The sequence below is a fragment of the Peromyscus leucopus genome, unplaced genomic scaffold, assembly GCF_004664715.2.
Source record: "Peromyscus leucopus breed LL Stock unplaced genomic scaffold, UCI_PerLeu_2.1 scaffold_1107, whole genome shotgun sequence".
Taxonomy (NCBI): domain Eukaryota; kingdom Metazoa; phylum Chordata; class Mammalia; order Rodentia; family Cricetidae; genus Peromyscus; species Peromyscus leucopus.
In genome coordinates, this window is record NW_023504234.1 from 1 (window position 1) to 137,691 (window position 137,691).

At 50.3% G+C, this 137,691-nt stretch overlaps 5 pseudogenes; 2 read left to right on the top strand and 3 right to left on the bottom strand.

The window, feature by feature from the left end:
* The first annotated feature begins 2,427 nt into the window (after nucleotides 1-2,427).
* On the top strand, nucleotides 2,428-66,218 carry LOC114685720 (annotated as a pseudogene).
* Nucleotides 66,219-67,533: 1,315 nt separating this feature from the next.
* Nucleotides 67,534-71,844, bottom strand: LOC114685726 (annotated as a pseudogene).
* Nucleotides 71,845-76,490: 4,646 nt separating this feature from the next.
* On the bottom strand, nucleotides 76,491-98,995 carry LOC114685718 (annotated as a pseudogene).
* Nucleotides 98,996-120,314: 21,319 nt separating this feature from the next.
* LOC114685719 lies at nucleotides 120,315-123,815 on the top strand (annotated as a pseudogene).
* Nucleotides 123,816-125,878: 2,063 nt separating this feature from the next.
* On the bottom strand, nucleotides 125,879-134,427 carry LOC114685730 (annotated as a pseudogene).
* Between the last annotated feature and the right edge of the window lie 3,264 nt (nucleotides 134,428-137,691).

Genomic DNA, 137,691 nt, shown 5'->3' on the forward strand with positions numbered 1-137,691 from the left:
AAGTGGGGACAGCAACAGCCAGCCCTGGTGGGTCATCTGCTAACCCAAGTGAGCGTCGAGGTGGCCCACTCCTGCTTGTTCCTGGAGCCTTGCCTCCATTTGGTCCCCTTCAGTGGGTGTAGCCTCCTCGTGCCTCTGCCTGATGGTCTGGTCCCTGACTCTGCTTCTGTATCTGTATTTGATAACAACTTCCCTCCTCAACCCTGGCTTTCCTGAGGCCTCAACAGCAGCTACTTCGACAGTAGTTTTTCGACGGTGGTTTGGTTCTGTTATCTGATCAATAGACGGACTCTCTTGCATTTCTATAGCCTGTGTCTGAAACGTCCTGAACTATGTTGTTGCTGAATTTGTGTTCATTCTGTAACCACATACATATGTTTATATATTTTATTGGTACTGTGTGATGTTAATTTTGGCAATTAATATTGGAATTAAAGAACCTGCATTTGCCTTGGCCAGATTACCAAGGTGGGCAGGATTATCGGCAAATTGATGCCGTTGAAACCACTGTATCTTGTGAACTTAACTCTTTTTTGTTTTATTGGCAATTTAGGATGTGAAGTATTTTGATTTTAGCCTTCTAACACAAGATAGCCTAGTTTAGATGAGTTCCCAAGCTGAATGCGTTTTCATGGAGCTCAGTTTCTGGCCGACAAGCAGTCCCTAACACCTTGGTGGGCGCCTATGTTCTGATCTGCAAGTGGTGATCTGAGCAGTCTCTTTTCTCCATGGTGGTCAGGGCTTAAGAAACATTAGGCATTGTTCCAGTTTTATACAGCCAGTGCCAATCTGAATGTCTCCTGGGAGGTGAACACTATGCACAAGGAAGTGGTCTTCACCCTTTTCACTCTCATACACCTTGGAGATAGGCTCACACATGCTCACCATGGGAGATAGGCTCACACATGCTCACCATGGAGATAGGCTCACACATGCTCACCATGCTGTGCCAGTTCACCACAAGGAAGAAGGCTTAATTATTGTTGAGCTGTAACTGCCTTCTATTATCTTGATGAACTTAGTCATGTTGATGTGGTCGGGCACGAGGAACGTGTTTTGTCCAAGACCAGCAGCTCCCTCTTGCCCTTTCGTGGCGTACCCTTGAGATCTTGGTGGGGCGCAGCACATTTTCCACTCTCTGACACTGCAGCACTGCGGGCATGGTGTGGGTGTCACGGGTCAGCGGGCTCCGGCTCCGGCCACTTCCCTTGTCTTGCTCTTTATTTTTATTTTTTTTGAGATAGGTTCCCTCTACGTAGCCTAGCCTGGTTTGGAACTCTGGTGTGATATGAGAGTTAAGATTCGTCATTAAGATTTGGATAAAGAACCTGCATTAGCCTTGTCCAGGCTGACCTTGAACTTACCTGTTGCCTGCTTTTGCCTCCCAAAGGCTGGGATTAAAATCATGTATCACCATGCTTGGCAGTTTTGAATTTTCTTTTTTAGGTTCATTACACTTAGTTTTTAACCCACGTGTATTTAAGACTTTTCCAAAGACAAAAACAAAACAAACAAACAAACAAAAACCAACTTCCCTTTCCCAAATGTTTTCTTCTGTAATAATAAACAAATGGATGCTTTTTTGAAACAAGGTCTCTCTACATAGGCCCTGACTGCCCTAGAACTCACCATGTAAAGCAGGCTGCCTTGAACTCAACAGAGATCTGCCTGCCTCTATCTCCAGTGTGCTGGACAAAGAAAATTCTTAAATGATGACCTTCATATAGTTTGGGAAAACAGAGACTTACAAAATTGGCTAATTACCTTATAATCGTTACTCTAAACTTAAATCGTGTAAACATTGAAAGGTGAACTCAAGACACACAAGCACGTCAACACTTAACCACTTAACAGGTCAAAATACTAAAAATGCCTTGTATTAAGAGATGAACCACTAAGAAGTAAGGAATATGAACTACAGAGAAAGCATGAACAGAAATTGGCTTTTGCTTCTCTCTCTCTCTTTTTGAGACAGGGTTTTTCTGTGTAGTTTCGGTGCCTGTCCTGGATCTCACGCTGTAGACCAGGCTGGCCTCGAACTCACAGAGATCCGCCTGCCTCTGCCTCCCGAGTGCTGGATTAAAGGCGTGCGCTACCACCACCGCCCGGCTTAACTTCTCTTGAATATTGAACTTAATGATTCAATGAGCAGAGATCTTAAATCTAACATTGCTTTTTAGTGTCAATACTAGTTTTATCTTGATAACTATAAAATGTACATATATGTTAAATTAGATATTAAAATTCCAATATTATAACATTATTTAGAAAAAGGTGTACTATCCATTAGCAATTATTCCAACAGCAAAATTAGCCAACTTCAACACTGACAACAAAATATAAGTAGATCTCATATAGCGCGCGCATACATATAAGACGCGAGACTCCATTTCCCATAACCTCCTGGTACTTCCGGCGTGGCCCGGCAGCGGGATCGCTCGGCTTCCGCGTTCGGGCCTGCGCTGTGTTAGAGGCGGCGGCGGCGGCGGCGAGGGACGCGGGCTACGGGCATGGACGTTTCGGGGCAGGAGACCGACTGGCGTAGTGCCGCCTTTCGGCAGAAGCTGGTCAGCCAAATGTGAGTGTGGCCGGGGGCGAGGACCGGGTGGTCGGCCCTTCCCCGCCGGCCGGGTGAGGCAGGGCTGGACCCGCCGCCGACCCTGGCTGGCGGGAGCCTGCGGGGTCCGCTGGGCGCCGGGGGCGGACGGGGGTCCTTCTGCAGTCTCCCTGGCCTGTCTGGGCGGACAGGGACTGCTGGCTAGTTTTCCTGGGGCCGAACTCTGCAAACCCAGCAGCCCTGGCTAGTGAGTCATCGTCCTGAGCCGCCTCGTCATTTGTGTGCTTGAGTGCAAATTTTCCTCTGCTTAGATTGACACTGAATACAGAAAGAGAAAGAGGCAGCCAAAGAGTTACCAGGGGCACCGCGCGGCTTATTACAAAAAACAAAACAACAAAACAAAATAAAACAAAAAACAGAAACCACCTCAGTGAGTTGGAGGAGGGTGGATGGAAGATAAAATTGGAAGATCATTGGAAGATTAGTAGGTGTTGGGGCTGTGGGCAGAGGGGGCAGGGAATAGTGTTCCCTTCTCTTCCACAAGGTGTGTGAACTTGGCCGAACGGTGGCAGGAAGCAGCTGTGGAGGGTTAGGGAGTGAAGGGCTGGGTGCCCCTGCTCACCGAGCACTGCTGAGTGCTTCTTTTCACTCTGCCGTCTTACTGAGCTTCCAGAAGCGCTTAGAAGATGGCTTGTGGCACAGCCTTTTCCCTGAGGGTGGGTACTGTCGGTAAAGGAACAGATAGTACAGTTGTGTCAATGCTCGGTCGTGTTAGGTGAGTAGGACTGGAGTCGCCTGGTAGAGTTGGCGACAGATTGAGCGCTAGAAAGAAAAGTAGGAGGGCGAGAGGCCACCATTCCCAGCAGATGCCTGGGAAGTCATCATGAAGGACTCTTGTAGGTGGAGGGAGGGTCAAGGAGATAGGCAGGAGTGTGAGCAGGTGGTTAGTGATACGGATGTTGGGCAAACAACTTGTACCTGTGTTTTACATGTGATCTGCCTTGAAGTGGTCCAGCATTCATGTTGGGAAGGTCCCTGAGTCCCTGGAGATGAATTAAGGAACCAAGAGGCGGTTTGGGGAGTTTTTTGCTCTGGAAGGGGTTGGTAGGGGTTCTGTTTTTTCACTCACATTCCCGGTGCTCGATCACTGTCCATCTTAAGGTTTCATGAACGGTTGTAGAAGGCACAGTGCAGAGATTCCGAAGGCCCACGTTAGGTGAGGGGAATTGAAAGAGGAAGACAGATTCCAGAGAGAGGGGAATGTGTGGACACATCGGTGACTTACAGGATGGAGGGGTGGGGTGAAGCAGTGTGGAAGGAAGGCATCGGGACAGAGGAAGGAGTGGGTACTGGATCAGTGGCTTGGTACCACCACAGAATAACCTCGGACCGCTTTGCAGACAGTTCAGCAAACAAGTGTTTTGTTTTTGTTTTATATGTATGAGTGTTTGGCTTTCCTGTCTGTAAGTGTGCCATGTATGCCTCGTGCCCTCTAAGGTCAGCAGAGGCTGTGGGACTGGAGTTATGAGCTGCTTTGTGAGTGCTGGGAATTGAACCTGGATTTTCTGCAAGAGCAGCACTGAGTGGGCTTAACCTCCCAGCCAAGTCTGCAGCCCACAAGTGCTTTATTGATGCACTTGAGATATATCCAAGTGAAGTCTTAAGTGTGATCTGAGCCCCAGGGCAAGGTTCTCTGGGAAAGCCCAGTAGATTTGGAGTAGTCAGTTGTTGGCACAGACAGTAGGGGAGGGCTGTGGAAGTGTCTGAGGTCTGGGGGAAGATTGAAGTGTACTGGATACGTCATAATGCAGCTTCCCTGTGGGAACTGAGGTGCCCTCTACCTCTGTAAGATATTGCTGCTTGTGTATTATTTTATTTTCTGTAGTAACAAATTATATCTGGTCATTTCTTTATGTCAGAGGCTCAGGTAAGATTTGGTGAGTGTTAGTTACAGGGCTGAAATTAAGATATTGGCAATATACACTTTTTTTGGTTTTTTGAGACAGGGTTTCTCTGTAGAACCCTGGCTGTCCTGAACTCCTCTCTAGACCAGGTTTGGCCTCGAACTCACAGAGATCTGTCTCCTCTGCCTCCAAAGTGCCGGGATTAAAGGCCTGTGCCACCACCACCCAGCTGATATACACTTCTTGATGGAACCTTTAGGGGCAGAACCTTCCAATCCCATTCAAGGTGCTGGCCAATTCTCCTGCTTACACATGTAAGACGGAGGTATCTGCTTTCCTCCCTGGCCACTCGCCAGGGGTCAGTATGTGTTCCTGGAGGTTGTACCTTGTGCTTTCTTTGTGGCCTATTCTAACATTGGCTGGTTTTTCTGACACTCTCCAAATCCAGCTTGGAGAACATTCTCTGCATTTCACAGGTCAGTTTAGAATAATGCAACATTATGTGTCCTTAATCACATCTGTAAAGTCCCTTTTGAGCTATGGTGAAGGACAGTCACAGGTTCTAGGGAACAGGGCCTATGTATCTTTGTGGAGGGGGCAACATTTGCTTACACATTGGGGTGAGCATATCAAAGGTTGCTTTTTAAGGGCAACACCGTGACAAAAAGCATTTTGGGGAGGAAAGGGTTTATTTCATGTTACACTTTATCCTTACCATCAAGGAAAGCCGGATAGGAACTCAGCCAGGGCAGGAGGTGCTAGAGAGATGACTCCCCGTCAGTGATGAAGACCACTTGTAACTCTTGCAAAGGCCAGGGTTTGATTTAGGCCCCTACTTGGTGGCTCACAGCCATCCATAACTCCAGTTCAAGGGAATCCAAAGCCCTCTTCTGACTTGAGCAGGCACCAGGCATAAACTGGTGCATTTCTATACATGCAGGCAACATCTTCAGAAACATAAAAAGCAAATAAAAATTGGAGAGCTGTAGTGGTGCATAGCTTTAATTTCAGCACTTGGGAGGCAGAGCCAGGCAGATCTCTGTGAGTTTGAGGCCAGCCTGGTCTACAGAGTTCTTGGACAGTCAGGACTATATAGAGAGACCCTGTGTCAAAAACAAACAAAACAAATGTGTATGCAGAGCAGGAGTCTGGCGGCAGAAACTACAGCAGAGACTGGAGGAGTGCTGCTTACTGGCTCCTTCATGGTGTGCTCAGCCTGCTTTTCTTTACAGCCCAGGAGCACCAGCCCAGAGGTGGCACTGGCCACAGTGGACTGGGCCCTCCTTATCAATCGTTGATCAAAATTCCCCACAGGCTTGCAGGCCAATTGGATGGGGGCATTTTTTAGTTAAGGTTCCACTCTTCCAAGATGACCCTAGCCTGTGTCAAGTTTACAAAAAAACTAAGCGAGCTCATTGGGTGTTCTCACTTCTTCAGTTTGCTTGTTTTCTCTCCAGGGTTTGCTTTGCTGGTGACTTGATTTCTTGTGTTCATAGAGTTTAGGAGGATTTATATGGACTAATCTACACATCTTTTGTTCCGACTTCTTCCACTGTTTATGCTGTTGTTTAAATTTGGCCATTTTGGGAAATGCTTCAAGCTCTAGTGATTTATAATAGATGAGGAATAATGAAAGCCAGGGCCTGTGTATCTTTGTGGAGGGGGCAACATTTGCCTACACATTTGGGTGAGCACATCAAGGTTGTAGGGAGTAGCTCAACAGGAGATCATTCATGTAGTCCCCAGGACGCCCTGGGTTCAGTCTTCAGTTGCTGGGGAATGTGGAGCTACGAACCACTGGGAGGTTCTGGGAGCTTTCGAGAAGATGAAACATCTCTCACTGAGGAGAAAGCAAGTTTGACAGCTGTGACTGGGAGTTGAGTCTTCTTAGCTTCCACTGTGTCTACCTCCCAGCCCTTCTAGGTCACACAAGTGAGGACAACCTGTAGCCCATGTCATCATCAGGCCGTCCACTGTCCTGTAACCTTGATTATTTTTTTGTAGCTCCCCTGTGATCCGGCTTCTCTGGTCTTTTCACTTTAACATTCAAAGTTCTTCCTTTGAATGTTGATTTATTTCTTTGGTTTTACTTGCTGGAGATTGAGCTCAGGTCTTGGTGTGCCCAGCATATCTCCGCTACTGATCTGTATACCTCTAGCCACTGTCTCTCTAAAACAGTGGTTACCAAGTGTTTAGGGTATTCAGAAGATTGTGACTAAAGTGTGAGCCGCTTTCTTCCTTTCCACGTCTGCTGTGGTGTCAGTAGTTAGGACCCGTCCTGTCCCTCATCTAAAGTGGGTCACCTTCTGGGGAACTCCAGTCCTCTGTGGTGTGCAGAGTACAGGAGGCAGTGTTTTCCTGGGGCCCACCTGGCCAGCCTCCCTTTACAGTGACCGTGGATTATGTGTTGTGAAACTGGAATACTTCCCTCCTCTGCACATTGCTTTGTGACCTTGGCACTGCTTGCCCTTTCTGATCAGGCCCTCATCTGTGAAATGATACTAGTTGTCTCACAAGGATACTGGGAGGGACACTGAAGAGACTTCTGTGCAGGCTTTGTAGGGTCTGGGCCCACAGTGACAGGAGGTGCTATGGCTGGGGTTGATGAAGCCGGGTGGTTTGATGCAGTGACATCTAAGAAACCCAAAGGAGGAGGGTAGGTAGGAGGTGATTGATTGGTTCATATTGACTCTTAAGGAGGTATCCATACTTCCTGCACAGCCACAGGAGAGAAACTGTTCTTAGATCCTCCTAAGCAGGGTTCTGTGGGGCTTCCTTGTGGGACTTTTTGGTTCATGTTTGCGTGTCCCTGGTCTTCAGGCTCTTGGAAAACAAGTGCATCTGTCCTGACTTGTCCATGCTGACACCAGGTTCACAGCAAATACATAAGCAGTGAGTGAATGCACATCATCAGTTACTTCTCGGTCTTTCTGTCTATGTGTGATACTGTTCTCAGTTTCTCTACCGTATTTTTTGAGACAAGATCTCACTGAATCTAGAGCTCACTGATTTATCTAGACAGGTTGGCAGCAAGTCCCAAGGATCCTCCTCTTCCTACCACCCCCCACCCCCCACTTCCCCCACCCTCTCCGGTCTGGAATTACATAGTTGTGTGTCCAGCTTTGTAGGTAGGTGGTAGATCTCAGACTCGGGGCCTCACTGCTTCCAGCAAGCCCGTTACCTGCTGGGCCCTCTCCCTAGCCTGCTCCCTGATCTTAATTTCCTGCTGTGCCGTTCTCCCCCCTCCCAGGTAAGAACTGAGCACTGTTTTTGAGAACATAAAAACTGATAGGATACATTCAAGATGATCATAAACTTTATGTCAAGAGGAAATGTCCCCTGTCGACCGAAGTCTGGGTCTGTCATCTTCTCTTGAGGCTTTTGTCTCTGGCACTCTTCAGTGTAGCGTGCTTCTGAGCAGATGCAGGAAGGGGTAGCCGCAGCCAGGGAAAGGCAGGGCTGTGTTAGTGTCCTGGTAAAATGTCAGAAGGCCAAGGAGTGCACACTGTGAGGCCAGGGCAGACAGGCAGTTGCCAGTGATTTTTGGTGTTTGTTTCTCTCTCTACCAAAGTCTCACTCTTCATGGTGACACACGTCTTTAATCCCAGCATTACCAGCCCTAGGGAGGCAGAGTAGGCCAATCTCTGTGAGTTCGAGGCCAGCCTGGTGTACAGAGCGAGTTCGAGAACAGCCAGGGCTACACAGAGAAACCTGTCTCGGAAAACTAATCAAAAAGACAAGAGTCTCATGCAGCCCAGGCTAGTGTTGAACTCATTATGTATCAGAGGTTGGCCTTGAACCGATTACACCATACCCAGCTGTGTTGAGTTGCACATGTTGTCTTCATGCACCTTTTCTTTTCCTTTTTTAAATTTTGGTTTTGAGCTAGGATATCAGTAGGTAGACTGGGTAATTTGAACTGGTCTGGAGATGCTAATATTGTAGGCATGGCCCGCCACCATGCTCAGAGCCATGATGGACCTGTTCTAATTGTAAGGTGGGAGGCAGGCCTAGAGAAGACTCACTGCTCTTACTCTTTCATATTACAGATGGATGCTGGCTGGACCATACCGTGATGTTAAAGGCAAACTACCTTTTAAGATCTGGAGAGTTAAGGTTTGTGTCCATTTCATGGAATTGGGTAAGCAGATGCCTCAAATTTAATCCCAGCCAAGTGCAGTGGAAGCTTTTAGACAGGAGCCTGCACTACCTTACTGAGTTCCAAATTTATAATGTCAGGATTCTCCATAGACCTTAGGAGACTGAGAGGGTGAACCCCAAATGCCTTTTTTTTGGGTGAGGCGGGTTGAGAGTCTCAATAACCACGGCTCATACCCAGGCTGGCCTTGAATTCCAGTCCCTCCCTTCTCTACCTTGTTAGTGTTGGGATTACCATCACCACACCTAAGTTCCTGATGATCTTTGACTCCTTGTGAACCTACTAGAAGCTGACATACTTACATTAATTTTCTGTCACGAGGATCTTTCAGCTGTTACCTGATGGTGACTAAGGCTGTGTCTCATTGAAGATGATGCTGGCCATTCTGAGGTGGGGACTGTGGGCACGTTATTTTCTGCCTGCTGCAGTCACTGGCTGGGTGAAGCCATCACCTTAAAGCATTCCTTAGGCTAATAGTTTCAATTAGATACACAAGGGAATTTTTTTTAAGTATTCTTGTGAACTTTCAAACTAAAAGTGGCAGCTAAGATCACAAAACCAAGCAGGACAGTCAAAGACCCCCATGACCCCCATGTCCATTTTTTTGTACTCTATGTTCCCTTTAGCTGTTCTGATATCCAGGGTGTGTTTAGTGGTCTGCCCACTGCTGCAGACTCCACTCTGATGCGTGTTCATTTCTTCCTGCAGGCTGCAACCTGCCTGCCCTACCTCATTCCACATTACATCCAGCCAGGCTGCCCGAAGGATCCTCAGAGGAACCAACCCTTTCATCCGACTGCTCGTTGCTTGCTTGTTCTGCCCGAAAGACCCATCCTCCTGTGGCTGAGCTGGGCAGCCTCTTCTCCAGGACACTGGGCCTCCTGTCCTGTCCCTTGCCCCTGAAAGTCAGTGAAGACAAGGCCAGTTTGTACAGACTGAAGGCTTGTTTCCTGCCTGCCTTAGCTCTGCAGGTAGGAACAGTTATGAAGCTTTCTGGAATTTAGGCCTTCTTCCATGTCTTGCGCGTGAATGTTAGAGTGCACACGTTCTTGAGCCTGTCGGGCACAGGTCACATGAGCACTGTTGTGGGCCTGTCGGGAATGTGTGCTGGGCTCACGTTGGAGTGCTTAGCTTGAGTAAAGACAGAAAGTAACACATGCGATGTTGATCAGCCACCTAAATCAGCTTGGGATACATAAGTGGATGAAACCAATTCTAGCAAATACACTATTGTAGTACTCTTAAATTTTTCCTTAGCCATTTCTTCCAAGATATAATCCAAGGTGTTCATATCCTGGTGGAATGAGGACATGCTCGCTACTACATCGTGGAATGGAGCTTTTTTATTTTTAAGATTATATCTGTTTTTAAGTGTGTGTGTAAGCGTGGATTATGCACGGAATACAGGTGCCCTTGAAGGCTAGAATCCCCTGGAGCTGGAGTTACAGGTGTTGTGAGCTGCGGGATGTGGGTGCTGGGAATCAAATTTGGAGCCTTGCATAGAGTGATGAGCTCTCTTCACCTCTGAGCCATCTCGCCAGTTTCTAAAGCGGACCTTTTGTTTTTCTTCAAGACAGAGTTTCTCTGTGTAGCCATGGCTGTCCTGGAACTTGCTCTGTAGACCAGATTGCCTTGAATTCAGGATCCACCTGCCTCTGCCACCTGAGTGCTGGATTAAAGTCGTGTGCCACCACTGCCTGGCTACATGTGATTTTTATCAGTTGTGCTCCTGATGCCTAGTGAGAGACCAGTAGAAGGAGTCAAATCCCCTGGAACTGAGCCACATGTGACCATTGGGAATCTCCCAGGTCCTTTGGAAGAGCAGACAACATGCTCACACACTGCTGAGTCATCTCTCCAGTCCTCCTTTTTCCCATTAAAACACATTGACGATGAAAAAAAAAAAAAAGATTTCTTTCTTTCTGTGTATGAGTGTTTGCTTTCATGTAAGTGCATTGAGTATAACACTGGTGCACTCAAGCCAGAGAGAGAGGGTGTCAGACCCTGGAACTGGAATTACAGATAATTGTAAGCACTGTGTGGGTGTTAGAACCAGAACCTCGGTCTTCTGTAAGCAGGAGGTGCTCATAAACACTGGGCCATTTCTCCAGCCCTTGGTCTTTCGTTTGCTTTGTATCGTTTTTCGAGACAGGGTTTCTCCTTGCTAGCCGGGCTGTCCTTGACTCAGAGATCATCCGCCTGTTACTACCTGTCTGCCTCAGCAATGGTATTAGAGCCGTGTGCCTGCCACCACCACCGTCTGGCTCTGTTAAGTAGTCCAGCCTTAAATTAAGATCTTCCCATCGTTGAGTGTGCGAGAAAATAATGAGTCGGTTATTCCAGTTGCTTGTTGGCAATTCCAGGGCCTCCAGGCTAGCCTGGGCGACACACTAGGTCTTACCTTTAAAAAAAGATCGGTAACTAAGGGGAGTAACTCTTTTATTAGTTTAGTTCGTGTAGATAAACATAGACACCTGATTCTAGAGAGACAAAAGATATTGAATTTACTGTTCCCAAGTGAGAGCTCACTTTACTATCACTAGTTTCTCTTTTTCCCTTTAATTATTTCACTTTTGAGGATATCTCTATAAGTGAATATGTCTCTCTTTAAAAATTATATTATTTTGTTATTCTTTTTTCAAAACACCCACTTGGGCAGGATGACTCAGAAATTGTAACCTACCACCTCCACCTCCTGAGTGGTAGGATTGACAGGCTGGGAAACTGAGGTGTTGGCAAGCATGCTCCCACCAGGTCTGCATCCCCAGATCTCTTTTTTTCTTTCTTTTTGAGACAGGTCATTACTGTAAGCCAGTCTATTGAGTGCCTGGCTTATGTGTTGAGTGTGGCCTGTAATGTGTATATGATGCACCATGTGCATTCAGTGCCTATGGAAGCCCGAAAGAGGAGTTAATGGTGTTCCCAGAACTTGGGTTCCTGTGTTTGTAAGCTGCTAATGTGGGTATTGGGAACCTAATCAAGGTGGGCGTGGATGTCGGAATGGAGTCAGGCTGTGTTGGGACGTGGCCTTTAGCACATTGTCCTGAACAGCCTTCTTAAGTGGTCCCAGTTTATATGTACAGCAGTGTCAGGGAATACTCCTTGCTTGATGCTTGGACCTGGTGTTTTCATAGCATCTGCCTTTATAGCAAGCAAGCAGTCTTTTTGAATTTGAATACACAGCCAAGTTTGAGACCCTCTCAGGTACAGTGGCAGTCAGACTAGACAGGATGTTTTTAGAGAAAGCCTATGAAGGAAAGAGGGTTGGATTTGGAGAGAGAGTGTGTGTGTGTGTTCTTGTCATATATTGTGAGTGTGTCGCTATACATGCACTTTCAGAGGAAAGAAGGGAGGAGGCACATGTTAGGTACCCACCCTGCAGAGAAAGCCTGGATTGCTTGTGGATTCTGAGAGATGGTGCAAGTGATTTGGTTGTGGCGTCGAGTAACCAGTGCTTCCAAAGGAGAAATGTTCCAAGCACACAGCAGTGGTGTGGAAGCGGTGGCCTGGACGCAGTCTTCTGAAAGGGGCGTAGGATGAGCCTGCGCTACAAACTAGCCCTATCACCTGCCTTAGTGAGTCTCCTCTGCTTCTTTTCCCAGGGAGGGCTATGGAGTGAGGGGTACAGACTGCAGCTTGGCTCTCGGAAGTGCTCGATTGTGCAGCAAGCCTCAGCCCGCCTCTCTCTCCTCGGCCCCGCCTCTCCTCGGCCCGCCTCTCTCGCCCCGCTCTCCTCGCCCCGCCTCTCCTCGGCCCCGCCTCTCCTCCGCCCCGCCTCTCTCTCTCAGGCCACGCCTCTCCTCAGCCACGCCTCTCTCCTATTTTGTCAGTATAGCCAGAATTTTGGTGTAGCATTTCACTCCCTGCCAGATAACATTATAGGGATTGAAAAACAGGAAAGTGTTCTGTAATCTCTCTGCCCAGTTGCATTATTAACATAGATACATTTCCCATAGATCTGTGTGCTTCTAATATGACTGAATGACTCATGTTGGTAGCACACACACACATGACTGAATGTCTTATTGTAGGCACACACACACACACTGAATGTCTTATGTTGGCAGGCACACACACACATGATCTGAATGTCTTATGTTGCACGCACAACACACACATGACTGTCGTATGTTGGCACGCACACACCACACTACATGACTGAATGTCTTATGTTGGCACGCACACACACACATGACTGAATGTCTTATGTTGGCAGGCACACACACACACAGACTGAATGTCTTAGTGATAGCACACACACACACGACTGAATGTCTTATGTTGCACGCACACACACACATGACTGAATGTCTTATGTTGCCAGGCACACACACACACACATGACTGAATGTCTTATGTTGGTAGGCACACACACACATGACTGAATGTCTTATGTTGGTAGGCACACACACACACACATGATGATGTCTTATGTGGCAGCACACACACACATGACTGAATGTCTTATGTTGTAGGCACACACACACACACACATGACTGAATGTCTATGTTGGTAGCACACACACACACAATGACTGAATGTATTGTTGGTAGCACACACAACACATGACTGAATGTCTTATTTGTAGCACACACACACACATGACTGAATGTCTTATGTTGGCACGCACAACACACACATGACTGAATGTCTTATGACTGAAGTAATGTCCTTATAGCATGCAGGCACACACACACACACATGACTGAATGTCTTATTTGTAGGCACACACACACACATGACTGAATGTCTTATGTTGTAGGCACACACACACACATGACTGAATGTCTTATGTTGGCACGCACACACACATGACTGAATGTCTATAGTGCAGGCACACACACACACATGACTGAATGTCTTATGTGGCAGGCACACACACACATGACTGAATGTCTTATGTTGGCAGGCACACACACACATGACTGAATGTCTTATGTTGGTAGCACACACACACACATGACTGAATGTCTTATGTTGGCAACGCACACACGACACACATGACTGAATGTCTTATGTTGGTAGGCACATCACACACATGACTGAATGTCTTATGTTGGCACGCACACACAACATGACTGAATGTCTATTGTTAGTAGGCACACACACACACATGAATGAATGTTCTATGTTGTAGGCACACACACACACACACACACATGACTGAATGTCATTATGTTGGCACGCACACACACACACATGACTGAATGTCTTATGTTGGCACACACACACACATGACTGAATGTCTATGTGGTAGGCACACACAAGACTTTTCTGAGTCCAGTTCTGAGTTGTAGTTTTTTTCCTGCCTGAGGCTATTCTCCTCTGCCTGGCTGGTTCTGGCTGCCCCTGTCGTGTCCACAGCTTCTATATCACAAGAGGCATAGACTGTATGCATAGCCCTCCACCTGCCTAAATAGTAACATAGGATTTCAATACTCTTTTGGGGAAAGTTCTTCCATGACTTCTTGAACGTTTCCAGAAGTAGAGATAATCGGAAAACATTTCCAGTCCTCTGAGAGGTAACAACATGTGACCTTACTCTTCACTTCCACTCTCTACTCCCTCTGGCTGTTTTAACTCACACCCAGGATGCCATGTGATTGTGTAGCTGAGTGCTAATCTCTGGAGTAGGCTCTTGTCTAGAACCACAAAACCACTTGACCAGGTTGTGTAGTTCTTGGTGTGTTGAGGCGCTCTGGACCCCAGGCTGACATCAGAGCAGAGTCAAAGGTCTCCAGCTCATGGTTCTTGTTTGGTTCTTTTGAGTTGGGGTCTCCCTATGTAGTTGGTTGCCCTGAGTTCACTGTGCAGGCCATGAACTCACAGGTCGTCTGCCTCCTGAGTGCTGGACTGAGGCCACCACTCCCTCGGCTAGTTCTTTGGAGATTAAACCAACAGGTTGGAAATACCAGAAGCTCATGTCATTTGAGCCAGCTCAGAGTTTAAAGGTGGCAGCTGGCTGTTCTTCAGGCTAGCCCTCGCGTTGATCTCACCCGCTGGCCTTCCTGGGAGGAGCAGGAGAGGAGAGTGTAGCTGAGCAGTGAGAGAAGTGTGAAGAGAAAATGTGCAAGGCTCCGCTCTCTTCAAGTCCAAAATACCCATTCCTATATGTAGGCAAAGAGTTCAATTCTGAAATAGGCTATTTTTGTCTTGTGAACCTGCGGCTGGAGAGATGCTTCAGTGGTTGGCGTGCTTCCTGTTCAATTATGAGAACGGAAGTTTTGATCCCAGCACCCATTCAGCAAACTGAGCATTTCACAAGCACACCTGTAACTCCAGCTCTGAAGAATTCACACTCTTCCTAGCCTCTGTGTGCACAGATGTGTACCCCCCACCCCATGAATGAATCTAAAGTCAGGAACTGCAAATGTTTGTGACTGCTTGTTTGCTAATAAAAGGAAGACCTTGTACTATAGTTTGACAGATGTGCCTCAGCTACCTGTGCGTTTAAGAGCCCAGGTGTTCCTTTGGTGTCCAAACAATTGATGTCTCACCATTTCCTCCCTGGAAGGTGAGACCACCTGGCTCTTGCGGGCAGGAATTGCTGCTGTACTTAGAAGGGAGCAGTGCATTGCTGCTGGCACTCTGAAGACCCCGAGAAGCAGGAGACTAGATGAGAACCAGGCTTGTGTGGGGAGACAGAGGCCTTTCCTCTGGTGTAGGGAAGCACTGGGGCTGAGCCAGAAGGTCCCTTTCAAAGAGTGTGACATGTAGCCTTTCCTCCCCCAAGTCCCCACCAACTTCTGTTCTGTGACTGACTTGGTTCTAGAGAGAAGCTTAGTCTTTTAGCTGACACAGGAAGGCTTAGAAATGTGAATAAGCTGAGAAGGAGCCAAGAGGAGAGCACTTGCCCAGCATGTACAACCTGACTCCATCCTGAGTCACCACAGAAAGAAAAAATGAATCAGATTTCCTCAACGGTGCTGATGTTCATTGTGGAGTTCTCTGTGCATATACTTTTCCTCTTAAGAACAGAAAGCACTTTTAATTTATACTCTGAGCAAGCACATTTCTAAGTTTTTGAAATAGCTTTAAACCTTAAGAAGTTTTTTCTTTAGATTTATTTAAATTATGTTTCAGGAGGTTGTGCATGCAGGTGCCTGAGGAGGCCAGAGGAAGGTGTCAGATCTCCCAGAGCTGGAGTTGCAGGTGTTGCTGAGCCACCCAACATGGTGCTGGAATTCAACTCTGGTCTTCGGAAGAGCAGTACAAAATGTTAACTTCTGAGCCATCTCTCCAGCCCCAGGAGTTTTCTGTGTCTGTGATACATCATGAGCATTTAAAATCACTGTGTCTGTGTATGTGAGTGTTGGCCTGTGTGTATGTCTGCGCACCACATGCACTTAGGTGCTCATCAGAAGAGGTCTCAGCCCCCGGACGGGAGGACTGTGTTGTGAACCACTGCTGGGGTGCTGGAATGAACACGGGTCCTCTCTAGGAGCAGAAAGTGCTCCTCAACAGCAGAGCCGTCTCTCTAGTCCTTTTCTACCCACCTCCTTCTGAGACAGTCTCACTATGGCAGCCCTGGCATTCCTGGAACTCTGAGGTCTGTCCGCTTCTGCATCCTGAACGCTGTCTTTAGAGGAGTGACCACCACTCCGCCTTTTGAGACAAGGTCTCATTCGTACCCCAGGCTGGTTTCAACTTGCTTTAAAATTCCTGCCTTAGCTGCCCAAATGTCCTATATTACAGTGTGAGCTGTCCTAACTCAATAATTCACCGGTTATTGGTTAGTGACATATCTCAGTTTCTAGTCCAGAGAACCTGGAGCAGACTGCTGGCCTCAGTCACTGGTCGGTAGCTGAGATGAGAAGGTGAGTCGCCACAGTCAGCTTTCATGATTTGATTTTTCCCCACAAATAACTTTGTATTTGTCTTTTTAAAGACAGGGTCTCTCTGCGTAGCCTGCTGGCCTGGATCTCACTCTGTAGACCAGGCTAGCCTCGAACTCAGAGATCCACCTGCCTCTGTCAACCGTGCTGGATTGAAGGCGTGGCGCCACCACCGCCCTGGCTATAGGGGCCATTCTTATTCAGACCACCACAGTAGACAATTTAATATTTAATGACTAAAATTTTTTTGTGGTGGTGTACATCTTTAGTCCCAGTATTCAGGAGACAGAAGCAGGCAGATCTCTATGAGTTTAAGGCCAGTCTGGTCTACATAGTGAGTTGCAGCATCAGCCAAGGCTACATGGTGAGTCTGTCTGTCTGTCTGTCTGTCTCTCTCTCTCTCTCCCAAAAACTAAATAAATGAATAAATAAATGTATTAGGCTAGTCCATGTGGCACACACCTTTAATCCCAGTGCTTGGAGGCAGGGCAGGAAGATGGATCTCTAGAGGAGTTTGAGCCCAGCCTGGTCAACATAGTAGCTATAGTTCCAGACTAGCCAAGGCTACATAGTGAGACACTGTCTCCCTTATTCTTGTGTGGTGGGGTGGGGGGGTGTAAGGCTGCAGGTAAACATTGGGTTCTTCCATCAGAGCTCTCTGCCTTATTTTCCTGAGACAGGTCTCTGACTGATTAGAGGCCAGCAGGGCTCCAGGATCTGCCACTCGAACTCTCCGCACTGTGGTTCCTGATGAGTGCTGCTGACCTGGCGTTCTGTGTGGTGCTGGGTCCGCGCAGACCCTCACTGCGCAGATCCTCAATGTTGTGCAGCAAGCGCTTTACCCATGGAGACGCCTCCCAGCCCCCTAAAATGTGAACTGCATATGAACTGCAAAACGTCATTGGCCTTCTGCTCTTCTTGCCACCTTTGACCTTTGTCCTCTGCATGTGTCTGTGTTCACACTAACTCGCACATGCTGCTTCCTTATGTTACCTGAATGTCTGCAGACTTGCTTTGTAGCCCTGCACTCTATATCTCTGCTTCTGTTCCCAGTGTTTGGGCTGAGTGAATCAGTAATGTTCACATTTTATGCCTACACAATCAATACGCCATGCACAGAGGCATACTGCTGTTGATAGTTGGTTTTGCCTTCAGGCAGGTGGGTGTTGCTTTTCTATCTTGTTGATAATTTACCCATGTCTTTTTACTTGTGTCTCCGCACAGTTAACCTTGGGCTTCTTGCTACTGGGTTCCCCGTCCGTTGTAGTTTTTTCCTGGGACCTGCTTTCCATAATCTTCTAGGTGGTGGCATTAGGGCTTTTCCAAAGAGTAGGTCCTAGTGGTGTCCCGTTGTGAAGAGGGGGAGGTAGGAATGCATGGAACAAAAGGGACGCCTTTCCTTTGCTCCTTGACAGATGGTGGTGAAAAGGTGGCAGACATCTTTAATACCCGTCTCTGGTGACAGGCCTGCCAGAAGCTCTGCTGTCCTGATGCTGTGTGCGCCTTCCTCGTTGTCTTCTAGTACTTGGTTACTCAGTGGTTTAAGGTCTAAACACTGGGGAGGGAGCTGCCATGCAGTCATGTGCTTCTGTTCCGGGTGGGTGAACAGACTGTATACACAGGTAGTAATTGGCCAGGAGTCCGCCTGGATAAAGATGGTGTGGGCAGAAATTCCTAGCACTTGGCAAGGGAGACAGGAGGACCAGAACTTCAAGGTCATCTTCAGTGACATAGTGAGTTCAAAGCCAACCTGGACTACATGAACCCTATCTCAAAAAACAAAACAACAGCAACAAAAACAAAAACAAAAAGCAAGGACTGGAGAGAGATGGCTTAGAGGTTAAGAGCAGTGGCTACTCTTCCAGAGTTCTGAGTTCAATTCCCAGCAACCACATGGTGGCTCACAGCCATCTGTAAGGAGATCTGTGCCCTCTTTTGGTGTGCAGGCATATGATCAGGCAGAACACTGTATGCATAATAAATAAATAAATACATCTTTAAAACAAACAACAAAAGCCAAGGCCAGGTAACCTCAGCACTAAGATGAGAGAAGGAGGATCCTGAATTTGAGGCCAGCATGGTCCACATAGTGAGCTCAATGATAGAACTACATAGAGAGACCCTATTTCAAAAAAGCACCACTAACAAAAAATAAACTTAAAAAAGGTGAGGGGGCGGGCTGCTGTCTTTTGAGCTCAGGATGGTGAATCTGACACGCCAAAGGGGAAAGGAATCTTTCAGGAGACCAGAGGAGTTGATACCCCTTTCCCCTCGGTGTGAAAGAAGGCCAGCCAAGGAAGGAGCGGGCATTGCCTGGGTAGAGGGCAGTGATGAAGAGAGTGAGGTCAAAGAGTCCTAACAGAGCTGAGCGGTCCCAAGGCATGGGAAAGGGTCGGCAGGGGTCAGGGAAGAAGAGTGGACAGACTGCTCTGTGCTTGTTAGCACAGCCATGGAGGAGGGCCTTTGTGCTGGAGTGCTAGAGTGGTCCACTGTTGAGGATGCCAAGATGAGGCAGTCACATGTGGGGACAGCTTGGTCTGAAGGAGCTGCAGGGACTCACTGGTACCTGTCATCTGGGAAGACAAATAATATTACTGTGCACTGGACTTTATTAGAGGATGCCATATCACTGTACAATTAGGATCTCTGACTACTTCTCCTCCTCCTCCTCCTCCTTCTCCTCCTCCTCCTTCTTCTTCTCTCTCTTTTTTTTTTTTTTGGACAGGATCTCACTGTGTGTAGCTCTGACTGTCGTGGAACTATATAGACCTTCTGGCCTCAGACTCACAGAGATGCACCTGCCACTGCCTCCCGAGTGCTGGGATTAAAGCAAGTGGTTCTCAAACCTTTCTAATACTGTGGCTCTTTAATACAGTTCCTCATATTATGGTGACCACAACCACAAAAATTATTTTCGTTGCTATTTCATAACTATAATTTTGCTACTGTTAATAAATCATAATGTAAATATATGACGTACAGGATGGTCTTAGGTGACCCCTGAAGGGATCATGACCCAGGTTAGGAACCACTGGATTAAAGGCTTGTGCTGCAATGGCCAATTCCCCCAGGGTTTCTTACTGTCTCACTCATTGCTGCTTGGGCAGTGCCAGGCAGTGCCTTTCAGATAAACATATGCTTCAAGGGCAGCTGTGGAAGTCAGGCCACCTTCCAGCCTTTTTGTGAAGGGAGATCTGGGCCTGTAATGATTATCAGTCCATTCTAAACCAGACACCAAGGCAGCTGTGGCCAGGACAGGATGATGGGTGACATAAGAAGGGGCCTAGTGTCAGGCCCCAAGAGAGACAGGAGGCTGGTGTGTCAAGTGCCTGGAAAGCACTCTGTGGGTGGGGAGATGGCAAGCTCATTCAGGGTGATCAGAAGGCTGGATTGCAGCCAGGTTTTCCAGGGTTAACTATACCTGATCATAGCCTCTGCCAACCTGTGGTCTAAACAGTAAGGGAGGACTGAGTCAGGCCACACCCAAGACCTGCAGGGGTGAGGGTGTTGGACAAAGTGCATTGGAGAAGAAGGCCAAGTGCTTGGCTGCTTTCCACTCTACTTGACTGGAAATAAGCAAAAACATTTCAAAAATATGGTTCACATCTGGCTTTATTAAATATGAAGAGACTGTCTGTGTGGGCACCGTGAATGGATGTAAGACTGGCAGAGCGGTGGTGTTGTTCTGTAGGCTCACAGCAGACCTGGTTCTTCCAGCTGGGATTGTATCCTTCCATGTGGCGTGGTGTGCGTTCATGGTCACCGCCTCACCCCCAGATGTTCCAGGCTTGTCAGGATAGGATTATCCTTGGCTCCCAGCTAGTTGATGCCTTCAGTTCTGGGTCTTTAACAGTTGGTTCCCATGCCCTCTGTATCATGTGACGGCACTCTGATGGGAGGGTAGAGGTCACCCTTCAGCAATGTCCCTGGCATCTGATGATGCAGGAGAAACTTGAAGTAATAAAATGGATGCTGAGGAGCGCTGCCTCCACTAGTACTGGAAGCTAAGTGGTACCCTGCCTGACCAGGCTAGTTAGGAACTGTAGGAAAGAAAATGCTGCCATGACTGAAGCCCGTAACAGGCCATTAGGCCCATCCCCACATCAAAGGACAGGCCTTGAAAGGGCAGCTCAAGGGGGCTGCAAGGGTCTCAGCCACCCTTAAATCCTGACCGCCCTTGAGTCAGCTCTCCTGTGCTCGTCTCAGGAGAAGCCCAGCTTTGCTAGGTTTTCAGATGTAGTTCTGGCCCTGGGTAACAACTTGAAAAGAACAACGTTGGCCTTTGTTGTGTTACTCTCCCATCTGCCCAAGTGGCGAGACTTACAGTCTCTCTGTTTAAGTTGTCCAGAGTGTAACCGGGACCTGAGGGGATTTAAGGATGACGGTGTATGTGGAGTGTCTCAGCCCAAGGCCTACAGAAGCAGGGAAGGTTTTCAGTTCCCTTTTGTGCATTAGCCAGGGCCAGTCATGTGCTATTACTAAAGAGCCTCCTCGTCTTTCTTTAGGAATCCCCAGTACGCAGAGTGATTCTCACTGGGAAGGCACATTAAGTTGATGTCCTGGGACACTTTGCCTGCTGCTCACTAAGCACCTTTCTTTGTCCAGGTCACTGGTTGTGATTAGTTGTCTAACTGTCTGAAAGCTGACACAGTCTGCTCTGTCCTGGATCTGTCTGCTCGCTGCAGGACGCTGCTTGCCGGCTGTTCTTACTGAGCTAAGGCTGGACTGCCTTGACTGGTTCTAGTGAAAGGAACTGGTAGCAGTTTGGGGGAGAGCCCTCTTAGGAGCCTGGCTTGGCCTTTGGTGACAGCTGTGTCCGACACAGAGCCCATGTGTGACTATGTCCCCTCAGACTCCTGTGCCTGCTCCCCTCTTCTGTGTCCTCATCAGTGTTCTGACTGTGCTGCTCATCTGCAAGTGACTTGCTGCCCTCCTTGGACCTGGTGTTGGTAGACTGTTCTGCACCTCAAAATTCTTACTGAGCTTTTGTGGCTGTTTACCTCTCGGTCCCTTTTTTTATACCTGCCAGAAGGCAGAAAGGGAACAGATAGGGCTTTGGGGACACAGGTGAGGCATGTGTTTAATCCTGAGATTCTATGGAGAAAAACCAGTTCTAACCATTTTGGGCTAAATTAAAAGCAAGCTTTTATTAAAATATTAAATACTGACCAAGATGGAAATTGGTCAGAGAATACTACCCTGGAACTTCCAGCTGAGTGGCCCTGTGACTTGTGTTGTTGGGCGCTTTTTATGGACAAAACCCATAGGCCACCGTACTTTCCCCATGAAGCTTTGTCGTTATTTTTCAAAGAACTACAACTTCCCAGAATCCCAGGAAAGTGTTACCTGCTCCTTGGGCAGGTGAGGTTTACAGGTTATTTAGGGTACAAAACACAATGCATTCTGAACACAGGGTCCCACTTCATCTCAGTGATGTTTCCATCTCCAGTGTGGAAGCCTTGCAGGCCTCGGCCGCTTCCGGTGCCTCTGGGTCTCCAGTGGCCCCGCTCTCTGCCCACGTCTGTTCCTACACCTGCCTGTGGACTGGTTCTTCGGTGCCTCGCTGTACTTCATCACTGTCGTGCCTCTGTGCCTCCAGGGACCGTTCTCAGATGTCTGCTCCACACTTGCAAGCAAGCACCTGCTGCTGCCATCTTGTCTGCCAGAACTTCAGATATGCCTATTAGTGGGTTTAGCAAAGTGATGTTTTTACATTTAATTGGATTTATTAACTAGTGTGGCATAGAGAGGGTATGCGTGTGCTATGACGTGCACGTGGGGTCAAACTCAGGTTGCCAGGCCCGTGTGGCTGTTGTTTAATCTGCTGAGCCGTCTCACTCGTCCCAATGTGTTCGGTGTGTCTCATCATCGATGTTCCTACGTGTGCTTTTCCTGTGCTGTCAGAGGCGAGGGGCCGTAGTCCACACACCTGGTCTTGAGTAAGTAGACTGAGTTGGTTTGTGTTTTGGAGGTCAGAATGCTTTGGAGTACCAGCTTCACTGAGTTCCAGTTCAGAGCCCCCAACTTGCATGATTTGTTTACCTGCAAGAAGTCAGGCTGCTAGCAGAGCGGAGCAGAGCAGAGCAGAGCAGAGCAGAGCAGAGCAGCCTGGCCGCAGGCCCCGCTTAACACACTGCTTTCTTTCTAACATATACACACCTGTGCTTTCTTTCTAACATATACACACCTGTTCTTTCTTTCTAACATATACACACCTGTGCTTTCTTTCTAACATATACAACACCTGTGCTTTCTTTCTAAACATATACACACCTGTGCTTTCTTTCTAACATATACTACACCTGTGCTTTCTTTCTAACATATACACACCTGTGCTTTCTTTCTAACATAACTACAACACCTGTGCTTTCTTTTCATTTGCTCTTCTAACATATACACACCATGTGCTTTCTTTTCTAACATATACACACCTGTGCTTTCTTCTCTAACATATACACACCTGTGCTTTCTTTCTAACATATACACACCTGTGCTTTTCTTTCTAACATATACACCTGTCTTTCTTCTTAACATATACACACTGTGCTTTCTTTCTAACATATACACACCTGTGCTTATCTTTCTAACACATACACACCTGTGCTTTTCTTTCTAAACACATACCACACCTGTTGCTTTCTTTCTAACATATACACACCTGTGCTTTCTTTCTAACATATACACACCTGTGCTTTCTTTCTAAACATATACAACACCTGTGCTTTCTTTCTAACATATACACACCTGTGCTTTCTTTCTAACAATACACACCTGTGCTTTCTTTTCTAACATATAACACACTCTGTTCTTTCTTTTCTAACATTACACACCGTTTCTTTTTTAACATATACACACCTGTTCTTTCTTTCTAACACATACACACCTGTGCTTTCTTTTCTAACATATACACACCTGTTCTTTCTTTCTGACATATACACACACTGTGCTTTCTTTCTAACATATATACATACTACCTGTGCTTTCTTTCTAACATATACATGTTGTATTTCCTGGAACAAGGATTACAGCGTGGTTGTGAGCCACGTGTGTGCTGAGAATCAAACTCGGGTCTCTCAAGAGCAGCAAGTGCTCTTAACCACTGAGCCATCTTTCCAGGCCCTCAAACCTGTTCTTTCTTTCTAACATATACACATCTGTTCTTTCTTTTCTAACATATACATACCTGTGTATGTACAGGTAGAGGGAGGCAGTATGTGTTCTGTTTGGCCCCTCATATTGTGAAGTAGAACCTTTACTAGGATAGTCCTTTCATATCTGTGTATAAATGTATTTTAGATACTTTATTGTTGTTTTTATATTGGTGTGAACTGTCTCCTGTTCTCAGTAAGTAGAAGTTGGAGCTGGTCCTCTTTGGCCCTGTTAGGAAAACATGAAACTGCTAGGCACAGACTCTTGCCTTGGGGGATGGGATGTGACATGTGTGTGACTGTTTGATTTTACAGGGAGGAGGCTAGCACTGCAGCCCCGCTGTCCTCAGATGGAGAGCTGGGTGGAGGCTCAGGCCACTCAGAGGCCTGGAAATCAGAGGCCTGATTACCAATCATCTCAGCAGTCTCTTGGGACAGTCCCTTCGTTCTTCCTGCCCGCGGGGCTCTTCTTCTTTCTGGGAATCACCTTCCTGTCCCCCTTCTCGAGGCCCGGCCCTTACTCTGGTTAGCTCTGGCCACCGCTCTGCCGAGGGCCTCTCCCTTCATCCCCCTCCCGCCCGCACGTGGCCAGGCTGGCTACCCCGGGATGCACCTGTCTAACTGGGGAGACCTGCTAGTGTAGTATGTAAATATCTCTTCTTTTGTATTTCAGTGAGGATGCCATGAGGAAAGCTGGTGTGGCCCACAGTAAATCTAGCAAGGATATGGAGAGTCATGTGTTCTGAAGGCCAAGACCCGGGTAAGACCCTGCTGGCCAAAGTCCCCAGCAGAGCAGTTCCAGGAGGGGAGAGTTGCTGAAAGTGAGCCCTTCTGCGTGGATCCTGGAGGGGAGTGCTTGCTGATCTCAGATACAGCTGGCTTCACCACAGCACTCTGGAACCTCCCGTGTCCATGGAATAGGCAAGACTCCTGGATGGGCACTGAGTCTGCAGGTCCTGCCTCTGACCCCGTCAGATGTGTGTAGTCAGCCCTGTGATTCCTACAGGGAGCTCCTTGGATCCACTGCTCCTATGGAGGAGAGGCTGGCTTCATGCTCCTGGAGCCTGCACATCCCTGATGCACAGGATCCATTCCTCTTTGGTTCCTCTGTTCAGAGAGGTGGGCAATGTTTGGTAAAGTTGAGCTTGGAGCTTCCCAGGTGGAGTTGGTAGAAGGATTTCCAGGCTGGTGCAGGCACCATGGCCTTTAGTGACTTTCTCATAATTTGTTAGCTCCCAGGAGTGGAGGCTGGAAGTGGAACAGCGGGCTGGGAGGGCGGCTCAGCAATTACAGACCAGACTGTTCTCGAAGAGGACCCAAGTTCTATTCCCAGTACCCATGGAGGCTGGTTCGCGGACAGCCAAAACTCCAGCTCCATGGGTCTTCTGGCCTCCACAGGCACCTACACACTCTCATGCACATTGGCTACCCGTTCCGCTCCATTCCCATCTCCACCCCTACCCGCCCACGAATTTAAATGTAAAGCTGAATGTGGTGGTGCATGGTTTTAAATCTTTAGCACTTAGGAGGCAGAGGCAGGTGGATTTTGAGGCCTGCCTGGTCCACATACTGAGTTAGGCTAGCCAGGGCTACAAGTGAGACCAATCTCCAAACAAACAAATAAATCCATTAAAAAAGTAAATGATCCATTAAAAAGTGATGCAGAAATGGCAGACATGAAGTGAAGCTGAAGTGCGTCTCTGTTTACATGCACATGGAGGGACAAGTTTCAAGAGCTTGTGGACTGCTCTCTGGGGGTATGACATACATTTTGTTCTTCTAAAAGTATTATTGAGATTGAATTAAGGAACTGAAATGCACCCATTTGAGGTATATAATTCAGCCGTCTAGGATATTCTGAGTCATGTGGACAGTTACTGCAATGTAATGTTAGAATATTTTATAGAAGCTTGAATACACATTAGCAGTCTTGCTCCATTTCCCTCTAGCCACAGAAGCCACTCACACCTATTTTTATTGCTGTGGATTTTCCCCTTTGACCTTGCTTTATAAACACAATCGTAATGATTTTGCAACTTCTTTCACCTAGCATAATCTTGTCAGGGTTCATACATTAACCATGTTGTAGTGCATACTTGATTCTGTTTTTCAAGACAAGATTTTATGGTTGTTTTTGCTCTTTGCTCTTTTGGGGGCCCGCCACCCAGCTCCCATGTAAATACACAGAGGCTTATTCTTACTTATAAATGCCAGGCCTTAGCTTGGCTTATTTCTTGTCAGCTTTTCTTAACTTAAATTATCCTACTTTTTGCCTCTGGGCTTTTATCTTTGCTTACATCTGTAAATCTTACTCTTACTCCATGGCTGGCTGTGTGGCTGGGTGGCTGTGTGGCTGGGTGGCTGGGTGTCTGGTGGCTGGCTGACCGCTGACCCCTAGCATCCTCCTCTCCTTGTCTTCTTGCTCTTTCTTCTTCCCAGATTTCTCCTCCTATTTATTTCTCTCTGCCCACCAAGCCCGCCTATCCCTTTCTCCTGCCTTGCTATTGACCATTCTGCTCTTTATTAGACCATCAGGTGTTTTAACAGGCACAGTAACACAGCTTCACAAAGTTAAACAAATGCAATGTAAAAAAACCACAACACATCTTTGTATCATTAAAGCAAATGTTCCACAGCATAAACAATTGTAACACACCTTAAAATAATATTCCACAACAGTAAGACTAGGCTGGCCTCAAGAGATATGACCTGCTCTGTCTTCTGAGTGCTGGGATTAAAGACATGTGCATGATGACTGTCCTGATTTCTTTCTTTTGTTGAGTTATAATTAACATCGTTTTTCTGTATACTGGTGTAATCAGTCTTCATTGGGTTGTTTTTTATTTTTGGGGGCTATCGTGAACAATAACTTTACTTTAAATACTCACTAGTTTTTATGTAGAGTTGTTTCATTTCTCTTGAGGAAACGAAAACTCCCTACATACTTGGGGTTTGAGTCTCTGACTCATCACTATTAAACTTTCCAAAGTAGCTGTACTGTGTGAAGTCCAGCAGCAGCTCAAGGCTCTGTTCCCTCCACATTTGTCCTTGTCCTCTCTTTGTTACTGCAGCCATTGTACCGTCACTGTGGTTCTGATCGGTGTTTATCTGGTCAGTAATGACATCCATGTGTAAACATTCTGTGGTGAGATGTACATTTTTATCCTTGGATGTTTTTAAGTAGTAGTTTATATATTTGATACATAGATCATTTCATTTGCAGTATCTGGGAGATGGTGGTTTATTGGTACATAGATCATCTCATTTGCAGTATCTGGGAGATGGGTGGTTTTATTGGTACATAGATCATCTCATTTGCAGTATCTGGGAGATGGGTGGTTTATTGGTACATAGATCATCTCATTTGCAGTATCTGGGAGATGGGTAGTTTATTGGTCCTTTGTATTTGTTTTGCAGTGGTGCTGCTGGTGTCAGAGACTCATTCAGAGCAGTCTACCACTGAGCTGTAGTTTTGAGACATGGTCTTTCTCTGTAGCCTTGATTGTCCCAAACTCACTCTGTAGCCCAGGCTGATCTCGAACTCCACAGAGATCTGCCTGCCTCTGCCTCCTGAGTGCTGGGATCAAAGACATCTACTACAGTTAAAGGAATTTTGGTAAAGACTTAATCGAAGCCAGGCATAGTGGCGCACACCTTTAATCCCAGCACTTAGGAGGCAGAGGCAGGTGGATCTCTGTGAGTTCAAGGACAGCCTGGTCTGCATAGTGAGTTCCAGGACAGCCGGACCTACATTGTAAGACCTGTCTCCAAAAAAAAAAAAAATTTTAGTTGAATCAATCAGCTATTTCTAAAATATTAGTTTTGTTGGTTCAGCTTTGTTTATTGTCTTAATTCATGACAAGCCAGTCTAAAATTAGTGGCTTAAAGGAATAACCCTTTAGTTTTTCCTGGGTCTGTGGTCTGGAGTTGAGGTGGTTGGAATTGTCTAGCTGGGTACTTCTATCGGTCTGTCTTCTGCCTTTTCCTTGTGACTGCTTTTTGAGGGGCTGGGCTGGGCTGGAAGATCCATTACAGGCTTCACTCGTGATCGTGTGTGGCTCTTGCTACAGGACCTTCACATAGTTTCACTAGTGACATAGCTGAGACTTGGTTGTGTCACTGCTTGTTTCTGGAGAAGAGCTGGAACTTCTAGTCCTCAAGTCCTAGAGCGTCTTTTGTATGTAGGAAGTCTAAGGCCAGTGCGGCGGGTCGGGAAGGGAAGTTACCTCTGCCTTTTGGTGTGATCAGTGGCCTGTGTGGGCAGGGAGTCCAGTGACGGTTGCGTTCCCACCAGAGACTAGCCATCTCCAGAGAACCTTCTAGTGGCTGTGAATAAACTTAGCTCCAAAGGAGGTGCCCAGAGGTTCATCAGCCCCTCCCCAGTGCAGTTCACTCTGCTTGGTCGTTGATTTTTACAAGTGGCGCTCAGTGATCTCTTTTGAAGCCATCTCTAAATCGCTAACTCCACCAGTAGGCCCTGACTAACTGGGGGAGAACTGCTTGTGGGAGCAGTGTTGACTAGTCTGTCTGTCTGTCGCCTTTTTGTTTGTTTGTGTGAGACAGGGTGTCACCATGAAGCTTCTGTCTGGCCTGGAACTCAAAGAGACCAGCTTGCCTCTGTCCCCATGTGCTGGGATTAAAGGTGCACGCCACCACACCTGGAAACGTCTATTTTTTAGTGACAGACAGTTGCTTGCCCTCTTTTTACCCCCTGTTCTCCGTGGAGGTAGGTGCCTGCAGTTGTAGTGGGAACCTTCCTACCCAAGGTACCGTGGCACCCCAGGTTCACTGTGCCCGCTCTGGTTTCCAAGGCTCTGTTAGAACAGTTGTGAAAGAGATTTAAAAGGTCGTACTCCAGAGCATTGAGGAGAACGCAGGAGGGAGAGGAACTGGAAAGTCAAGTTGTGGAGGAAGGGAATGAGCTTTCCTTGAAATCCTGGCAAGCATACAGGTTCAGGAGACAGCACCCTCTTCTGGCTTCTGCAGGCACTGCACCGGGGCACCACCCTTCACAACACACATAATTAAAATAAGATCAGAGATATTACAGCTTCTTTAGAGACGAGTGACAATAGGAGGCAAAAGGTGAAGGTATTTTTAACAGATCTTTCCTCAAGTTTATTTGTAAAAACAGCATGGGGTCCTGATCATCTGCAAGTGTGTCTGTGTGTCACACCAGTCCATCTGTCTTCACACTGGCAGATAGAAACCTTTTCTGTGGGCCTTCACAGGGGCCTGGGCACCTTTGGGAGCCTGAGCTGGAGCTGAGACTTCTGCCTTGGTTTGAACCTTGGGCTTTGGTTGGCAGAGCCTATGACCCTTGGCCACGTAGCCTCTAATGCACTTCCCAGGTGTGGAGTGAGGCGATGAAAGCCAGACGGCTGAGCTTGCCGTGGGCCCTTTGGCATCTTGGGTTTGACCACCTCAGACTTCCAAGGGCCTTGATGGCCTCTGCATTGTTGGCCTGCATCTTCTTCAGGCCTTCCTTGTGCTTCTAGCAAAGCACGTGTTCCTTAGGAACTTGGCGTCAAGCCTCTTAAGAGACTTGTATCCTTGTGACCAGGGTTTCTTGATGCCATTTCTGTGACATTTTCGGGATTGGTTGTATGTGGTGTGGTTCTTGGGACTTGGCAACCCAAGGCTCCTGAAGTGGCCTGGGACTGGAAGAGAAACCAGGTGAAGGTAATTGTAAAACGGTCTGTTTCTTGTCATGCCCCAACCCCATTGTTGGGGGTTGAACCCAGGCCAACCCTACTCTACTTCTAACACACTAGGCCAACGAGTCACTTTGCTAGTTTTCTCTGTTCGTAAGATAGGAAGAATTTTAATACAAGACAAAGGATCCCATGGAGAGAATAACTTCGGAATTCTAAAGTTACTCATTAGGGGTTTTTGTTTGTTTGTTTGTTTGTTTTGCTTTTTCGAGACAGTTTCTTTGTGTAACAGCCCTGGCTGTCTTGGAACTCTCTCCTGTAGACCAGGCTGGCCCTGAACTAACAGAGAGATCCGCCTGCCTCTGTTTCCCGAGTGCTGGGATTTAAGGTGCGAGCCACCCACTACCCGGCACGTTAGGTTCTTTATAGTGTGTACTGTTGGCATAAATTTAAGATAATAAAGCTGGGCATGGTAGTGCACACCATTAATCCCAACACTGGGTAGAAGTAGATCATTTCTTTGAGTGAAGCCAGCCTGGTCTACTAGGTAAGTCAGGCCAGCCCCACCAAACATATATATATATATGTTCCAGACAGTTTCTCTGTGTAGTCCTGGCTGTCCTGGAACTCGCTTTGTAAACGAGGCCGGCCTCAAAGCTCACAGAGATCTGCCTGCCTCTGCTTTCTGAGTGCTGTGACTAAAAGTGTGTGCCACCACTGCCTGGCCAACAATTTTTTTTTTTAAAAAAGAGACTAGCTAAGCTAAGTTCTCATTCCTTAAAGGGCTAGTCCCCCCCTTCCTAGTGTCATTCTAATTTGGTCATTTTATCTATGAAAAAGGTCCTTTATGGAAAATCAATTATTTTTTACGTATCTACTCTGTTCTGGTTGAGACTGTTCATATTTGACAGATAATTTCATAGACAACAGTCAATCCATTTCCATCTAAGCCCCAGCCCACAAGTTACACCTAGAGAAAAACAACTTAGACATCGCAGCATTCACAAAAAGAAGTAGAGGTAGGGAAAAAGCACAAGAGGGAGGTATGTAGGTCAGTGTGTGTGCAGCCTGATCAGAGACTTATTTATTTATTTACTTTAATCACGGTGCAGTCTGTGTTCTTCCTGCTGCCAAGGAACTAAGTCCAAAATTTCTGTTGATCCTGACCCCCCCCCACACACACACACACACACTGGGTTTCTCAGTGTAGTTTTGGTGCCTGTCCTGGATCTTGCTCTGTAGACCGGGCTGGCCTTGAACTCACAGAGATCTGCCTGGCTCTGCCTCCGGGGAGCTGGGATTAAAGGCATGTGCCACCACCGCCCAACCAAAATTTCTGTTTTTAATTAGGGCAGCAGTAATGGTGACAGTGTCTTAATCGCTCCTGTAGTTCCTAGTAGTTGGTTCTGTCACATACAGATCTCATTGGTTAGTTACAGCTACAGTTTGGTTTCATATTGTCTTAGAGCCAACAGCAAACAGTTCCAAATTCCAGGTTATACTCATCAACTAGGAAAAAGCCTGTGCACTTTACTCGTTCTGTGTCTGGGGTGTTTTATTGAGCAGTCTAAGCAACCATCAGCAGAGGGACTGGTGACAGTATCTGCTGTAGTCCAGTTCCTGCTGCCCAGTGTTCCTAAAGAGGACATTTCCTTGAAAAATGACTTCAAGCTGGGCGTTGGTGGCGCACGCCTTTAATCCAGCACTCGGAGGCAGAGCCAGGCGGATCTCTGTGAGTTCGAGGCCAGCCTGGGCTACCAAGTGGGCTCCAGAAAGGCGCAAAGCTACACAGAGAAACCCTGTCTCGAAAAACCAGAAAAAAAAAAAAAAAAAGAAATGACTTCACATCTTCGTGGACAGTCACTTCTGTCAACGGCCCTCCCCAGCTACCTGCCCAGGCTCAGTGCCCAACCTTTATCTTCTGAACCTCTTGCATTTACCTTCTGAGTGCTGGGATCGCAGGCTGTGCAGTGCTGGTGATTAAAGCCTCCGCTTTGTGCATCGAGGCATGCTCTGTCCTGTCAGCTGGGCTGCATCCCTAGCCATAGGCAGCAGCTTTCTGGTGTAACTCCAGAAGCCCAAGCAGCAGAAGCAGCAGCCGGTTCTGACCTCATCAGAACCAGCCTGGGGGCTGGTGAGAAGACTCCGCAGGAAAGGAGGGCAGCTGCTGCCTGAGCACGCTTCCGGAAGCTCTGGCCTGCCACCCCATGGGAGAAGAGACCCGGCGCTGCAAGCGGTGCTCTGACCTCTCCTTGCATGTCCATAGCTTGTCTACCTACATGCATGCGCAGTTTAATTAAAAATATAAACCTCTGTGCATTAGAGGACACATGGAGAGGCTGAAAAACAACTCCTGCAGAAAATGTAAGTAATGTGTGTGGTGAGGACTGACTCTCTAGTTTATGTAAACAACACTAAAAAATAGGCAAAGGCTTTGAATAGGTATTTCTCAAAAAGAAGGTGGAAAGCGGCCAAGACGCACGTGAGGAGATTCAACACTGCTAATGGTTAAGGCTGGTGAGGTGCTGGGGTCAAAGCAATGAGAGAGAGAATCGACTCATGAAAGTTGCCCTCTGACCTCCACAAGTGTGCAGTGACATGAAGTGCCCACATACAGATCACACACACATGCACAAATAATGGGTGAAATAAGTTAAAAAACAAACACTGAGAATGTGGACGTAACCCTAACACTCGGGAGGCTGAGGCAAGAAGATTGCCACAAGTTCAAGCCAGTCAGGGATAGTGAGATAGTGAGATCCTGCTGAAAAACAAAAAACAAAAAACCAACCAAACCACAGTGAGATACCAGTCCATACCTGTTGTGATGGCTATGATTTAAACAAGAGTTATTAGCTGGTAGTGATGAACCTGTGGTTCCTGCTACTTGGGACTTAAGGCAGGAGGATCACTTGAGCATAACATAGCAAGACCCCCATCTAAAAACAAAAAAGACAAGAAGCAATGTTAACAAAATGTAGAGAAATACGTTGCTGGGAGGACTGTAAAATGGTGCCTCTGCTATGAAAAGCAATATAGTGATTCTCAAAGAATAATAACACTCTAATGTATATTTTCGTAGGTATATTTTAACATAAATGAAAACATCCAGATAAAAACTTATGCTGATATGTTCATGTTATCAATTCATAGCAGCCAGAAGTGGAGGGGCTGGAGAGAGGGCTCAGGGTCAAGAGCACTGGCTGCTCTTCCAGAGGATCCAGGCTCAATTCCCAGCACCCATGTGTTGGCTCACAACAGGACTAACCCCAATTCCAGAGCATCTGAAAACCCATTTCTGGCCTCTTTGGGCACTACATGCACATGATGCAACAGACATACATGAGGCAAAATACCATACGCAAACAAAGTAATAACTTCTTAAAGCCCGAAATAGAGACAGTCCAATGCCTGTTAACTGATGGGTGGATAAGTAGAATGTGTCCATGTCTGGCGGTATTGTTTGGCTGTATGAAGTATGAAGTGTTCATGTTAGCACAGGGTGAAGTCTTAATGGCGTGATGAGCATTCTGTGTGGGAAGTAGAACAGTCACAAGGAACCGCGTTTTGTATGCATTTGATAAGATATTCATAATTGGCAGACTGGTGATGAATTATTAGTGTCCTGGGTCTGGTGTAATAAATGACTACCAATCTAGAGGCTCTGGTCTCTGGGTCCCATGGCTCTTTTCTCTTAAAGGGTCACACATGTTTATAGTTGGCTAGTTTTTGTTTTCTTTTTCTCTCTTCCTTTTTTTTTTTTTTTTTTTTTGATAGGGTCTCACTTCGTAGCCCAGACTGGTCTTGAACTCACTATCCTGCTTGCTTCATGCTTTTTTTTATGGACAGAACTATGAAACAGCATGTTTTGTGGGTTTTCGTTTGTTTGTTTGTTTGGTTTTTGTTTTGTTTTGTTGGGTTTTTTTGTTGTTGTTTGTTTGTTTGTTTTGGTTTTTCGACACAGGGTTTCTCTGTGTAGCTTTGCACCTTTCCTGGAACTCAATCTGTAGCCCAGGCTGGCCTCGAACTCACAGAGATCTGCCTGCCTCTGCCTCCCGAGTGCTGAGATTAAAAGGCAATGCGCCAGCATGTTTTTGAAATAATGAATAAAGCTCTATAATTTCCCTCTGTGTTTTCAGTTGAGATTAACCATAACAGAGTTGTTTGAGAGTGTCTTGGAACCACGTGTGTTGTGTAGGAGTCCCGTGGCCTTTCCTGTCGTTGGCAGATAATCTGCACTGGTGACCAGGTGTGGTTATTGTTAAGTTTAAGGTCCCTTTGCAGCCTTACTTGTGTCCATGTTCTTCACTGAGAACTGATGCAGTTTGGGTTTTTTTTTCTTCTCTACAGAAGAGGATCACTTAAAAGAGGGTTTTGGTTTTTTTGATACTCATTTGTTTCTGTTGAATTTTGAGTTTTTCTTTTGGTTTCTTGCATTTTCTCAGTTGTGAAAGCTTGATAGGCTTTCCGAGTGCAACCCAATAGCACGGTATGTTTGGAAAGGCTGTTTGCTGCCTAGTTCCTGGTAGTTGATACTTCCTATGACTTCATCTGACCTTTAGCGTTTCTTCTGCAGATGGAGTGGCTGTGTTCAGAGCCCTTGGGCAGAGTGCCGGCTGACACTGGCATTTCCTTTCTCACATCTTGTGGGGGCTCATTCTAGGCTGCCGTGGTTTGTTCCGGCTGCAGGACTGATGGGTATTTTGAAAGCCTGTGAGGCTGACACCACACTCTCCTGTCGTGTGTGTGTGGTGGGGTTCTCGTGCATGAGCTCAGGCCTCACATGTGCTTTGCTGCCAAGCCACACCCCAGCTGCTCCTGGCCTTGTCAGTGTTTTCTGTAAACTAGCTAGTGTCTGTCATCTTTGTATCGGTTGGGGGTTGGAGTGCTAAAGGCGTTAACACATGTAAAGTCTTTAGACCTGGGCCTGGTACCTGGGCCTTTTAGACATGTCTGCTCGGGTTATGGGGTCGTTGTTTATAGTCTCCTAAACTGCCTCGATGCAGCCCGAACGTAAGAAATAGTGACGAGGAGCGGGGCAGGAGCAGCAGAGAGAAAAGGGCAGCTATCTGCCCCTCAGCCTCTTTCCTCAGTCATCCTAGAAATCTTAGGGGCTCTGGAGATGAAAGAAGGGCCATACTCTCTCTTTTCAAACAGGATGGGAATGTTCACTCCTGTGGGAAGTTCAGTTTGGCCACCAGTGTCCACCACTGATGGTGAGCAGCCAAGGAGCAAATGGCAGCTAAGCTTTGGGGTCAAAGGCGCAGTGACAGTAGCTGAAGTCTCCTGTGGAAAGTCTCCTTGGCAGCTTACCCACACACCCAACATGTTCCTAGGTGACCAGCCCTTTTGAGGTGCATAAAATACGCTCTGCATGTGAGAAAGCCCTGTAACTAATTGCTCTCTCTGCCCCGCCCCTCTGTCCTCGTCTATAAAGCTGAATTGGACCTTGATGACTGTCGTACTTAGTAGGCCACAAGTGGTGCTGGTCATCTCAACATGATGTGTCTACACACCTGGCCCCAGGCACTGGATCTTCTGTCCCAGCCTATATGTGGAAAAGACTTTGGGGACGTACTCCTGTACTTCGTCTACTGTGTCTTGGGTCTGAGTAAACGTAGGTCATTCCTTCTGGAACCTGCTTCTTCCAGTCATGTCTTTCATGGTAGTAGAAAAAAACTTGCTAAACTGTTTTAAAGATCACAGGAGAAACAGTGTAGGTCTTTAACAGAAAGTCACATGTGCACCTGCCTGGCCCTCGGCCATCTTGTTTCCTTTCCTGACTCTGGCCTCCAACATCCCTATTCCCCATTCACCACAGGAGCGCACTTTGGGGACCAGGCCTCCCTTGACACACGGTCTTTCGGTCAGAAATTGATGGGGCATTGGGAAGGGGTGCTGACAGAGCCCCTTAGTGTCCCCTGCCCCAGCTGTGCGTCCTTTCCCACTGTCTGACCCCTCCCCTTGGGGACAGATTTCCCAGCTCCCCCTTCGTCTTACTCTGTCCCGGGAGACGGGGATGAATGGAGTCTGGAAGTTGATGAGGGATGACAGCTGCAGACAGTCCTAACTGGACAGGGCTCCATACGCGTTCAGTCTGTGCTCTTCTTCTGTCTTCTCCTCCGTCACCTTGTCAGTCCCAGGATTGCTTTGGAGAGCAGCTCGTGCAGACGGCGGTTCCAGGGCTTTGCTCTTCGGACTTCTGTGCTGGCAGAATGGGCGTTTCGGGGGGGGGGGAGGGAGGGATGGCCATAAACGGGACAGCTCAGAGAAAAGGCCTCTGCAGGCAGTGGTCTTCAGCTCTCACATTCGAGAGGAGCTTTGCTCTTTCTCTCTCTGTTCAGCTAACAGAAGAGCATCCTCAGTCATCCTGGAAGTTCTAGAAGGCTTTGGAGAAGAAGGAAGGACCATATCTCTCTTTTGGAACACACACAGATTTGTGTGTAAATACCCGTCTCACCAGCAGGGGAAAGGCCACCACAGTGTTGTTCCAAAAAGCTAAAGTACTAACACATCAATAGTGCAAGCCTCGAGACTTTGGACAAGTCCTTGGACACCACACGTGAACACACATGGACTGCCCTGTGATAAGAGGAGCTTGCAATGGGTTTTCTTAGCTGAAGTGTTCTCTTTGTCCGGGTGGAAGCTCTCTACACCCTTCTTAATCAGTTCCTCTAAGCGGGGGATCACTGACAGCCTCCCTGTGAGAGGTGGATTCCAGAGGAAGCCAAGTCAGGTGAGTGGCTGTGGCCATATCCGGCAGTTCCAGAGGCCAAGGCTTGTAGAAAGCAGCTCAGCTGGATGGCTGGGCCATCAGGGGTGACAAGGGGGAGTCACATGCCTTTGCTTCTCCTTTTGGGATTAAAGTACTTCCTGTTTTTCACTTTTAGGACGAAATACCTTTCCCTTGTGGCCCGACTCATTATCCATTTTCGAGATATTCGTAAGTAAGAGTTCCTATTTTGGGGTGATTGTGCTTCTTTGAGGGGCTGTATTTTGTGTCTGTGTGGTAGGAACTCTCAGGCAGTCCTTAGCATCTGAGTTAGGACATCACATGTTTCTGGGATGTTCCTCACTGCTCTTCTCCCCACCCTCCTAGGCCTCAGCCTTTAAAAATGTGCATTTTGACTTATGGAAATGTTGGCCCCAACGTGATCTGAAGTGGGCTTCTGTTCTCACTCCTTTTATGACGTTTCCATTTGCCTCTGGGTAGTTCTTATAAGTGAGCAGTTTACTTTGTAACGGGTTTTATTCCCAAAAAGTTGATGTTTGTTAATCCTAGGAGACCTGAACTGTGGTGTCTCTATGAGACTGGAAGTTTTTGAAGTCAGTTTACCCAAGTCCCCGCTCCCTCTCTTTTGCTGTGCTGAGGGTCCCCTTACCTCAACTCTTGTCCCCTCTGATTCAGAAGGGACTGTTGTGGTGTTAGCCTGGTGAGCAGCTCCTGGCTTTTCAGACATGGGTTGTCATAACCTCCAGGACAAGATTCTTGGCACCTTGGTGGTTAGGCAGAGGCTCCCAGTGCTGCTGGATGGACAACAGCCCATGCCGGGCACCAGGGCTGGTGAGCACCGAGTTCCAGCTGACAGCTGTGTAAGCCCCAGACGGGCTTGTCTTGATGGCCATCCCACCCCCGACCCCACTCCCACCCCCCACCCCCACCCCAGGTTGGGGGCAGAATGCAGGTTTGTAGTGGCAGTCACAGCTTTAGTGTCTGGTCACTGAGAAGCAAGGGAGGACATTGTGAATTCAATGCTCAGTGATAATTACTTCACACTAACTTTTTTTTTCTTTCTTTTTTCCCCCAAGACAGGCCTTCCCTGTGTAGCCTTGGCTGTCCTGGAACTCACTCTGTAGACCAGGCTGGCCTTGAAACTCACAGAGATCCGCCTGCCATCTGCCTCCTGAGTGCTGGGGTTAAAAGTGTGCACCTCCATGCCTGGCTACTCCACACTAACTTTTTAAAAAAAAGATTATTAAATTGTGTGTGTGTGTGTGTGTGTGTGTGTGTGTGTGTATCTCTTGTATGTGGGTGTGCACATGTGAGTGCAGGTGCCCATGGAGCCTAGAGGCATCAGATCCCCTTGAGCTGGAGTTACAGGCGGTTGTGTGCTGCTAGATGTGGGTATTAGGAACTAAACTCTGGTCCTCTGCCAGAATAGTGCGTTCTTAGCCAAGTGTGGCGGCAAAGACCTTTCTTTAAATCACAGCACTCGAGAGGCAAGAGGCAGGTGGACTCTCTATGAAGTTTGAGACCAGTCTTGTCTACAGAGTGATATCCAGGACAGCCAGGGCTACACAGAGAAACTGTCTCAAAACCCTCCCGCCCCCACAAAAAAAATCTACAGCTGTGTCAAGTTGGCATAAAACTAGCCAGCCACGACCTTTGAACCATCACTCCAAGCCAGTTCCTCACTAAGTCTTTAACCAGAATGGCCAGCAAGGTAGACTTCACCAATCTTACTTTTTTTGGAGTATTGGAAGGTACTTAGGTACTTAAGAGAAGAAAAAGTCTGAAGAGTAGGCAGCTGGATATCCTGGCATGGATTTCCATGCCCAGCTCTTTAGGATAGTATCCTGGGATGCACACAGCTCACATACTCACATGGAAGGACTAAGCAGGAGGCCCTGGACCGCCAGTTGTTAGGACTCCTCTTTCGTAAAAGGTAAACTCGGTTCCCTCACCTAGAAAATGGCGGTGACGCCACACCTGGAGTGAGCTGGAAGGGGAGGTGCTCAGCGCTGTTCCTTTATCCCCAGCCTGGGTTCCTGTCACTGGTCTTTGTGACTTTGGACCCGGAAAGAAAGGCCCAGGGTCGCTAAGCTTGGTGTGCTAGCCTTGGGGACAGTTCACTGAGGTCGAGTCCCAAGTTTCTTTGCCCCCTGTGCTCCCAGACCATTTGTGTGCCGCAGTGCTGGCTGGCATCTCCTCACTGCTCACACAGAGTACCAGCATCCCCTTGGGACTGAGCCTAGGTTCTGTCGGCCTTGTTTCTAGGCATGGTCAGTTCAGTTCAGCAAATGACCCTGGTCAGACACTGCAGAACTGACGCTGTCCAGGGATGTGTGTGCGCGCGCGCGCAGCGCGTGCGCAAAACTGTTTACACTGAGGTTTTGTGTTTGTGTTTCTCTGTAGATAACAAGAAATCACAAGCTTCTGTCAGTGGTAAAGTTTTCCAGTGTGGGAATGGCAGGAATGAGATAGTCCATGCCTTGCATGGCAGGGGTGGGGGGGGTCAACCACATACTGGACTGGAAGGTTCCAAAGATCTCAGGTGGAGTGGCAGCTGATGAGCTCTGTCCCAAGTCTTCACCCTTTGCTTTCTTGTAGACTGAAATTACCCCCAATGCTTTTCCATCTCGTTTTATTTAGCAGAAAGATCATAAAAAACTTAGAAGACTTTGTACATTTCTAGAGGAACCGTTGTAATCGTGGTATTTTAGTGTAATAACCCATAGTAATATGTCATAGGTAACAGCTGTGCGAATTCACTGCCTCTGTTTCTTTCTCTTTTGGGTGTGGGGGCATGTTTTTGAGACAAGTTCTCTCTATGTAGTCCTGGCTGTCCTGGAACATAATAATAGACCAGGCTGGCCTCAAAATTCATAAGAGATCTGCCTCTGCCTCTTGGAGTGTTGGGACAAAAGATATACAACCCCACACACCGAACTTTATTCACTTTTTTGTTGTTTTTAATTTATTTTATTTATATCTTATATATATGAGTGCTCTGCATGTATACCTGCACGCCAGAAGAGGACATCACATCCTGTTACAGATGGTTGGGAGCCACCATGTGGGTGCTGGGAATTGAATTCAGGACCTCTGGAAGAGCAACCAGTGCTCTTTACCAAGCCCCTGTTTTTTTGTTTTTTGAGATAGGGTTTCCTTGTGTAGCCCTGACTGTCCTGGAACTTGCTGTGTAGATGAGGCTTGACCTCAAAAACTCAGATCCGCCTGCCTCTGTCTCCCGAGTGCTTTGATTAAAGTCATGTGCCACCAACCATACCACCCGGTATCCAGCTCACTTTCTTAAGTTACAAAATTGTTTGTGAATTCAGAAATCTTTAATATCAAGGTTTATCATGTAAGGGGAATTGTGTTCGTTTGAATTGAACTCTTTGAGTTCTGCCTTCTGAGCTGTCATAATGGAGTTTGCAGATCCTCTCGTGGCCAGCTGATCTTCAGCCTGTCAGAAAAGGGTATGAGGTTCTGTGGGAGAGCGTTTACGTAGCATGTGCAAGGCACTGGCTCCATCTGCAGAACCACCACCCTCCAAAAAAAAAGTGTGCGCTAGCTACCGCGCGGACTGTGTGGCTTTGTGGCTTACCTGGAGCTCTAGGCGCCCCTGCTTGGATGGCTCCCTGCCTGCAGCCAGGGCTGGTCAAGAACACGCGGCCTGGGAGTGCCTGGCCCCTGTCCTGTGGAAGCAGAAGCCTCCGTGGGTGCCAGCCAGGTCTGTGGCCAATGACCAGCCTGTCTAGAGGCGGTTGTCTGCTGTGACGATGACATCTGGCTCCTTGGCGTTGCTGCATTGACCCACCACCTGCTGTCCTGAGGCTCAGTGGGCACGGCTCTGCCCGAGGCCTCATCATTCCCTTTGCTTGTCCTGATGTGCTGCTCCTGGCCCTGTCTGTGCCGGAGCGGCGTTCTGCAGAGAGGGCTGCAGAAAATAGGGCGCGGGTGTCGACGCGCCTGCCCTGCTGTCTGCTCCTCTCCTCTAGCCGCGTGCTCCCTGCCTGCTGGAGGAAGAGTCTCGCACTCCGGTGCTCGGGAAGTTTGCTGTGCGCTTCTCCCATAGGAGGTCTGGACAGGGACGGAGGGGTCTGGTTGCTAGTGACCCGAAGGGAAGCTGTGCACAGCACAGGGCTTCCACTGTACCCATCATAGGAACACTGGCACAGGCTGGCTGATACATGGAGCATGCTCCCTGGTCCTGAGGCTCAGGTGCCAGCAGTACCCCCAGAGTCCCTTATACCCCAAGAATTTGGGGGAACTTCCAGGCCTCTGGCTCCTACTTGGTTTGGGAATTTGAGTTGGCCAAAGACATAGAGGGGGGACCTATGCCCCAGGAGCCATTTACCTGTGAGATTGCCCGCGTTGGGTTTCGATCCTCAGACACCAACGCGCGCTTAATGTTCCCACAGACCCATGAATGCACTGGCAGAGCCTCACTGGTGGACCCACTCCAGGAGCAGCTGGGATTGGCATGCCGCCTCGGGGCCCAGGACAGTCCCTGAGCGGGGAATGGGTGGCCTTGGAGCCATGGGACAGCCAATGCCTCTCTCCGGGCAGCCACCCCCTGGAACTTCTGGGATGGCCCCTCACACGGCATGGCTGTGGTATCGACAGCCAGCTCCACAGAGTGAGTACTGGTGCTCCTGGGCAGGGGACAACTGCCAGATAGCTCTGTCCTGGATAGCGGGGTACACGGAGGAAAAAGCCAAGCCTTCTCTGAGCGTAGAGGAGTGAGTCGTGCTGGCCTTCCTAGCTGGGGCTGTGCAACAGGGGAGAGACTTGCTTATTTGGAGGTCTGTGGTTTGTTGGTTGATTGGTTGGGTTTTTCAAGACAGAGTCCCTCTGTGTAGCCCTGGCTGTCCTGGAATGTTCTCTGTAGACCAGGCTGGCCTTGAACTCACAGATCCACCTGTCTCTGCCTCCCAGGTGCTGGGATTAAAGGCGTGCGCCACCACACCGGCCTGGCAAGGCTGTGTTCTAATTAGTGAAATAGAAACTATTTGCTGAGATTTGTGGACCACAAACAATTGATACTGTTCGCAGAACCCTGTGCCCACACGGGAGCCATTGAGGTTGTGGGTATCTGCTGCTAGCCTCTGTCCCACGGTCAGTCTTGGTTGTGCATCGCAGTCAATTCGTTCCTGCACTTGGGCTCTCCTCTCTTGACGGAGGTGCTTTGCCCTCCTCACACTTCCTGTAGGACATGCCCTTGATTCCTTACATGCAGTTGCCCCTGGCTGGGGACTCCTTCCGTTGCAGTCAGCTACATTGGTAGAAATTTATTTGTTGGAGACAAAAGTCTCACTATGTAGTCTTGGCTGGCCTGGAGCTTGGCTCAGTACTACTGCCTCTGCCTCCCGAGTGCTGCTGAGGTTATAAAGCTTGTGCCCTATCCTGGCTATTACTTGATGGTTTATAGTAAAGAGATTGCTTTAGAATGTTGGGATTGGAATGCTTTTGTGATTTGCAGTTTGTCTTGTAATCCCACTCCTAAGACTAGGTCTTAAATGAATTATTTTGCAGACATTGAGTGGAGAGGTTGTGGTATCCTGTTTCGTACCCACTCTCCAGTCTGATGTTGGCCCACATCCCTGTTTTCAGCTTCAGGGCCTGGGCTGCTGCGGCTCTAGTCGAAGGCTGAGTGGTTCTCCCGCTCGTGGCACCCTGCTGTCTCTCTGCCCTTGCCCTTGCCTCCGGGGCTCACCTGAAGTCGGTGCCAGTGGCCTCCTGTTCTGTCCTCCTGATGCCTTCTGCAGGCTCTCCTCTGTCATTTAGCCCAGTTCAGGTCTTCAGCCGGTGTCCCTAAAAAGGCACAGCCTAGGCCAGAGGTCGTGCCAGAAAGTAGAAGCTGCTGGCATTCTTAGCAGTATAACGCCTCCCTGAGGTCCTCAGAGCCCTGCTCAGTCCCTAGCACTGGTGGTGGTGGGGGGGGACTTGGGATGGAATTTAATGTTGGTTAAGAACTTACTGCTAAGCCCCAGTGACCAAAGGTTAACCTCTAGAACCCCACATTTTTGGAGAAAACTGTCTTCCTACCAGTTGTTCTCTGACCTTTACGTGTGTGCCTGGGGTAACGCGTGTGCCCCCCTATTAAATCAATGTAAAAGTTAGAGAGTGTATTAGCAAGCTTTGTACTTTTAATGACAATGTAATAGTTGAAAAACTATTCATAAGACAGTGGAAGTAAGTTATAAATTTCAAAGCAATAGAAAAATGGAATAAAAAACAAAGCCGTAAACAAGCCAAACAAACGTCAAGTCCAGCCCAGTTGTCCAAACAGACCCTTGCGGTTTGAAGAGCAGAGGCTGGAAGGGTTGGCTCGGCAGTAAAGCACGCACTGCTCTTGTGGGAGACCCACGTTTCGCACTCCCCACCCATGTGGGCTGACTCACACTACCTCTGTGACTCCAGTTCTAGGGGAACCCCAGGGCCTCTGGCTTCGCAAATACTTGCACTTATGTACAACCCCCCCCCCCACATACACATAATTTAAAAATAAATCTTTAAAACAAAAGAAAAAAGCAGAAGCTTAGAAAAATGAGAGACAAGGCCTCAGTGGTAAGAGTGCCTGTCTAGTGTGCATGTCCTAACATATTCAACTTACCAGAGAAGGGCAAGAAGGTGGAAATATGTTAGTCATCATGAAATGAAACTTAGCCTTGATTTTTTTTTTTTTTTTAAGATTTTGTGTGTGTGTGTGTTGTGTGTGTGTGTGTGTGTGTGTGTGTGTGTGTCCCCGTCCTGTCTGGGCATTGGATCCCCTGGAAGTGGAGTTACAGACAGTTGTGAGCTGCCCACCCACAGGTGCTGGGAACTGAACCTGAGTCTCTGGAAGAGCAGCTGAGTTTCTCTTAACTGCTAAGTCATTTCTCCCATCCCCAAGGTTCTCTATAAAAGAATAGACTGTAAATTATTTCTATTACATTTTGAGAGACATACCTGTAAGTGTAAGACCAGAGAAGTAATGGAAAATAGAAATGAAAAGATGGAGTGGACAATTACCCCCCAGTCCCATTGGTAATGGCTAGTTAAGGAGACAAAAATTGGTTCATTAGAAAATATATTTTCTATTTTATTTTATTTATGTGGTTTGAGTGTTTTGTCTGTGTGTATATTTGTGTACCATATATTTACCACCTAGTGCCTATGAAAGCCAGAGAAGAGGGCATCAGATCTCCTTCAACTGGAGCTATTGGTGGTTGTGAGCTGCCACATGGATGCTGGGGATGTGAATGATGTCCTTGACACGAGCAGCTCTTAACCACTGAGCCCATATATTAGAAAGGATTCAAAACGACATAATGATAATTTAAGCACAGGATGGAATAAATGTTTATGAAATAACCATGAAGTAAGCCTCATTAATTTCAGAGTTTTATAATTGATCATATGTTTTCCTGGTATCGGAGATAGAAGTCTGTAACACAAGAGAAGTGGAAAAGTTCTCGAACCTTACGACAGTGTCTACAAGAAACTGTGACAGCAGTGTTGGTGGTGGAGACACAGTCCTTCGTGTGTTCAGACGAGAATGTGAAATTGTTCTCTAAAAGTTAAGCACCGCACGGAACTGGAGGATAGCTCAATGGTTAGTAGCACTGGTTGCTTTGTAGAGGACTTAGATTCAGTTCCCGGCACCCATGTGGTGCTTAACGACCATCTGTGATTCCGGTTCCAGGGGATCTGACACCCTCTTCTGTCTGTGAGCACTGGCACACACGAGGTTCACAAACACATGTGAGCAAAACATCCATACATATAAAGTAAGAGTGAGTAAACCATAAGCATGCAGGGACTAGAGACCTGACTGAGCAGTTAAGGGTGCTTCCTGTTCTTCCAGAGGACATGAGTTTGGTTCCCAGCACCCACATCGGACGGCTCATAATCACCTGTAGCTCCAACTTCAGAGAATCCAGTGCTCTTTCTGCCTCAGTGGCACATGTGGCATACATTCATACAGTTAACACACACACACACACACACACACAACTAAAAATAAATATTTAAAAAAATGAAGCCTAGGCTGGGTAGCAGTGGTGCACGCCTTTTAGTCCAGCACTCAGGAGCAGAGGCAGGCAGATCTCTGTGAGTTCCAGGCCAGCCTGGTCTATAGAATGAATTCCAGACCAACTAAGGCTACACAGAGAAACTCTTGGAAAAAGAAAAAAAGCTATAGCTCAGCTGCCACACTCTTGAGGGCATTTGTCCCAGAAGAATGAACTTTCGCATAAAAACTCCATGTGCAAGCCTTAATAGTGTTACCTATAATAGCCTGGCCTGCTCTTCCCTCAGCTCTTATACCCATGTGATAGTCCTGTTAGGAGGGTCCACACTGTGTAGAAGGAAGGAACCGTTACTGGTACCACTGACCCTGGTTACCAGATCCATGGAATGGTAAGCTCCAATCACAAGAGTTCATTACTATCCTCATTTAAAAATAATGTTTTTAAATGTGTCGGCCATGGTGTTCAGTGCAAGGCTAAGCTAGTCCTCTCCTTCGGCTTCCCCATAGAGGGAAAAAGTAGATCCTAGCTCAGGAGGAAGGCCTCTCAGATGGCTCTTGACTCTGGACCACATTTTTAAAAGTTATATTTATTTTGGGGGAGAGTTATGTGTGCCAGTATGTGGGAGGAGGTCAGAAGACAGTTCTGGGAGTTGATATTCCTTCCAACATGTGAGACCTAAGGGGAGGGTTTTGAGTGGGAGAAGTAACAGTTGAGAGATACTTGTGTTGAACTATTGAGTGTTCTCTTGCAGGGATGGTGTCTGGACCCATCCAGATCTGGTTGTGATCTTTAATTTTACACAATGATATCAACTGGGCTAAGTATACAAAAGATCTGTTATTTTTTTCTATTAGTTTTATTGAAGTACAATTTTATTTATTATTTATTTTTGTTTTTGGCAGGGTTTTTCTTTGTAGTTTTGGCTGTCCTGGAACTTTCTCTGTAGACCAGGTGGCCTTGAACTCAGAGAGATCCGCCTGCCTCTGCCTCCTGAGTGCTGGACTAAAGGCGTGTGCCCACCACCGCCTGGCAAAATACAATTCTTATTAATACAGTTTTACTCGTTTCAAGATTCTCTGCACTATTAGTTGGCTTTTTTGTATAGTCACACTTTCACAGCTATTATCCCAATCAGTTTAGAATGTTGTCATAGCTCCAGGAAAGTTTCGCCTTAAAAAAATCTTGTACGGTTACCAACTGTTCCTATCAGGATTCACAGTAGCTCAGACATGGAAGTATTCCAAGTGGTTTACCAGTTTGATGACTGAATAGACCAAATCCTGGGAGTACAATAAAAAATGCCGTGCGGCTCATGACCTTCCACAGCCTGAGTGACCTTTGTACAAGGAGAGCACACCCAATTCCTAATGACGTTTGTATGACGTGTTTTGAGATATAGTATATACTGCTTTCCAAGGCTGAGTGCTCTGTCTGCCTATAGACTCGTGGCCCTTTTCTTTTCTCGGGTACAAGTGCCGCTTCCTCTCGGCGCGTCTCAGGTCAGAACAGTGTTCAGCAGCCAGAGGCAGCTCTGCCGGGAGGCAGTGGCTCTCACTGCCTCCTTGTTGTGTTGCACTGGGACACCTCAGGGTGGCACAGCCTAAGTGTAGATGCTCTCTCCAGCTCAGCTTGCAGCTCCAGCAAGTGGCGTTGCACAACAGCACAGCAGCAGCAGCAACAGCAGCAGTTCCAGCAAACAACAGGCGGCACTGCAGCCAGCAGCCAGCAGCAAGCAAACAGCAGCAGTTCCCAGGCACAACAGAATGCCATGCCAAGCAACAGTTCCAAGCAGTGGTGCAGCAGCAGCATCTCCAGCAGCAAGCAGCAACAACACCTGATTAAGTTGCATCACCAAAGCAGCAGCAACAGGTACCAAGTTCCCTTGTCGCTATCCTGGCCTTAGTCCTGTAGCCCTTGAACCTGGGAGCAAGTGTCAGTCCTGTGTGGGCTTCCCCCACAGGAGGGAAAAGTAGATCCTAGCTCAGGAGGAAGGCCTCGCAGATGGGCTCTTGACTCTGGACCAGGAACCCGCTGCGTGTAGCAGGGTCTTGTAGCATATATGAGCCAGGAGAAGGAGGTGGACACTCCAAACTTACTCCAAACGATTCTTTGTAGAATTTCGAATCATGCATTCCTGTCCCACTCATCTCCCCGTCCCTCAAATCCTCCCTCTATCCTTGCAATCTACTCCCCAAAGTAATATTTAAAAGAAAAAACAAAGACATAACAAAAAAAGAAAAGAATCTTGTGAAGCTGTAGTGTGGCCGTTGAGTCACACTGTGCACCCTTTAGTCCATTCATCTTTACTTTGCAAGTGTTATTGCCATTGGAGTCATTGGTCTGGTTTCTCTACTCCACGATAACGGCTCTCACAGGGCTCCTCTTGGATGTCCTGTTGTTGTCCTGTGTCACGGAGATTCTGATGTTTTGGATTTGTAGCTTCGTCCCCTTCGCATGCTCCAGCAGCTCATAGATGAAGGTGGATTGTTTGGGTGGCCAAATCACAGCCCTGGTTCTGAGCCTGAGGTGGTAGCTGGGTTGGTCAGCCGCCAGCTTTCCCCCATCGTCACTACGCCAGCGAGCTCTCCAGCACTGCCTCAGCCTGGCCACCCAGTGCAGCCTGCAGCAAGGGCGGGGCCGGTGCTCCCTGCTCTCAGGCCCTCAGGTCCAGGTCCTCCTCGCTCATATTATCAAGGGCAGTTCTACTATCTAGGCAAGGTGCAGGGCCGGGTGTGTGTGTGATATGTGTCTGTCTGTCTGTTCTATGTGTCGGTGTTCGTGTTCTCTCCTGTTCTTCACTCACACCACCAGGGTCAGCTCTACTGTTTTGCCCAGGCAAAGTGCAGGGCCAGAGGGTCTGTAGTGGGTGCTTGTGGGCTCACCTACACCTCGACAACAGGCGTTTCTTTTGAGGACACTTACGACTCCTGTTTTGTTTCTTAGTGTTGGGTGCAGAAATCAAAAATTGTTAGATAGTGTCCTGCACGGCATCAGTATGTCATTCTAGAAGTGCTCCTGTCAGAAGTGGCTTGCAGTCAGAATCTAGACATGCTCACATCCATTTTCCTAGCAAGTGTTGATTGAGGGAAGAAAGACCAAGGAACATCCTCAATCTTCTGGCCTCCTCTGGCCTTGGACCTCCCTTTCCCATGCTGGCTGTTAGTCTTTAGCCTGAACATGGTCCTTACGGCCGTCCTCATGAGTCAGACGCGCGACCACTCCAGGAGGGAGACGACAGCCTGCTGGAGAGGTACAAGCAGCTGTGGTTGCTTGAACGTGAGGCCTGCCTGCTGTGGCACGGTGCCTTTCTTCATTACCCCCTCCTGGACCTGTGTCACTTGAATCATGCTAGTTGTGAACCATCTTTTTAGTGGCCAGGACACGAGAACACCTTTGGTTTTTCTTAGGTCTGAAACAGCTACTGTTGGTATGAAGCTGGGTCCATTTCCCTAACCCCAGCTTCATGGGTTCAAGGCTAGCCCCTTGGGGCTGTTGACTGTAACTGGTGTTTACTGTTTCGTCCTCAGATACAACAGCAACAACTGCAGAGGATGGCACAATTGCAGCTGCAGCAGCAACAGCAGCAGCAACAGCAGCAAGCATTGCAGGCCCAGCCACCAATGCAGCAGCCACCAATGCAGCAGCCACAGCCTCCCCTTCTCAGGCCCTGCCCCAGCACTGCAGCAGCTGCATCACCCTCAGCATCACCAGCCGCCACTCTCAGGCTCAGCAGTCCCCAGTTGCTCAGAACCAGCCGGCAGCCCAGCTCCCACCCCAGTCACAAAGCCAGCCTTTGGTGTCGCAAGCACAAGGTCTCCCTGGACCAATGCTGTACGCTGCCCAGCAGCAGCTGAAATTTTGTGAGTACCCGATGCCTTTGGTGGCAGAGCAGCGGCGCCTCCTGTGGTGCTGTGTGGTCAGCAGTGCCGGTGGCACGTCTGGTGCACGTGGTGCGATTAAGAGGGAGTCTCACCACGTGGGAGGGCACGCTTTGTCCATTTCGGTGGGTTTGTTTTCCTGTGGTGCTGGGCGAACCTGGGAGCGTCATGCAAACTAACGCTCTACCACCAAGCTCAGCCCCAACCCTTCTTAGCCTCCTCACTTCTGAGACAATATTCATGGAAAACTTAATTATTTCCTGCCTCATGTGCATCTCAGTATAAAGTAAATCTCATAGCATTTACAGAAAACAGACTATTGCCAGCAAAACTAGTTGCCATGAAAAAAGCAGTTTGAGCATCTTTTCTGATCTTGGTTTTGTGGCCTTCTACCTGTGACTCATTGAGTGACATCAGGACCGAGATCCCACCTGGACTGAATGTCAGGGTAAAGGAGAGTCAGCTGGAGGGGTTGTGAGATCCCACCTGGACTGAATGTCAGGGTAAAGGAGAGTCAGCTGGAGGGTTGTGAGATCCCACCTGGACTGAATGTCAGGGTAAAGGAGAGTCAGCTGGAGGGGTTGTGAGATCCCACCTGAACTGAATGTCAGGGTAAAGGAGAGTCAGCTGGAGGGTTGTGAGTTGCAGGTACAGTCGCTCCCCTACTACCTGGAACCAGCCCTTTGGGACCAGAACCTTGTGCACTCCTTGACATGGTGCCTACAAGATTGGCCCGGGTAGCTTGGAGATCTAAGGAGACTCCCAGTGTGCATCTGGCCAGAACCTGCCCTGTACGTGCAGTGGCGTCTTCACGTGGTGACCCCCGCAGTTATATGTTTCCTGTCTTCATCACCCGAGGTCATCTTTCCAGCTGAGCCATGTGCCGCGTGGCTGGCCTGCTTTCCTGCATGGAGTCTGGGCTCTCACTGTCACTCTTAGGGACTGAGCAGCCAGCTGTGTGCTCAGCTCTGGAAGTCGTTGCTTAGCTTGTGGTTGTGGTTGGTGTGCAATGGAGGGCTTTTTTCTCGCCAGAGTGGGACTTGGCTCTGCCAACTCATAGGCAGGCTGGTGTGGGACATTTCTTTACACTCCGTGTGGTCAGGCAACAAACAGTGTGGACATCATAGCTCATGGTGACATTGCAGTCCCATCCCTCATCCCAAGAGAGGCTTCTTGTTTAAAAAAGAAAAAAAAAAATTTGGTGAGGGAAGGGGGTTTCCTGCGGTGCCGCAGTTTGAGTGTCGAGGTCAGAGGACAACTTTTAGGAGTCAGTTCTCTCCTACCACACGGGTCCTAGGGCTCAAACTCAGGTTCATCAGGCTGGACAGTGGGCACCTTTACCCACCCAGCCATCTTGCCAGCTCTGAAAGTTCCATTCTTCAAGGCTCCCACGCAGGTAGTGGGTGCTCTGCTCTCTGTGCAGGTTCCAAGTTGCTTTTTCCTTCCTCCTTCAAGGTCCGTGCTCCGATGGTGGTCCAGCAGCAGCAGGTGCAGCCCCAGGTGCAGCAGCAAGGTGCAGCCCCAGGTGCAGCAGGTGCAGCCCCAGGTGCAGACAGCACAGGCTGCCCAGATGGTAGCTCCCGGCGTCCAGGTGAGGGCTTTGGGCGCCCAGGGTCTCTGTAGTCACCAGCAGGTGTGTGCCTGCCTCAGCATAAAGCTCTGTGATGAGAGTTGTGGTTGGATTAGAGGCTCCGCTGGTAAAGTATTAGGGATTTTCTATCCTTTGGGGACACACACACACACACACACACACACACACACACACACCCTGAGACCCTCAGAGTGGCTTCTCTGCTTGGGACTTGCTGGAACCTGCTCGTTGCCTGGTGTGTGCTGTTTCTGTTTCTCCTTGGGTACCCTCATCCTCCTTCCTTCAGATCGTTTGAAAGAGATGCTTTAGAGAGGAAAGCTTCAAAGTTCCATTCTCTTTCAGCTTCCACTGGAGCCTCAGAGCACAGCTACCTGGGAATGGACGGCAGCTCTTTAGAAAGTGACGGAACGGTGGCATCTTATGCTCTGGCCTGTGCCACAGCAGGAACAGGGAGAGAGCATCCTGGGCTTGTGACCCTCAAGGGGCTTGTGCTGTGTGAGGAAAGTGTTTACAGCATCCCTATCACTGACAGTTCGTACCCATTCTCCTCATATCCGATGTCGGTGGATGAAGGCAGGCAGGAGGCCGGGCTAGCTTTTCTTGGTGTCTGGGGTATTGGACATCTAGGGTCCCTGTGAATCGTCTTCAAGATCAGCTTCGTCTTTTGCTGTCTGCAGTTCTTCCCATCAAGCGGGCAGGCACCCTGAGAGGCCTGACTTGGGCTTAGCTTAGAACTCCTGCTGGCTCCTGGCCACAGAAATACCAGGACCACCCTGAGGTCCATGAGCCGGGTGAACTCGGTGTCCAGACACATGACAGCCCTTCCTGATCCTCAGTGTCACAGCTGTGTCCCCGAGGAGAGGCGTTTAGTTAACCTCTCTCATCCTGGACCAAGTGACCTGGGTCCAGGTTCTTGTGCTGCCTGCACACTCAGATTCATGTGACCTTGTGTGGAAGCACTGGGATCTCCCGTGTGTGGCTTGGGGAACCGAGCGCCCCGTTGGGGTTACAGTCCATTTCCCATCACTGCTGTGTGTCTCAGGCTTCTGGTGGCTCCTTCCTTTTGATGTGAGTCAGCACAGTGGTGACACAGTGACTGGAGACATTTTTCTTGTTCCTTTATCACCTTCTCTCTGGGGACCTGGGATTCAGAAGCTGTGAACCTCTGCATTGCTGGCTTAGCCAGTAAGAAGGGAGGACAGCGGGGAGCCGTGGGAGGACAGTAGATACCAGTGGTGCAGGCCTGTTCTTTGCTGGCCTCTTGCTGGAGCAAGTGTGTGTGTCCTCTTGCTAGCTTTGTGGTGTCTTATCAGGCACCAGAAGCAGGTGTGGCCGTGTGTGTTAGTGCTCCACAGCAGGTGCCGGGTGCACAGCTTCCTTCAGCCCCTGCCCTGCCCAGCTTGAGTGTCCGTGTCTCCTCTACCCCAGGGGGAGATGAGTGGCAGGTGCAGCTTAAGGTAGGCATAGGTCCTTCCTGATCAAGTAGGGCAGCGAGAAATTGTCTTCGCTGGTAGTCAAGAGGGTGATCACTGCTTTGGCTGATTTCCTTGTGGAGTTGGTTTTTTAGGACTGTGCTTCAAGAAGTGTCCTCCACCTGCCTTCAGTGCTTTCTTTGGGCCTTGTATTTCTGTGTTTCTCAGTCCAAATGTGATGTCTCAGGAGGCAGTCCTGCCACTGATTTTCTTTCTTTTCTTTCTTTCTTTCTTTCTTTCTTTCTTTTTCTTTCTTTCTTTCTTTCTTTCTTTTCTTTTTTTTTTTTTTACTAATTGTTATTTCATGCATATATATGTGTGTGTATATATAAATGTATGTCTATAAATATATATTTCCTAAATATAACCTATTCAGTCCATATAATGTTACTTGTATGTTTCCGGGGCTGATTGTTTTAGCACTCGTTCGACCATTGGTGTACTCTTCCCTGGGGGAGAGCTCCTCTCCTGCTTCCAGCTTTTTCTCAGTCACCTCTGTGTAGGGTTGAGACTTCATGGCTTTTCCCTGTGCACTTTGGATGCTCATTGGTGTCATCTTGGTGAGACTTTACGGATGTAGCTTCTGATGTTGCTAGGAGGCACAGTCTCACGGCAGACTCCCTGGTCTCTGGCTCTTACAATATGTGTTTCTTTTGCAGTGTTCCCTGAGCCTTAGGTGAGGAGAGAATTTTGTAGATGCACGACTCTGCGTCTTGATTGGCTGTTGTTTTCTGTAATGATCTCTCTCTTGCAAAGAGAAAGTTTGCTTGATGAGGGATGTAGACCCAACACTTGGCTGGGTTTCCATGAGGCTTGGTTTCCCTCTTGTGAGGTCTGTTGGTTACTATGGTGTGTGTGCCACTGCTGCCCTCAGGTCATCCTGCCATGCTGGTCCTTGATACGGTTCATGGGCATCATAGCCGGGCAGGGCTGTCGGTTGCCTTCCTCTTTGGGGGAGGGGCACGCCAGTCATTTCCAGTCAGGTCTGTGGGCTCTGTTTCTGAACTGCATGGTGTCTTTAGCTGTAGGGCTCCTTTTTCCAACCCTGCGGGGGCCCGGGGGTGCAAACCAAGGGCAACAGCAGTAGGCTGTATATTTTGGGAGTCTCTTAGAGAGCCCTGGCCAACAACTCAAAAGAGGGCTTCTCATGTCTACTATTGGGGTTCTGTTAGCATGGTCTTTGCATCTTAAAAGGGAGCACCTGGTAGCCCTGATGAGAAAAAGTTCATTAAAACTTTGGGTGTGTGTTATTTTACTTTTGTGTATCTGTCTATATCTACAAGAATTAGCTTGTAGGTTAGCTGGTTATTTATCTATTTAGAGTGAATAGTTAACAGTGTGATTCTTTATGTCTTTTTCAGACATCTTTATTGTTATTTCCCCTCCCTCCTCCTTGCTAAGAGGCCCCTCCTTTCTCATTTCTCCTACCGGATCACTTGCATCCTGCTGTCCCCTTCCCCCGCTCCACCTTCTGTATTCACCTGCTGCGTTACAGTGTTATGGGGCCACTTGGCTGGTCTCATTGCCTTGTTCTGCAAGATGGGAGAGGAGCATGGCTGGGTGGCTGGGGCGTGATAGACCCTCCTGAAGGGAAGGGCCCTGGAATCAAGGCATCTTTGAAATCCAGGTTGCCTCGGTGTCAGGAACAGGGCTGTAGTGCTCTGATTTATGAACCTCAACAAAGTGTGATGCCTGGAGAGAGTATAAGAGAAGCACCCAGAGCAGGAAACAGTGTGTGGGTTGTTTCTGGTTTTCTCCTATCACTGAAGTTGTATTGTCTATGAAGATTCATTGTGTGGACTTGGTCTCAGGAAAGACCTGGCTGGCCTTTAATTTCCTATGTAGCTGAGGCTGACTTTGAACTTCTCGTCCACCTTCTTCTAACCTGTGTGTTTCAATTCCAGGCATGCGCCACTACACTCAGTGTAGGCAGTAATTGGTGGAGCCAGGGCTTTCTGGGTGCTAGGTAAGCACCCCCATCATCTGTATCCCCACGCCCCTGTGCAGTTTATAGATGACATTTTCCACACTGTGTGTTAGCTGGGCACAGAGAGGAAAGGTTGACCTGGGCTCATAGATGTGGAGGTTTCCGTCTACAGCTGCTTGACCCCACTGCTTTGGGCCAGTGTTGGGGCAGGCATCGTGACAGGGAGCATGTGGTGGATCGGAGCTGCCACTTGAGGCGACTGGGACATCAAAGAGAGGAAGGACCCATGTTCCAGTTTCTGCTGTCGTGTACTCGGCAGCTCCTTTTCCTGTTGCTGGAATGAAATGCTGTGACAAAAGAGAGTTGAGAAGGAGGTTTTCAAGGCCCAGTCCACAGCGGTGGGAGTCAAGGTATGCAGAAGCTTGGCGCAGCCGGCCACAGTGCGCCTCACAGTCAGGAAACAGGGAGCAGCCGGGCATGGCGCTGTGCTCTTTAAATCCCAGCACTCTGAAGAAGAAGCAGGCAGATCTCTGAGTTCAAGGCCAGCCTGGTTTACATAGCAAGTTCCAGACCTCTTCCATCTGCAAAGAGAGACCTGACTGTAAACAAAACAAAAGCAGAGAGCAGTGGCTGCCTGTGCTGAGACTGATCTCTTGTTGATGTAGTCAGGGCCCTGGCCCAGCGCGTGGGGCCACTCCTCTCAGTTAACCTAATAAGATACCCCTCACAGGAATATTGGAAACGCGTCTCCCTGGTGAGTCTGAAGATCATCACGTTGACAGTTAACACTATCACTTCTATACACACTGGTCCAGTAGTACCACCTGAGAAATGAGCTTTAAAAACATTTGTTTAGGGGCTGGAGAGATGGCTTAGCAGTTAAGAGCACCGACTGCTCTTCCACAGACCCAGATTCAGTTCCTGACACCCACATGGCAACTCACAACTGTCTGTAACTCCAGTTCCAGGGGACTCAACACTCTCATAAAGACATGCAGGCAAAACACTAATGCTCATAATATAAAAATAAGCAAGTTTAAAAAAAAGAGTTAAAAAAATGGTAAGGTGTGGTGGTGGCACGCCATTAATCCCAGCACTGGGAGGCAGAGGCAGGCGGATCTCTGTGAGTTCAAGGCCAGCCTGGTCTACAGAGTGAGATTCCAGGACAGCCAGGGCTACACAGAGAAACCCTGTCTTGAAAAACAAACAAAACAAAAAAAAATGTGGAGCATAGTAAGCAAGTGTTCTGCCACTGAGCCTCAGCCACAGCCAAGCTTCTAAATTAGGCTTGGGATTCGAGATCAGAGAGCACCCTCTGTAGGCAGAGACTCCCGGGCAGCCTTGTGGAGTATTTTGGTAGCTTTTCAGGAGTGAGTCACAGGGCGGCTTTGGAGGCTCTTGCACAGCATGGCAGAGACAGATGTTTGTCGCCTGAATTGTCTCAGAGACAGAGAGAGAGTAGTAATAATAAAATGGTAATGGATAATAATATTATAATAATAATGAATGGTGCCAAAGAAATCCTGGACAAGGCTCACTCAGTACCTGTGGCTCCTCCCAACATTTCTAACTCCACCCCCTACCCTAACCCTCACCAACCCAGCTTCTCTTTCCTAAATAAACCAGCCATTTCCACCACGCTCTCTCTTGGCTCACGGCTCACTCTTAGCATTTTGGGTCCTCAGCTCCTCTCCCCATCTTCCCCTCTCCCCCCGCCTCTCTCTCCTCATGGCCGGGTTCAGTCTGGACCCATCCAGATGACTCTAGCTGTTCTCTCCTCATTTCTACAATAAAACTCTTCTCCTCTGGCTATGATCAAAAAACACCAATGGCGGGCGGTGGTGGCGCACTCCTTTAATCCCAGCACTCGGAGGCAGAGGCAGGTGGATCTCTGTGAGTTCGAGGCCAGCCTGGGCTACCAAGTGAGTTCCAGGAAAGGCGCAAAGCTACACAGAGAAACCCTGTCTCTAAAAACAAAAACAAAAACAAACAAACAAACAAAACACCAATGACAGTCAATGTGGAGAGGATGTGGAGCAAAGGGAACACTCCTCCACTGTTGGTGGGAATGCAAACTTGTACAACCACTGTGGAAATCAGTATGGCGGTTTCTCAGAAAATTGGGAATCAATCTACCTCAAGACCCAGCCATACCACTCTTGGGCATATACCCAAGGAATGCTCAATCATACCACAAAGATACATGCTCAACTATGTTCATAGCAGCACTATTTGTAATAGCCGGAACCTGGAAAACAACCTAGATGCCTGTCAACTGAAGAACGGATTAAGAAAAATGTGGTACAATATACACAGTGGAGTACTACTCAGCAAAGAAAAACTGATAGCATGAAATTTGCAGGCAAATGGATGGAACTAGAAAAAAATCATCCTGAGTGAGGTAACCAAACCCAGAAGGACAAACATGGTATGGTACTCACTCATAAGTGGATTCTAGATATAAAGCAAAGAACAATCAGACTGCAACCCACAGAACCAGGGAGGCTACATAGCAGGGGGGACCTAGGATGACTGTGGCTTCTAATAAGTTTTGGTTTTACTCAATCACTGGGCCAAGCCTCAATGAAACATTTCACTATTAAGATAAGGATTTGTACTCTATCAAGCTGATAATAGAAAACATAAATAAATAAATAAATAAATAAATAAATAAATAAATAAATAAATAAATAAAAATGAAAAAAAAAAAACTCTTCTCCTCAACTGTTTGAAAAAAACCATGTGTTGTAGCTTTGTGCATGGAAACTACCTCATGCCACAAAACAGGCCACCACCAGCCCGTGAGAGTTGTTGGTGTGGAGGCCCCAAGTAGGAGTCCATGCTGTATTCCTGGAGTGTGCCCTCAGTAGCAGGGTGTCCTGACACAAGTCTGCTGGCGACAGGTGTGGTGTCGGGAGTCTTGGCCTAGAGGTGAGTGTTCTGGGAAGGGGTCTAGCCCTGTTCTCTTGTATCCATCTGTATCTGAAGATGCTCGTGTTGCTGGCAGAGATGAAGTCTCCTTCGGTGGCGTTCCTGGGGTCCACTGTAAAAACAGACTGTCTTTATTTCCCGTGCACTGGTCTCCTCACTTTCTGTTCTAGTCATATCAAACTGGGACAGTTCAGGGACAAACATCTGTCCTGTGTGCACACACAGTATGACTGACTGAGAATTGACCTTTGATTGACCCAGAGGCCTTTGTGTCCTCGGCCCCCACGGTGGGGACCCAGGCCGACTTCTCTGTCTTTGTTAGAATTCCTTTGCAGGTGGCAGTGGATTGAGAAGTAGAGAAAGGATCGTGGACAGGAAGTTGCACTAGGTGGCTGCCCATCTGATCCTGTGACTATTTACAGTGCTTGCCCCTGGATTTCTGCCTGGAAGGAAAGGGGCTCTCCTTGTCAGAAGTTCTTCATAAAGAAAACCAGTCAGGGCAGCCATTGCTGTTAAGGACCTGGATTCGGTTCCCAGCACCCATGTATAGCTTACAACCGTGTGTAACTCTCTCTCTCTTCCGGCATGTTCATGGTGCACAGACATACGTGCAGGCTAAACACTCTACACAGAAAATTTAAAAAAAATTCTTAAAAATAAAATAGAGCTGGAGAGACAGCTTGGGGTAAGGACACTTGTTGCTCTTCCAGAGGACCTGGGTTCAGTTCCCAGCACCCACATGGCAGCTCACAACTATCTTTAACTCCAGTTTCAGGAATCCAACGCTCTCTTCTGACCTCTGCAGGTTCCAGCATGTACATGGTGCACATATATACATGTAGGCAAAACTCATAAACATAAAATAAATCTTTAAATATAAAAAAAAATAAATAAGCAAGAAAACCAGCCAGAAGGTCCATAATTTCCTTCCTTATGGCTTTTCTTGTTTCTGGAGACAGGTGGCACCTCCCATGTCACGCAGCTTTCCTCTAGGTGGTCTGTCATTTGGAAGGAGTGCTGAGATGGCACTGTAGCCACTGGTTGTGAATGGACCTCCCTAAGTGACCCCCCAGTTCTACCTGAACCCTGAAATCAATCACCTTTATCTCCTCCTCCCCCAGTGCAGGCAGAGGGCCCTTGAACATTGTCCACCCCGACCTGTGGGGCGCTGTTCAGGACAGCACCCCTGGCTGGACAGCCCTCAGGACCAGCGGGTTGGTCTGGCTGATTGCAGGAGTGGTCAGGTTGTGCCTTTCTTGGCTCTTCAGATGTTCTCTTTGGAGTCTTCTGTGGGGCTTGCTGCGGCCCTCCCTCCTGTGTGTGACGTCTCAGGGTCGCACAGGCGTCCTGGAGCCTTGTCCCTGGCCCCCTCTGCTGCACAGATTGGATCATCTACAATACTCCCTGCCCTGGGGTCTTTCCACGTTGCTCCTGCTCATCTCTCGACTCCTGGGCTGCAGTTGTCCTCTCACATCTGTTACTGGTTTGGTCTGGTTTGTCTTAGTGGATGGGTCCTACTTTCTCTACCAGGTTGTGTTATTTTGTGCTAGTTTGTGACATGCTGATGGTGTGTGGGCCTTGCTTTCCAGGAGTTAGGTTGGGCTCCATCCTTACTTCAGAACACAAAGTAAGGACAGCCCCCCAAAGCCTTGACAGTGATAGCCTGCACTTGGCTGGCTGTGTGAATCAAGAAGCAGAAGTTGACCCAGGGAAAAGTGTCTGTGGTCCTCAGAGCTCCTGACTCTACAGCTGTTTTTATGTGCCTGTGGACAGCCCTTCATCTTTAGTGAGAAAGTTCCTTGGGAGAGCTCCAGGCTCTCCTGCCACCCTCCCGCATTCCTCTATACTTCTAGAACCAGCATCCCCAAGAGGCCCTATACGTGAGTGTGCCGTGGGCTCCAGGTACACTGGGCGAGCAGATCGCCGCTCCCATACCATCCACCTTTGTTCTGGGCAAGCCTGGCTGACATGTCCTCTTTCCAAGTTTGTCCCAAGAACTTGGTCTCCCTAAACTGCCATCTGAGCAGTCTGGCTCTGACACCCCCAGGCCATAGGGTCTGTTGTGCCTGCGACTCAGAGGTGTGTACTGGGACAACCACCACAGGACTCTGGCTAGTAGAATAGAAGGTCTGGCTTACATTCTTGGTACCTCTGACTTTGGTGCTTCCCTGAGCCTAGAGATGTGTGCTTGAACATGTCCTCAAGCACCCCCCACGTCTGGGTCATTTGAAGGGGCCTCACCTCTGTGCCCACTCCATGAGGCTGCACACACCCTCACCTGCCATGCACTGCAGTTCTTGTTGCAATTACCTTGTCTGTTGTCCCTCTGTCCTCAAAGATGATTGCTGAAGCCTTGGCCCAAGGCGGGATGCACGTAAGAGCCCGGTTCCCGCCCACCTCCACCATGTCTGCTGGCCCGTCAAGCTCCATCTCTTTGGGCGGACAGCCCACAGCACAGGTATTTACAGATCGGGCTTTGTACAGGGCTCGGCCCAAAAGCTTGGGTTTCTTCTGAGCACCTTCATGAAACATACCTCTTTTCTTTGTCAGTGACTTCCTTCATGGTGGCTTTCAAGCAGTAAAACAAATGTTAAATTTTGCTTGAGGCCAAGCCCTGCTGGTCTGTCTTTCTTTCTTTTTTCCTTTTGAGACAGGGTAGCCTGAGTAGCTATCTACTAGGTATCTTTGTGTAGCCTGGCCATCCTGGAACTCACTCTGTAGACCAGGCTGACCTCGAACTCAGAGATCTGCCTGACTTGCCTCTCTGCCTTACAAGTGCTGCCATGAAAGGCGTGTACCACCATGCTCAGCTCTTGCTGAAGTTTCTAGAGGGCCTTTTCTTTACTTAAAATTGTCATACTTTTGTTTTCGTGATCAAATAAACAGGTGACATGGGCTGGGGATGTACTCGAGTTGGCAGAGTACTTGCCTAGCACGCACAAGGCCCTGGGTTTGATCACCAAGCTACATGTATAAAAATCGAGAGTGGCGGTAATTTTAGAACTCTTAAAGTGAGTTTGAAGCCAACCTTGGCTACATGAGACTCGATCTCAAAGGAAAACAAATAATGTGGCTTTCTAGGACTCTGCTGCCCAGGCTGTAGTACTGTGTGCAGCTGCTAGTTCCCACCAAGATCCAGATCCTCCGTGGTACCGGCCACATTGGAAGTACTCACTGCTGTTGACTTGTGTGGTCCATGTCATTAGGTTCAGAGTAGAGTGGGATTGTAGGGATAAGTGACGTAACAGAAGACTGTTTCTGTACAAACGAAAGGTATTGAGGATGTGATGTATGTCAGAGCTTGAGTGAGGTTCTTTGTGCATAGAACCATCTTCGTGTGCACTGTGGCAGGTAAATTCAAGCATTAGCTCCTTTTACAAGTGGAAGGGCCCGGGCGGTAGCGTGTTGAGGATCAGGACTCAAGTCCTGTCGGTAGAGTCTGCTGCTCTTGACGGCCTTGCTCTCTCTCCTGTGTGACAGAACCCGTCTGTGCATCTCTTGGAACAGGTTCTGTCCTGGGCCTCATCCTTTCTCCATCACCTACTGCGAGGTAGCTCCTGAGTTGTCAACTGGGTAGGTCTTAGGATCTCTAGCACTTCCTAACCCAGAAGGCAAGGACGTGAGGGAAGAGAGGGAAACAGATAAAGGCTAACACAAAGGTGCTTTGAAAAATTTGGGTCACTCTCAGAGAACATTGTGGTTTGATTGACTGAGCTGTCACTGGTCGATGCCAACCTAAGTCTACCCAGACTTACCCATCATCCTCCTGTGAAGTGCTGGCAGGTGGGGACATGTCCATGCAGCTGTGGGCTAGTGTGTTGAAGACAAATGCAACAGCTGTAGGAATCTGGAGCAGTACCGTGTGGCCAAGGATCTAACTAAGGCAAGGGGGTGCTTTGCTTTGGTTTGATTTTTTTTTTTTAAACTGTTTCTCTGTGTCCTGGAACTCACTCTGTAGCCCAGGCTGGCCTTGAACTCAGAGATCGGCCTGCCTCTGCCTCCTGAGTGCTGGGATTAAAGGCGTGTGCCACCATGGCCCAGCTGGTTTGATTTTTTTTTTTTTTTTTTTTAGCACATTCATTTTTGCTTGCTTTACTCAGAGGATAAAGGCCCCAAGAACACCTAAGGGAGAGAGGTCAGTGGAGAAAAGCCTGTCTCCAGGTCCTCTGGCCCTTTTGATTAGCCTCCCTCCCCAACTGGGGTCCCTGTGACCTCCTGTGTTTTTTCAGCAGTCTACCCAGGCTCTTCCTTCTGACCCAGCCATGCTGAGTAGTTCCCACGTGCTCTACTGAGCAGACTGCCACATTGCTGAAGCACCGTGTTTATGGGGCCTGGGCTTTCCCTGGGAGACCTTAGGCAAGTTACCTCACCGATGACGCTGTGTTCCTGCCTGTAACATGCAAGTGACGGATGGTGGGCAAGGGTCTGTCTGAAGCTCTGCCTCAGGTGCCACTGTGGGTTTTGTCAGCACCTGTGACATGCCCATCCCTGGACTAAGAATGTGACCTGAGAGCACAGCCAGGGTCCTTGTCCCGTCTCTTTCGTCCCACCCCCCTCCCCCAATCAGAGGCCTCTTCCCTGACAGCAGAAGCCCAGGAACAGCAACCCTCTCTGGCTCTTCCCCACACCTTGCTCCCAGATGGTCTTTGGGCTGCTCCTTTGTGTAGGGTGTCTGGTGACTAAGACGATCGACTTGGTATGGACTCCTAGAAGGTTCTTCGGAGGGGCTGGAGTTTCCGAATTATGGAGGTGAAAGGGCGCCCTTGGTTGGCTTCCTTCCTGTTGGAAATCTTTCTTCTGCCTCCCGTCCTCTGGGGCCGCCAGCTGCCCTGCCCCGGGGCAGCCAGAGACTCCAGGCTGACCCCACACTGGGTCATCTTCTGGGAGTTCCAGACCTGGTAAAATGCTGAAGTTTGCTGGGGCACATGCCGAGTAGGTAGTTCCGGAAGAGCCTTGTATGTAAATAGGCTGAGTGCAGTCTGGAGACCTTGAAGAGGAAGTTTTTAGACAATGTTAGGGGGAGAATTATGACACTGGTGTCCAGGCTTCCCAATAGAAGAGAGACCCTCTTGTCCCCAAAGGCATGACCTTTGGCTGGGTTGGGGTTCTCTCTACACATTGGAGGCTTCTCTATCCCCATGCTCCACTGGCTGTTGCTCCTTCATGTCGTAGACCGCTGTGTTATAGCTTGGCATAGCTGCTTTGACCTCTGCTGTGTCCTCAACAAAGGCAGAAGGTGTCGAAGTGTGTGTCCTGTGCCCGAGTGTGAGTGTTAATTAAGGTGGGACATGAACTGTGAGATTTCTTCCTGCTGTGTGGCCTTGTCCAGTCCCGTGGCCCTCTGGGCACCGAACTGTCCCAGTAGTAAACTGTAGCCAAGGAACAGCCACCCGGGCTGCTGCTGCTGCAGCCAGTGTCAAGTGCAGGCGGGCAGCTGGGACAGAGAAAGAGAAGGGGTTCCAGGGTCTCTGGGACATAGGAGGGGCAAGAACCCACTGGATGGAAGACCTGGCCAACAGGGCAGGGCTTGCTTGGACCACAGCCTTTTTTGGTAGCATCTGTAGTCAGCATGGAGCTGTGTGGTTCTGGGCCTTGGATAAGAAGGACATGGTTGGTTCCAAGCAGGGTTTTTATGGTCTGTGTAACCTATACCTGCCCTGGTGTCCATGGATTCCTAGTGCAGCCCAGCACCACAGGTATGCTGGATGCTCAGAGGAAAGACCTGCATGTTGTCCACCCAGCCCAACTCTGACCTTAAGTCAGGGTGAATCTGCTCAGAGGAAGGCGGCCAGAGCCTGAATCTGCTCTTGGTCATAGAGTAACAGCATTGTCTGGGGCACCCTTTTCTTTTTTTAGGTTTTATTTTTAATTATGTGTTTATATCTGTGTGTGGGGGGTTGTACATGTGAGGGCAATGCCCACAGAAACCAGAAGGCGGCCTTGAGTCCTCTGGAGCTGGAGTGATAGGTGGTTGTGAGCTGCTCCAGGTGGTTTCTAGGAACTGAACTCGGGTCTGTGAGCTTAGTCAGTGGTTCTGAGATAGCCAAGGCCCCATGCCAGCCCCATGTTGTCCTTGGCCTGGCCAGTGTGGGTGGACAGATGAGAAGTGCAAGTACCATCTTCCGAGTGGGGTCTGCGCCTGTTCCCAATCGGAGAAGTTAGGAGCCTACTCATAGAGGGTAATCTTTACCCAGCAGTCCTTGCGATGGGCAGAGGAGTGTGGGAAGGTGTGGAGGTCTGGCCCCACCGGCATCAGTGTCTAGTAAACTGGGAAGTCTGCAGAACTGTGGGGGTGCTTAGTCCATAATGATTGACTGGGGTTTAAGAGGTGCTCCCCTGATACTTGGGGCCTTTCGAGTTGGTATGGCCACCAGGGTGTCCCAGGATAGCAAGAGACCAACGGGCAGCTGTCTCTCCATCTGGAACGGCCATCCTGCGTGTCTCTGCTGAGAAGTGGGGTGCGTACACCCTGCTCCCTTTGCAGGGTTCTGTTTTCAGTCCTTGGAGTCCTTAGCTGCAGTTGGCCTGTGTCTGTTGTCCGGGTGTGCATTGACGGCAGAGGGCAGACACCCGGACAGAGCCAGGCCTCTGATAGAACTCACTCATGCCCTCAAGTAGGCTCTGCCAGGCCAGCCAGAGGTGCCAGCAGTCAGTGGAGTACTAGGGAGATATGCATGTGGCTCCTCAGCACCTCCCGCATCTGTACAGGTCACAGAGCCACTTTGTCCAAGGCCATGGCCTTGGAGCTAGAGTCCGACTGGAAGACCACTGTCTCCAGTCTTCACTGACTCTCAGAGAATGTTTCCAGACAGAATATGACAGAGCGTAAGGCCTTCCTAGCCCAGAACCCTGAAATCCTCATGGGCCCCACCAAGGAGCCAGGCTGCCCCTTGGATACCATGTGCTACGTGAACCCAGAGGAGAGGCTTGTGCCTGGGTGTAGCGTCTTGAAGAGAAGCAGGGCGGATAAGATGGGGTTGTCGGAGCAGTGGGGTGCTTGGTGTGTGTGTGTGTGTGGCATGGAGCCGGCTAAGTCTCTCCACTTCCAGGTCAGCCAGAGCAGCCTCACCATGCTGTCCTCACCATCACCGGGCCAGCAGGTGCCGACCCCACAGTCGATGCCCCTCCCCCGCAGCCATCCCACAGCCTGGCTCACAGCCCAACTCCAATGTCAGGTAGGGTGCTGGGGATGCCCACGTGCCCCATCCTCCCTTCACCCCATTTGGCCTCAGCTGGGATGGTGTTCTGAGCTCAGACCTGCTTTTGTTCACTTGGCTGCAGCTCCGGCCTGCCCCGTCCCCCAGCAGCTTCCTGCCTAGCCCCTCACCACAGCCTTCTCAGAGCCCAGTGACAGCACGCACCCCACAGAACTTCAGCGTCCCTCCCCTGGACCTCTAAACACCCCTGGTAAGTTGGGTCTGGGCTGGGTGGACAAGTCTACAAGGTGCCTAGTCCCCTTCCCCTCCAAGGTCTCGAGTTGTGTAGCGGTCTCACGGGCCCTCAGAGCTGCTCTGGCACCTGTCCCACAGCTTGTAGCTCTCCATCTTACCTGCCCTGTCCCCGCAGTGAACCCCAGTTCGGTCATGAGCCCAGCCGGCTCCAGCCAGGCTGAGGAGCAGCAGTACCTGGACAAGCTGAAGCAGCTGTCCAAGTACATCGAGCCCCTGCGACGCATGATCAACAAGATCGACAAGAATGAAGGTGAGCTGGCCCGGGCCAGGGCGGGCCGGGGCTCCAGGGCCTGCTGCTTCTGAAGGTCCCCTTTCCTTCCCAGACAGGAAAAAGGACCTAAGTAAGATGAAGAGCCTGCTGGACATTCTCACTGACCCCTCTAAGCGGTGAGCACTGCTCTGGGCCTTGGGCAGGACTGTGCTGTACCACAGCTCACAGAGGGTCCCCAAGACTTGTGACAATGTGGGTTTACAAAGAGTCCGGCGCTCTGTGGGCCATACTTGAAGCAGGGATGACTTCAACATTAGGTGTGTGCTGAACTTCAACCCTGTCCACACCGTCCCAGCACCCACCTTTCAACCCTGTTCATGGCCACTGTGCTAGGTGCCGGTTTGTACTGGCCCCGCCGTCAGCTACCCGGGACAGGTTGGCTGAGTCGGCCTAGGGCAGACGCCGCGTCTCACACCCGAGTGCTGTCGGCCGCTGCGGCTGTGTGCACTGTTGTGAAGATGAACCCAGAGGGCCCTCTGAGAAGCTCAGGCCTGACCCTGGGCTGCCCGGCTTCCAGCTTCTTCTGCCCACCAGCCTCAGGGTGCTGTTCACAGCAGTGCTCAGGACTGCACATGGATGCGTCTCCACACCTACCCAGGTGTCAGTTCAGCTCACCTTAGGCTCCGCTGTCCTTCAGGAGGATTCTCCCAGGGTCTGTAGTCACTGTTGGGTGGGCTGTTGGAGCTACACAGTCCTCCAGGCCTCTTAGGTTGGAATCTTTCAAGCCACAGGACCAAGATGGGGCAAGAGCTGGCTCGGGTGAGACTGAGACCTCCTGGTCTGTCTGTTCTGGAAGAAGTTAGGGGGCTGGGGTGATAGGGACCAGCGCCCGAGAGTCCCCTGCTCCAGCCCTCCACAGTGTCAGATCATGTGCCCTCTCCTCAGTGTCCCCTGAAGACCCTGCAGAAGTGTGAGATTGCCCTGGAGAAACTCAAGAACGACATGGCAGTGGTGAGCGGAGCCCAAGGGCCCCACCCTGTGGAAGGAGTCTATGGGCAGGAGTTACACTGTGCAGGACCGGACCGGACCGGACCGGACCTGGAAGTCGCTCTCTGCCCCGAATCCTTACCTCTGTCCTGAGGATGAGGTCACTGGGGTGGGAGTGAGGCTGCCAGGCTGGAAATGTGTTCAGAAACAACCACCATGGTCTGCACTCTGCCAGGGTAGAGGCTGTCGGGGACCCTGGGGCCTGGAAGATTCCTCAGAATGGGGAGGCCTTGAGCCCAGGCCACTGACCCTTGCCGTCTGTCTTGTCTCTAGCCCACACCGCCCCCCCACCAGTTCTTCCAACCAAACAGCAGGACCTGTGCCAGCCGCTCCTCGACGCGGTCCTGGCCAACATCCGCTCCCCTGTCTTCAACCACTCCCTGTACCGCACATTCGTGCCAGCCATGATGGCCATCCACGGCCCGCCGATCGTGTATGTACCCAGGGTGGGCCTAGCGGTAAGCAGCAGGCCAGAGGCGTGTGGCATCTGCGTAGTGACTTCGGTGTCTCCCCCAGGTCCCCGGTGGTATGTTCCCGGAAGCGCAGACTGGAGGAGGACGAGCGCCAGAGCATCCCCAATGTGCTGCAGGGAGAAGTGGCCAGGTTGGACCCCAAGTTCCTGGTGAACTTGGACCCTTCTCACTGCAGCAACAACGGCACCGTCCACCTCATCTGCAAGCTGGGTGAGTGGCCGGGTGGGGTGGGTGCCTTGCCTTCCCGCTGGAGGCGATCTCCGGGCCTCGGGGTCACACCTGCTCGCGTGGCCTGCCGCCATTGCTGCTGCTGCAGCCTCACTTCCCCTTCCCGCCCCAGCTCATCCTCCAGCCCGAGTCCGCTCATCCGTCTTTCTCCACAAAAGTAGCTGTGGTGGCTCGAGGTCCCGGGAGACGATTGGCGGGCTCCTGTCTGCACAAGGTGCTTCCTGGCTTTAGAGCCTGGGAAGCTGAGAGGGAGGCCTTTAGGTCTGCAGCAGCAGGCCTCGGTGGGACCCGTGGAGGGTCGAGAGCCCTTCAGGAGCGTGGGCGAGGCGGAGGGCTGTGTCTGTGCCTGCCAGGCTGTTGGCCCGGTCACGTGTGCAGCTTTTGTGTCACAGATGACAAGGACCTCCCTAGTGTGCCTCCCCTGGAGCTCAGTGTGCCCGCTGACTACCCCGCCCAGAGCCCGATGTGGATCGACCGTCAGTGGCAGTACGGTGGGTGCCCTAGAGAAACCGAGGCAGCAGGGTCTCTGGCAGACAGCAGAAAGACGCCTCCCATCCCCCAGGGGGCCTGGAGAGAGAGGGCACCTGTCAATGGAGGAGGGCAGTCAAGTTCACGGTACTCCTGTGGAGCTCTGCAAGGTGACCCAGGGCCACCAGCAGCAGCTCCTGCAGCTCCCTCTGGGTCATAGCGCCCCCAAGAGAGCCAGCCCCTGGGGTGGGAGCAGCTCCGCGGATCTGCGGGCTCACAGCAGGGACCGAGGGGTGGCGGGTGCCCCTCGCCAGGCTCGGCACTCAGGGCTGCCGCTGTGTTGCAGATGCCAACCCCTTCCTGCAGTCGGTGCACCAGTGCATGACCTCCAGGCTGCTGCAGCCCCCGACAAGCACTCGGTCACAGCCCTGCTCAACACCTGGGCCCCAGAGCATCCACCAGGCCTGCCTCTCGGCTGCCTAGCGGACTTGAACTTCAGGACTGCTGGCAGCCCTTCGGGCTGCAGACTTCACACCGCCTGCCAAGACGTTACTAGTGTTGGCTTCTTAGAGGGCCTGGGTTAGGTTAGCTTTCCCGCTTTCACCTTCTGTCTTGGGGACCTGGCAGATGTCTCCCCATGCTTGTGCAGTATTGACCAGGTAGCTGTGGAGCTGGCTGCGTAAGGGTCTGGGCTGTTCCCAGGAAGGTTTTCCATTGGTTTCTTCCTCCAGAAGTCAGGCCCCCACACTTCCACAGCCTTTCTGGACTCTGTCCACTCAGCAGCATGAGAACTCAGGTCCCATCTAAGCATCTCTGTTACAATCCACTGTACTTGTGTCTGGAGAATGTGGGGGACACAGGAAACCCCCACTCTACACACAGTTCTCCAGTCACAGCCCTCAGAAGGCATGTGGGCACATCACAGGGATACTTGTGAATCACGGGCACAGGTTCAGTCTGAAGGGAAGGCCGGTCAGGCGGCAGCAGGTTCTCTGCCACCAGCAGGACCTCGGCTTCACCACGGGTTCCTCATAGTGCTCTGAGGAGGAGCAGCAGCTGGGGCCGGGGCTGACCCTGACATTCCTGTGCCGCTCTTGGGTGAAGGGCTGTGTCAGTGCTGAGACAGGAGTGGTCAGTCCGAGACGGTCCTTGGGACCCACAGCCTCAGAACACCACATTCTTCTTCTGTCTACCACCAGGAGCCTGGGCTTCCTTCAGTATGCTGCCATAAGTATGCACTTGCCGTATGCACTGGGCAGCACTCTGATGAAAAGAAATTCCCCCTTTTTTATATGTGCACTACTCTGTTATATGATTCTTATAATAAATTTATTATTCCTGTGTTTGTCAGGAGTTTACTGCATCGACCTTTTTGTGAGTCTGGGCCCGCTGTCGGGGATGCTGTCCATCTTGGGAAACCCTGGACTTCATCCGCATTCCGACGTCGCCTCCTGACTCAGGCCCAGGCCCCAGTCTAGTTCTGAGATGGATTCAGTGGGCAGTGGTGGTGTGAGGGCTGGGCAGCTGGGCAGGAGGAGGCACGAGCTGGCCACTCCAGGTGGCAGCTGCTGGTCTGGGGTAGTGTGATCTGGAGAGGACAGTTTTCCCTCAGCTGTGGTCCTGTGAACCCTCAAAAGGCTCAGCCCAGCCAGACTGGTGTCCGGGCAGCACAGGACAGACAGTGTCTGGTTCTCAGTCATACCCATGTACCTAGAAGGCAGCCCTCAGGCTGGCCAGAGGGCCACGAGACCGCTGGTGCACAGCATCTCGGGATGATGCACCAGCCTTGGCTGCCTGGATAGGGCACTCCCAGAGCAGCAGGGACACCTGACAGTGAGAGGAAGGAGGCTTAGGACTTGGAGAAACAATTTTTATTTTCAGTCAACAGGTAGTAGAATAACATTTTATAATGTGCATTTGCAGAAATGCAGGAATAGTAAAATAGAAGAAATAGACAGTCTCCTCAGTTCTGAGAGCAAGTCCTTTATCTGTCGTGGGTTCTGTCTGTCTTGGAATTCCGTGTGGCTGAAAAGTAGGGTTGGTGCGAGCCACTGTCGAGAGATGACGGCCGGGCTCCAGGGCGCCGGTTTCAGCAGCACGGAGCGGTGCAGGCGCCGGCTCTGCACCACTTGCAGCCTCTTCTGCCGCTCAGCAAAGTTGTTCTTCAGGCTTGGTTTCAGGCGGGCAGGATGGCAACGCTCTGCTGCAGCATTGGGCTCAAATAGGCTGGGTGGAGGAAAGGATAGTCAGGGCAGGTGCTAGCAGTTGCCTCGAGGGGGCCTGGACCAGCAGCTAGGCGGGAGCAGAGCCGCCTGGCTTTACCTCTGGACACCCTACCCTCCTGTCTCTTGTGGCACCAAGCTGTGGGCGCCCGCTCCCTGTGCCTGGAACTCACCACTTCTTAGAGAGGCCCTTGGCGTGACCCTGGGGAACTGCATGGACTCCTGGTCCCTGGGAAAGGAAGTTAGCCATGAGCCCACACCTCCTCTGGCTGGGGCAGGGTGCTGGGCACAAGGCACTCACTTGGAGAGCCTAGCCCAGCCTCCTCAGCTGCAGTTTTGGACTTTGGTTCCCCTCCAGGAGTGACTTGAGGTGCTGCAGCTGAAAGACAGACAAGAGGCATGTGGGGCCGTGTCCCGGCCACTGGCGTGCAGGCCATGTCCTGCCGGGGCCTCACCTCCTGGGCCTGCAGGAGTGCGTTCCACAGCTGACGGATGACCACCTCACACTGCTGCACGTGGTGGGTTTGCGCAGGTGTGGAGGCAGGTTCAGGATGGAGGCCGTCCCTGCCCCCTGCCGGCCATGCACCCCCCAGCAACGTGACCCCAGAATTGGAAGCCTCTGCATCCTCGTCTCTGAAACATTACAGCAGCCAGAGACGGCCTGTGGGAATGGTCCAGCCACCCCCACAACCTCCCTGGGGTAGCGCCCATGCCTGCCATGTGGAAGACGCCCATTCCACTGCCAGGTATTCTGGAGCCACTAGGACCCAAATCTCTTTCTCCCACTATGGTGAGGGCATCTAGCTAGCTGCGTACCCCACCCAGCATGTTTCTTGCCAAGGGTGTTCCAGGAGCTGGGGCTTCAGAGAAGTGAGGCGGACTACGGGACACTAGTAGCTTGGTCTGGCTCTGTACTGCTAACCCATGCCTCCGAAGGCGGACTGACCGGCGGACTTGACCGACACACGCTCACAGCCAGGTGCGGTGGCGCGCGCCTGTGATCCTCACACTCGGGAGGCAGAGGCAGGTAAAGCTGCAGAGTACGTTCCAGGCCAGCCAGGGCTGCGTACCGAGACCCTGGTCCCCCACCCCACCCCCTTCCCGGCAAACTAATTAGGAGGCCAGATCACTTTTTTGTCTCTTCTCTGAGAACACAGTAGTTTAGGGGTTTCCACTGGTCAGCCAGGGTCTCTGCAGGACCCCCAGGGGAGGGACAGCAGCCTGGCAGCTGCCTGCTCCCTGGAGCCCACTCTCATCCTCATGGAGACCAGGCAGCCTGCTGGTCCCAGGGTGGAAACCTAAGGGTCAGCTTGGGGCCCGGGGGTGCAGGCCTGGTCCTGGGTGCAGGCCGGCCGTACTTGGCCTGTCCCTGCGCCTCAGGGACTCTGTCCAGCTTGCTGCCGTGGAACAGGGCAGCGCTGCTGAGTGACCGCTCTTCCAGGTCTGTCTTTTGGAGGGTGTCAGGCTTCAGTTCTTGCTTCTTGAAGGAGCTGGGCTGGGGCCTGGTCTTGCTTTGTGAGTTGGCTGCAGGGCACACCAACGGGACCGTCACAAAAGGCCTTGAAAGGCAGAGACCCGTTCTCTAGGATCAACCAGTGTACCGGAGAAGCCCTGACCTGACAGTCTCCGTCACTGTCCTGAGGAGAGGGAAAACACTTTCCCGAGGCTGCAGAGAGGAGGGAATAAAGTGGACAGGGAAGCCTGTGGTGTGGCGCCTGCTGGGCCCTGCCAGAAAACCACAGTGGTGGACACTGGCTTCCGTTCTGGGTAGAAGAAACTGGAGGCCTGGGATCCCATCCCGTGGGGCTGCTGCTAGTGAAGCCACCCAGCCTCCTGGAGGAGGTGGATGGAAGAGGAGGGGCGGGGCTGTGGGAGCATGACCCTCCCCGGAGGACAGGGGCTGGGGCTCGTTCCCGCTAATGACCCAGCCACTCACTGCCCTCCCCCCCCGGGTGACCTGCTACGTCATCTGCTGTTCCACACTGACAGCCAGGCTTCGTCCTCTTAGGGCCACCCCCTTTGCCAAAGAGAAGAAGGGGTTTCACTAGGCAGCACCTCCCACCAGGCTGCCCAGCCTGGGGCCCTGGCTCACCGGACGTGATGGAGTTGGAGGCAGACTTGTTTGGACTGAAGGCTGGATGTAGAGATGCTGCCTGTAGGGAGGATGCGGGGCTCAGCCTGAGGACCCGCTTCTGCCCACTACCCGGCCCTCCGTGCTCAAGCAGGGCCCCCACACCTGCTGAGCCCCACGGGAGCAGTTACCCCTGGACAGGCTTCTGCAGGGGCCAGCTGCAAAGTAGAGGGCCTGGGCCTGAAGGAGCGGCAGGCCCTGAGGCCTCCGTTCCCACCGCTACGTCCTGCAGGGCCACCAGGAGCTGCGCGGGTGCAGCCACCAACTTGGGCTGCACTGGGCTCAACCCGCCATGCTAGGTCATGCTGCCCTGCTGGAGAAGAGCCCTCCCACCTCCTGTTCTCGGCCCGTCTTCACCAAGAGGGAGCCTGGGCATGCCAGGACTGCTTCCAAGTAGACGTGTTTAACAGATCACCAGATGACCTGAAGCCCTTGGGCTGCGAAGGAGGAAGTGTTTTGTTTGAATACTGGCTAGTTCTCGGGTCCCTAAGGCTGCTGTGGAGGGTGCAGGAAGGAGTCCCCAGAGTGGGTGTGCTGAGAGACACCTCACTCCAGTGTAAGGAATCAGCGACACAGGGCTGGGGACCCAGGGGCAGGCACCACGGCAGCAGCGTCAACCTGCCAGGGCAATGAGGTCCAGGAGACGGGGGCCACTCCTGTCGGGAGTTCTGCTCAGCAGCCCACTGTTCTACTGCACAGACCCCATGCCTTTGGTGCCGTGGCTGGGAAGGTGACATCTATCCAAGTGCCCCAAACTGGCCCCCCGAGTTAGCCGCACAGGTACCGGTTCGTTCCCAGCAGGCATGTGAGTCCTACCTTTTTTCTGAGGCTTCTCATTCATGATCAGTTTGTAGTGGAGATCTGAAAGCAAGCAAATACTCCTCCTTAGCACACCCCAAATCTACAGCCACTCAGAGCCAAGCATGGCCCCCCCAGCCTTTTCCACCAGCCTCGGGCTGGTCCCTGTCATCCCAACACCCGCGAGGAGCCTATCCACCAGGCCAGTCAGGGACAGGGCTGCTGAAGGCAGGATGGCTAGCCTTCCAGAGCCCCTGGCAACAGGGTGTGTGTGATAGGAGGCTGGTCAGTGACATGGGGTGAGCCTCACAGAAAAGCATAGAGAGGGAGCCCTAATGTAATACATGCCCAAGAGAATCTTTGGCCATTCCAGTAAAAACAGTACCAGAAAAAGAAGAGGCCAAGGGAAGTTGAGGGCTAAGGTGTTATCAGCACAGTCAGTCACAGAGGCCTGAAGCTCTGAGTAAAGCCTCGCGGGTGGGGAGCATGAAGCGTGCCCCCGCTGGAAGGATGCAGGGCATATCCGGGCGGGCCCTGCGCATGTGTTGAGTTGTGACCATCTGCTCGCATCTTCTCTGCTGTTTAACTTCCGCAACGGTTTTAAAACGGGGTGGGCCACACACTGCGCTGGCAGAGTGCACAGGAGGATCCGCGTCCGCCTGGGAGGGGGCACAAAAGGACCCACCGAGGAGAAGCGCCCGCGCCTTCCCCGCACCCGCAGACTGTTCGGGCTGTAAATGCCGGGCGGGCACCAGGCGGCTCACCCTTGTTCTCCCGCTTCAGGTGCTCGATCTCCTCGTGGAGTTTGACCAGCGTCTCCAGTGCTGCTGCTGTAGGAACTGCAAGCTCTTCTCCAGGTCCAGGATCCGCTTCTGGGCCTCGCTGAGCCCGAGCGGAGCCGGCTGCGTCCCGCGTGCTGCGGGCCGACGGGAGGGCGCGCGTGAGCGGGACGCACCCCGGGAGCCTGGGCCGCGAGCTGAGGGGCCGCGCCCCGCCGCCACCCCGGCCCCGCTCATGAAGGCGCCGCCGCCGCCGCCGCTCAGTACCCGCTGCTGGAGCCTGGCGCCCGTCGGCCGTGGGAACCGCTGCGCCCGAGAGGGGCGGGCACGCCATGGGGCGGGGCCTGCGGCCGCGTTCGGCCCGGGGGAGCGCGCCGGACTCCTGAAGCCGCCGAACCGTCCGCCTTTACGCGCGTCGTGTGCGGTGCGTGTGCGGGGGGTGCGGCCGGCGCTCGACGTGGGTCTCACCCCCAGCTGGTGAGCCGAGCTCTGTCCTCGTTGCTGAGCAGGCCCGTGAGCCCCCTCCCCTGCCCCGCGCTAATCCCAAGTGTGCGCGCGCTTCCCTCCACTTCTCATGGGGTGCGAGGGACCCGAATTTAGGTCCTCGTACTTGGGCAGCAATCACTGTGTATGCTTACTGAGCCACCACCCTAGCCCCGCTTGCACTTTTAAACAGGGTCTCGCCCCGTAGCACACGATTATAGGTGTGTGCCACAGCACTGGTTCTAAACTCGTCTCTCACGTTGTTTTAATAGCTTACTTTTAAACACAACCAATAGTTTAAAAAAAACCTTCCAACACTCACAGAATCTTTGTAGGGGAGAAAAAGCTGCCTGAACATGCAAGAGAGACACCTAAAGAGCAGGAGGGCCTTTTATCCAGCACTTGGAGACAGAGGCAGGCAGATCTTTGTGAGTTCCAGGACAGCCTGGGCTACATAGTGAGACCCTCTGAAAAAGACAAAAGCAATCTTTGAAAACAAGACAAAGGAAAAGGAGGGCTGTTTGAAGGAAGCGCTTTTCTTTTCTTTTTCTGTTCAGGCCAGCAGGCCTGAAACAAGGAAGGCCCGGCTTAGTCTTTCATTTATGCAAGTCTGTATGAGTGTGTACTGTGGGTGTGCATGGACCCATCGAGGCAGTTATGAGTAGCCTCAAGTGTGCGCTGGGAACCAAACTCAGGTTCTCTGCAATGGCAGGAAGCACTCTTCTTCCCCACTTGGAAACCAGACCATTCATATATGTAAGACATCGTCTAACTATGTAGGCCAAGCGGTCCTCAAACTCAGATGTCTCTGCTTCCTGATTCCTGGGATTAAAGGCATGCCTGGTTTTAGTTAAATTTCTTTTTAAAGATTTATTTATTATATAGACAGTGTTCTGCCTGCACACCAGACACCATGCAGGTGTTGGGAACTGAACTCAGGACCTCTGGAAGAGCAGCCACCGCTCTTAACCTCTGAGTCATCTCTCCAGCCCCTGGAAACTAAATTTCTAAAAGAAGGCTATGTAAGAGTCACCTCTCAATGGTTCTGTTTGGTACTTGCCTACCACGTCCATGCCCCCAGGAGTCCATCCTTTGCACAGCAAAAATCCACGTGAGTGAGGTAGTACATGCCTTCAGTCTCAGCACTGCAGAGGCAGAGGCAAAGGAAGGCAATCTGTGGGTTTTTAGGCTAGCCTGGTCTACATGGTGAGTTCCAGGACAGGCAAAGCTACATGAGCTCTGAGCTACAGAGCTACACCCTGTCTTCAAAACAAACACACACACACACACAAATTCTTAAAAGAAATCGTTTCAGCCAGGCAGCAGTGGCGCACGCCTTTAATCCCAGCACCCAGTAGGTAGAGCCAAGCAGATCTCTATGAGTTCGAGGCCAGCCTGGTCTACAGATCCAGGTCAGGCACCAAAGCTACACAGAGAAACCCTGTCTCGGAAAACAAAAAAAACCCACAAAAACAACAACCAAAAAACCCAACCAACCAAACCAAAAAAAAAAAAAAAAAAAAATCATTTCAAACTGACCATGGAAGTTAATACCTAGGATAGTAGGCTACAGTGAGATCCTATTTAAAAAACCATCACCAGGGAGATGGTTTAGGGAGAGCCCCGGTTCATTTTGTGTTTGCTGTGGTAAACACCACAACCAAAAGCAAAATGGGAAAGAAAGGGGTTATTTTAGCTTACAGGTTACAGTCTATCATGCAGGCGCCTGAGGCAGAAACCAATGAAGGAGCACTGTTAACAGTCTGTTCCCAGGCTCCCAGTCAGTCACCGTATCCAGCCCGGCCACCTGTCTAGGGATGGGGCCACCCAAAGTGGGCTAGCCTGCCTACACTAACAACCAGGAAAAGGTCCCACAGGCAACTCCTCAGTCCAAGCTCCCTTTCCTCAGGTCTAAGTTGACAACTGAAGCTATGACAGCAAGTGAGGACGCTTGCTGGCAAGCCTGAGTTCAGTTCCTCAAACCCACAAGACAGGAGAGAGCTGGCTCCTTCACTCTGCTGACCTACACACACACACACACACACACACACACACACACACACACACACCACGACACGTGTGCACACACCATAAGTAAATGAAAAAACAAAAAAAAAAAAAACTCCAGGAGATGTGGAGGGGTAGTCAGGGTGGATTGTATACACTGTATATATGTATGAAACTATCAGGAAAAAAAAAAAAAAAACATTAAAAAAGATTGATCGTCAGGCTGGGCACAGTGGCGGTTTTGTTTTGTTTTTCAGGATTTCTCTGTGTAGTTTTGGTGCCTGTCCTGGATCTCACTCTGTAGACCAGGCTGCCTGGAACTCACAGAGATCCACCTGCCTCTGCCTCCCGAGTGCTGGGATTAAAGGCGTGCGCCACCACCGCCCAGCTTTTTTTTTTTTTTTTTTAAAGAATGTTATTTTTGTCAGGCAGAGCTCTGTGAGTTCAAGGCCAGCCTGGTCTACAGCGTGAGGTCCAGGAAAGGCGCAGAGCTACACAGAGAAACCCTGTCTCGGAAAACAAAAACAAAACAAACAAAAAGAATGTTATTTTTATTATATGTGAATAAATGTTGCTTGTGGGTGCTGGGGACCAAACCCAGTCTTCTGCAGCGCCCTTAACCCACTGCTGAGCCATCTCCAGCCCCCAGAAGAGTCATGAGCATCTGGATCTGTGCTAGCCCGCTCTAGGCCAGTGTCTCCCAAGAGTACAACCCCCTTGGGGAGGGGCCGTTGCCATCTGAGTGTCCAGTGTCCCAATTCCCCTGGTCAAAGCTTCTGAAAGACTAGCCCTTATCAATAACCCTGTCAGTATTGTTTTTAGGGGGAGAGGGTGTTGAGACAGTTTATCTATGTAGCCTTGCTGTCCTGGAACTCCGTAGCCCAGCTGGCCTCAGAACTCAGAGGTCCGTCTGCCTCTGTTTCCCAAGTGCTCACGCTGTAATCCCAGCACTCGGGAGGCAGAGGCAGGCGGATCTCTGTGAGTTCGAGGCCAGCCTGGTCTACAGCGTGAGTCACAGGACAGGCACCAAAACTACACAGAGAAATCCTGAAAAAACAAAACAAAACAAACAAAAAAGGCTTCTGAAAGCCAGAGGTGATGCTTGTTTCTGATGGACGAGTCAGCTCTGACACACTGAGAAGGGACAGTCTCACGACACCCAGGGTTAAAGTGAATGGGAAGAAACAAGGACTCCCAGGCAAAAAGGACTGCATGAGGTCACGAGGCGCCACTGTGCCCAGCAGCTTGTTCCAGGTTCCCAAGTGCCCAGGGACCGGCACGCAGGTGAAGGTGCTGAAGACTCAGTCCAGACAGTGAGAGTCTCCGAAGAATATTTTATTCGGATCCTTGGTCAGTTATGTTCGGGTTGAGTCCCCGGATGTATTCTGAAATTACACTGAAATACAAAGACCAACCAGTGCTAAAACTTGAAAAAAAGTTTTTTTTTCCTTAAAAAACAGCTGTGCACACCCAAAGCAAAGGACTGCTTTGCTGCTGCTGCTGCTGCTGCTGCTGGTGTCTCCTGCAGGGTGAAGACGAGGCCTGCGGTGCCTGAGCTCTGACTGTGAGGGTGGCTTTCCCTTGAAGTCCTTGGTTTGACCAGTAAAGCCAACGCTGTTGCACTTTGTATCCACAGAGGCTGGGAGGCCCCAGCTCCACCCCAGGCAGCCGGGGACCAGCAGCTCTCCTCAATGCAGGGCACTGTGGGCCTGGAACCCACTCTAAGTGACAGCTCACTTACGGGCTTGTGGCCCAGGCCCTGACTTGTCTGCCTGGCATGCCTGCTGCTGCGGGTCTCCTGGGGCCGACAGCTGGGCACACAGACCAAGGGCAGCAGCAAAAGTGATGTCTAAGTGAATGCAGAGCTGACCTTCTCAGTCATCTCTTAAAAACTCGGCTTTCCTTTGGAGTGGATGGAGCTGCTGCCCTGGTGTTTCATGGCGAGAGAAAATATCCCAACCCACTCTGCCCACCTCACAGAGCCTCGGGCAGGATCAGCCTCCAGAGCCCAGGCCTAGGGCCTGCTGTGGGCACAACAGTCCCTGAGCTCTGCAGAGCAAAACAGTAAAATGGTCACCAAGGCCTGGAGTACTAGCTCAGCTACTCGTGGGACCATTGGGCTGAAGGTGATGACCCATGCAGCACTCACTGTCCTGCAGAACGGCTCCTGAGCCTGACACAACCCCTTACAGGCCCAGCCTGGACACTCTCCCTCCCCACATTCGTTTCTTCTGAATAACTCCGTCTTTGCAAGGAAACCACTCCCAAGAACTCTGGAGATGAACTACCCTTCTATTCCTGGCTGCAAAGCAACCTGCCAGGGCCTGTCAGGCCCAGGAATGGTCACGTGTCAACTCCCACAAGTCTGCTCAGGAGAGACGGCAGGCAGCAGGTCAGAGCTGATGCAGCTTGCCCCGCTCCGTGAGCAGCGTCATAGCTACGCATAGAGGAGTAGCCTAGGACCAGGAGCAAGGAGCAGGCAGGGGCCCAATGCAGAACAGAGAAGCCACAAAGAAAGCCATCAGGAGCAGGAGCAGCGTCCGTAACTGCCCAGGAAACGCAGGCTGAGCCTGGGGCCCCGGGCAGGACTGGTCGCCTGCCCTCCGCCCCACAGGGCTCAGCAGGTGCCTGTTGCTCAGGGCTGGCTCGGTGAGGTGATAAGCGGCAGAAGCTGCCGAGGAAGTCATTCCGGGAGCAGAGAGCCGCCATCTGGCTGCAAACTGAGTAATACACAAGGCTCAGCAGGCTGGGACGCAGAGCACCCTCTCCCAGGCTGGGGACGGCAGAGTACCCTCTCCCAGGCTGGGACGGCAGCAGAGCACCCTCTCCCAAGCTGGGGACGGCAGAGCACCCTCTCCAAGGCTGGGGACGGCAGGCAGAGCACCCTCTCCCAGGCTGGGGACGGCAGAGCACCCCTCTCCCAGCTGGGGACGGCAGGCAGAGCACCCTCTCCCAGGCTGGACGGACGCAGAGCACCCTCTCCCAGGCTGCCTCGGACCAGGTGCTTCCATGGGCTCATGCTCCACCCAGACTCCCGCAGGGTCAAGCAGGGCCATGGAGGGGCAGGAGCACTCTCTGGAAGCTATGTCCAGGAGCATCCCAGCTGCCCTGCCGCTCGCTTACCCTGCGGTTGATGGCAGAGGACAGCCGGAAGAGTGCTCGGACCAGACTGGTGATTCATAGCTCCGGATGGCTGCAGCTCAAGTCCCCCTGATACTCAATTCAAACCTTCGCAACCGTTTAATGATCTAGAAACCCAGGCAGTGGGAAAAGTTTCAAAAATACATCTTTGCGAACAACACAGGCAAGAGGGTGGGGAAGCCAAGGGCAGTCATGTGACCCTTGTGTGCCCCTTGTGATAGGGCTGGTATCAGCGCGGTAGTGGCCTGTGAGCAACCTACCTGGAGCGGCCCAGGGGTGTAAGGATGAGTCCTTCTTCCCCCACAATTGCATGTCTGTAGCTGCTGCTTTCCCATTCTCATCCCGTGTGTTCCCCAGGCAAGTGTGAGTTGGGCCAGCTGGGCTTCACTTAGCTACGAGAGAAGAGCTCTGCTCAGTGGGGTGTCAGAGGGAAGGGGGCACTGCACCCCCCCGTGAGTGAGACCCTAAGGGAGGGAACCGTGCAGCACATACTCGGAATATCTGGCGCAGGTACTCCAGGGCCTTCTCCAGGTACTCACTGTCTTGCGGACACTGTCCTGACCCATCTCATCCAGGTCATTGCCTGGTAAGCAGCAGTTTGGGTCTGTGGCGCCAAAGCCCAGCCATGACAGGAAGGAACGGCTAGCTGGACTCTCCGCACACTGGTCAGAGATGGACTTGGCAGTCTGTTTGCCTGTGTGATGAGCTGAGCAAGGCGCAAGACCTGCGAGGAGGCACAGACATGGCAAAGGGACTCAAGGGCCACCAAAGGAGGCGTCACCACCACTCAGGCAGGTGGCCTCGGGGAACCAGCTCTAGCAAGAGTGCTCACCCAGAGGGAAAAATGGAATCTTATAATTTTCTTCATTAGAGAAAACACTAGCCGTTACTGGAGAGAGGAGGGCTTGGAGCATCAGTACCCAGCCTTCCTTTCTTCCCTGGTTCAGCTGGTCATTGCTTCAGGGACCTCACACTAGGGTGGACCTTTGGTCACTCACCAGGGTCCGGACTTCAGGACCAAACATCGGGGTGTATTTGCAGTCCTGGCCCTCCAGGCTGTAGACATGGCTCTTCACCTTGAATGAGGCATCTGTCACAACTGGGGGCCATGGTGACAGGAAGCTGCTGGTGACCGTGAAAAGCCGATGGTGGCGGTGGGGAATGATGAGCTCTGGCTCCAGGAACAGCTGCTCTCCTAGAAAGCAAGCCGAGGCTGGCACCTGCTTCCCGGAGCTCCGGGTAGGATTCCAGCCCGTTTCCCAGGATCCTGAGGAGCTGTGCCAATGCTGTACCTCCAAGCCTACCCGAGCTCTGTCTCACCAGCTCCAAGCGCTAGGACAGCTACAGCAGCTCTGAGAGTCGAAGCTCGGAGCTCTGCTGCCCATCTCAGAGCTCAGGCCAGCAGTACCTGGCTGCCGGCACCAGGAACGGGCACCCAGCCAAGCTCAGAGCTCGTACTCCACTTCTGATGCGCCTCAAAGGTTCCCAAGCCAGCCTGTCCCACGCCACAGTGCGAGTCCGTGAGTCACGCAGCACCCTGCATCCCTCCGCGCTGCCTCTCAGCAGCTAAGTCCTGGCTCGTGGGGCGGCCCAGGGCCGAAGACTCACCTTTCTGGATCATCTCGGTCAGGTTGGGTTGAGCAAACACCTTAGCCACTCGGAAAACCATGAGGGCGTTCTTGGGGCTGACCAGGTCCGTGCGGAGCGCACGATTCAGGAAGCTCACAAACAGCCTGGTGTACATCAGCAGGTTCTCCTGGATGAAGGGTGCCCTGGAGACAACGGCAGGATGGGTCAATCAGAGGAAGACTATGCTGCAGACCTCTTGCTGGAGACAGAGCCACACTGGTCCTCACTCCAGACAGCTCACCCTTCCTGACGCCCCAGCCGCTGCTGCCAGACAAGGGAGTCACAGACATTAGGCAGGAGAGGGGTGCAACACCTCAGTCCTCCGGTGTGACCCTTCTCAAGAGAGCCATGGGCACCACAGCAAGGACTGCTTGAACAGTTGTGAAGGGCAAGACTGGGACGCAGGAGAGGAAAGGCCATGGCAACCCCAACACCACGGATAAGGTAATGGAGACAGGGCAGTTGCTCTGTGCTGGTAAGGGTGAAATGGGGACCTTCGGGATGACCATGGAGCCAGGCTAGGCCAAAGCAAGGGGACTCTCGACCCATTCTGTAAGACCTCAAGTCCACCTCGCTCAGCACCTGTCTGTCCACCTGTTCAGCTCGAGGGCAGTAGTAGTGTCACTGGGCAGGTGGCCTGGGGGTGCTCACCATTTCTCCGACACACACCGTGGCTGGGAATCACTGCTCTGCACCTGCTTCTCGGGGCATACCTCCACGGCTGCAGGTAGCTCAGCCACATCTCCAGGACCTGGTGAGAGACACATGTGCCCTGAAGGCCTGTGGTTGTAGGTCAGTGCACTGGCTTTCAGGCACATCCTTTGATGGTCTGGACCCGGCTCCAAGGATAATCCATGAAAAGATCTATGTTCTAGTTATTGGCTAATGCCCTGCTGGGCTCTAGACTTTTCCCCAACTTCAAGGTAGATGTCAGTAAGTGGGCGGCTCTTCCTACATCCTCCCAAGAACACACTACAGGAACTCAAGAATCTCATGCCAGCCCCTTAGGGAGGGTCGTGGGGGCTGAGCATGGCTCTTCTGTACCCAAGAGCCAACAGAATGACCAGACTCAGCAAGGCTTCCTTCCTGTCTAAGGCCTGTGGTGCTAGCTCCTGTCAGCCCAGCCACAGGCTGCCAACGTCATGGCACAGAGGGCACTGTGAGGGGGAGGGCAAGGGGCAGTGCTTACGGCTCTGAAGGAGGCGTCCAGAGGCCAGTGACCAAAACAGTGCTGCAGGAAGACATACAACTTCTGCTGGACAAACGCGGCACAGCAGCCCTGTGGGGAGGGACGGAGGTCAGGAGCTGTCACTTGCCCAGGGGGTGTGCCTGCTCACAGGGGCCAGCCCTGCCTGTGGGTACACTCAGGGAACACTGAGAACTCCCTGAGGTAAGATCTGTCTTGAGCCCTCTTCTCCAGAAAGAACCCGGGTCAAGAACACAGTATGTAAGTTCCTTTGAAGTCAGCCTGCCTGCTGACTGAGCTAAGTCGTAAGACAGAACAGCAAGGCTGTGATCTCTGGCCAGCCAGCTTTTCTCACTGCACAGGGAGCATCCAGAGTAGTGGTTCTCAACCTGTGGATCATGACCCCTTTAGGGTCACACATCAGATATTTACATTATGATTCATAACAGCAGCAAAATTACAGTTATGAAGTAACAAATAACTTGATGGTTGGGGTCGGCACAGCACGCGGAACTGTATTAACAGGTCGCAGCATTAGAAGGTCGAGACCTCTGGTCTAGAGGAAGGCTTTGGGAGCAGAAGCAGCCAGGCAGCCCCAGCCTTCTGGTCTCAAACAGGCCAACAGTAGACATAAATAAGGGAAACAGAGGCCTAGGAGCCTTCCGCATCTACACCCACCGCTTGAACTCCTCCAGGGGCTGGTGGCATGGGGAGTGTGTCGACGGGGAGGCCTGGTCTGGCTTCAGGCTGTTGGCAAAGGCGTGCAGGTGCTTCAGCAGCAGGCGGACCACCAGCACGTGCTCCTCAGTGGGCGTGAAGGACTCCTAGGGAGGGAGGGCGGGGGTGTCAGGGCCAGACAGACCTACGGCGAGACCCACAGCCGAGACCCACAGCACCTACTGCTCACGGTCTGCAGCCCACAGGAGACAAGCACCAGGCGGGCGGGTCACCTGGCGCTGCTGGACCTGACTGACACCAGCTCCCAGCACTGAGGCAGGCAGGTGGCCCTGTGCGGCCCTGCGTGGGCTGGTGGAGCAGACGTCAGAGAGCAACCTCAGCAACATCTGGCCCTGCACCCTCAGCCCCTGCAGCCTGTGCTGGGCCTCAGCCCTGCCTCCTGCTGAGCTAGAGGGTGGAACAGGGTGGCCACTAGCCCACCCAGGCTTCGGACCCCAGGTTGTCTGGCCACCTCCCAACATGTGCAAAAGCTCACCTTGCTCAAGGGAGAGTGTTTCTTTTCTCCCCAGTTCCTTCTCCAGCCACAAGCCCAGGCCCACCCGGCTGCCTGTCGCAGTCACAGCCAGATGGGGACTCGACCATGGAGGAAGCCTGGGAGTCCCTTCCACCACTGCCAGTAGACTTGTAGTCAGCTGAAGCCCCCAGGACCAGAGTTCCCAAGCTTGTGAGGGAGCTTTATACACAACACTCACAGAAATCTTTTAACGGGACCTTTGATTGGCTCTCAGCCTCTCTGAGTGTAGGTGGTGCTTGTGGGAGGAGGCAGGAGTGAGTCCAGTCAGGTAGACTCGCCCTCCCCAGCATCCTCTGGGCTTTGATGACTTGTAGGGTTAAGCGGGCAAAGGACGCGGCCCTGTGCACACATGAGCCCAGGAGACCATGCACAGGCTCTGTGTACAGCACTGTCTCCTCAGGCCTCCCGCCATGAAAAACGCCTCCCTGAGGAGCTGGGCACGGTGGCATGTACCTACAATCCCAGCCTCTGGGAGGCAGCGACGGGACTGTTGTTAAGGACATCAGAGCCTACACAGCAGGCCAGCCAGGGCTACACAATAAAGAACAGGAAGAAAAGGGAGAAAAAGGCCCCCACACCCAGGTCACACCGCACTGCTGGGAGGAGGGCTGCTCTCTCCTGCTCACCTAGAACTCTGAGGAAGAGCACACGACAGTCTACACCCTCTGAATCAGCAGCTCTAACCTAATTCCCACTCGGCAGTGTGAAGAGGTGGGGCCTGGGGATCTTGAAGATCACCACCCATCAGGGCTGAGCCAGGAGGGGTCATCTCCAGAGGGTGCCATAAAGGCAGCCTGGCCTCCTGGGGGCTGAACCCAGGCCTTGATCAGGTTTGCAAGATCTCAGCCACTGCGCTGCACCACCAGCCCTGGGCTTTTTCCAGACAGTCACATCATGTGGCTCAGACTGGCCTCAAAGTGGCAATCTGCCCGCCTCCTCCTCACAAGTGCTGATCTAGCTTGGTCTAGACAACACTTCTTGTCTCCTGACATGAAGTCGGCCAGCACTAAAGCCATCATCAGATGCACCCCTCTGCCACTCTGGACCAGCACTCAGTAACAAAAGCCCTTTTTTGTCTTTATATTGACTAGTCTGTGAGACTGCTAACAACAGAAAATGAACTGGAACATACACAGTCGCACAGACTAATCAACAGTAACGGCCATTAGGTCGGGCCATAGTTCCCACTCTTATGCCCTCTACACACACAGCTCCTCTCCTGGCACCCTGAGCAGTGACGTCAGCTCAGTCCCTCAGCTTAGAGAGCAAGCACTGCCTCATCTTACCCAGCTTCTTACGGAGGTTCTAGATGACCAGCCCTGGGCACCCTTCCCAGTCAATCTCCCCACCTCTCATGGGGCTGGGGAGGGGGCTCACATGCTAGGGGGCATCACAGGTGTCCCCAGTGCCATCTGCACTTTCTAATGACACAAGCATGTGCTCCCAAAGCCCAGGGCATCTCCCACTATGCCCAGCCGCCTCCGGCTCATCTTCACAGCTCCTGCTATGGGCTCTTCCCTGGAAACCCCTTCACTGCCCTCCCATGGAGCTCCTCACTAGCTGCTGCTTCTGAGCAGGAACCCCACTGTGAGAAGCATTCATTATCCCATGCCAGCAACACTCAGTAGCCAAGCCTGGTTTTTGCACCTTTGCTCAAATTCAATGTCAACTGTTATGCTCTTCCCCGGGGTACATCAAACACAGCCCTGTTTGGGAGTACATCTCCACATTCTCACGGTTTCTCACTAATCAGCCAACTCCATTCCCCCAAATCCCTGAGGTTGGAACTTCACTCTACTGACCTCAGATCCGTTCACACATTGGTCATTTCTGCCTAAGCAGGCGGCAATCTCCACAGGTCACCACTTGCTGGCATTTGCCTCTGAGTCTGTAAGGGGCTGGGACTCAACAGAAGGACTGACAGCCCTCAGGGCTCTGGGCCCCAAGCTCTTCCTACTCTCTTGTGATGCAGCTGCATCCTTCCTGCTGGGTAACAACTCGGAACAGGGCAGGAGCCACATCACACCCGAGTCCTCTGCATAGTAAGGGTAAGTCAGACCACTGTAAGGATCCCCACAAATCCTGAGAGGTTGAGACAGCTCTGCAGCCCAGGGTTTAGGAGGAAGATTCCATAATCTATGGCCGGCCAGGCTGTGTGTCTCACATAGCCACATGGCCACACACCAAAACCAGGCTAGCCTGCAGACCTGAAGTCAAGCTGAAGGCTCAATGGGGCGTGCCTCTAACACATGGGCGTCATTTTGCTCAGGACTCCCCCTTAAGGACCACAGCAGACTTCTGGGAGACCCTTACTGTGGCGGCACTGTACCAACACACACTCTTGCGCCCACCTTGGGGCAGGGGAGGGAAGGAAAGGCCAGTACTTGATAGGCGTGGAGGGCCTGGAGGCTGGGTTGGGCAGGGCTGTGGAGGGCGCTGGAGACATTGAGTCGGTAGTGTAGAACCTCCAACTGAGAGACAACAAACAGAAAGGCCAAGAAGAGGCAGATTGGAGGACACAGGGTGGGGGAGGAGGGTAGGAGAGGACAGGGGAGGGAGATGGGGAGAGAGAAAACATGAGGAGCCCAGGAGAAAGAACAAAGGAAAAAAAAACAAAAAACAAGAACAAAAGTTCATCAGTGGCAATACCCAACAAACTGCCCAGCAGCCCTGGGTCTCCCACAGGCAAGCCCCAGCTGAGATAGATGAATCCTCAAGATCCCCTACACAGCTGTCTGTCAGCCCTCGCGAGATCCCCTACACAGCTGTCAGCCCTCGCGAGATCACCAGGAAGTCTTGGGCCACTGGGACTGCAGGCCTCAGCAGCTCTGAGGTCTGCCCAGTTGTTTTTCCTGATGTGTAACTCTGCTCCACTGACCCTACGATGACAACAGGTGGTTATGGATATGATAACAGTGCACATAACAGCCCAGGACCTCACTGTCACTGGGACATGCTGCTGCTACCAAGGCCTAGCAAGGTGAGGCTCAGAAAGAAAACCTCTGAGCCACGCACAGAAGGACTTGGGGGTGGGGCTGTACACCTGGCCTTCTATATATATATGGACTCCACATGGACCTGACCAACCTAATTTACGATATTTTAGAAAGGCAGCTCTCTGGAATGTGTACATGAGGTATTCTAAGTATTCTGTTTTGAGACACTGCAGCCCATGTGGGCCTGGACCTTGCAATTCCTCTGCCTCGCCTCTGGAGTGCCAGGATTACAGGCACGTGTAGGGAAAACCTTAGAGCAGGACAGGTCAGTTCTGTGCAAGAGCATTTTATACAAGGGAATTAATGATGCACAGAGAGATGTGGGAATTGAGGCTGTCCCAGGCTGGAAGGGACTCTTGCAGGGAATGCACTGAGAGGCTGAGGCTCAGCACTGAGGCTTGACTTGATGAGAAGTGACAGAGACCTTGCTAGCATGTGTGAGCTCTAGGCTCAACGCCCAGCACCAGAAGGGGAGAGGGAATCTGATGACCAAATCAGTAGACAAGGATGGAACAGAACCAACTCACATACTTCTAAGTCCCCAAAATACCTCCATCCATTCGTGTGCTCTCCAGTCTACGCAGAAGGGGCCTGGGCTCAGTCCACCAGGTTGCTCTCTGTCCCTACACTGGAAACTGCTGAAGGGGGGCGTTCCTAGCTCCAGCTGGGAGACTGACTCTTCTACTTCTTGTCTCTCAGCACAGGGCGCTCCAAGGGAAAACCCCCAAGAACCTGACAGTCACATCCCCCCAGAGGCCAGGGCAGCCCAGGACAGCGGAGGGAACAAACAGCCAAGCCAGCGAGCCCCCCGCCTCACCCAAGCACCCTCCACCCCAGCTCCCTGCAGCACCGCTGCCTGCCAAAGCCCTCCTCCATCAACGCACACCCAATGCCAGCACACTCGTGCCCCGCCGAGGCCAGGCCCACCAGCATGGCCGCCAACTGCACGAGAGGAAAGGATGGCCTGCCAGACACCGGGGAGCCTCCAGTGAGGGGAGCGAGGCCTTCCTCACAGGCTTCCTTTGTGCCAGACCCAGGCTCCCTGCAGTGCCCCAGAGGAACCCCACATGGCCGTCCCCTGCAGGCCACAGCCAGCACTGATCCCAGGCACAGGGAGTGAACATGCTCTGGACCCAGTCTGACCAGAGTGGGATCTCAGGGGCCAAATGTTCTGCATGAGGCAGTCAGGGCTTGGTGGGATGGGAAGGATTTCTGGAAGGTGTGGTACAGGTCCCCGGAAAGAGGACGGCGCTGTGGAGGAGAGCAACTTCTGCAGCTGTCTTTCCTGGTTTCCAGCCACTGGAAACCTCTGGGTTCTGTTGTCTCAGTCAGCCAGGGAGCACCAACCTTCCACACACAGATCACACCCAGGTCTGGCCAAGAGGAAGCTATGTGGGGACAGGAAGGAAGCCCTCTCTCACAGAGACAACCCACTGACCTTCCCTCTGAGCACGGAAGACAGACTCGTCAGAGGGGACAACCCAGAAGGGCCTTTCTGGTTGGCTCTTGAGGGCAGGTGTGGCTTCCACTCACTGGAAAGACAGCGGAGGACAGGAAGAAAGCAGCAAAGGCCTGTCTCAGCTAGGTCGAGCCACATGGACAAGGCTGAGCCAGCTCGGGCCTGGGAACCCGGAGAAGCCCAGTGCCAGCCTTCTGTGTGCTAGCCTAGAGCGTGAGCAGGTATGGCTGGAAGCGGAAGGCGTCACAGGCTCTCTGTGGTGCCCACGGCCCAGGAGGGGTCTTCAGCCTTTCCCTGTCTTCCTTCTCCAACGTGATGCTATGAATGGACATCTGGGGCTCTGCACTTTGAGAAGTGGAAGAGTCTCCACCTTCAACACAGCAGAAGGTTGGAGTCACAGGACTGGCTACAGGGACGCTGTGGCAGCAGTATCCAGGGCTCACTACTGAGTTACAGGACAAACTTCTCCATGTGAATACCATCATCCATGCACTCTTCATTTTAAAGGAAGTGCTGGAGAATTCACCTGGCAACGACAAGATGAGTCTACAGAGGAAGGAATTACAAGCAGCAGTGTGTGTGTGTGTGTGTGTGTGTGTGTGTGTGTTGTGTGTGTGTGTGCGTGTGTCTCTGACCTACAGCACCCACCAGGCACTCACTCAACTGAACACAACTGTCTACTCTGACCAGTCCACTGGAGTACCTGCCCAAGGGACACCCACCAGGAGGTTCCAGGGACTCTACCACTCCACTCTCTCTGCAAATGCGTGTGCTACCCAGGGAGAAGGCATGGGAAAGGCTGAGGAAGAGAAGAGGAGGCAGCAGCAGGCTAGGCCACATGCAGGAGGGTTCCAGAGCCCACACATCACAAATGGCTGCTTGCTGATGCTCTGCAGATCAGAGCAGCAAGAGGTAGAAGAGGTCTAAGGTCACCACAGCATGGAGGGCCTGCTCAGGACACCTGAGAGTATCAGGGCACTGCCAAATGGCTGCAGAAAACTGGACATGAACCCCAAATGGACCTAGAGATTTCTCTGTCCCAGAAGCCTGAGGCGTTCCCAGTGGTGGAAGGGGCTGTGGAGAGGACAGACTCAGGCTCAAAGGCCACCTCGTACGTACAGTAGCCGAGTGAAGGGTGAACAATGGGCTTCTGTTCCCTCCATCAAAGCTGGGACAAGTAACTCATGCTGAGGACAAGACACAGCAGGCTGGCAAGAGCAGGACAGGAGATGGATTATAACCACAGAAATACCTTGGCATGTGGGGGACTGCATTTTTTGGTACATCTCCAAGGAATAATGATGAAGCACATTTCAACAAAAACCTGCAAAGGACATTAACTGACATCAAATTGTCAACAGGGCACTACACCCATTAATGGTGAAGAAATTCTTTCCAACAAATGCTGCTGGAAAACAGGTGCCACGCGTCAAAGAAGCAAGCTGCGAAGAACCTGATCCCACACACAAGAATGAATGCAAACAGAATGCTGTCCTACGTACAAAATCAAACCATGAAACTCAGAAGGAAACACAGGCAGCTTTGGCCACGCTTCTTTGAAGTGACACCAAATTTAAAAAAAGAAAGAAGAAAGACATGGTGTGTTAAAAACAGAGCTTTTGTGCAACAAAGACACTTCCCAGAGTGAGCAATCTGCAAATAGGAGAAAATAACTCGCAACCCTCCACTTACCTAATAAGGAATTTCTGTGTATAGAATGTATAAATTAAAAATTTAGCCCTTATAGCAAAACAAACCAAACCAGCATGGTGACGTGCATCCCTGCACTCAGGAGACAGAGGCAGACAGACCTCTTCAAGATCAGCCTGGTCTACATAGTGAGTTCCAGGCTGGCCAGAGCTACATAGTGAGACCTGCCATTTGAAAAAAAAAAAAAAAAAAACTCAGTCAGGCTGGTTGTGGTGGGGAAAACAACCAGAACACCCAATACTCACAGTCTAATTAAAAATAAACAGAGGTCTCGAAAAGACATTGCTCCACGTAAGATAGACAAAAAGCCAAAAAAAACATAAAAAGATGGTCAGCATTGCTAACCATTAGGGAAATGTAAACCAGAAGGCAACCCTTCACATCTACAGCAGCTATCGGGGTTACCAGCTCCTCGGTTCCCAGCACACACCTGCTGGTTTACGAGCACCTAACTACTTACTGGTCTAGAGGCTCTGTTGCTCTCTTCAACCTGAACACAGTGCACACATACACGAAGGAAAAATACTCACACGATAAAAAAGAAAAAAAAAAAAAAAAGCGAAAATAACAGACAATACTGATTTCCCATGTGAAAAAAACGGAACCCATGTACCTACTTGGGTGAGGAGGTGGGCAGCTATAAAACATAAACAGTAGTAACCAGAACTACCATGTGACTTCACAATGCTATTTCTAGATATATTATATCCCAAAGATCTAAAAGCAGGGGGCTGGAGAGATGGCTCAGTGGTTATAAGCACTTCCAGAGGACCTGGATTCAGTTCCGTTCCCAGCACCCACTCAGGAAGTTCAGATCCAAAACTCTCTGACCTCTGTACTTAAATGGTAAATACTACAATACATACACACATAAATAAAAGTAAAGTTAAATAAAATCTAAAAATAGATAGTTGTACATCAACATTCACAGCACGCTAATATTCCCAATAGCTAAAAAGTTGACATAACCCAAATGTCTACAGATGAATGCATATAGCCATAACAGAGTGTTAGTTGACCATTAAAACGAGAAATTTTATTTATTTGCTTTAGAGACAAGGTCTTACTAGGCAGTGCAGGCTAGCTTTGAACTAAGATCCTTCTGTCTCAGTTACCTAAGTCTGGGATTACCAGGATGTGCCACCAAGTTCAGCAAAAAGAAGGAAATTCTGATAATGCTACATGAGGACATTATGCTAAATAAAGCAAATCAGAAACATAAAATATTCCACACCAATCTAGAGAAATCCTCTGGAAACAAGGTGCCTAGAGTAGTCAGATGGAAACAGAAGCAAAACAGTGCTTCCTGGGGCTGGGGTGGGGGAGAACAGCAATAAAGGGATAGTCTGGTTTTCAAGATAGAATGTGGTTTCACCTTGTCCCTCAAAGCTTAGGGAGCACCCTGGACTATGGGGCTAAAGAACTATTTGAGTCGGCGGTCAGGAGAACTGGAGTCCAGTTTTCACACGACAGTGGCCTCCTGGAGTACCATGAAAAAACAACAGGAGGTCTCTAAAGGCACAGAACCCCACATTCCACTTGTGGACAAGTGGGACTGAATTCCAGCCCACCCAGTTTTATCTGTCAGGAGCAACACTGGCTAGCACAGGAGCCCCAGAATCCAGCACTGAAACAAGCTGATTTCCTCCAGACACTGGGGCGTGGAGGAGGGCAGGGCCACTCACTGAGCCCTGAGGGACTCTGTCCTGCATTTGTACCTACTGCTCAATGTCTGGGAGCTCACTGCTGACCAAGGTGGGGGTTTTGAGGGCCCTCACCATGCAGCACCATACAGAAATTTCTGCAGCACTCTAGCGTATGGTGATCACAGGAAACCAGGACGGTGCCAGAGGGGACAAGGTAGGGCACGTGGAACATGCACATAGATGGATTGTTGGAAACTGGATGACTGGTGAATGAATATATCCTTGTGAGAAAAGCAATACCGTGGACAAGGGAATCTGGACAGAAAACGCTGTCTATGACATTTAGCTTCTAAGAGTACATCCGTTTCTCCTCATCTGCTTTCTAAATACCACAGCAAGAAAATGCCATTTTAGATCCAGGCCCCAGTTGACCCCGTCTTTGGGGTCTGCTCCACAGGGTGGAAGGTGTTAGCTAAGCAGTTTGTTCTGAAAGAGAAGCAGGGACTGGCCTTTGTTTTTACCTGGAGCAGAGTTTCTGACCGCCAGATCTCATGGGACGCAGGGTCTGCATTCACAGATGTCTGATGAGAGATATGTCGCTTTAAGAGGCTAGTGTGGAGACCATAGAAGCAAAAGGCATGGCTGGAGTCCTAACAGGAGACACAGAGACCATAGTAAGTTAGGAACCCCTGCTAACACCAAAATCAATGATTCCAACAGTCAATTACAACATACTGAATCACACAGTGCACAAGGTCCACATTGATACACTTGACATCCTTACTATAACCTGTCCACTTAGCAAATGAGAATGCTAAAAAAAGGAATGAAATCAGAAAGTCACAACTTATGATATGCTCTATTAATAACTGTGTAATTGAGAATAGCAGATGCTAACATAAATGATAAGTTGACATTCTTCCCCGCCAAGTCCTTGATCCAGGTACAGAGCACAGATCTGAATTTACAGTAGAAAAACCTGATTAACATCCTTAAGCACAGACCAAGCACCTCTGACCACTAACGGAGCACAGGGACAGCAAAGATCGGATAGGACACTGGCAAGAACTTGGCATTACTACTGTGGTGCTCCTGCTTACTCAGCCCAAGCTGGGCCTAGGCATGAGCAGATAGATGCCCGAGGAAGGGGAGTACCTACACCCCTGCAAACACACCTAGGGACCTCTGCCACAGTCAGGAAGCAGGAGGAGAAAGGGACAAAGGGCCACAGAGATGATTTCTGTCCCGGTTGGTTTTTGTCAACTTGACACAGCTCGAGTCATCTGAGCAGAGGAAACTCAATTGAAGAAATGGCATCAGACCGTAAGCAAGTCTGTCGCGTATCTTCTTGTTTAACCGTTGATACAGGAAGGCCCAGCCCAAGGAGGGCGTGGCAGGGCCACCCTGTGCCCGTGGGCCCGAGTGCATTAGAAGCCTCGAGGAGCAAGTCAGTCCACAGCGTTCCTCCATGGCCTCTGCTTTAGGGCTGGCCCTGACTTTCCTCAGTGACAGATGAAATAGAACTTTCCCTCCTACACTGCTTTGCTCACTGTCTGGATCCCAGCACTAGAAACCCAAGACAGCTGTGCACAGGAGCAGCTGGCAAGGACCAGATTCCAGCCAGCAGACATGGGTGGGGTAGCTGGAGGTGAACACTGGACAGGTTTCTCAAGATCTAATGGCGCTTGGTAGCAGGCCGGGTTCCAAGGCAGACAGACGCACTGTACTTAATCAATAGGACTGTGAGGCTCCAGGAAATACAAAGGAATAAATAGCACACAGTCCAGAGAAGCCAGGCATATCTGTAACCCCAACACTCAGGAGGTGGAAACAAGAGGATCGTGAACTTGAAGGCAGCCTAGGTTACATAGTGTGAGAGACTGGACAGGACAACACAGAGAGCCATAGCGGTGTTAAAAAGCTTATGAATGTTCTATCTGGCAACTTTTCTGTTGAATTACTTCAAAATGAAAAGTTCAAGCAAGCCACAAACCCAGGCCCAGGCAATCACTTAGCACCCGAATTCCGCCGTGGAGAAGCCCTCCCCGCCAGCTACAGCACTATCAGGGTATCAGGGTCAGGTCACCAGCCATCACCACCTCAGCACCTCACCCCCAGGTCTACCTCCATATTCTGAGGGCATCTGCCCACGTGGTGAGTCTTAGAGGAAGGCATGCCTGGTACGCACATACCCAGCAGACATGGCGGGACCAGAGCCCGCGTCAGTGCCTCCTAGAGCCTCCTAGAGCAGGCACTGGGTCAGGGAGGTCAGGGATGGAGCAGAGAGGCTCAGACCACTCCGGCTAGGGCAGAAGGGTTCTCCGGAGGACCAAGAGGCTCTGGGCTAAGGGCCATCAGAACCTTAGAAAGCGCAGCTGCAGGGGCTCCAACCCACTCCCCAACTTGTGCAGTCCAGCATCAGGCTTAGCTTGTGGCCGGCACAAAAGGCTTTTCAGGCCAGGCTCTCCCCTTTGACTTATTCAAACATCATCTCTTTTGAATACAGGACAATCCTCCCCTCCACTCTTCATTGCTTTGGTAGGACTCAGACCCCATCTGCAATGAGGGTTACTCCATGGTAAGGCCTTGTCGATGAGGCCAGAGACAAGCTTTTAACCCATCTTCGTTAGGGCAAGGGACGTTGAGAATTGGACCCCACAAAGGTTGATTGGGGAACCTTGGGACACAGATACCAATACTTGACTGGGCAATGCCATTAGTGAGGCCACTCCCAGCAGAAGGACCAGGTCTGAATTGTCAGGACAGCCTTACCTGGGGGCTGGTGAGGGGCTGGAGCCCCCGGACTGGAAGCGAGTGGTGGAGGCACACTGCCTTCAGTGGGCAGGAAACCATGACAGGTATCTGTCCACCAGGATGAAATAGGCACAGTCTGAAGTGCGGACATGGAGGGACATAGGCATTGGCTAGAAAAGCAAAATTGCTATTAGTGCTGTGAGCAACCATGGCCGCCCTGGCCCCACTGTGGGATCTGCACAAGCCCCAGTCAGAGGCGGCCCTTCTGTACCTTTTGAGAGATGAGGCTCAAAGCAAAGAAGAACATGTAGTATTCAAATGGGTCTGGTGGCAGTGTCAAGGGGCAAACGCGGAGGCGGGAGCCCACCTTCACCCTCCCACACCTGGGGCCACCAAAGGATACTGAGGGCCAGGTTCAGGCCAAGGCCTCCGGTGGGAGGACACTGGATCTTGTTGTGGTACAGAGGACTGTCAGGGAGGACATTCTCCTGGATGGACGCCTTCACAGGGCCCTGAAGAGAGAGGCAGGTTGTGGGCAATCACCAGCTGCTGAGGCAGACCCAACACACAGATCCTGCTTTATGGGTACCACAGGGTCTGACCTCTGTCTGGGCTGGATTTAAACTTTTTCCTCTAGTCCTCATAAAGCTTCACACACACAAGGGTAAGAACAGAGTGTTTTGAGTCCTACCTCCTCCTGCTTCTCATACCTCCTGAGTATCACACTGCAACCTTCCCTGAGGTCTGGAGCTCCGAAGAACAGAGCCATGCAGTCACGTGAGCCTGCTGCTGCTCAGGCCACAGCACAGTCTCCATCAGCAATGAGCTTTTGAAAATGCCACCACTGGAACTTCTAAGCTGTCACACCTCTCGTGCCCCGGAAGGCTCCCTGCCCACTCCCAGCACAGCCACCCGTCTGGGCACTCCCCGTGGCGCTCACCGCCACGGCTTACTCACAGGAAGGCAGGAGACAGGAAAGTCAAAGCTATAGTCTTCAGCTTGAAGCTTATACACCAACTTCATCATGGGGCCACTGAACACGAAATTTAAAAAGGAGAGGTGTCTGTCAGCATGAAAAATACTCAGCCCTTCTCAAGGAGGAAACCCACCTACCTTGGGTCTAGAAATTCCATTGCTATGCTGTACTCCACAGGGCTCACACCCCCTGGAGGCATCGAAGATTCCAACCAACAAGGAACATCCAGGCTGCCAAAGATGCTCTCCACCAGCCATGGGAAGATGGCATGCAATTCCTGAAACAGTACACAGTGGAGCAGCTGGCACGCTCACTGAGGACCAGTGCCCATCCCTGTCTCTGTTCCAGTTTGCACCATACACTACCTGCCTGAGGTCACTGAGACAGACCCACAAGCTCTGTTCAGCGGTGAAGAGCTGTGAATTCTTCCACTGGCCTCACGTAACACACCAACCTTAGATTGGGGCCAATTAAGTCAGCCTTTGACTGAAATATGTTTAAGATTCATTTTATTAGTTTAAAAATTATGTGTATATGTATGTGGGTGTGTGCTTATGAGGACAGGTGTCTGGAGTCCAGACACTCATGTCAGATATCCTGGAGCTAGAGTTACAGACGGCTATCAGCTGCCTGACCTGGTGGCTGGAAACTGAACTTGGGTTCTCTGAAAGAGCAGCAGGTGCTCTTAGCACTGAGCATCTCTACAGCCTCCTCACCCCCTCCACCAAATGTTTTCGTTTTGTTGAGACAGAGTCTAGCTACGTAGTAGGAGGGCCTTCAAGTCATAGAAATCCTCCTGCCTCAGCCTTCCAATTGCTAAGACTACTCTAAGTGTATACCACCATACTCAGCCAAGTGAAGCATTCTTCAGGGGCTGGAGGTGTAATATAATGACAGAGCACTTGTTTATCATGTGAGGCCCTACAATCAATACCCAGTGTCACAAACACTAACAACAACAACAACAACACACACTCCAATGGGGACAGCGAAAGCTTAGTCAGTGAAACGTTTGTCGCACAAGCCTGAGGACCTGAGTTTGACCCAACACATCACAAAACAGAGGTGTGGTGGCGCATCTTACACTCCCACAACACCTGAGGTCACACACATGCACATGTATACCTGCACACATACACACATACACAAACACAGGTGTACCTCCACACACATGAGCACCATTCCCCAAAAACCTTCTGATCTTAACAGACATCTATTAAAAAGGAGAGATTTTTTTTTTTGTTTTGGTTTTTCGAGACAGGGTTTCTCTGTGTAGCTTGGAGCCTGTCCTAGATCTTGCTCTGTAGACCAGGCTGGCCTTGAACTCACCGAGATCTGCCTGGCTTTGCCTCCCCAGTGCTGGGATTACAGGCGTGAGCCACCGCGGCCCAGCTGAGAAATACTTTTTTTAAAAAATCAAATCACTGAAATATAACAGCAGTATTAATTTGTTGTTCAGGCCACTTTTTTGAGCTCAACAATTCTAAGTATGTATTTATATCAGAGTTTTCAATCTTAGTACTATGGATATTTGAGGCTAGATACTTTGTTGTTGTTTCTGAGACAAGGTCTCATGAAACCCAGGTGGGCCTTGCTGTGTAGCCTGGCTTTGAACTCCTGATCCTTCTTCCTGTGCAGGGAGGACAGTATGCATCACTAAGCCAGGCTTTAGAACGGATTCTTGGTTGTTGCAGGGAGCTGTCCTGTGTGTTGCAGGATGTGTCTAGCATTTCTGGCTTCAGTCCACCACAGACATATTAAGGATTGTGGGAGCTACCCAAAGGGAGTTGCAGGTAAAGCTGTACCTTGGCTGGGAAATCCTCAATGACTTTCACCAAGTCTTGGCAACGCTGTGCAAAGGGCTTATTTACAGAGTCAGCTTTCAGGGTAGCCTAGAAGACAATGTGAAAGAACCGTAAACAGACTTGCCACACAGCGTCTGCAAAGAGTCTGCTTAACCAGAAGGGAAACACAAGCATTGGCTCCAGCGCTTCACTCATCAGAGGCTGCATCAAAGGCCCACAGCAAGCTTCTAGAAGACAGAAGCTATAATTCTACACCTTTAGACCAAAAATTCTCATGTGCTCCCTTAGGCATCCTATTACTTCAGAGTGCTGCATTATCAAAAGGAAACTGACTCCCACTGGCCCCAAGGAGGGACAGGATCCCTGTTGTATGGGGGACCTTCTCAGTTCACAGGTGTTGCGTTTATACACAGGAGATACAAACTTCCCCCTCCTCAACCATAATTGTATCACTGTGATCATCAGTAAGAATGGCCAATAAACACAGAGAATAGAACCCCCCTCCCCTCTCTCTCCCTCCCTCTCTCTCCCCTCCCCCTCTCTCCTTTCTCTCTTGGTTTTTTGAGACAAGGCTTCTTGTGTAGCTCTGGCTGTCCTAGAACTCAATTCTGTAGACCAGGTGTCCTTGAACTCAGAGATCTGCCTGCCTCTGCCTCCCGAGTGCTGGATTAAAGGCGTGCGCCACCACCACCTGGCTCAGCTTTGTTTTATTAAGTTTATTAAGTTTATTATTGCCCAGCACTATCCTCTAAGCCAAACAACGGCCATCTTTGTAAGACCCATGATGGCTGCTTATGAAAGATCACGACAGCGGGGCTTGATTGCAGATATTCCTTCACAGAGGAGGGTGAGAAGGGTCACTGGACCACCACCGCCGCCTTTATTAAAAAAATAAGGCAACCGTATTGGTGACACCTTTAATCCCAGCACTCGGAGGCAGAACCAGGTGGATCTCTGTGAGTTCGAGGTCAGCCTGAGCTACAGAGTGAGTTCCAGGAAAGGCTCAAAGCTACACAGAGAAACCCTGTCTCGAAAACCAAAAAAGAGAGAGAGAGGAGAGGCAATAATGTAATTGTATTATAAACTCAAAAAAATAAAAGAAAAATCACAAAAAAATAAGGTAATCTGAAACTACGGATGGCCTCTGCCAATTCAGTACTCATCAAGACGGCAGATAAGCCAGTGAAACACACACTGAGGACAGAAAACATGGAGATCTGCTGAAGTCATGGGATGTGGGGATAACACATTGACTCCATGGAGAAATGGCCTCTGGCAAACAGACAGAGATCAGGAGGTACTAGACTTTCAACAAACAGGCTTGGACCAAGGATATCTAATACCCTGACCATTGCCAAACAAGAAGGGACTGCGTGGGGCCTGTCTCAGAGAAGCAGAGCTGACTGTTAAGGCCATGGGCTAAGTCAGTTGGCTCCAGAGGATACACTAAGGAAGAATATTCCTTTTTTCCTTTCCTTTTCTTTTTTTTTGAAACAGAGTTTCTCCATGTAATAGCCCTGGTTGTCCTGGAACTCATTCTGTAGATCAGGCTGGCCTCAAACTCACAGAAATCCGCCTGGCTCTGCTCTCTGGATGCTGGGATTAAAGGCGTGCGCCACCGCCGCCTAGCAGGAAGAATATTCTTTTTTAAAAAAGACAGGTATGGTGGCTCACACCTTTAATCCCAGCACTCCAGAGGCGAGGCAGGTGGATCTTGGAGTTCGAGGCCAGCCTGGTCTACACAATAAGTTCCAGGACAGCCAGGGCTACACAGAGAAACCCTGTCTTGGGGAGAAAAAAAAGTTTATGAAACGTACCTTCTGGGAACTGAAGTGAACAATCGTCACCACTCATATCTGCCTCACATTCTGCTTTCCCAGCTTCACAGTCTAATACTTAAGATAAACCCTAACAGGCAGCAGTGGCCCTCTACTTTTCACTGATAATAATTATAATTATTAGAATGCTGTATATATAACAGAGCTTATGCATCGTGACATTCTGATATTTATTCTTCTCACTCTGGAAATGAAGGAAAACAACATTTGAATCAACTCTTGTTTTGTTTTCAGATGACTTCTCGGGCTGACTGGGAATTCACTACTATGTAGCCCAGGCTGGCCTCAAACTCTAGGCTCTTCTGGCCTCAGCCACCCCAGTACTGGCTGAATCAACTAACTTGGTGAATGAGAAAATGAGTTCAGAGATTGAATACATGCAGCATCCTGCACTAAGAGAAGGCATACTAAGTATTCTAACACTGATTTTGGTATTGTTTCCAATTTAAAAAAAACAGTAGAGAGAGTTTTCCAAATCAGCTGAGTATGGTGGCACATGCCCATTATAATCCCAGCAGTTGGGGAACTAAGGCAGAAGGAACTAGACTTCAAGAGGCCTGCACAGCCAGATGTGGTGGCGCACGCCTTTAATCCAGCACTCATGAGGCAGAGGCAGTCAGAGCTCTGTGAACTCAAAGCCAATCTAGTCTACATGGCAAGTTCCCTAACAGTCAGAGCTACACAGAGAGACGCTGTCTCAAAGAACAAAAAACAGAGGGCAGCAGGGCTCTACAGCAAGACTCTTTGTCCCCTAAAAATGAGTCCTTCAAATCAGCAGAAAGAAATCCTACGTCCCTGGCTGCAGAGCCATCACAGCATCACTTCCAGGGCAGCTGACACTTACCAGGAGGAAGCTGGGCTGTTGCAGTGAGGAAATGCCATAGCAGCCTTTGGGAAGTCAGAAACGGCCGCCTTAGGGAACCACTGCGGAAAGACAAAGACAGAATCTCCACATCTACACAACCGATTATACAATTCCACAATGCCCAGGGGAGCAGGTGGACTCAGGACAAATCACACCGTATTCCTTTGATTTCTAAAATGCAACACTCACACAGACCACAGCAGCCAGCTTCAGGACTAGCTTTGTGGTGGCGACTGCTTGGTAATGCTTGTACAGCACTTGCTAGATGCCAGGATTGGCTTTAAGGGCTTTCCATTTATTTCCCTATCTAGTTACCAGCGACAGGCAGCATCCTTAACCATCCCCAAGATTCTTCCCCTTGGATATTCAAACACCATCTAAGCACTGCTGTAAAGAGTTTAAAGAACGAGTGAAGTACTATGTTGGTGGACTTTAAGAAACAAAGCAGAGCTCAGCTAGAAAGTCAGAATCTCCAAGAAACTAGAACTGAGAGCTACTTGAAAAAGCTTGAAAGCAGATTCCTCCCTACAGATTAAAGCAGATCTTGACTTGGCCCTTCTAATGCCCTAAGCAGACACTTCACTTAAGTCGGCCTGGACCTGGGACTATGTAACTAAGAGAAAGCAAATACAAAAGGTGCTAAATTAGGAATAATAGAAAGTACAACGTCACAATAACCCCACGAGGCTGACACAAATAAGGAAACAGGTAGAAAACAGCAAGATTTCTCAACACCAACCAAGATTCCGGTAAACTCCTTAAAATCTCTTATTTGAAAGAGAAGGGCAAAGCATATAACATGCTCTTTGCAACAAATGAAGAGCAAGTTCTAGGAAGGAAGCCTTGAAATGGCCACCAAAAATCAGGAATAGCTCTGCAGCTTCCTACCTCTCTGTCCCCGTGGTCAGAAATACTAATCATATGGTGCACACCTTTAATCCCAGCACTCGGGAGGCAGAGGCAGGCGGATCTGTGAGTTCAAGGCCAGCCTGGTCTACAGAGCGAGATCCAGGACAGGCTCCAAACTACACAGAGAAACCCTGTCTTGGAAAACTTAAAAAAAAAAAAAAAAGAAGAAGAAGAAGAAGAGAAAAGAGGGAGGGAGGAGGGAAAAAGAGAGAGAGCAGAGAGGAAACCTGCATTCCACTAACGGGCTAGTGATATCTTTCCTGGCACCGCTCTGCCCACTACAGGAGTAAAGGTATCAGCGGGTGGAGTCCGAGAGGTACAGTAGGAGCGGAAAGCAGTTGCGGTTTTGAGAGGAGCCAAGTTTTTCCAATTCTTAAACTAGTATCAGTTTCAGTGCTAAGGAAAACGTAAAATGCTTCAGTCCTGACCCACATTGCAAACGACTCCAAAATGATCAGGGCAGCATAAAATTGTGGATATTTGATAAGGACAGAGCTCTAGAGGCGACAAGTAACTCTCACAGAAAGCAGGCAGCTGAATGTGAGGGCCGGAGATGTCACACGTGGGTCTTCCCACGAAGAGGGCAACGACCCTTGGCCACTTGCTTTTAGACCCGGTCAGGCACGCCCCGTGCCAGTGTGCACGCAGTGCCAAAGGCATTCGCCTCACCCGACCCCTCAACACCCCTTTCTTCAGGCGCTGCTTCCAGCTGTTTTTGAGGTTTCTAACCATTGCGAGTCAACGCTCTCGGGCAAGCTTATCGCGCCACAGCCCAGACCTCCGTTGGCTGCGGCTTCCCGCATTTGTTGATCACAACTGTTCCATACGAAGTTTCAGACTCGGAAACCGAGGCTCGGAGAACCAGAAGGTCGAACCGGACCCATGCGAGTTCTACGACCCACATCATAAGCTAAGCCCGAGGTTCAAGTTTCACACCAGGTCTCCCTCAACGCCCCGCACGAGCGTCCACCGAGCCCCTACCGGACCGGCGTGCGGACCACGCAGGGAGGCGGCGGAAAGGCATGGCCGGCGGGAGGCGGGAGGGCAGCCGGGCCCTCCGCTCCCCGCCGGCCCGCTCAGGGGCTGCGAAGGCCCGAGTCCCACGGCTCGAGGAGGAACGGAGCCGGCCTCGGAGGGACTCGAGGAAACCGCACGGCTCGGGGCTTCCTCGCGCGCGGCTCCCGCCACTCACCTGCCGTGCCGATCGCACACAACCTCGAGCTTCCCAAAAAACAGAAGCCGCCATTCGGCCTCTCGGCGCCGAAATGTCGTCATCAAGCTGCGCCGGGCGCCACGCCCCTTGGCGGGAGGTCTGAAATGCGGAGGAAAGCGCAGGATTCCCTTCAAGAAAAGCAGATTAGCCGGGCGGTGGTGGTGCAGCCCTTAATCCCAGCACTCGGAGGCAGGCGGATCTCTGTGAGTTCGAGCCAGCCTGGGCTACCGAGTGAGTTCCAGAGAAGGCGCAAAGCTACCCTGTTTCGAAAACAAAAAAGGAAGGAAGAAAGTAGATTAAAGGCAAGAATTTGTAAACAGGACTTCACCGGCACAGAAACAGCCCCGAGAATTAAAAACGGGACTACATGACATTAAAAAGTTTCTACAAAGGAAACTGAGTAGAGGGAACGCAGCCTAGATGGGAGAAATCTTTTTAGCTGTACTTTGGGAGACGAGGGCGATATTTATAGATATTCAACTAACTACAAAATTAAGAAAAAACAACCAACCCCTCACATAAATAGACAAAAATATGACAGACAGTTCCAACAAGAAACACAGGGGGGAGAGGCGGCGTCCGAAGGACGGCCACATCGTGTATGTAGTAAAACGGCGAGCAGTGATCAAGAGAGAAGAAGGGATGGTGTACCAGAGGACAAAAGTGACATGAAAGGAAGAACAGTAGCGGGAGCGGCAGGTGAGGAAGCAGGGAGGGCGAATCAACAAAATAAGCCATTTTAAAAATCTTCATTAACTTTATAAAAATATAAAAATTTTAGAACCGAAAACCGTTGGTTAAGTGCCTTAAAGAGCCTCAAAAGAATAATATCCCGGTGCAATCCTCCACCGAAGTTCCTCGACAGTGCACTTATCTCACAAGTACCAGGATATGCAATGCCAACACGGGTTTGGGTGTTGCTGCCTAATCGATGTGTCTCTCAGGGTCTGGTCTCCACACAGCGACAGCTTTCCCCATACACACTCGTCCCATGCCTAACCACTGCCTGTGGACAACTAGAGTAGCACAATTCAAGCCATATCAACAAAGAAGCCTTCCTCCCTGCCCGCCCTCCTAGCTGGAGCGCCTGTGCGCGACCTGCGGGACCCTGCATGTGAAACCGGAGGCCAGTAGGAGGCGCTCTGATCTCCAGGCCACGCCGGAAGCCAGAGGATGATGAGGATGTGGGTTGAGTTTTGCCTGAGTTGTATATGTCCACCACGTGTGCCTGGTGAAGAAGGGCTGAGTTACAGAAAGTGTGAGTTGACCTGTTGGGTGTCTGGAATCTAGAACTTAGTCTTCTGAAGTGCCTCTTAATCACTGAGCTGTTTCTCCAGCTTTCCCTCCCTCCCCTCCCTCCCTCCTTTCCATCTCCTTCCTTCTTTTTTGACACAGGAACTAGAACTCAGGAGTCCCTGGCCTCTGCCTTCTGAGTGCTGGACTGAGGCATGCACCACCATTATCCCAACTAAGCCTCTTCCATTCTCTGCCTTTTATACAGTAGTCAGCAGCCCCTTCTCAATGAGAGAGCCTCCAATAGCAGATTGGATATGGGGTCCCTGGAAAAGGGACTCTTTTTTCACCAACACACACACACACACACACACACACAACAACACACACCACACGCTTTAGCCTAAACAGATGGCTACTTTCCCTTATGACATAAGACACACTTGCCGGCAGGTTGGCACATGCCTTTTATCCCAGGCAGAGCCAGCGGATCTCTGGGCTTCGAAGTGCCAGCCTGGGATACCAGTGAGTCCCAGGAAAGGCGCAAGCTACACAGAGAAAACCCTGTCTCGAAAAAAAAAACCAACAACAACAACAAAAAAAAAAAACAACAGAAGACCACAACTTGGTACCTCCCATGACCCCATTCTGCACACACTCTGGGAATCATTATTTCTACACACACCCCAATTCACTGGCCCTCCTGTGTGATAGTCACAGTGCTAAGACACAGAGGAAGACTGTTCCGTCTGTTCTTGTTGTGAAGAGAACTAACCTCTGGGCAACTTAAAAGGGAAGGAATTGATTTGGAGCTTGCTTACAGTTTCAGAGGTTTAGTCGCCTGACATCATATTGAGGCACGAGACAGGCAGCACGGCACTTGGGCAGTAGCTGAGAGTTTACGTTGGATCCATAAGATGGAGGCAGAGAGAAAGCGACTTAGAGCTACTGGCAATGGCTTTTGCTACCTCAAAGCCCACCCCAGTGACACACCTTCTCCAACAATGCACACCTCTCCTCCAAACAAACACCACCCTAACCAAATCTCTCAAATATTGAGGCTATGGGGCATTTTTATCAAACCACCACAGTCATCCTTGACTACATACTGGGCTCAAGACCAACATGGACTATCTAAGACCCCATATCAATTAAATTACCAAACAACCACACAAAAACCCATAAAACGAATAAAACTGAGAAACAATTTATAGTTAACCTTGCTGTGGATATTGTTTCTATATAAATAACCATGATGCCAGTGAACAACAGGAAGTATAGTCAGGAAAGGAGAGAGGGGAATGGGTAAGGAAGAAAGAGGAGGAGAAGACACTGCAGCCACCAAACCGATAAGCAGCATAGTAAAGGAGTATGAAGCCAGAACCAGCCACGTGCAGAGTTTATAAAATGGTTAATTATAAGTTAAATAAAAAAACAGTTAGCTTTCAAGGGAGCTGCATGGCATACAGTTATAAGAAATTAATATAAGCGTCTGAGTGATTATTTTATACGTGGATTGTGGGACGGGGCTTGGGGAACCTGGAGAGAAGCCCTCCAGCAACACAACCTGGAGTATGGAGACTCAATCTGTAATGTGTCAGACACTGCACTGAGGGGTTGATCCGGTACACGAGTCTAAGGTCCATGTGAGCTCCAAAGTAAAGATCATGTCTCAAAACAAACAACAGAGAAAAACCCACCTACTTCAGGGGAGCCATCAGAAGCTGTGAATACTGAGCCAGAGGACGGTGAAAATGGCAAAGCACAAGCACCCGCCACATTACGGCACAAATCCAGCACACACGCAGTTTGCCCGCATCTACGCTGCTTCAGCCAATGACTTCGGCCCTGCAGTTACTCGGTCCTGCTTCCTGGTAGCAACCTGGTGGACTTTTACATCCTGCCAGATCTGTCTCCTGCTGCTGCACCAAATGTGGTTTTAACTGCATTTTTTACATTCTATTTTTCAATAAGATCAAGAGTCAGAGGCTGGGGTGAAAACCTGCTGGGCTCAGAGAGTTTGATGAGCAACTACTTGACCATCCCTCCGCCAGTGTCTCCAAAAGAAGCTCCCTTCCACTCCACCAAACCAAGAAAGACCACCACACTCAAGTCCCTCCCTGCTCTTCCTGTGTGTCTCTCCATCTTCCAGACTCCCTATGATTCCTTTCTATCAACTAGTTGCTGGCTCTGCCACCTGACCAAGGTTGATTTATTTAATTAATGCAAACGCAAACCCAGGGCTCACAGTGTGATCAAATACCCTGAAACACACCTCTGTGTTGATGTGGAATATTATTTTAACTGGGCAGAGATGCGTTACATTTGTTTATGCTGTGGAATGTTACTTTTTTAAATTCTTCAGCTGAGACAGCGAGAAGTGGTTTATTGTACACGAGTTACCTTGGCCACAAGTGAGAACAGAACGAGTCTGAAATGCCATGGGTCCAGGGCTGCGGGCCATGCGGGACTTTTGGTTGTAATGAAAGCAGTCAAAGTCTCTCCGGTGGTCTCTGCGAGCCGACGGTGATGTTCCAGGCCCACTGAGACTTAAACTGACAGCAGCACACAGCCCCGCAACTTGTACCAGCGTCCCGGCCTTCAGCGTCCCTTACGTCTGCTCCTTCAGCCTCCGTGGGTGCACAGGCTGGTTTACTTGGACCTCTGCCTCAGCGTTCTTTTCTCTTGCGCTTCAGCCTGTGCATTTGCTGCTTCCCGCTCCGCTCTCATGGTGCCAAGGCCGAGAGCACGGAATATTACTTTAAATGTGTAAGGTGTGTTACATTTGTTATGCTGCATTTGCTTAATGATGCAAGGATGTGTGTTTATTATGCAAAAGGGTGTTGCTTTCACCTTGCCTGCCTAAGCGCGCCTGATGGTCTATAAAGAGCTGAATGGCCAACAGCTAGGCAGAAGAGGGGAATAGGTGCGGCTGCAGCAGCAGAGAGAATAAAATAGGAGGAGAGAATCTAGGTTTGAGAGAAGAGAATGAAGGAAGGAGGAGAAAAGAGAACAAGGGAGATACCCTGGGCCAGAAGCCAGAAAGTAAAAAAGATAAAAAAAAAAAAAAAAAACAGGCAAAAATGTAGATGAAGAGAAGCAGATTAAGTTATAAGAGCTAGCAAGAAAGAGCTAATTAAGGCGGAGCATTCAAACTAGTAATAGTCTCTGTGTTCATGTTTTGGAGCTGGTTGGTGCCAAAAGAAAAAGCCTGGTCCATTATGTCAGAACTAACATCACTAATCAATAGATTAAAAACCTATTGGAATCTATTAAAGAGCGACGACTAGTCCCACCAATCAGGTCTGAGTGTGGACCTGGAGAAAAGCTCCCCCAGCTTGCTGGACTGCTCTCTGAATGTACCCAGAAATTTATTTTGAACATGTCTCAAATGTGATGTTCTCTTGCCTCTGTTAAACTGTGAGACTGCTTGCTCATTGCACACAGAATTTTGGGACCTAAATTCTGTGTTCCTGGGCCATAGCCTCAGAATGGCTCCAGAATCTTATTCCCTTCAGATGAGAGAGTTGAGACAGGCATGGGTGGGACGCCTTTCATCCAGCACTCAGGAGGCAGAGGTAGGCAGATCTCGAGTTCGAGACCAGCTGGTCTACAGTGAGTTCCAGGGCAGCCTGGGCTACAAAGAGAACCCTGTTCAAAACAAATAAATAAAAGATGATGAGAGCTGGGCTGGGTTTTTTGTTGTTGTTGTTGTTGCTGTTTTTTCCCACTATTCCCGGCGAGATGTGCCAGGTGGGTGGTAGTGGTATGACCGTTGTAGGATAACCAGTGACTCTATATTGCTCTTAAAGCTGCTCTACAGGGGGAATTTGCACCTGTACCGTGAACCTGGTCAAAAGTCAGTGCCTGGGCCAGGTGTGGTGCAGCGGCAGGTGGCCTTGGTGTGGTTAGGTCTGACACAGCCTTGTGACGCTACTACATGGCTCCAGGCAGCTGCTTTTCTAACTAGTACAAGTGCCGCACAAATCAAGTAAGGTTTTAAAATTTGGATTAATTATTTAAACAATTTGTTTTGAGGATCTTAAATCCCAACAAATACAGGTCCCAAATCCCTCTGATCTCCCAAGCCGCACTCAAGCGGTTAAATGGTACTATGAAATACTTTCTCCAGCGACAATTTGTGACTAGGAACTGAGGGGGAGGTCAAAACAAGAGCCAGATGACATCGAGAAGGCATCTGTTGCATTTCTGAGGCAGCAAGCAGAAAGAGAGGAGAAAGAGACCAGAGTCTGACTTCAACAGATGAGACTGCTTATTAGCACACACAGCAAGGGCGAGTCTCTCTCCTGTGGAATGCGGGGTCTGCCAGGGTAAAGCTGGCTGTGACCCTTTAGATGGGCAGCATGAAGGGCTTGGGAGTGAGGAAATTGCAGTCTCTCCTCAGGTGCACCACACCACTTTTCATATCAGAAAAGGAGGTAATGCCAGACCTGCATGGGGATTTTTTTTCTTTCTTTTTTTTTTTTTTTTAGTTTTTTGTTTTGTTGTTTAATTTTGACACAATACTTTGCGGGACATATTTACTGGTAGAGAGGACTTTAGAGTTTTCCCAGCCGTGTGCCTACAATGCTGGCTGGCTATCAAAGCCACACTGTGAGGTGTCTAGACTTGGAAAGCTCGTGAATGTGCAGTTCGGGGAGAACTTGGAAGGCCAGCCAGGACCAGGACCCAAAGTAGATGTCCAGTGCTAGACAAGCTTCTGCCAGCGGACAGCTACCATAGCTGGAGAATCAGCCTGCCTGGAGGAGGCAGGAGGTGCAGGCTGGGCTGGTCTGATTCCTTGAGAAAGGGTCTCACTGTGTAGTTCTGGCTGACCTTAACTCACTATGTAGACCAGGCTGGCCTCAAAGTCACAAAGCTCTGCCCGCCTCTGCCTCCCGAGTGCTGGGTACAAGGTGTGGGCACCAGGCCTGGCCTCTATCTCGTATTTCATCTGGACAAATGGACACAGGTTATAAAGGCTTTGCTCCAGACAATTGTCACTGGACTCAACAGCAAGTCCTCCTGTCCAGTGTAAACCAATGACTTGGTTTTATAAAGGAACAATACCTTTTGTACGTACTGTTATTTACCTCAGGAGATTAAAATATCTGTGGTAAAAACAGCTAATGGGATGCTCATCCATGGAGAGGATAGAGAGGACTCTGTCTAAAGACCTCTCAGTAGCAGCAACTCCAGAATCACAGCAGGGATTCCTTAGTTGAGTTTTGCGGGTGTGGTAAACATCTAGTTGATGATGCTTTGCTCTGCATTCTGCTCCTTCTCTGTATTTGCTACAAGCACTCATCCAAACAAGGGCAAGCTATGGTAGTGACTCCATGTACTGTATCCAGACTGCCTTGTGTTCTCCATGACGTTTACCGGGGAATTACAAAGACTCTAGTTTATAGTGTGCACATAGGCAATGCTAATTTTTCCGTTAACCTATGTGTGTATTTGAATCAACTTTCTTTTATTAAGTTGGTATTGCTAGCACTATCCTCTAAGCCAAAACGGCCATCTTTGTAAGACCATGATGGTGCTTATGAAAGATCACGACAGCGGGGCTTGATTGCAGATTTCCTTCACAGAGGAGGGGTGAGAAGGGTCACAGGACCCTCACTGAGTGCCAGCCTCTCCTCTCAGCCAACTGTGTGCAATTCTGGGTGTAACTGCATTTGACCTCGTGATTCAGGGGAGGATCTAGATTGTATAGGCTGGGAAAGACTGAGGAGAGAGGGATCCACTATGCAGTTACAGGGAAAAGATTTTACAATGTGGCTGCTTTCAGGTCCCACACTTCTGTCAGGAAACCCTCATCCACGTGGATGTAAGCCCAATATACTCCCTGGTGCTCAGGATGAACTTTGATGGTCTGTGGTGGGAATTTTTTGGAAAATATTCTATTTATGCATTTTATGTATATGAGTTGCTCTGTCTGCATGTATGCCTGCATGCAGAAGAGAGCATCAGACCCACTATAGATGGCTGTGAGTCACAATGTGGGTTGCTGGGAATTGAACTCAGGACTCTGAAGAACAGCTGGTAACACTGAGCCATCTCTCCAGCCTGTCATGAGGATCTTCTGAGGAGGGGTAATATCACTTATCCCCCAAGAGGAGAAACTTCTCACACAGACATGAATGTATTTGCTGTTTGTATTGTGCCTCATGGTGTTAAGAAGAACCCAGTGAGTAAAATGAAATGTTAGAAGGGTGTAAAATGGAAATAGTTTAGTCAACAAGGATTTGTGTGTGAAGATTAAGACGGCTGGATGTTTCCAGAATGGAGAAGAAAACTAGAACTTTACAAGTTATGAAGTCTGAGTAAGTTGTTTAGGCATGTAAAGACGAGACTTCAAGATGATGTATGTGCCAGGTGGTGGTGGCGCACACCTTTAGTCCCAGCACTTGGAGGCAGAGGCAGGCACATTTCTGTGAGTTCGAGGCCGCTGGTCTACACAGTGAGTTCAGGACAGCCGGGTCTACACAGAGAAACCTTGTCTTGAAATTCCACCCACCCCAAAATAAAAGAAAGAAAACGGAAAAAGAAAGTCAGAGAGATATTTCTGTCGAGCCAAGTGATTCTTGAGGAAGACTCCTCAACTAGCCTCGACAGTAGAAACAAAGATTAATTAATGGCACTTACATGACCTTAAACACCCAGCAAGTGTTATAACCAAACTAAACGATCGATTACTTTTTAACAGTCCAAGGGTCACACTGCCAGGCATCAGAACTAAATCCACATGGGATTTATTTAGACAGCTGTTCTCATTAATGATTTCTATTTTGTGACAGGGTCTCACTGTTAGCCCTGACTGGCCTGGACTTGCTATATAGACCAGGCTGACCTCAAACTCACAAATATCTGCCTGCTCTGTCTTTCAGTGCTGGGATCAGAGGCGAGTCACAGGCTGGCTGATCTTATTATTAATAAGAGAATGGTGTACAGATTACAGTATTTCAGGTCACTTCAGCACCTATATCTGTGGTAAGGACCAGCCCACCTCAACAAAATTAGCAGTAGTTTTGGACATACGGTGTGCAGGCTTCTCCTGCCTGGACTTGCGTTCAATTTCCCATATATCTATTTCCAGACCCAGCCAATGACGTCTGTTCTTCCTACATCTAACAGATGGGGTCTTATTGACAGGCTCTTGAGGGGCACCCCAAACTGCCACATCCAACACCTAGATTCAGCTGAGAGAGCCAGATGGGCCATCGCCCCATCCCACATGCTGGTCATGTTACTCTTCAGAGGGAGGTGGACATACGGATGGAGGCAGAGAGCTGGCTAGGCAGTCTAGGTCACAAAGAGCCAAAGAAAGTATCAGCCCTTTCTTGGCTAAAAGTAAAAAAATGTCCTTGGGCCCCTAGGCGTCTTCTCCTGCAGAGACTAGACACTATCATAGCCAAGAACAGCAAATATCAGCAAAGACCATTGAGACAAAACTCTGATCAAGAAAATAGAATTTCTGGCCCGGGTGCTAACTTCACATTCTGCTTGGGCAGGTCGGCCAGTTGGTCAGGCACCATCCTGGGAAGCAGCTCACCTTAACCAGTGTTTCACTTATAATTAGTAACTTACCTGTACTAGAGACTTCAAAAGCCAACATACACTGGCAAAGTTTGAAAAGGATATATAATAAGAGGTGGTAATTGTAAGAAACTCTAAAATATAAGTAAGAGTGGTTAGCCCGCGAGGACTCGTTTGCTGAATACTCTTGTCCTCTGTGCTTGATTACCAGTCTCATCAGATGGTGACGTTGCGCTGAGAACCAGTCATCACCATGCCAGGAATCAGATGGGAGCCATGTTGGCCCAGCTGCTTGCTAGCCGGATTGGGTTCTAGCCCACCTTCATAAAACAGAGCCGGGCAGTGGTGGCGCTCACTCTATACCAACACTCGGGAGGCAGAGGCAGGCGAATCTCTGTGAATTCAGGCGAGCCTAGTCCGCAGAGTGGTTCCAGGACAGCCAGGGCTGTTTCACAGAGAAACCTTGTCTCGGGAAACAAACAAACAAACAAACAAACAAACAAATTACCATGGAATTTTATAAAAAACAGAACTGCCTTTCTGAGCTAATTTTGCTTTGTTGCTTTGTGTGTATCCCTTGTGGGACATTGAGACTGTTTTGTTAACATCACCACACTTGATTTTATATCAGACTAGGAAGGAACACCAGACCCCTCATTGGATTTCTTTTATTTTACTTTTTGCTTTTGTCTTGTTTCAATTTTGAGACACTGTTTTACATGATGTACTTATTGGTTTCTAGAGAGGACTTAAGAATTTTTCAGCCATGTTCATAGAAATATTAAAATATATTAGAATAAGTTATAAATATATTATAAATAAGTTCATCGCTGCAATGAAAAAGACCAGCACTCCAGTTAAACATCTCGACATGGTTAAACTCTAGATGACACCAGGGCGGGGGGTGGGGGTACTCGGTTTTCATTCTGCATGTGGGGACTGTGTCTTGACCATGGCTGGGGTCTGCCTAACAGTCTTAGGTGATTGGTCAGCGGAAGGAACGAACCAGGAAGGTGGTAGCAGGCAGGCCAACAAGTGCTGTGAATGGGGGCCCCAAGCTTAGTGTAAACCTATGTGGAGCCATTCAACGTTTGTATAACGGTTTTATAAGGTGGGGAAGATGAAGTCTGGAACTCCTCTTCGAAACAAGAGTTTCACAATGTTTGTCAGAAAAGACTAGTATTTAATGTTTTCTTATGGTCTATCTGTAGCAGCAGATGGCACAGGAGCGTTAATGAAGGCAGCCTGTCGATCATTCCAAGGTCAGTTCTTGCCCACTCTGGTCAGCCTTGTCCCTGAGATTCCATTTTTCCTCATTGCTTCTCTCTGTGTACCAGAGGGGTCATGCACACCAGTGCACCAGAAGGAGACCCCGAGTCTACGTTCCTCTCGAGTTGCTGGATGATTGCATCTGGGGGTAAAGGTTAACTCAGAATAACACTGTTACAGTGTGCTGTTCCAGACTGCTTTCTGTACTGCAGAGTAAACATGCTCTTACAACAGAGACGATCTGTTCCTCCTGCCCCCGACCATCTGGACCCTTTTGTCTTTTCCTCTTTCCAACAAGCACTGACTAAGTATCCCTGCAGCATCCTTGTCTCTTTAATTGGTATTTGGGGTAGGTCTGATAAGTCTACTGGGGTGCTGGAGGCAGGATTTTAGTCGTAACATTCCGGTTACTGTTTCTTCCGTTGGCCATGAACATGAGAGGCTGCTGAAGTGGTGGGATCTGTTTGTTTGTTTGTTTGTTTGTTTGTTTGTTTGAGACAGGTCTCACTATGTTAAGCTCTGGCTGCCTGGAACTTGCTATGTAGACCAAGATAGCCTCAATTCACAGAGATCCTTCTGCCTCCGCCCTCTCCAAGCTGGTTTTAAAAGTGTGTACCATCACCACCGTCTATGGCATCCTTTTTAAGATCCAAAAATCAAATCTTAAGCTGGCTATGGTGATATGAATGCATAATCGCAGCCATTGGGAGATGGGAGCAAGAGAATCGAGAGTTCAAGGCCTCACTGAGTTATATCAAACAGTTCAAGACCAGCCAGAGACACATGAGATCCTATTTGAGAAAACAAAACAACAAAAACACCCAAAACAGAAAACAGGGTTCTCTCAAGATATCCTAAGGAAGCAAGACGCTCCTTGTTAATGAGGCATGTTAAGATTGAGATAATCAAGAAAAGCTCCTCAGAGAATTGGCATCATTGAACACAGGGATGCAGTTAGATTCCTGTGGGTCCTTGCCTTGGACCGGTCTAACAAGCTACTCAGCTGATGAGGAACAGGACTCTCAGCCCAGGTCATAGCCACGCTTCAAGACATGGGATGAGCCTGAAGGAGAGGGCCCCATAAACTACACAGACTGATGTAACTGATGTAAGACAGAGTAATAGGAAAAAGGCAAATAAAACGATAGCAATTTATGTGATATAGGAAGCCTGTCAACAAATGAAGATCCCCTAAGGGGCAATTGTTTTTTTTATTCCTCCATTTGATAAAAATTAGGAAGCTGTGAAGAGGCAACTGAGTTATGGTGACTGGCACTCTCTCTTCTCCGTGGGACCTGGGTGTCATTCGGATTGCTGAGCCTACAGAACCAGTGATTTTACCCGGTGGCCCTGTCACCTGCACTGGGGCTTTTGTCTTTGTTTTTGTCTTGGAGACAGAGTCCCCTGTATTCCAGGCTCTCTGGCATTCAGTGTACTCACTCTGTAGCCAGGGGTGACCTGGACTTCTCATCCTTTGTCTCTAATTCCCAAGTGCTGTGGTCACAGACATGCACACCACCCCAGTTTATGCTGTGGTGAGCATTGAACCCAAGACCTCCTCCATGCTGGGCAAGATACTCTACAGCCAGCTCTCTTTGATCTCTTAAATTTCTTAAAAAGTAGGCTTGGGGATTTAGCTCAGTGGTAGAGCGCTTGCCTAGCAAGCGCAGGGCCCTGGGTTCGGTCCTCAGCTCTGGAAAAAGAAAGGAAAAAAAGAGTAATGTTATTGTGTGCTTGTGTGCGTTCAAGTGCGTGCGTGCATGTGTACATGTTGTGTGTGTGTTTGTGTGTGTGTGTGTGTGTGTGTGTGTGTGTGTTACACGCGAAGGCCAGAAGCAGGTGTTGGATGGGGTCTAGGAACCAATCATGGTCCTTTGCTAGAGCAGCAAGTGCTTTTAACTACTGGGGCGGTGTCTTTGGCCCTCTCTTTAATGATTTTGTTTGTTTGTTTTTTGAGACAAGGTTTCTCTATGTAACAGTTCTGACTGTCCTGGATCTCGCTCTTTAGACAGACTGGTCTTGAACTCACAGAGATCCCCTGCCTCCGTCTCCCAAGTGCTGAGACTAAAAGCTGCACCAACACCACCAGCTCTTTTAATGATTTTTTCTTTTCTTTTTTTTTTTCCGTGAAAAAATTTTATTTGGGGGTGCAGCAGGGATAGAGTTGCTGCTCAGCCCACTATTCTCTTGAAGTATGATCAATAAACTTATTTTTTAAGGTATTTTGAGTCTTCATTCTTAATTACCTTTGTATAATCTTCATTAAATTCATTTCTTTGTGACAGTACCTTTTATGTGATTTTTAACTTGTGTTGTTTTCACTTGGAGGTAGAGACAGGAAGAAGGATCAGGAGTTCGAGTCCGTTTCAGCACAGAGGAAGTATGAAGCCAGTCTTAATTGCTGAATTTGTTTGTTCTCTGTGGGGCGGGAGAGTGGAGAGCACAGGCCTCACACACTGCCTTCTCTCTTCTCTCTCTCTCTCTCTCTTCTCTCTCTCTCTCTCTTCTCTCTTTTTCTTTTCTTTTTTTGAGACAGGTCTCACTATGTAGTCCTGGAACTCGCTTTGTAGACCAGGCTGGCCTTAAACTCACAGAGATCTGCCTGGCTCTGCCTCCAAGTCTGGATTAAAGGCGTGGGGTACACGGTAAGTCTTATTCTTCCTCAATGGTGACCTGAGTGCTGCAGAAGCCTTCTGTTTTTAGTAAAATAAAGAACCTCTGCATGGATATTTATAAAATCATTAGTCATAATTTCTAAAACTTGAAATCTACCAAGATATCTTTGAGCAGGTCACTAAATAATAGATGAACGATCAAATCACAAAGCTACGGAAGAATCATAAATACACATTACTAAGTCAGAAACTAATCTAAAAGCTCAATATTGTGTAATTGTTTTTTCTTTAATTTGTGTGTGTGTGTGTGTGTGTGTGTTGCCAAGCAGTGGTGGCTCATACTTTTAACCCAGCACTCAGGAGTCAGAAGCGGCAGATCTTTGAGTTCAAGGCAGCCTGGTCTACAGAGTGAGTTCCAGGAAATTCAAATTCAAAGGATACCTTTTGAGAAACCCTGTCTTGAAAAAACAAAAATAATAAACAAATTAATAGAATAAAATTTTTGTGTTAATGTTGGAGGCATGATGTGAGTGCAGTACCAGAAGAGGAGGCCAGAAGAGGGCATTAGATCCTGCAAGTGGAGAAACACCATTTTGCACACCCACCTGGGTACTGGAACTGAACTGGATCCTTTACAAGAATAGGACACATTTTCACCACTGAGCAATCTCTCTATCCTACTACTTATTTTCAACTATTTGCTAATTTAAGGAAGGAATAACTGTAGAGGCAGCTGGGTATGGTGTTGCCCACCTGTAATCCCACCCTTCAGATGGCTGAGGCAGGAGGATGATGAGTTCCAGGACAGCCCAGGCTGTACAGTGAGTAAGATCCTGTTTTAAACATCCAAGAGCATGTTGGCCACGGTGGTTCATGTCTGAAATTCCAGCACCTGGGAGGCTGAGGCAGGAAGATAAGCAAGGGTTGGACCCTGCATTACATAGTTCCAGAAACACGTGGGCTTAAACAACAACAACAACAAAAAAAAATCAGCATCCTTAAAGTGCTAAGGGCGTAGCTCAGAGGTAGAGCACTCGCCTCCCTGTGCAAAGCCCTATCTTCAATTCCCAGCACAAGAAAGAAAGAAATGAGCTATGGAGACAATTAAATGTACAGGAACTAGGAAGAAGGGGAGGGTGACTGGAGGAGCAGAGAGGGAGGGTATGGCTGGGAAAGGATTCTGTGTGCTGCTGCAGCTGTGCACACATCTGCACACATCTGCATTGCCAGAACTCCTGGAACGTGCAGCGCCCAGGGGGGCCTAACATAAACCATGGACCATGGATGACAGTGTCCATGGGGTTGTTGGTTGTGGGAAACGTGCCCTTTCAGATGCCTGGTGCCAGCAGTGAGAAAAGGCTGTGTACCTGGGGCATGGAGTTTTGGGAACTCGCTGTACTTTCTGTCCACTATTTCTGTGAGCTTTAATAATTAAAGTCTATTTTTAAAAATCAACTGATCCTAAGTCTAAGGTTTGATTTCTGATTTTTTTTTTTTTAAGACAGGATTTCTCTGTGTAGCCTAAGCTGTCCTGGAACTCTCTATGTAGACCAGACTGGCCTCGAATTCAGACATCTGCCTGCCTCTGCATCCCGAGTGCTGGATTACAGTCATGCCCACAGCCTGATTCCTGGATTTTTAAGTCTAGTCAGTTAATGTCTGTGCTACTTATATGTCAATACCCATTTTAATTATTGTTACTTTGAAATCAGTTTAAAAATCAGCAGCTTAGGGGCTGGAGAGCTGACTCAGTAGCAAAGAACACTTAATTGTTCTTTCAGAGGACTGGGTTCGGCTCCAGCATCCATGTGGTGACTTCCAGCCATTGTAACCCAGTTCCAGAGGCTCCAATGCCTTGCGCCCTCTGCAGGTACGCATGTGCTGCGCATGCATACAAACAAGATGCAGGCAAACACTCAGGCACATAAACATAAATACTTTTTAAAGATAAAATAAAATCAGGAAGTTAGCCAGATGTGGCAGTGCATTAATTCCCAGCACTCAGGATTCAGTCAGATCACTTGAATTCAAGACCAACTTGTTCTATATAACAAGTTCCAGGCCACCCAGGGCTAGATTGTGAGACCCTGTCTCTAAATAAATAATAAAATAACAAATAATGTTAGAACTGGGCTGGAGAGATGGCACAGATGTTAAGAGCATTTGGTGCTTATGCAGAGACCCCGTCAGTTCCAGCACCTAAAAGCAGCTCGCAACCACCTGAGACAGGCAGATTGCTGTGAGGCCAGCCTGATTATATAAGCATGTTTCATGTCAGGCTGGACTACAAAGTGAAATACTGGCACACACACAAACACCCCGCCATACACACATTAAACAAGAAGGAAGGGGGGAAGGGAGGGAGGCAGGGAGGGAGGAGGAAAGGAAATGGGCAAGAAGAAAATTAGAAATTTCGTGTGTGTGTGTGTGTGTGTGTGTGTGTGTGTGTGTGTGTGTGTGCTGGGATCAAACTCAGGGCCTTGTTTGTGCTTGACAAACAAACACTCTACCACTGAGCTACATTACCTGACTCACAGAAATCAGGAACTGTGAATTCTCCAATTCTGTCATTTTCCGAGGGTGTTTTGTCTATTCTGCGTCCCTTGTCTTTTTATATTCATTTGGGCATCTGTCTGGCAATTTTTTTTTTTAAGATTTATTTATTTATTATGTATACAGTGTTCTGCTGCATGTTTGCCTGCAGGCCAGAAGAGGCACCAGATCTAACTACAGATGTTGTGAGCCACCATGTGGTTGCTGGAATTGAACTCAGGACCTCTGGAAAGAGCAGGCAGTGCTCTTAACCTCTGAGCCATCTCTCCAGCCCCTGTCTGGCAATTTTTGCAAAATGGACGGTTGGGATTTTAACAGGAGCTGCACTGGTTTGCAGAGCATCTGGGGAGTGTTGCATCTTAGCAATACAAAGTCTTGCAGCTGGGCTAGTGATGCATCTTGAGAACCACGCACACCTGGGTTTGATTCCTAGTGCCACTAAATAGAAAAATAATGGTCCAGTCTGTAAGCATTGTATATATTTCCATCTTAAAGGCTGTTTTAAACTTCTAATAATGTTTAGAGGTTTGCAATGTATATTTTAAATTTTTTCTTTCTTCTTTCTTTTCTTTTCTGGTTTGCTGAGAAAGGGTCTCATGTACTCCAGGTGACCTTGAACTCCTGCTCCTCCAGCCTTAGCCTCAAGTCCTGGGATTACAGGTGTGTACAACCCCATGAACTCTACCTCAGCAAAGTCTTCCAAAGCTATCTGGCCTCCATATGCATGCCATGGCATGCATGTATATGCACACACAATAAATAAATAAAAACACATTTCAAATATTTCATTTTATGTTCTATGAACAGAATTATTTCTTTAATTTCATTCCCTGATAGCCCACCACTAGTGTATAGAAAATGCAATTGATTGTTGTATATTAATCTTGTATCCAGCACCTTTGCTGAACTTATTAGTTCTAATGCTTTTTTTTTATTTTAGCTTTGTTTGTTTGGTTGTTTTTTTGAGACAGGATTTCACTGTGTAACAATCCTGGCTGTCCTGGAACTCACTCTGTAGACCAGGCTGACCTCAACTCACAGATTCTCCTGCCTCTGCCTCCTGTGCTGGGACTAAGTGTGTGTGCCACCACGCCTGGCTCTGATGCGTTAAAAAAAATTGTAGATTCCTTGGGCCTTTATATACTGAAGGTATTTTTTCTTTCTATTTCAGGTTCCTTTTACAAACATTTCTTGCCCCATTGCCTTGGCTGCAGCCACCACTACAAGTGTTGAGAGTGAACATCCTTATGCTGTTACTGATCTTACACAAAAGTATTCAGTCTTTTGACATTTAGTACAGTAGCTGTAGATTTTTTATACATGGTCTAAAAAGACTGGGTGTCTGTTCTGTTGCTGTGAAGAGACACCATGACCGAGGCAACTCTTACAAAAGGAAACATTTAATTGATCTGGCTTACAGTTTCAGAGGTTTAGTCCATTATCATCATGGTGAGGAGCATGGCGGCCTGCAGGCGGACATGGTGCTGGAGCAGTAGCTGAGAACTACATTCTGATCCACAGGCAGAGAGAGAGAGAGCGCGCACCTGGGCCTGGTGTGGGCTTCTGAAACCCTCCAAGCCCACTCCCTGTGACACACTCCCCAACAAGGTCGCACCTCCTAATCCTAGTCCTTCTCAAATAGTGCCCCTCCCTGGTGACTATGCATTCAAATATGTGAGCCCATGGGGGCCATTCTTATTCAAAACCAACACTGGGCTTCTTGAATATTTTTCCTGTCTCAATTGAGATGGTTTTGTGGGCTTGATTATTTATTTTATTAGTATGATATATTTCACAGACTGATTTTCATATGTCAAATCATCCTTGCATTCCTGGGGTAAATCTCACTTGGGACGCATGTGTGAGTGCGTGCGTGCGTGTGGTGGCGTGTGTGTGTTGGTGTGTGTGTGTGTGTGTGTGTTGTATGAGTGTGTATGAGTGTGTTTATTTTGTCAGCATTTTTTCTTTAAAAAATTGTTTACTAGGGGCTGGAGAGATGGCTTAGTGGTTAAGAGCACCGACTGCTCTTCCAGAGGTCCCGAGTTCAATTCCCAGCAACCACATGGTGGCTCACAACCATCTGTAATGAGACCTGGTGCCCTCTTCTGACCTGCAGGGACGCAGGCAGAACACTGGATACATAATAAATAAAAAATTGTTTTACTTAAGGGCTGGAAAGATGCGTCACTGGTTCAGAGCATTGGCTGCTTTTCCAGAAGACTAGAGTTCAATTCTCAGCACCCATATGACAGCTTGCAACTGTCTGCAACTCCAGTTCCAAGGATCTGACACCCTCACACAGACATACATGCAGGCATAATGTCATTGCACATAAAGTAAACATAAATAAATTAAAAAATAAATAGATAAAATAAAAATCTTAAGGCTGAGCGGTAGTGATGCATGCCTTTAATTTCAGCACTCGGGAGGTAGAGGCAGTGAATCTCTGTGAGTTTGAGGCCAGCCTCAACTCAGTCTACAGAGTGAGTTCCAGGACAGGCTCCAAAATCTACACAGAGGAAACTCTGTATTGAAAACCAAAATTAAGAAAATTAATAATAATAATAATATAATATCTTAAAAATACTACTTATTACTCAGCATGGTGTCACATGCCTTTAATCCCAGCACTCAGGAGGCAGAGGCAGGTGGATCGCTGTGAGTTGGAAGCCAGCCTGGTCTATAGAGCAAGTTCCAGGACAGCCAGGGCTACACAGAGAAACCCTGTCTCACAAAAAAATTACTTATTGTTATTAGTGTGTGTACGGGTGTGTGTTTGTGTGCATGTGTGCGTGCGTGCGTGCGTGCGTGCGTGCCTGTGTGTGTGTGTGTGTGTGTGTGTGTGCATATCCGTGCACATGCTACAGTGAACATGTAGACATCAGAGGAAAACTTATTGCAGTCAGTTCTCTCTTTCCATCATGCTTTGGGACTCGAACTCAAATAGTCAAGGTTGGCAGCAAACGCCTTCACCTGCCCTTGCCCTGATTTAAAAGCATCTTGCTGAGGCGTCCTGAGTCTGTCCACACGGGATACTGGCTGGTAGCTCTGTTTCTCAGGTGCCATCTTTGTCCATCTCAGAGCACTCCTGGCTTACAGAACAGGTGGGAGACGTTCTTCCTGTCTCTCCCGGTGCTTCGCCCTCACTGCGTCCACACGAGGTCGCTGTGTCGTGGCCTGCTCCCTCAGGTCCCGCACTTGCTCAGCCAAAACACTGGAAACATAGAACTCACTGCTGTGTCACTCACACCGCCCATTGTACGCTGGTGCCTAGGACAGGGGACAAAGTGAACGTCCTTATAAAGCCAGAACCCAAAACACTGCAAAACACTGTCGAGATAACATGGGCAGATGGCTTCTTATTACAGGATCTCCCAAGTCTCTTGGTCTGAGCGCCTTTTTTCTAGGTGGGTGTGGGAGGTATTTCAAGACACGCAGCACTCCCTAAGTCCTGGCAGTGATGTGCAAAGAGCACTCCCTCCCTAAGTCAGGCAGGATGTGCAAAGGGACACTCCCTCCTAAGCTCAGGCAGTGATGTGCAAAGGGAGCACTCCCTTCCCTAAGCTCAGGCAGTGATGTGCAAAGGAGTACTCCCTCCCTAAGTTAAGTATGTGCAAGGGAGCACTCCCTCCCTACAAAGGGCAGCACTCCCCCCTAAGGCAGGTGATGTGCAAAGGGAGCACTCCTCCCTAAGTCCAGGCAGTGATGTGCAAAGGGAGGACTCCCTCCCTGAGCCAGGCAGTGATGTGCAAAGGGGGACTCCCTCCCTGAGTCAGGCAGTGATGTGCAAAAAGAGGACTCCCTCCCTGAGCTCAGGCAGTGATGTAGGCAGCTCAGGCAGTGATGTGCAAAGGGAGCACTCCCTCCCTAAGCTCAGCAGTGATGTGCAAACCAGCAGCAGCCCTTTCAGACGGTGTCAGATGGCCCAAGGGTTGACTAAGCTAGAGTGTTCCGAGTGTCCCCACCACTTTGTCGTCATCTGAGCGGGTCATCCAGGTGTGTCCCAAGACCCCACTCCATTAACACCAGTAAACTTGAGCATTTGTTCAAGTTCAAAAACACATAGATTTTTAGTAACGATATTATATACTATTCTATCCTCATCACATATAGTCAAGGATATATTATACAGTTGTATGCTTATTACATTATTATAGACTAGATACATTAGGTATGTATTACAGATTAAACATATAAAGTTCTGAGAGGAACGGCTGCCTGCTTTGGTTTTCCTGGTTGGACTGGGCTGTTTGTTTTGTTGTCAACAAATCAACACCTTACTACAGTTTCCTCACCATATATACACTCTCACTATATATATACACAATACTCTCACTATATATATATAATACTTCACTATATATACACAATACTCTCACTATATATATAATACTCTCACTATATTCACAATACTGTATATATAATATAAAATACTCTCACATGGTCTCTCTATCTATCTATCTACACACAATACTCTCACTATACAAATAAATACTCTGTATCTATCAATCTATATCCATCTATCATCTATATGTATATACACATACACATATATATGTGTACATATGTATGTATGCATGTATATATGTGTATTATATGTGTATGTATGTATGTATTATGTATGTATCTATATATATATATATATTATATATATATAGAGAGAGAGGAAGAGAGAGAAGGAGAGAGGTCTCTTGCTCCAGCTACCTTCAGTCTCCCATGTGCCAGCACTACAGGCATGGTCCACCAAGCTTAGCTAGCATTTTTGCTTTCAAAATGAGAAGAACAGAAAGAAAAAGACTCCTCAGACCTAAGCATAAATGAACCAGAGCGGACTTCTGGAGATCTTGTGCCGGAGCTAGCCCAGGCACGGTCGTGGTGTGAATGCTGGTGAGAAGTGGGGAGCACTCTGGGGCTATCACTAGTGGAGAGCTGATGCTGGAACCCATTGGGAATTCCGAGGCCTGTCGGGCGCTTGGCTGTCCCTGACATTTGAGGGCAGCTCAGCAGTGGGGCTGCAAGCCGTCTTAGATGCTGGATCTGTCTTTTTATGGGACTCTGTCAGACCACAGCTCTTCAGATCCTGCCCATTCACAGAACACTCCCCAAAGGCTGCCTTCTCTTGCCTGTGGTGTGCGCTGAGGTTTTAGAGACTGTCAAGGCCACTTGGCCAGAGGTCCTGTCTTCATCTCACTCTGCTGGGCATTTGCAAACCCGCATGATCCCCGTGGCGGGCCTGGATGACGTCCAGTTGGCTGGAGTGGTTGTGCTGGGGTGGGGAGCTAGAGTATCTGCTGCCGTGCTTCCGGGTGGGTTTCAGCCCCCAACCTGGACCCACTGAAGGGCTCAGCAGGTGGTGGAGCAAGCAGGACGGGTGGAGCCCTAGGACTAGTCAGCTCTGGTCTACTCGCTAAGAGGGTTATTTTGATACTAAACGCGGTGCGGGAGCCCTGCGCAGAACCCAACAGGGGATGAGGTGTGAGGCTCCGGTTTATCCAGTGCCTGGGAGCCAGGGCGGGCTCAGCACGCAGGCGTTGTAAACTAGCGGGGCAGGCGCAGTGCGCACGGTGGCGGCGGCGGCGACAGCAGGTGTGGTTGCAGCGGTTCTAGCGGGACAAGCAGCTGTGGGATGCAAATGCAAGCGAAGGCTAGAATGTCTGGGGGCCAGGGGCATGGAGGAGGCAGCCAGCCCCAGCAACCGCGGCTGGGGCTCAAATGGCGAGGGGAGGTGCCCTACAGCTTCCACATCCGGGGCTCAGGGCCCTTGCAGCCCTAGCCTCCTGGCCTCAGGTGAGCTTGATCCTCCAACCTGTTGGAAGGATGGGGTGGGTGGTGGTGATCGCTTTTCTCTGAGTCCCAGGCGTCCTCGTTGGCCACGCTCAGGGCTGCAGGAACTGTTCCTGTTCCGGGTCCTGCCATCCTGGCCCTGCTCCAAGGAAGCCTCCCATTCCTCCTTGCTCGTGGAACCTGTTCCACTCCTGGCTAATGTTCTTAAGCAACCTCCCACTCACCCTCAGAAGCACCTGCAGGGTTCGCAGGTCCGCCTCCAGGTCTGCACCACCCTGCCATTTCCACTGCCTGAGGCTGACAGGAAGGACCTCCATGATGTCAATCCCTCCTGCCCACAGTCCCTGACACCACCCCGCCTACCCTACACACACATACTCTCATTTAAGCCTTCTCAGGTAGGTCCACGGTGCAGGTGTCCTGGGACCCTAGGGAGAGGCGAGAACTGGGTGGACAGCCTGGAAAGAACGGAGGCTGGCTGGTTATTCCTGCTGTCTGTCCCCAGCAGTTTCCAGAAGCTGGCTCAGGACTCCTCAGCCGTCTGCCATGGCCCCGGGACTGCCAGCACTGCCCGCCTGGCACGCTTCTGCCAGAAACTGAACCGCCTGAAGCCACTGGAAGAGTCTAGCATGGAGACGTCACTGCGACGCTGCCTGTCGACACTGGACTTGACCCTGCTGGGTGGGTGTGGCATGGTGGGCTCTGGGCTCTATGTGCTCACAGGCACATGGCCAAGGACATGGCTGGCCCCGGCCGTGCTCCTGTCCTTTTTTGGCGGCTGCGGTAGCCTCCCTGCTGGCAGCCCTGTGCTATGCAGAGTTTGGAGCCCGTGTGCCCCGCACTGGCTCTGCATACCTGTTCACCTACGTGTCCATGGGCGAAATATGGGCATTCCTCATAGGCTGGAATGTGCTCCTGGAGTACCTCATTGGAGTGCCGCTGTGGCCGTGCCTGGAGTGGCTATCTGGACGCCCATCTTTAACCACAGCATTCGCAACTTCACGGAGTCTCACATGGGTGTCTGGCAGGTGCCCTTCCTGGCCCGTTATCCAGATTTTCTGGCCGCCGGCATTTTACTTGTGGCTTCTGCCTTTGTCTCCTGTGGAGCCCGAGTCTCCTCCTGGCTGAACCACACATTCTCAGCCATCAGTATGATTATCATCCTTTTTCATCATCGTCCTGGGTTTCATCCTGGCCCGCCCTCACAACTGGAGCCCAGAGAGAGGTGGTTTTGCACCCTTCGGCTTCTCCGGCATCCTGGCAGGCACGGCCACCTGTTTCTATGCCTTTGTGGGGTTTGATGTCATTGCTGCCTCCAGTGAGGAGGCCAAAAACCCTCGGTGGGCTGTGCCCATGGCCATCGCCATCTCCCTTGGCCTGGCAGCTGGTGCCTACATCCTGGTCTCCACTGTGTTGACCCTCATGGTTCCTTGGCACAGCCTGGACCCTGACTCGGCGCTCGCTGATGCCTTCTACAGGCGTGGCTACAGCTGGGCCGGCTTCATTGTGGCGGTTGGTTCCATCTGTGGTAAGGGACCCTCCTGGGCAGGGTGGGGGGGACAGGGTAGTTAGTGGGCCTTGCCCCAAACCTCTCAAAATACTCCCGCCAGGCCCCGGTGTTACTACCTGTATAATGAGCTCACGAAAACACTGGTTTCAGAGACTTGTGGGCAGACCCCCTCCCCACAAATTGTACACAGAATATCAGTTTGGGAGCACATGCTCACGGGTCCTTCCCAGTCAGACTGCCAGCTCAAGGGGAGAGCCCCATTTCCTCGGTGGGAGGTGAGAGGCTAATACCCTCAATACACACTATCTGAGAGCCTGGTAGCTGCCCTGCCGGGCTCGTCTGCCATGCTGATCGCTCCCTATGCTCTGCTGCAGCCATGAATACGGTCCTGCTCAGCAACCTTCTTCTCCCTGCCTCGCATTGTCTATGCCATGGCCGCCGACGGGCTCTTCTTCCAGGTGTTTGCCCGAGTGCACCCCCGGACACAGGTGCCTGTAGTAGGAATCCTGGTGTTTGGGTCCTCATGTCTCTCCTGGCGCTGCTGATGGACCTGGAGGCGCTGGTCCAGTTCCTGTCCATCGGCACCCTGCTGGCCTATACCTTTGTAGCCACCAGCATCATCGTGCTACGTTTCCAGAAGCTTCTCCACCCCAGCTCCCCGTGCCTCGCCAGCCCTGGTCCACAGCTAAGAAGTATGACTCCTTCTCGGACCACATACAGCTAGTCGGTGCTGAACAGACCTCGATGTCTGAGACTGGGCAGCTGCGACCAGCCCTGAAGCCTTTCCTGGGCTTCCTGAGTGGATGCAGCCCCGGAACTGCTGTAGCCTGGGCGCTTGGCATCTTGGTAGCCTCAGCTATCTCCCTGGCATGTGTGCTGGTCTTCGGGAACTCAGGCCTGCGCCTCCCACGGTGGCTACGTCCTGCTGCTGGCCGTCAGTGGTTCTGTCTTTCTGTTCAGCCTTCTGGTCCTGGGGCTCACCAGCAGCAAAAGAAGCAAGACACTTTTCAGGTACACCCCCATCCCCATCCCCCGCCTTGTGCCTCACCAATACTGTTCCTTCTCAGGCCAACCTGTTCCCTTTCCCCCAGTCTCCCATGCTACCTGAGCCATTCAGAGGGGCTCACGGGGCTGGGGAGGCAGGTTGATCCATTCCCACTTTCTCCAACATCCTGCATGGCGAGGGTACACCTGCCTCCAAACCTTCCGAGACAAAGAAGGGTTCTGTGGAACTTCCACACAGCCGGGCTCTGGCCTGGTGTGTCTACCCTGCAGCCAAGCTCAGCCTCACCCTTGCACCCTCAGATCCCGTTGGTGCCTCTGACTCCAGCCCTCAGCATCCTTCTCAACATTTGCCTCATGCTGAAGCTGAGCTTACCTGACGTGGCTGCGCTTTATCTTCTGGCTGCTGGTTGGTGAGTGGGGCCCGGGCTTGCACAGGCCCGCCGTGGGAGGACGGGGGTGGGGGGGGAGGTGGGGGGCTGGGACCTGCCCCTCAGGCTCACGCCCACTCCTGCAGGACTCATCGTGTATTTTGGCTACGGCATCTGGCACAGCAAGGAGAACCAGAGGGAGCCACTGGAGCTGACGACCGCACACTATGTGGTGTTCCCCAGTGGCAGCCTGGAGGAAACAGTGCCGGGCCGTGCAGCCTGCTGGCCAGGCCCAGGCCAGGAGCAGGCTGCACGGAGTAGCTGGCCAGCTGTGAGGCTGCCTCAGAGAGGGCCCCCGCATCGTCCACATCGGAGGCCAGGATTGGCAGCTGTCTGCCCAAGGAAGCTTGGATTTGAAGCCTTCCCAGACTGGGCCGGCGGTTGTCAGTTTCCCAGGAAGTGATAATGGGTTAGGCCTTGGCCGGTGCTGGCATATACTCACTGCCCAGGGCTTTCCTGTTTATTGATCCACTCTGGATACCTGGGCAGGTGGGGCAGAGTTGGGCAAGGGAAGAGGCCCCAGCACCTGGACCCATAATAATAACTAATCAGCGAGTGTGTTATAATCAGCTTTGTCGTGTACGCTGGTGGCATTCTTTGTGGCACTGAGTTCTTACTTGCCTGAAGAGCCAAACAATTGTCCCCAGTCCACAGCAGAGACACAGAGGTCTACGAAAAGTACATGCATAATGTGAAGAGGGGCTTGTTGGGAAGACAGGGTCGGATTCCTCACATGTCCTCCATAAGGGTGTGCGTGCGTGTGTGCGTGCGTGCATGCGTGCATGTATGTTAGTGGTGCTTGAGATGGAAGTTAAGACCTTGAGATTGTTAGGCAAGGATTCCACTAGTGACCTGTATCCCCAGATCCCTGACATGTCCTCTAGCAGGGTAACCTGGACTCAGAAAAGCAACTGAAAAAGGCATTGGGTGTCAGCGTCTCTTGATTTTCCTGGGCTCCTGGGGATCAAAGCATGTGCCCAGGGATGGCCTAGGGACATTGAAATGCACTCAAGATGGGTATACAGCCACAAGACACTCCCCCAGCACATTCTGCATGGCCCACACGGCTGCACTTGGAGTGCACACTATGTACAGACTAAATTGATCACTGTTTCCACATCCGGGCTCCTAGCCACAGCTTACTCTTTTTTTTTTTTTTTTTTTTTTTTTTGAGACAGGGTTTCTCTGTGTAGCTTTGCACCTTTCCTGGGACTCACTTGGTAGTCCAGGCTGGCCTTGAACTCACAGAGATCCGCCTGGCTCTGCCTCCCGCGTGCTGGGATTAAAGGCGTGCGCCACCACTGCCCGGCCAGCTTACTCTTTTACTGTATACTCTGGGATGTTTTCAGATGAAGTCTTTGGGGCCCCTACTACTTGTGAATCTCCAGGGCGACAGTGACCATGAGAGGCGGGCTTGGAGTAGTACGGTGAGTGGCACACTTGAGTGTGCATGGATGCACGTGTGCTTGGCCCTGTGTCCACCACCTGCCAGCCTACTAGGCAGCTGCGGGGCTACAGTTCAGAGAGGGAGAAAGTCCTAGGTCCACTCTGCACCTCCCTCCCTCTAAGGTAGATGTCTCCCTCTTCTCGTTCCTCCCTTTAAAGACGACACAGGAAGCTGCTTGATTTGGCAAGCTTTACCTCAGCAAGGATTACTGGGTCCACGTGACCCACCTGGAGTAACCAGGCTCCCCCCCCCCCCCCCCCCCCCCCCCGCCCCGTGTTTGGAGGCCAGAGCCCTGAGGGCTGAGAGACATCAGGACTCCAAAGGCTTTTTGGAGGATCTGGAGGTCAGGTGATCCTAGATGTTGGTGCAGTTTCAGCCTCAGCCCTGGGACTCCCCTGGTCACTGTGCATCCATAACAAAGCTGCCTCTTTCCTCCCGGGGTGCAAACTCCATAAATCATGCCCACACTTTGGACCAAGAAACGGCTGTGTTTCTGTGGCCCTATCCCTGCCATCCTTTCTGTGGGCTTTGGGGCATGGAGGAAGTCAGAGCCAGCTACCCTCAGTGTCCTTCATGGAGATCATACCTCAAACCTCCGGCACTCTGGCTGGGGCCAGACTTAGGGCCTCTGGAAGGCAGGTGCTTCAGTGTACACTGAGGTTGACAGAAATGTCTTGATGGCAGGAAATCCTAGATGTGCCATCTCTCATCTCACCTAGGCCCCTGAGAAACCTGGCGGTCAGGTCAAGGGCTGGAACCGCATGGCAGAGTCACCCAGAAGACAGAGACGCCCGAGGAGCCAGGAAATCAATGTTTCGGCCACATTGGTTTCTCCTTTCTCAGGCTGGACCCAGGACGGAGTCTCGTGGAAACGCTCATCTCCAGTGCTGCTGGGGCTTTGTCCTTGATGTTCTCAACATCCTTCCCGACCCCTGAACTTTAACCCACAGGGAGCGGCTATAAGCCTCAGGAATGGATAGGCCAGTGGATGATAACCACCCAGACAAGGCCATTGGTGCATGGCTGTCTGGATCCCAGCAGCAACAGACATGGGGCGGGTGCAAGTCACTACTGAGACACTAGGCAGCAGGATTTGCAGGTGTGGAAGCCAGCTCAGTCTATGCAGCGTTGATAGTTGCCTTTGGAGCTTTTGCCTACAAGGATAACAGATTAGGGATCAAGGTACCGTCCCCCAAAGGGTGGCAGAAGCCAGTGTTCAGGCGGAGTGACACAAGCAGGCCCACCACTCACTTCTTCATACTTGGTCCTCCAGTAGAAAACGGGCTTCTCTATCCACATACAGTAGCAGCAGGTCACAGAGGAAGGTGACCTGGAAGAGGCAGGACCTACCATGTTCTAGATTCCTCCAGCCAAGCCCTCACCCAGGACACACTATGCAGGTCCGGTGGGTGCCCCCAGGCCCTGGCGGGTGGTTACTGCGGCCAGCGTGAACCCTAGGTTCAGACTTACCATGCCCAGCCAAGCTGCTCCTGTGCCCACTGTGATGGCCGTCGGGATGAGTGCAAACTTCCCTGCCTGAGAGACCTGGGCTGAGCCTCTGCGGCTGGGGCTGTCCTCCCAAACCTCCCCAGGTCTAAACTTTACCTTCCCAGTGACGAGAATGTCAAAGCGGATCCCATAGAGCTTGAGCAGCTCCGGGCCTCCACACCCGAGGCTTCCCACCAGTGATTGGCTGTCCTGGGGATCGCAGAGAAGACGCCATTGGTTTGCATGCTGCATTTCAGGCCGGATTACCCACGGACTCTACCAGCCCAAGCCTTAGGCTCCATGTAGGTGTTAAGGAGGGGGAAAGCGTCCCAGACCCTGGGCAGGGCCTGTCGGGAGGAGAACCAGAGAGGGCACGGGGAATGCTGAACATGGACACTGGCAGCCGGGATGGAAGAAGGGGGGTGTGGAGGTGAGGGCTGGAGAATTCTGAGACAGCGGTTCCTTTCGGCACAGAACTGGGGGAGGAAGTGAGCCAGGCGCTGTGGCAGGGCTGGAGAATGCACTCAGCGGAGAGAAGGGTGCCGGCAGGGGCAGTGGGCACAGAGGCGCACCCCATAAGGTTGTAAAAGGTGGGAGCCAAGCACAATGAGCTGTATGGAGGGCGCAGTCCTTGGGCCTATGGCCACCTGTGCACCTGCTACTATGTGTGATAAAATGATATTAAGGGGCAGGAGGAGCCCAAGAGTCTACTTGGGGAACTGAAAACATGACGATACCTGCAATTTAAGATCTCTTAGTGCCTCTGGGATTGGAAAATGCAGATTTGGGAACATTACTAACCACAGTGGGGAAAATATAAAATGTTAGATTTAATCTACCAACACCCTTTTCCTAACTTCCTTCCTTCCTCCCCTCCCCCCTCCTCTCCTTCCTTCCCCCCCCCTCCTTCCCCAGGCTGCCTCAGACTTGCTATAAAGCCGAGGATGACTCTGACCCTCCCCCTCCTTTCTCTGCCTCCTGAGGGCTAGGATTAGGGATTACAGCGATGCTTTATGACCCAATGTCCAGAGTTGTCTGTGGCAATGGACAGTGGTCATGTGGAAACACTCCTCAACAGTGTTGGAAGGTGAGTATCCAACATCTGGTATTTACTTTCGAATAGTTCTGAGGCCCTGGGTCCAGCCGTGGCACTGCCGGGGAAGAAAAGCAGGGCCAGCAAACCCGGTCAGGGGTGTATAAATATTTGTTGCTGCTGGTCTGAATTTTTCCACAGATATTTTTTGCGTAATTTTTAGGTGAAGTCCTATAGGGAAATTAAAGATGAGAGGCGTCTGTGCCCTGGGAGAAGCAGGACCATCTGGGAGAGGCTTCACCGAGATCTGCAGTGAGGAGCCTGTACTGACAGCTGAGTGAGGGAAAAGGAACGGAGCCGGGGACAGGGGGGACACCCACAGGACCCTTGAACACACAGCAGAGATCCTGAGGTCTGGGGACACCCACAGGACCCTTGTACACACAGCAGAGATCCTGAGTCTGGGGACACCCACAGGACCCTTGTACACACAGCAGAGATCCTGAGGTCTGGGGACACCCACAGGACCCTTGTACACACAGCAGAGATCCTGAGGTCTGGGGACACCCACAGGACCCTTGTACACACAGCAGAGATGCTGAGGTCTGGGGACACCCACAGGACCCTTGTACACACAGCAGAGATGCTGAGGTCTGGGGACAGGGGACACCCACAGGACCCTTGTACACACAGCAGAGATGCTGAGGTCTAAGTTGGATGTGCTCTGTTCTGTGGTTGCAGGGAGACAGGAACAGCCAGGACTGTGGCAGTCGGGGCCGTACCTGAAGTTGTACCCTCTCTGCTGCAGCCGGAAGGAGTACTGGGGACAGCAGTCAGAGCCCCTGGTGTCCAGGTTGCAGTCCCAGTGGATGCTGATGCCCACAGCGCCACCCTGCACACAACACACTTCTGTTGCACTGGCACATGGGCTCCAGGCCCTAACCCTGAGCTGCAGGAACTTCGTCCCAAATGACTCACCAGCAATGCCAGGTCCTCAAAGTCCCCTCCAGCCATGGCCACAAGGTCCCCGATGCGGAACACTGGACAGTACGGGCTGGAATGAGGATCGTAGCGACAATGCTTGAAATAGGTGCTGTCCCAGGTGTCTAAGGCGTTGGTTCTAGAAAGGACAGTGACGGGGATCAGATGACCCAAGAGGCATGGGCCTCTGGGCTCAACCAAGACCTGCCCATGCTTACTTGGAGAAGTTGAACTTGCTGAAGGTGACAGTGTTTTTGATGAAAAGTGTTAAGTTCTGGGCCTGAACCAGCAGGGGCTTCCTGAGGACAGATGGTGTACTGGCAGCATTTTGCTTATCCTAGGGCCCGCCCTGCCCCGGGAGAGAAAGGAGACTCACCTGGGCACAGCACCACGCTCCACTGGCACCAGCTCCAGATCTCACAGGTCCTGTGGGTTCCATTGAACACCACACACTGACCCGTTTTTATGCCTTGAAAAGACAAAAATGAGCTCCAAGGCCTCAAGTCTCCATGGGTCTGGGGAGGGTGTGGGGCCCGGGCTTGTCGGCAGAGTGAGGTGGGGCACAGACAAGGACCGCAGGGCCTGCTTTGGGGACCACACAGTACCCCCTCCTCCCTATGTGCTAGCAGTGGTGCCAGAGCACCAAGCCCATGGTTACCATGGCTGTGCGTTCCCGTCTCCCTTCAGGGCAGTCCTTGTCTTCCCAGCAGTTAGCCAGAGGAACGGGAAGGGGCTGAGGTAAGAGAGACTCTGGTCACCAATAGCACAGGGATGCCTCCTCTTTGTGACTCAACATCACAGACTACAATGACAAGACCCCTGGGATTCCTCCCAGGATACCCTGGGTTTGGAAGCACAGGGAAGGTACAAACTGTAAGCTGGGAAGAAAGAACCATCAGCCTCTGGGGAGATGGGTTTCCAAGGGCTGAACAAGACTCCCGCTCTCCTGACGCCGCCGTCCCTGATAGTTCACTGAGGTCCAGCTCTGGGATAACAGAGCAGGGGGTGGTACTAAAGAACCACAGAAGGACAGACTAGTGATGCTCAATGTAAGGTAGGCGTAGCCATCAGAGAGCAGGGGCCTGTACAGGGAGGGAAGGCCCCATACCTGCTAGGGCCAGTCTTTTCTGCCAAACATGGACACTGTGTCTATGCAAGGCCAAGAGTCATGGAGTCACTAGGAGCTAAAGGTAGGTTTCTGGGGTCCCCAACCTAAGAGAGGAAGGCAGCCTTGAGCTTCAGAACCCTTATGGGGGGGATTCAGTTCATGAGGAACTCCAGGATGACCCCAGTACCATGGAAGCAAGGATGGCTGAGGGACTGAAAAGGCAGAAGGAGACTTAGGACTTAGCAGAGGTCGGAGTACATCCACTTTCTCTGCTTTGCGGTCCTAACCTGTGTCTGAATGTCTCCAGCTCCTTCAACCAGACCCGTGGTGGATGTGAGTACCTCCAAACGGCAGCCCAGGTGATGAGAGGCTGGGGTTCTTTACCATGCACTCCCTCCAGCTACCTTCTGTCATACATCAAGTCCAGCTTCTCAGCAGGACTCAGAGGGTCCATGAGATCTTGGGCTGTCATTTTTGTGACCCAGCCCTAATCTATGCTCTAGCCACACTGAGCAGCAGGTATGCCCAGAGACCCCTCACCCCCTCACATAGCCTGGGCCTCTGCCCATGAAGCTCCCTCTGCCCTGGCATCCTGTTGCAGCCACACTGACCCAGATCACCAGCTCCTTTAAGATTTTGTCCATGTACTTCCCTAAGTCTCCCCACTGCAGCCTCTGCCTTGTGAGCATTTGTGGAACCTGCTGCCTTGGCTGGACCATGGCTGCAACTTGAGACACAGGGAGCTGGAGTTCTGCCAGCTCAGCCCGGGGCCTTACCCATATTGGGGGGGGGTGTGTGCTCAAGAAAGGTTTGCAGAGGGATATGACACTCTATTGAGCATGTGCTTGGAGGGACCAGGCCACTGATATTCCAAGAAGAGCTGGCAGGAACTCTGGTTGTCCTCAGGAAACTGGTCAGATCTGTTGAGTTACTTCCCAGTCATGGGAGGTTTACTGGAGGAGCCAGAAGCCCCAGACAAGGAAAGAGGGAAAGTCTTGTGCTTTCTAAGAAGTGGATGTGTTGGTGTGGTGAAGTTTTGGAGTTGTCTACATGGTGACCTAGAACAAACAACCTCCAGGAGCTGAGGAGTTGTCCGGGCTCCCCAGGGAGAGTCGCCCTTTGTGTACAGACGTCACCTCTTCTGTGGATAGGGGTAAACTATGGGCATATGACATCCCCTGAAACGGTAATGTCACCAAATACCAGAGCCTGGAGTCCAGCCGGGCAAAGGTTGGACTTGAATGTGGTGCTTATATATGGACTGGGTCATAACTTTCACACGAAAGCCATGGTTGTGAGAGCTAGTGTGCTCTTTGAAAGACTGGAATATTCACAAATGGAAAAGGTGAGATGGGGGGGGTCTCCATTTCTGCAGATAAAGCAGAAGCTCAAACATGAACACAGCTGGGCTGAAAAAACACCCAGAGATCATAAATTACCTGAACACAAAGGCAGAAGTGTGCTTGGTCCCCAGATGAAAGCGGACTCAGGACACGTTAATAAGGCTGGCGAAGAGAAGGAGGTGCTCCCCCAGCTTGCCCCCTGCTCTTAATGCCCACCTGAGTGTGTGCTTGGCTGTAACCCAGAGGTGGTACCAGCATGGGAAAGAGACCTGAAACTGCCTCCACTCAGAGGTCTGGTGCCGTAGCCCACACGTAGGGTACCTTTGAGCAAGTGACTGAAACTTGGGGAACCCAAATCACCTGTTTGATGGGAATTACAGTGTTTCTGGTGGAAACAGATGTAAAGACTCGATGAAATGACTTCTAGAATTGCCTGATAAAACACAAGCTCAGACTGAGTCCTGATCCACGTGTGAAGGAGAAAGGAGCCGGGGCTGGCGAGAGGAGCGGGGTGTGTCAGAGGCTCTGGACAGACTCACCTCCGCGCATCTGCCCTGGACTTGAGCTGGCGTCACGAGGAAGTTGGTCACCAGGAAGAACACATTCTCTCCCTGGAAGGCAAGGCTGGAGGTAGCCTCGGCCGGACTCCACAGCCGAGGGGCTAGAAGCTGACGGTCTGTTTGCGGCTCAGTGCTGGGAACGGAACCCACGATCGCAGGCATGCTAGGCCAGCGCTCTACTCTGGGAACGGAACCCACGATCGCAGGCATCTAGGCCAGCGCTCTACCTCTGGGAACGGGATCGAGGCATGCTAGGCCAGCGCTCTACCTCTGGAACGGAACCACGATCGCAGGCATGCTAGGCCAGCGCTCTACCTCTGGGAACCGAACCCACGATCGCAGGCATGCTAGGCCAGCGCTCTACCTCTGGGAACCGAACCCACGATCGCAGGCATGCTAGCCAGCGCTCTACGCTGAGGTATAGCTCAGCCTGGGAGCCAGACTTCGTGGGACGCCTTCGTGGCTGGCGCCATCGAGTCACCAACCTGGTGCTGCAGAAAGCGATGCCCAGCAAGGCAGGTAAAGCGGCTGTGTTTACGGCCTTTCCTGAGCCCAAGGAAGGGTCAAGCCGCCATCCATGTCTTCCAAACAAGTTTCTTTTCAAATTCTCATGCACCCAAGCAGAACTTCCCAGAACCTCCTGACCCTAGGCACTGAAGATAGACAATGTGGACAGAGGGCACTGCTGCTCACACCGGAACAGCCCGCAAGGGAGTGCGTGCGCAGAAAGCTAGCGCCCCCTGGAGCCAAAAGATGGTCAAGGCGGGGTAGTCACCCAGGCTCCTGTAAGTACCCCCACTTGATATCCTACGGGTGACCGCAATTACTCATTGGTTCCCGGAACTAACTTGGAATGAAATTGGCCCATTGCTGGTGTGCTAGTGAGGTATACAGACTTTTGTTTATGTCTCCTCAGGAAGTGTCATGCAGCAGCTGGCAGTCGGAGCCAGACCAGCTGGGTGGAGGGAGAAGGAGAAGAGTGAGCGGGTGGGAGGATCAGATTGCACCCCGACAGGCAAAGACAGGAAAAGGACCGTGCGTCAGCCACAAGACGGCAAACTCCCAGCTTCTTCCTCACCACACCTACCCAAGACGAAGGCCTGCTGAGTTTATTTTTTTCCTGCCAGAAGGATGCCCTTCTGGATGAATGGTCTCGACCAGTTCCGTTCAAGGCTGGTCCTGAGCTTGTCTCAGCTTGTATGCACCTACGGCCTATCAGCTCCTTCTTTTAAGTTGATCATCCAAAATCCAGAAACAGGGACCCGTCCTGCACCACCACAAACATGTAAGGCCAGCATCCCTCCAAGGGAGAATGGACTTTGGTTTCTAGATCCCCTTCCCTCTGCTGGGAAGCCTGACTCGGTGGGGGGTGTGCACGTTCACTTTTAATAAGACTTAATTGCTGTGACTGTGACTTATTTTCTGCCTTCTAATTCTTTTGTTGAGCAGTTTTATTTAATAATGTGGATGAAGGTATGTGTGCTGTCAGTGTGCCTGGTGCCCTCAGAGGCCGGAAGAAGGCACTGGCACTCCCCGGAACAGGAGTGGCTGGAAGCTGCGAGCCACCATGTGAGTGTTGGGAACAGAACCCAGCACCTCTGCAAGAGGGGCTCTTAACAGCTGAGCCACCTCTCCAACCTTTTGATTCTTTTAATTAATTTTAATCCTTTTAATTCTTTCATCGATGGAAAAAAATGAACCTGATCCAAGATCCCTAATGGTACAAGGGACTTGAGAAAGTTCAGCCCTGGACTCCTGTGCCCTACCTTTCGCTTCCAAGCATAAATCTTGAGCCCAAGCTACTTTAATCCTTTTCAGGTATACCTTTGTGTGGGCGGCGACGGCGGATGGGTAGGGTGCTTTTCTGTTCTGTTCTTGATGGCACTAGGGATTGAACCCAGTGAGTGATGCCTGCCAGGCATCACTCTGCCTCTGAGCTGTATCTCTAACCTTCCTTTAAAAGAAAGTTCCACAGGCACAGGCTTCCTGACACATCCCTGAAAGCCGCTTGCTCAGATTGACTCCGCGCACGCGCACTCTTCTGAGAGGCCCTTTCCCTTCCCCAAGCGCTTCTCCCACCCTCTGGTATCACAGGCATCCTGTCTCTCATGCGTAGCAGCTAGGAGGGCCACTGTCAGTGGTGGAAGGACTCCAGCCTCCTGCAGAGGGGACCTACCTGTGATGGCTTCACGAAGTCAGCCACATCCCATAGCCGGTTCTCTAGTTCCTTAATCTGGGCTACGGAAACCCCTTTGAGTTTAGTGATGACAGAAATGTGGGGGTCCACGTCCCATTCCTGGTAGCCTTTTTTGGCCAAGAGGGCCCACCTAGGGAGAAGGTGATAAACAGTGTAATGTGAGGAGATGTGAGCACTATAACTCTAGGCTGTCTTAGTATACTCCAGAGCTCCTTAGATCAGCGTGGAGGTCCTCACCTTCTGGCCATCTGCTTCTCTTGCTCTAGACTCCTGAGCAGGTGGAGCCTCGGATGGAGCTGTCCACCATAGTCACTTTTCACATGCCAATGCCTCCCATACACTCAGCAAACCCAGCTCCCTCCTTCAAGGCACTTCAGCCATGCAGCTAGTGGTCTCTCTGGGAGCCTTAGTGCTCGGTTGCTCACAGATGCCAAGATTTACTGCCTCCTGCCCCACCAGGGTGTCTCTAGGCAGGAGTACTGCAGATGTACACAGAGAGCAAGATGCAGCCGGGAGCAATGTCCCTTAGGTGAGCACATGGCTGCTGCTGTCTTCTGACTGGACTAAAATCCTCCTAACGACCACCTCTCACCACCCCCAATCCCACTCTCCCACCAGGTGGAATTCTAAAGAGCCAGCTCCTAGCCCTCAGCCGGCGAGGCCCACAGCAGTCTGTGCAGCTGGCCTGATAAGACGGCAGCTCTTACCCTATCACGTAGACCACCACTCCCAGCTGCAGCAGCCTCTGAGAGACACCCACCGGCAGTTTCTAGTCATCACATACTTCTCTGTCTTGTAATCCAGAAACCCCCAGCCCACAAGTGTTGCCGCCACGGCAGAAGCCATGTTCCCCGGTCCTGCTGGTCACTAGTGCGTGAGTCAGCAGGCTGCTTCAGCCGCAGCTGAACAGGAGGCAGAGCGGCCATGCATGGGATCCAGGCCAGTGTTAAAGGGACATCTCCCTTCAGCAGATCTGGTTCCTGGCTCAGTCCCAAACATCAGCTGATCTAGGCCTCCTATCCCATCCAAAGTCCTTGGGTTGGACCCTATGCATATAGAGAGGAGTAATCCTGTCCCTGCCCATCCATGTCACTTCTTTATAGGGTGGCAGTGACCAGTGTGAGGGGACAGAAGCCCAGAGGAGGGCTCTGAGCCCAAACGTGCATTTTCTCAAGTGCAACCGGTCAAGTTAGGTTTGAGATGTCCCCGCTGGAGCTGGAGCAGCAGCACAGCAAAGACTAGCTCTTGAGAGGAAACCGAGACCCGCAGGCAGGACAGCATAGTTGTGGCTTCAGAGATAACCTTTGCTAGACTCTAACAGGGTCCTTCGGTCTTCCCTGGAGTCTGGAGTCAGACTGGAAAGTCCGTGAAGGAACAGGGAGATGACCACCCCTGTGCACGGCAGCAGTAGATGTGGTAGTCAGCCCTGGTGAAGAGCGTGCCAAGGTCGTGGTGCAGCCACAAACAACACCCGGTTCCCCGGGAGACCGCGGGGTGGGAGGGCAGCACCATTACTGGCCTCAGTGACCGCCTGCTGCCCGCAAATCAAATTCGATTGGTCAGTGAAGTCAGAGGGACCGCCCACATCCCTGGGAAGCCTCCAGGCAGTGACTTGAGGGTCCAGGAGGACAGGACCAGAGGGGGCGAGGAAAAGGCACATGATACACGATAAGACACTAAGCTTCCTTTAATTTGCCAAGCGTGCTGGATGTGGCTGTATGCACTGGGGATGCGCAGGGGCAAGGCCGACAGGCTCCTCTAACCTCTGAGGGGTGCATCCTGGGACAGCCCCTAACCATGTTGTTGATTTGGGTGCCTTGCAATGATGTGCCTCTCAGACGCTTCCGTTCTCAATTAGTAGAAAATACAAGTGGCGTAAGTAATGAGAAACGTATTGTCAAATAACACAGAGCCCTAGTTAGAAAAGCTCCGAGGTCGCTGGAACCTTGGGCTCAAAGATCTGGGATGTTTTTCTGCTTTGCTTTCCTTACAGTATCGCAGGCCTTGTATCACCACAGGAAGATATCCCAAACTTGAAAGGAAGGCTGTCACGTTTGTGTGCCTTTTTAAATGTTTGGAAGAATTGTGGTAAAATACACATAACAATGTATTCATTCACACTGTTATAAAATACATGTCCAGATTTTCTCAGGTTACAAACCTGAACCTCCCTCTGCCCATTAAACAGCTTCTGACTTCCTAGTCTCGTCTCGCTGTTCTCACCAATTGGGTTACTTAGACCAATGGTTCTCAACCTGTCGGTCACAGCCCTCCTGGGGTCAAACACCCATTCACAGTCACATGTCTGATATCCTGTATAACCAGATATTCATGACAGTAGCAAAATTAGTTATAGAGTAGCAACAAAAATAATTTTATGGGGAGCTAGAGAGATGGCTCAGCAGTTAAGAGCACTGGCTGCTCTTCCAGAGGTCATGAGTTCAATTCCCAGCAACCACATGGCAGCTCACAACCGTCTCTAATGAGGTCTGATGCCCTCTTCTGTAATGCAGGCAAAACACTCATACAACTACACAGAGAAACCCTGTCTCGAAAAGCCAAAAAAAAAAAAAAAAAAAAAAAAAGAAAGAAAGAAAGAAAGAAAGAATATAATGGTGGTTGGGGGTCACCACAACATGAGGAACTGCATTAAAGGTTCGCAGCATTAGGAAGGTTGAGAACCGCTGCCTTTAATACTTGCTATGAGTGGGTCACATGGATCTGTCTTCCTGTTACGGTTTATCTCAGCCCTCAAGTTCTTCCACACTGTAGCACATAAAATGTCCACCCCCTTATCTGGATTATACTGCTGTGCCTTGACTGCTTCTTGATGATATTGCTGTGAATGTCGATTTGCAAATAGTCATTATTTTGATTCCTTTTTGATATATACCAGAAGTGGGATTGCTGGATTCTATGGATTCTATTTTTTAATTTAGTTCCCACTGGCCTGCCTCTGGACGCACTCACTGCCACCTAGCTACTAGTGAGTAGAAAGTGGAAGTAGAGTTACCACTGTGTGGCTCATTTCAGTCAGAATTTATTAGCTGAGGTTGGGAAAGAACCTTAAAAAAATGGGTTTCCATTTGTAAGAAGTGAAGATAACACCCAGAGACAACGCAGCCTCTGTTCTAAGTGGTGAATCTACTTTCTCTTTTTAGAGCTGAGGAGGTGCCTCTGAAAATCTTGGCCCACAATGGCTTGGTTGGAAGACTGATTGGCAAAGAAGGCAGAAATTTGAAGAAAATTGAACATGACACAGGACCAAGATCACCATCTCATCGTAAGCTCCCCCTTCAGACTTCTTATGTTCAGGAGTGACTGATTGAGCCTTCCTAGCTCTACTTTTCTCCAGAGTGGAAATGCTCAGCGTGCCATACTCTAAGCAGCAGGAAAACAGGTCCATAGGGTTGGCTCTATAGCCCACCAGAGCACTGACCAGCAAGAGGGGGGCCCTGGGCTCCATCCCCAGCACCATGAAATTGTTAAGATAAAAAAAAAATCCAGTCAGTTCTGCGGCACAAGCTTGTAATCCAGGCTCTTGGAGAAGAGGCATGGAGCAAAAGTCCAAGGCTAGCCTTGGCTGCACAGTGAACTCAAGGAGAGCTTTAGTGAGACCTTTCTCAAAATACAAAGTAAGACTTGGGGCTAGGGATATAGCTCAGAGGTAGAAGGCTTTCCTTGTAGTAAGAATTTTCTGTCACACCAGCCAGCTCCCAAATAACCTCACAGAAACTTATTAATTATGAAAGCTTGACTGATAGCTTAGGCTTGTTTCTAACTAGTTTTTATAACTTAAATTAACCCATATCTTTAAAAAAAAAACATTTATTTATTTATTAAGTATACAGTGTTCTGTCTGCATGTGTGCCTCAGGCCAGAAGAGGCACCACATCTCATTACAGATGGCTGTGAGCCACCATTGGTTGCTGGGAATTGAACTCAGGACCTCTGGAAGAACAGCCAGTGCTCTTAACTTCTGAGCCATCTCTCTAGTCCTAACCCATATCTTTTAATCTATGTTTTTTTTACTTTTTCTACTTCCTCTCCGTCTGGCTGGTGACTCCTCTCTTCTTCCACGCATTTGTTCCTGAAAATATTGCCTAACTATTGGCCATTCAG